Source organism: Crocodylus siamensis, chromosome 2 (genome assembly GCF_052110815.1).
Source record: "Crocodylus siamensis isolate JL-2025a chromosome 2, ASM5211081v1, whole genome shotgun sequence".
Lineage (NCBI taxonomy): Eukaryota > Metazoa > Chordata > Crocodylia > Crocodylidae > Crocodylus > Crocodylus siamensis.
In genome coordinates this window covers 28262495-28406673 of record NC_143396.1, presented here as the reverse complement: position 1 = coordinate 28406673, position 144179 = coordinate 28262495, and the positions used below count along the sequence as shown (strand labels likewise).

Genomic DNA, 144179 nt, shown 5'->3' with positions numbered 1-144179 from the left:
TCCAGGCACAGAGTACCCTTCCTCAAGTACAGGAAAAAAGCAAATGCAGCCTAGGCTAAATAACATCTGAAAAAGGACTTCTGTTTAAACCCATTATTTAAATGAAAGTAGTCACTTAAAGAAAGCAGCGAAGTCTTCAAAACTGTGGAGCAAAAAAGCTGTCAAAGTAGCTACAAAACAAGTAAAGGGCAGTTGAAATAACCTAATTATGTAAAAGAATGAGAACATTCAAAAGGGAGTACCAAGAGGTTAACAAAGAAAGCAGGTGAGATTTGCCTTTATGCCTTTAGCAGCCTGATTTTCTGAAAGAAATGGGCACCTATCCACTCAAAATCAGGCCTTTCTGATTATCTCAAGTTGAGTTCAAATTATGAAGCACCCAAAATCATTAGCTCCTTTTGAAAACAACAACATAATTGAATTATAATTATTAAAGAGAAACTGAGATTTGAATTTTGAAATAATATGTTGCCACAAATGCATTTGCACATTGCATATTTCCTGAAGTATTTACCACATTTACCTGATCCCAAATAATTTTTTCCCCCATTTAAAATGTAGAGAAAAGGCTCTTCCTCTTGGAACTGAGTACAAGGCAGCAAGCAGCTCCTGCTCCAACCCCAGGGCAGGGCCAGAGGCAGGGCCACAGGTGCTTCCTGCCCCTCGGTGCCCCTGCACCCCCTGCTTCTCCCTCCATAGCCTTGGGCCCCCATTCTCCCTCCTCCATTTCCTACCATGCTCCTTTCCCCCAACCTTGCAGCTTCAGGCCCCTGCCTCACTTCCCCAGCCCCCTCCCCTTCCCTCCCCTCTCCTCCCAGTTTATCCTTGCTCCATGCCAGCAAGCTCCATCCCCACTGCAGCCTGTTCCTATAGCAGCAGTGCTGGGTCCAGGGTGCTGTCACAAAGACAGGCTGGGGCCATGCTCTGTAGCAGAGGCTGCAGCTGGAGCAGAGCCTGCCACACTGATGCAATGGGTAAGGGCCAGGGGTAGGAGAGGGGGGTAGGCAGGGTGCAGAGGCTGGAGGGGAAGACAGAGAAAGAGGGCAGGGGCTGAAAGGTGTGGGAAGGAAGGCACAAAAGGGAGTAAGTGGGGGAGGACAGGCAACAGGGAGGAAGCTGCCTGCTCCTCCATTACCTCCATATCCCCTGCCTTCCTACTGCCTGCCCCCTACCACTTTTCCCTGATAACCAGGGATCCTGGTTTTCCCTGATAAAAAATTGCAAATTCTCTGACAAAAAAAAAAAAAAAAAATCACATATTCTCTAATAACCCCCTCCTCCCCCCCAATCCATGAGTAAAATTAAAGGCGCCCCCCACAGCCCCCTGGCCCTACTGGTACCCCTCACTCGCCACCCCCCGCAACTCCTTGGCTTTGCTAATACCCCTCACTCGCCCCTCAAGCCCCTCCAGCCCTGCTAGTGCCCCTTGTCCCCTACCCACAGCTCTCTGCTCCATCCAGCCCTGCTGGAGGGGGGCCCCAGGTGCCAGGACTACGGGGCCAGGGACCGGGATCTGCAGCCCCCTGCCCCTGGCAGGAGACGGTAGCTGCTGGAATGGAGCAGAGCCATTCCCCCTGCCCCTGCTGCAGGCTCAGCTGGGCAGTGGGGACGGCTCCCCACCAGGGTACACACTCCCAGGGAGCAGGGGGGACCCCTGCCCTCCAGATCTGTGCACAGGGTTGGGGATGAATGCTGCCCACTGGCATGTGTGACCTAGCACTGCAGGGCACAGTGTGACCACTCAGGAAAGCTGCTTGCTGCTGCAAGATCCATGCTGCCCTGCTGACACATCCCCTTCATGCTTGTGGACAGTGGGAGCTGCAGCATGGGTCTGCATGCAGGAGACTCATTGCCAAGGCAACGCAGAGTTCACAGTGGCAAGCAGCTTTCCTGTGTAGCCCCTGCAGTGAGCAGCCTACACCTGTACCCACACCCCACACCCAGACGAGGGCAACGTGCCCCCCACTCCTCTAGGAGTGCATGCAGGAGCAGAGAGCTGGCCATACCCTCCCCCCAGACAAGCCACCTGCAGCCCCATCCCATTCCTCACTGGGACCCTGCCACTGTGCATTGCAACCGCAGGCCCTAAGCCCCATGTACCACCCAGCTGCTCAGCAGCCTCAGCCCCAGCCCTGCCCAACTCCTTCTCTTCCTATGGGGGTTTTAATCTCCCCCCACCACACAACTTACCTGCCAGAGCTGCTCTCCAGGTTGCCTAGTGACAATGTGTATATGGTGCCCCCTACCTAACCAGCCTCCTCCCACTTCCCCCAGCCCCCTGCAGGATGGGACTCTGCCAGCCTGCAGAGCACTCATTCCAAAACTGCAAAATCCACGGTTTCTTTGCTAAAATGAGAAACCCGCGTTTTACTCCGGTAAGGGGGAAATTTGTGTTTTACTCCGTTTTATCATGGGAAATGGAAAACCTGGATCCCTTCTGATAACACATACATTTTCTATGTATAGAATATAATTACTGGGGAGGGTTGTCTTAAATTCAGAATTCTCCTGGATTCAGGTAAATACAGCATTTTTCCTCTTTACTCTCTCCATTATAGAAGATGTGAAAAACCATGCTTACTCTTACTTATTAGTTTATCCGGTCTTATTATTGCTTATAATAAATCATCAGCCATAGCCAACCAGTTGGGCTGTCACAAACAGATAATTGTGACTTCAGGTAAAGAACAAAACAAATCTCCCAAGAAGTGTATAAATATTAACGTATCCATATGAAATAAAAAGCAGGAGTGGTGAATGCTACAAAATCAAGAACTTTGCTTCCATACAAATATCAATGACCTATAATTAAAACTGAGAAAAGAAATAAAAAAATAATAAAGTATATGAACACGTTTATCTCCAAGTCTGTAGGACTTTTCTTTAAGGCTAATTTAAAATGAAAATGTCAAGAAACTGTAAAGGCAAGGCAGGCTGCTAGATGTTACTTCTTGTTTATTTATGATTCTCTCTTTGCCCACTAGGAAAAAAGCAACCTTAACGTATCACATATGTGGAATTTATCTGACAAAGTGAGTTTAGTTTCTTGGTAGAAATTTAAAGGGGCCATGTATCCAGAGAACAGTAATAAGCAGTACCCCTCTCTATCCATGCAGTGTTCCTATAGTCATCATTATAATCCCAACATTAAACTCAGGGTACGGACATCACTGGGAACTGATTCACATTTATGCATGAAGTGCTGCAGCTCTAAAATAAAGGGTGGAGTGGAGGGAGTCAGCCTCTTAGCCTGGCATGCATATCAGTGGATGAGGAGGCAAGAGTTGCACCCATGTTTTGGGTGGCCTGTGGCTGGGGGTATTTTCACCTTTCTCCTTTCCCATCTCCTAAAAATTAATTTAATAAACGTCAATAATCTGCAAATGACTATTCTCTGCAGTGTGCATGCCTGATATGGTGCGACCAGGGGGAATAGGGGAAGGGTGCTTGAACTAATGCTTGTGGGTTCCATAGGGCTGCAGGATCATGATAAGGGGCACATTCGAGCAGGGCTGATTTTTCAAAAGATACTTTTAATGAACAAGCAGTGGTTATTCATAGAGGTGCCAACAAAAGTGGGGAAAAGGGGGCCGTAGAGTTCTGGCCACCTAACACAACATTCAGTTGCAGCATTTGGGGTGGGGAAGCAGTATGGGGTAAGGATACAGTGTGGGATGCCTGAAGGACCAAACAGACTCATGTCACAGAACTCTTGGTGTCCATGTGTAACGCTGAAACCATTCACAGTGAACCAGTTAAAAAAGAACCTGATTTTCCAGGTACAATTTTGAACCATTCCAGGTGGCTTTAAACCAGTCCCATGGGCTGGTATGTCTGTCTCACATTTAAACAACATTTAACTAGGTGAAGTGTTCTGTGTCTCCAAGCCCTGAGAACTCTTGTTTTATAGTGAAGGGAAGTCCAGGCTAAAAAAATAAATGTAACATGAGGAGAGAATTGAAGGAGAATGCTTTGTAAAAAGAAAAGTAGTGTTGTTGCAGACATTAGAAGTATGAAGTTGTCATATGACAGTTCTCTCTCGTGCATGTTATGTTTATATAATCCCCTCTTCACTGGGTATGTCTACACCAGGCTTTTACTGTGGAGCTAACTAATTAGCTCTGTAGTAAAACATCACCATCTGCATGTGTGACCCCATTGTGTCACAGTAGACTAATAAACACCACCACAGGGCAGTCCAGCTAAACACAAGTACTACCCTGCAGTGGTGGTGTTTTGTGCCCTGCAGCACATGTGTAGACAGTGACAGGGCTGGCTGAGACATGAGGGTGCTTCAGCGTGGGGGCTGCCAGCTAGCCCCACACTAAAGCACCCTAGTGCTTGGAGCCCCATTGGAGCAGCCCTGGGTTGGCAAGCTGACTCCTTGGGTTCCCTGCCAACCCAGGCCCCTCTGACTGGGCTCCATATGCTATGCACGAATAAACTCTAGAACAATAAGCTCTGGAGTTTATTAACTGCATGTGTAGACACACCCACCCAGCTGGCAGAATAATGAGAAAAGGGAAGATTAAGGGGAGTGTCAATGTGGAGTGATTAGAGATGAGAAGTGAGAAGCGTATTTCAAAGCTGTAAAGGTCGGAAAGATGTGAACTTCCTGTGGAAAGAAACAGTATATTCAGAAGAGTCTTTGTTGATGGGAGGAGACATGCTCAGAGCAGCAGAAGAGGACGATTATTCTGCCAGCTTCTCTCAGGGAAAATGGTGGTGTGACCCAGATTTTTGACAGCAAGAATAGAAAAGATAGACTAAGAGCTATCAAGGGAAAAGCAACAATTTGACAAGAGGCCAAAGGTGAAGACAGAATAAAAATAGGGTTATCTTTGACTTTCTCCAAGATTGTGAAGTTGAGAGAAAGCAAAGAATAGTCAAGTTACCTATAGTCATGGAGTGAAGATTGAAGAAAGGGTTAGAAGTTGAGTAAGGAAATATCAGAGAGCTACTAACAGAAAGTTAGCTCCAGTAAACTTAAAGGGGACTGCTGCTTAATAACAATTTCAATTAGATTTTAGATCAATAAACCATAATATTACCAAAAGTGCAGCAAGTATTTGGGGCCAAATTCTCAAAAAGACACTTCCATGTGTGAACAACCAGCTTCACAGGCACATACCCGTACCTATGCTTTTGTTAGATATTTTTTGTTTAAATTGCAAATTAAATAGCTAAAATTTTGATCCTTAACAAAAACTCATATGGATAAATAGGGAGCTGTGCATGCAAACCCTATCATCTAGGCATGTGGATGACAATGCTAGAAGAACATGTGTACATTTGAAAAGTTGCAGGAGCTCAAATGGAGACCTTTTAAGGCCACCTTTGAAAACACTGGCTCTTACACTGTCTGATCCCTGCAGTAGTGATCACTGCAGCATTGATCATTCCATGATGATATTTACTGAAAAATAAAGCATTTCTTGCTGCTTTAAAAATAGATGACATTTTGAATTATTTATTAAGTCCCTTTCGAGTGTAATTAAAGCATCATGTGGGACCCAGTTCCATAGCTCTTGCTAAACTTCTACTGACGTTGGTGGGAGTACTTCTCCAAAAGGCTTCTAAGATGGGGCCCTTGACCTTGTTATAGCAACGTGCAATGGAAATACATGGCATGGCATGATATTTTTAAAGACTAATTTCCTTCATGTCCAGATCTGACTCTGAAATCTCTTCACAGGCTGTTTTGAAGATTTTGTATTTTCTGGTGCCAAGAATCATGAATAGCCCGTAAGTACTACATTTCAGTCTGTTCTTTTGTCCTTATTTCATGACTAAGGATGCCCTCCACTGAAATTAACAAGGCAGAATCTCAAAATCAGTACCTCATTCTCCTCCATTGTTTTCAACACAATAAACCATGCTTTTGAGATCTTGTCCTTTAGGTCCTGTGATGTTGCCCACTCCTAGTTCTCTTCCCACATACCTAATCATTCCCTCATTGTATTCTTCATAGGATCCTTCTTACCCTCCACTTTTTGTAGGGGGTCCATAGTACTCTGTCTTTGTTGCCTTTCTCTTCTTCCTCTGCAATTTATAACTGGGTAGTCTCATCCACAAATTCAACTGCCGCATAGCCGCTAACATCTCACAAATTTACCTTCTCTAATCCAGACTTCTATCCAAACTAAAATCTTGTCTTTTTTGTTATTCTTTCTCTCTCTCTTTCTCATATCTATTTATGAATGAGCTTAAATCCAAAATGACTGAAACAGAGCTATTACACTTTCTACCCACAACCTCGTACTCACCTCCTTTCTGGATCATAGTAGATAGCACTTCTAATCCTACCTGCTACTTATGACCATAATCTGGTCATCAACTTCAGCACAGACTTCTCTCCAAGTCTTTACTTCCATATATAAATCTTTCAGCTTTCTTCTGTATAACCTCCCTAAGATACAGCCTTTTTCATCCAGCCCCATAACGGCTTGATTACTGTGCCATCCTTTCCTCTGGCTTTGACCAATATAATTTTTCCTTATTCATACCCATTCACAATGATATTAAAAAGATCCTCTTTCTTTAATCATGTAACCCTTCTCTTTGCATCAAGGTGCTGGCTCCCCTCTTCTCTAGTGTATAAAAGAAATGCTGCTGGTGTTTGCTTTTAATGCCCTTCATAACCTACTTCCTTATACCTGCCTCAGACCAGTTAATAATATCAGCATCCATTGGCACTAGTTAAACTTTGGAAAAGCACCACTGTGCTTCCTTTTATGCTACCTTTTATGGCCTACTTCCAGATCCATTCCTAGTATTCTTCTCTTCCACAGCGCATACAAATTACTTTGACTGTGGTTAGGTAATTGGGGGTATATTGTGATCATATTGTCTCATTGTTCCCTTACACCCCCTCAGTGTGTCTACAGTGAAATATTTTCTTTTGTTTTAAACATAGGCAACTGGTAGGGGGTGCACATGCCCCCCTGACGGGGCCGGTGCCCCCCCCCAACAACTGATGCTGATGCTGTTGGTAGGGCTGGTGCCCCCTGACAGGGCTGCCACCATCAGCGGCTTCTGCGGGTACTCCCCAGATTCAGGAGGCACCAGTCACTCATGGTTTTAAACATAGCTAATAAGCCCTTTGGGCTTATGTTCTGTTTTGTACTGCACCTAGCATGATCATGTCCTGGTCTGGGCCACAGCTCTGAGGCGTTACCTTGATACAAAGAAAGTATTCATTTATAATTGGGACCAATTGGGTAAAACACTGCAGAAGAGAGTGGATAGGGGAAAAGAAGTCAGAGATCACAGCTCTAAGATCACGTGGTTAGTCAGAGGAAGCATTTGTTTACTATGATGAAATTGTTCTTTTTTAATTCATAAATTAAAACAAGAATTGTCTTTGACTTATTTTTGTGAATATTAGGAAGAAAGGCTGGAGCCTTATGGATCCGCCCAGAGAAAGCACTCCATGCTTAGGCGAACATGTAGAAAGAGAAAACATTTGCAGGATGAATTTTCCCTCTTAACATTTATGTTGTCTTGATTCCATATAGAAGTCTGATCTGTATAGTGATAATAAGGTGCTTGGTATAGTATCATTATCCTAGTCTCACTTTCTTGGAAGATGTGGGTGTTTCTTGCCAGGAAAATTTGCAAGATAATTACTGGTTTTATATCACTATTCACTGTGAAATGTTTTGTTTTTTTCCCATCCTCCACAAAAAGCCTTTTGAAACATGTGTAAGTTAACATGATTCTGAGTTGCTCATATATTCCCTGGTCACACAAATACTTCTTTACTTCACTAGGATTTTATTTTTATTTTTATTCTTTGTGAGCAAGAAAAGCAGTTTCTGTAGGGCCCAATCTTGCGTCTCTGGAATCAACATGGGTTTTATTTACTGCATGGGCTGAGAGTGGCCTTTAAAAAGTGCAATATAAATTTAGGTTTATACTTTCTGAAACACTATGTAGTCCTATCATAACAATCCTATCATAATGGAGCACAATACTTTTCACATTGTAAATTCATGGCTTGAACCAGATGATAATGATGGCAAAACTTCCAATGACTTAGACAAAGGTTTTGTTTGTATAGTTCTTTCTATTAGCCAGCTAACTTGCTGTTCTCACTGCAGCATCCTGTCACTTTACCTTGTTGACCTAGATATAGGCAATCAGTTTCCATGCCTCCTGATCCTGGGTTCCCCTTGCACTGGCTAGAAGAAAGCTCCCACAGCTGGCAGCCCCCCTTGAATAGGGAGCTCCCATCCACAGGGGCCATGAACAACCAGGACCAAGAGACCCTGCAACTGATGGGCCTCTCAGTCCTGGCTATACATGAGGCACAGCTGGCACCAAGAGGCCTCTGTAGGTTGGGGGGTTTCACATACCCCCGAGCCTTGGGGATCATGGCAGCCACAATCCCCAGTGCTTGAGGGCTTCAAGCTGGGCAAGGTGCACCCCTGCAGCTGGCAGCACTGTCAGCTGATGGGCCTCCCAGCTGCTAGGGAGACCCGGCTACATGTGTAAATTAAAGGTCGATCGCAACCAAGTATAAAGTTAGTACATGTTTTCAAGGTCTAACTTCACAACTGGTTGGAGCTTTTTACCATGTAATAGTTGCTTTGTACGTGTAGCTGCTCTTAAGGTAATTGTGCAATTAACCAGTTAATTGTGCAATACCTGTAATAGGTAGAGGGGGCCTAAATGTTACATACAATCCATTGAGATTTGTCATGATATAAATATTTATCACTGTTGATTTGCTTAGAAAAATAGTCTTTTGTCAGAAATATTGATACTTTTTTGTTTGTATTATAGTAACACATTACAAAATAAAGCACCTTTGTGCTGGGCACAATGAATTACATGTAGTGTAATCTACACATGCAATTAGCATGTAGCAATAAAATCTGGTGCGGTTCACACCAGAGTTTATTGCTCCTGGGTGCAGCATTTAAACATGTGCCTGGGACCTCAGCATGTTGAGCTAGGGTGAAGCAGCCCCAGCTGGCAGGATGTCTGGGGGGCCAGCCTGCCAGGCCAGGGCTGCTCTGCCCCAGCTTAACATGCTGCAGAGGGGTTACCTGGGGCACAAGGGTGCCACAGTGTGGGGCTAGCCAGTAGGCAGCCCCCTTCACAGCACCCGCGTGCCCCAGCCAGCTCTAGTCACCATCTACATGTGTGTTTCAGTGCATGTAACTACTCCACTTGTCCTGGATAGTACTATCCTACAGTGGAGCTAATTTACTGCACCCTAATGTGGGCACACATGTAGACAATGATGCTTTACTGAGGAGCTAATTAGTCACCTCCACAGTAAAACACATGTGTAGATGCACCCAGTGTGAGACAGCTTAGTTCTGTCCCAAAGAACTTACAATATCAATATAACTTTCAATATATTCACACATACAGAAGCCACATAAAGCGATGGAAACCTGCAATCTCCTGGTGCGGGACATGATGCTACTCAGAATATATTTTCATTTTCCATTTGTTTTGAGTTTTGTGTTTGCCTCTTAGCATAATCCTGTTGCTCATAGAAATGTCTAAGACCAAATGTTGCAAAGGCAAAACACTAAGTTTTCCCCTCCTAAGAAATTTAGCTTCTGTCACTCCTGATTTTAGCTTTCTTCCCTTGAAACAACAGGGAGATGAGCAATGAACAGATCTCCATGTTTCTTCTGCTATTTTTTCTATACAGATGGGAATCTCCTGCAGGATTTTCTGCCTTTGTCAAGCTGTATTGGGAAAATTTTGGCCCAGATGAGTCAATTGAGAATTTGCCGCAGTATTTGATAGGGCCAGACTTTACCCCATCACTCTGTAGTTCCCAGAGGAGATGACCTGTCGTCTGTTCTACTGCAGGGACAGAGAGAAAGCACCATCCAGCTTCCTAACCAGTGACTATGGTTAGTGGTTACACTGAGTGCACCTCATCTTTCCCGCACTCATGTCAGCATTAGACTGCTGTATTCCCTAAGCCTCAACTATATGATGGCTTCTCTTCCAAACAATGTCACAAACTTACTGACCATTCCCTGCCCGTAATGACTGTTTGGCTGTTTCCTGCCAAGGTTGTGCCTGTTGAGAAAATCAACCCTTGTTTACTGGTTCAAGATGCCACATGCTGTATCAGGATTGGAGAAGAAAAGTATACAGTGCTTTATAAAATTAACTTGTGCTCAGTCAGTTTGTTAAAATAAAACAGACTGTGCCAAATGCTCGTGAGAATCCATTTTTTCCCTACACCAAGTTGCTTGGGGTTATGAATACAACTCCCATCAGGTAATGGGACTCATTAATCCCCACATAGTGAACAGAGAAGTCCTTTAAAGACTGAACATAATTGACTTTCCACTCTGGCAGTTTAAAGGGTCTCTAACTGGAAGTGAAAATATGATATACACCCACTTTGAGACTCCTTTACACTGCCAGGGTAGGCGCAGCATGTGTTTATATGGCTACAGTAAATTGTACAACTTGGTTCCCAGAGACTGATAGTAGTAATCCAACCTCTCTGCATTTGAACATTTGAGACTGTGTTCAAGGGGGAGATCACTACATAATCATCTTTCTCTCCAGGAGATGCCAACAATGTATTCCTTATCTTTAATGGCTTCAGGGTTGTCCTGGGATTAGGAAGGGAAATGAGGAAAGCCAAGTAATTCACTGCAGGGATTCTCTCTTTATTGTATGTTTATGTAACGCAGTGGTAAATGTGTTCCAGAGGCAAACTGGACTCCAAGCCAGTACAGCCCCAGCTAGAAAGCTCCTATTAAGTACTGTGGTACCCACTGCCGCTTTTAGCTCTGGAGCTCTCTTGTTCAGTCCCCAGTGTGTCAGTCAAGATTATGGCCATTTCATTTGTACATAGGGTCTCTAAGTTATTCTTTATGACAAATAATACCAATTATGATCTAGGGAAAGACACAGCTGTGTGTGGAAAAACTCAGCCTTTATTTTACTGAATTCTGCTAGTTGCAGCTACAGTTCACAAAGCCCCTGACTCCTGAATAAAACCTCAGTGCACATTCATTTCGCATTCAATGCAAATATTTTGCACTGCTCCTCCAACTGCTTCAGTTCAGTTTTAATGAATTAATATTGCTACAATATGCTTAGGGTTTGCATTGCCCAGTTTTTATTTAAAAAATTAAACATGCAACCTTTCATTTTAGTTTCAGTTTGGTTTGGTTTGGTTTTGCATTTCAAAACTAAAACAGTCAAGTACACAAAGAAAAGATCACATCAAATGCCTCAACAAAAATGCACATATGCTGCAGCTTGTGTACAGGTAGAAATGTACCTGCAGAAGTACAGACTTCAGTGTGGCTAACTCCCCACATACATACCAAGTTTGTTGGGCGGGTTTTCAAAACCACACTGTACTCCACGCTGCAGAAGCTATGCTGTTAGCAGAATCTTAAAAGGTTAGTGCTAGCTAAGTTGTATCCATAGGAACTGCAGGTAACTCTACACTTAGATTTTGTGTGCATGTGTGTTTGGATGGGCACATGGTAAAAGCATAAAGGGCCAGATGCATAAAATTATCCTTAGGTACCCAGACCAAGGAGTGGAATTCATAAATTTGGGCTGGGAGCCTAAATTCTCTACATAGCAAAATGGAAATGCTTAGGAGTACAATTCACAATAGCCAGAACACTTAGAGGAGATCACCAAGACAGCCCATAGAAAATGCCAAAGAGCAGTTCTCTGAACTATCACCTCTTCCCAGACTTAATCCCTAAATTAGGCATCCTTGGGCACATCTACACATGCATTAATGCACCTTTTCTAATGCACTTAAAAATTTAGTACCTTCAATGTGAGAGCATTTTTTACATGTGTTCCTGATGCAGCACTGGGGACTTAACTAGCAAGCCGCACAAATTAAAAGTGCCTGCGGGTCACATGTATCAGTGGCACAGTGTATCCCCATTCTGAGAAAATGGTGGTGGGGTGCTTTGAACTAAAGCACATCAAAAGTATTTTATTTCAAAGCACACCACTGCCATTTTCTCAGACCAGAGATGCACTACACCAGTGATACCCGTGAAGTGCGAGACTGCCAGAGCACATCAATTTACATGCTCTGGTAGACTCTATTAACTGAGTCTGCTCCAATGAACTGGATTTCAAAGCAGGCTTCCCACATGTGTATAAGTGCCCTGTGGTACTAAATTAATGCGCATTAGGCTGCACTAATGCATAGTAGTGCATTTGCCTACTTTTTCAGTGACACTTAATGCACAGTAGACTATTTTACTGTGCATTAGTGTAAAGTCACACTTCTTTTACATGACGCTTTAATGTACAGTAAAATAGTCTGCTGCCAATTAAAGAATCCAAGACTTGTGAATTAATTGTTTCCCAGACTTGAGTCTGGGATTTAGTCTAAAACCACTTCCTGGAGTTCAGTATCTAAGCTATCCTGTTAGGTGCAAGGCCACTCTTAAAGACACAGACCAAGGACATAGCAACGGTGACACAGTGGTTAGCATGCTCACCAAAGAAGTAAAAGATATGCTTTTAACTATTTCTTGAGATAGATATCTCCTTCCTTCTGAGAAGGTGCCCTGACCAGACTGACCAGACTAAGCTACAGTAGGTCTGCTCTCCCCCAACCCTCATTTAGAAAGGAAATAGGAATAAGCAGGAGGGAGCACAGTTCTAACCCAGTGAAGAGGGCAATCCTTTGGAAGGGAAGAGAATAACATTCCCAGGCTCCTTCAGAGTTTGTATTTAATAGTTGTTGGATACAGCAGTGTTTCTCAAACTTTTCATACCCAGGACACACTTTTTTCTGGATTAAAATTGGCAGCACACTTCACTGTTGCACTGAAAAGGTATAAGTATACATGCTTGTCAAAACATATAACATATTTCATTCCCCTGCCAGAGGAAATCATACCAGTGCTGAGATGTACTGCTAAAAAAAAAAAAAATCGCACAATATGCATGTTTGTTTAAACAAAGGATTAGTCTCTATACCAGTGGCACTCAATTGTTCTCTCCTCAAGGCACCCCCTCCATAACTCTTCTGAACTTTGGGGCACCCCAGTTAAAAATTTATATCTAAATTCAGAAAAGATATGAAGGGAGGTCTTGGGGCTAAAAAAGTTAAGAATCACTGATCTGGCTGGTACCACTTAAGGGTAGTGGGGGCAAGACCTCACCCTACTGTGCCCTGCTCTTTCCACTGTCTGCCTTCTCCCAACCCCTGGTTTGTACTTCAGGGGGCATGGGCAGCCCCTGCTGCTGAAGCTGAAGCTGATCCTGCAGAGTTTCACATGCCAGCAACCACCCTCACAGCCCCTTCTACTGGCCATGGGAGCATGGGAGGGGTTGAACCCGACTGCAAAGTGTGGTTCAGTCTGGGTTTCCACCTTCCTGCCTGGTCACAATACAGTGCACTGCTGAGAGTATGGGGGAGGAGGAGAAGGCAGGAAAGGGGCTGCTGGGGTGTAGGGAAGGGCAGGGCAGCAGCTGTGGCAGCACTCCCCAAAGCAGGTGCTGCTAAAATAGGTGGGATAGGCACAAAGTATAACATAGGGGAGGAAAGCATTTACCTCATCACACAGGGGGATCTTGCGGCACACTTCCATCACTGGCAGCACACCCTTTGGGAATCACTGAGATAAAATTATAAGCAATGTTGGGAGCGAGGGCTGGCACTCAGCCATCCTAGGGCTACAGAGTTGTGTTTCCTCTAACTTACTATCTCTCTAGCCCTAGAAATCTTACACAATGGCACAGCTACTTGTGTGCTCTAACTGTTATGATATCATGTAAATTAATGATGCTCAACACCAACACGTGTGGCTTTGAATGGAAGTGGCCATGACTGCTCTGGTTTGTGCTGAACTCAGTGCTGTCCCATGTGTGTTAAGGGTACCATGAGTCTGCCTAACAGACCAAACCCATTACGGGTTTTAGGCATATGGATATCTAATTTCCATATCCCAAATGATTTCTGCACAAGAAAGACGCTGAGATCCTGGAAGGAGAGAGAAGAGACTGCAAACACTTTAAGCGCAGGCCTGGATAAATCAAAAGGATACAAAATATCATTTTGATAAGCTATCACAAAAACAGAGTTTCTGCTATGGGAAATTAAATATGTTCATGTGCCTGAACCTAGGGGACAGAAGGGAAAATATGATAACAGGAAGTTATAAGAGGCTGTTGAGGCCAGGGCCTGAGTTGTAAGATGTATCATCAGCAGCTTCTCCTTGCAACTGATTAAAGTTTCAGTTCAGGTTAACGAACAATGACTAAATTATGTACACACATACCTGAGTTGTACCTCTTAAACCTGCTCACAGGAATAAAGTTATCTGGTATATATAGGGTCTTAATCTATTAAAATAACACAAAAATGGACCAATTACATAATGCAAATGTCTTTTTCCTCCCTTAAAATAAACTAAGCCCTTTAATGCATCTAAAGCAAAAAATAGGTGCTTAATACCTTTAAGGGCATGGACCTAATAGTGCATAAAAGTCCATATGCACTCAACTGACCTTACCTTTTAAATAATGCCAGGCCCAGTCCTCCAGCAGAAAGAATGGAGGAGGGAGGACCAGATGTTCTTGAGATTTTTAACATAAAGCTGAACATGAACATTTAAAAAAAAGTATAGGCTGCTTTTGCATATCATAAAGGAGCATCAAAGAGAATACACAACCTTTGTGGTTCACCTCTCATGGCGTCATTGTGTGGGAGTAGTGTGAAGATGGAGGCAATGCAGAATTTCTACAACAAACCATTTATCTTTCTTTTTGTTTCTGTTCCATTCTGTAATGAAGTTGACCATGGAACATGGATATATGGATCAGAATTTGTAGCTGACATTATCCTTTTCATGTCCTCAGAAACCCAAAGGGATATGATATTCCTTTTTTTAAAAAAATATTAAAATGAATGAGAAGGCCCTCAAAGTTGTTCAATAATGAATCCTCCAGCATCAGATAAATCCAGTACTTTCAGTTTCAGCTACATGCACAGCTGTAGCTTCTCCTTGTGAAATATTCACAGGTGGGGCTGTTCTCAACATAGAAAGGCCTGTTTTTTAAAAAAAAACACAGGGTGCTTTCTCACTCCTTTGTTAAGCAAAACTCGTGCAGAGTAAGGGTAAGCACACAGACTCCAGTGTGTCAGAAATACTTTAAAAAATGGATTAGATAAGATTTTGCTGAAAAAGGAACTAAGCTTATTGTCACCCCAAATATAAATATAGTTATAAAACCTTTGTTTTCAAAGCTACTGGTTTACCTTTGCTATGAGACTATATCCAAGGGTACGTCAAAGACTGGTAACGGAGTAGTATCACCCATCTTTGAAGTATACCCAGAGGTGGCTCTGCAGTGAGACTCAGTGCTTTAAAGTGACTTCCAGCTAAGCTTCTAGTAAATTTAGAACCTGTGTTTTAAAACCACAGACTGCTTTGTGTGTGGAGAGAAGTATCAGTCCCAACTGTGAGTACTTCAAAGGCAGATAAGCCACAGCTGGAACTGGAGCTGGAATTGAAAGTGCCAGCTTCAGTTCACACTTGAAGTTTTAGGATCCAAAGACTCCCATTTTAAGTCAATTGCATAAATGCACATATCTTAATCAATTAGAAACTACTTACCACATGTAGTTGCCATTTAAACAACAAGTGTTCAGCAGGGAATTATAGTCTAATTACTTTTTAAAGATTTAATCACTTAAAAAATTAATCACTTAAAATATTTACATTTAGATAAGACCTTTCATTCCAAAGGATAACAAGCATACATGTTAAACTGGCAATCTTTGCAGCAGAGGCCTTTTCTTAATAGACCTAAAATGCTTAGTATCATGGGACCCTAGCATTAGTCAGGATTGCTTTTTATTTAGACTATACACTTCACACACTTCACCCACTCCTGTCTGTCCATGTAGATACCAGCTGAAGTGTTAGCTGTAATGTCACCATATTTCCCTAACATTGGACAATAAATACCAGTGGCATCTCAGTACTACAGTATGATAACTGTAAGGGGAAGTTGGGTAGCTGTAAACCACTGACTGCAATGTGCAAAGGGCTGAAAAACAGCTCAGCATAAGACGCTGCTCCTAGAGGCATCGATCGCACTAGAGGTAGCTTCTGTGCATCCAGCAGAAGTGCTCATATACTACAGTATTCGGCAGTGGTATAAAGAATACACTGAAGCACTAAGCAAACACAACCCAAGGGGCCTTGCTACACATTTTACGTGGTGTGGTGTGCAATCCAAATTTGGTAGACAAGGTTCTTCGGGTAAATCTGATATATTTTATTAGACCAAGTCAAATATTTGGAAAAATTCTACCCCAGCCAGTGTTGAAGATGTGAATCTACAGCTTCCCATTTGCTCTCTTTCTTCCCATTGTCAAAAGTGTCTAGTGCCATCACCCTGGAATCCCCTTGTCTTCATGCATTAGAGGAACGAGGAGAGAAACTGTGTCTAAAACATAGGACTGGAAAGGACCACATGGGTCATCAAGTTTTGTCTGCTCTTATCATGGGCAACTATACAAATGATGTTTAACCAAATTGTACATAGGAATATTCACTCCAGCAGCTTCCCCATACTGCAGCCACAATGCACTCCTACTGTCCGATAGCAAAATTTAAGGTCTGTAGTACAAAAACAGAGCCTCAAGAAAACTATATGCTACAGAAGGAGAGCAGGAGAAGGAGCTCTTACAATGCCTTATCTTCTGGGGTTCATATTTTCAGATATCTTTGAGATCACACATGAAAAATAATATGCTCCAGTGGTGCAATGGGTTAGCACATGGTACTTATAATACAGTACTAGTAAAGCAATACCAAGGTTGTGAGTTCAAGCCTCACCTGGAGCATTTCACTTTTGGGGGCTGGTCCCTTCCAGCCCCTTACAATCTATGAAGATTTATCCTAAGAACAAAGAACTATTTATTTCATTTTATTATATTTTTCTTGCAACTTAGACTCTTTGGCTACAGCTGTTTTTCTCCCAAATACCTAGTTCCATTATTAGAAGTGAAACCTTTTATTTACAATGACTATACTTGCTTAGTATTTTCACTCCGAAAAAGACCCTTTTCAAAAAAATTATATTTCTGAAAAACATCATATTTGAAATTTTTTTGATTTTTGATTTTACAAAGTATTTTCAGTTTGGGGTTATTTTTCTTTTTCTTCCTACTGGTTCCTTTTTTTAATGCAACAAGAGGGAAAAAAGCACAAGAGGCTGAAAGAAGGAAAAAGGGAGTGAGCAGTGGGAATGAAAGGATGGGAATCACAAGCAGCGCTAGAAAATATTGTTTGGGGGGCAGGGTGGGGTGAAGCATGCCCACCTGACCCTACCCCTCCCTCCCATAGGACCGTTCTAGGGCCAGCGCATGCTGGTGCTGTGCACACAGCAGCAGAAGAGTGCACAGCGGGGATGCTAGATGCAATGCTGTAGTGGCAGAGCACTGGAGCTGTTGCCGCTGGCCCAGTTGGGAGAGGGGGTGGCTAAGGCCCATTAGCCCCGGCCTTCAGCTGCCCATGATGGGAATAACAAACAAACAAACACTGTAAAATGTTGTTACTAATATTTTTATTTTTGTAAAAATGAAACAAATGTCAATGCCTGCAGAATAAAAATTCCTATTTTTAAAATTTTCTTTAGCTCTAAGGTTTGCATCCTTGTTCCCCCATCTACCCTACACCTTTAGTTCTCTATTAATGCTTATTATTACCTTTTATCCTTTCCTCATTATTCCTCATCAAGGAACCACTGAGACAATGTCAAACACCCTATATTTTGAATCATATATATTTAGCTTTTTCATTACCTATTTTCTTCCCCTCTTCTCCAAGGGAATAGCAATATTCCATCATACATGTATAGTTTACTATGCTCTGCTGGCTTTCACTCTTCAGACCTGATGGAGAATGTCTTACAAGTAAAAGCTCGTTTAACTAACTATATCACAACTATGCAGTTGGTTCAATAAAAGGCATCATCTTAAGACATGCTTGCCTCTCTGTAACAAGATTGAGCTCTGGGATGACTGTAACAGTGCTTCCTCCACCTGGGGCGTCTCCCTGATGCTGTTTCTCCCTTAAAGTAAGCGGAGCCTTTGTCGTCCTCTTACACTTTCACGTAGCTTCTAGCACTACATTTTGTTTTCTGGTCAGTCTTGAATTGGCACTTCCTGCAACAGGCATTGAAAAATATCCCTGCTTGCACAAAACATTTTGCCTTCAGATATGAAGTTTTTTCAGTCTTTTTGACAAAGGCAAAATTTTCTCTTTGGAGGTGCCTGTCCTCTTTCTTACTATGTCATATAACATAATAAAGAACGATGGGGTAAATATAACTAACTTGAGTGGTTCTGCTGTTATTAACCATAAGAGTGTAACTCAAGTGGCTTAGGAATAGGAGTGAAAATAGGAGAATAGGAGGAATAGGCCCTAAGAGTGAAATATAGCCATCTATTCACTTTATAGCTATCTGTTCTTATTTCAAGTGTGTCAAATTTTTAGTTAATTTTGAAAGTTTTTAATATAATGCATGAGTCATTGGAAAATACTCTTCTAGAAGGCAGATGATTGGTGAAAGAAGGCAGAATTGATGATGCTCTGATACCAACGGGTCACGGTTAAGTGTTTACTTAGCTGTGACATGGCAGAGACATGCCTGCAATACAGATTACCCAGTGCAATGTCCATTTTGTTCTAACTCTCTGGAGGGTGCAGCTGATAAACAGCCTGTCTGACTTTAGCAGCCACTCAGGAGAAATAGAAACAATACATGTCAATGCAATCACTGTCAACTGTGGTCTGTAGCATGGAGCCTCAGCTGGTGTCAATCGTTATGACCATATTAAAGTATTAGAGACCGGGGGGGGGAGGGGAATGTAACAAATTTTACCAATGGCTGTACATGCTGCAGATCTATACACAATTCTATCAACATATCCTTTCTTTATTCAATAACTTTCTTTGCCCCTAATCATTTTAAGATTTCAAAATATGTGTGTGTACAGGGTCCTCCATCCATATCAAAGCATTGAAATACACTACATGATTTTCAAGGAAGCTAAACACTGAGCAGTACCCACTGACCTCAGGAAGAACAGGATGTGGCCTCTAGCTATGTAAGAGAGCCACAACGAGTATCTTCTTTTAACTTAAACTTGTACCTGTATTTTTTATGTTATTTGTTTCTCAACTGTAGTCATCTTCATGCTGGTTTCATTGTATGAACAATATATCATTGCAGAATGTGAGAAAATATAAATTGGTTCCAAAAACCACACAAGTGAATCAAGGCACAAAACCTAGCAGTTTTATACATTATGGTATCTAGGAGCATTTTTTCATAGTGTGCTATACAGGTTACCTTATAATCAAAAAGTTCCAACTATAGCTTTCTACATCTGTGATGAGATCCCTTGGCTAGATACTGTAGTACAGAATTTTTTTATTTAAGGTATTCATTGCTTTATTGTTTTTAAGTAGGTATTGGATCAGGAGGAAAGAGGGTTTTTTGGAAGGCAGGCTTCAGCCAAGCTTGGGTAGAAGCTGCCAGGGATTGGCTGTTTATGACACTGTTAGATTTTGCTAGTATTTTGTCTGACACTGAAAAGGTTAGGCTTTAACATCAAGGCTTTGTAGCATTTCACTGATCTGGGAAGAGAGCTGGCCTACCTGACATACTGGTTCATGTGAAAGTTGGACTTGTCTTAGTCCAGTTCTGCAGATGGTCACATCATAATTGGTATCACTGTTGGCAGTTCCAGTGGAGTACCTGGTGACAGTACTACTGAGAGTAGTAGCCACCCTGAGAGATGGCTCCTATGGAACCAGTCTGGAGGAAGCTGGCAGGTGTGCAGCTGCCTATGCTGTCTCCTTACTGTGGATAAACCTTGAATTTATACCACCAGTGAAGTATATTGCATGAATCTACTTTCACATTCTTTTTAAACTCACAAGTGCCTTGAAATTAACTATAAAGTTTTGATTATGCCATGCAAAACTTTCTATTAAAAACAAAAGTTGCTTCTTTTAGTTTCACATTTCAGATCCTAACAGTTCAGAAGGAGGTCAAAGCAGTTACGTCATTAGTCTGTGATCTGGGAGATCCACATTCAGTTTTCTGTCCCTGAATAAATCCCACTCTGTCTCATTTCTTAATCTCTAAAATGAAGAAATGAGTATTTTCTTCTCCCTTACCATGACTCTTTGAGGATAAATAGTTTGAAAAACTGAGGAGTTCAGATGCTCTAGCTATGGAGTATATAGAAATGTCTTTAAAAAACATTATCCTAAAATCATTGTTTAGTACAGGATATCTCATATTAAGAAAATGCAAAATACAGGGTGATGTATATCATTATGGCTACATTAAAGTCAGTTAACCTATGACCACTGACACCAACTTCTGTTTTATTTGTGTCTTTTTTATTTATATTTTATATAAATAAGCTCATTAATATATAATAGTTATTTTAAAATACATTGGTTCTTGTTTTCAACACTTGCACATTTCAGTTGCCTGTAGTTTTCTTTATGCTGTGCTGTGCAGAAAGAGCACACTGCCTTCCAAAAACATAACAAAATCCTCACACTCTTTATATTACAAAGAAGAGATCAGCAATGAAGTGCAAGCCCAGTGCTGAAGCCATATATCAAAAATATGATTGCCTAAATCTACATTCGGTGACATCATCATCAGAGAAAGGTGCAAGGCTCTCTGCAGTCCTGTGACTCTTAACATGATATTTCTAGGCTTCCATTGCTGTCAGAAGAAACTGTTTCTTGGGTTTTCACTGACATCTTGACAGCAAAAATTTTTTAAAAATAGTTTTACTGATGCATAAGCACATAAATGTGAACCCAACACCATGAGAATGGCTGTTTTTGTTAAAAGAAAACACTTAATTTGAAATAATAATAATACACATGTTGAAACAGTAGTATAAATCAGGACATAGCTCATAGAACACAACAGCTTCTCAGCAGTGATGAGCAAAAAAGGCAAGTAGGACAAATACCCCTCCATCTTATTTTGCTTTTCCTCTCTCTTCTTTTACCCCTATTCAACTGGAGGAAATTATAAAGTGAAAAGGTCTTAACATTTCAGAACTGTATATATTACAGGGTCAGATAAAACTAATGACTATTTAATATAAAATGTATAAACAACATTAAGAGTAGGGGTAGATCACAGGGCTCTCTCCTTCCCAGGGCAGGGCCTTCCTCACTTAGCCACAGAGTTATACTCTTACTTGCTTGCTCTCCTTCTGGACACTGGATTGTATTACTTCTGGTTGCCCAATGGCAGGTAGAAAGTGTTCGTGGCCCTGCCTAGCCCACAACATGGTGGCAAGTAGGATATGTGAGTTCAAATATTTTCTAACTGAGGAATACTTGGAAAAGTGCCCCAACCACTACCCTATTGAGCTGAAAGGTGGGAGAGCTCTCTTCCTCATTCAAACAACTGTTAATCATGGATTTTCTGGGACTAGGGATTTGAGGACTTGCGTAGAATTTAGGTACTTCCCACATGGATTAAAATTGCAACAGGGAGCACAGAGAGGTAGTTAAATTTCTGAAGTCAGGCAGAAAGCACAGCAGGGTGGCACCTTAGTCTTTAAAAGGTGCCACTGCATCCTGCCTAATCAGTCAGTGGTGACAGTCCCTCAGTTCAAGGGTGACAGTCCTCTAGCAGATAGGGAAATCATCAGCTAGTTCAGAAATGACTGAAGAAGCCAATTCAGAATCTTGATTAACAAAGCTCTTGGGTCAGAGGTGATATCTTTTATTAGGCCAACTGAACAGTAGCAAAAAAACGGAGGCTTTCGGATACACACATCCTTCTTCAGGCTTCAAAGGTTGTCCTTTTTTGAAAGGGTTCTTCATGTTTGACGTGGCATACAGTTCAAAAAGGAAGGAGTGGATCCTGGTGATGTCAGGTCACTGCTCTTTCCTTTAGTCTCTCTTGTCTATTCACCTCCATAATGAGGCAAGTTTGCTTGAAATAGATGCCTTGTCAAACTTCATGGCACCATTGCCTAACAGAGAATAAGTAAAGCTAGATGCACAGGTGGATCATAAGCCTAAAAGGTCAAAATGTAAGGAATGTACATGTCCTAGAGGTTTGGTGTTTGTTGTGCAGGCTAGAAGGGAATTACATTTATTGATTTAGATGCCAAAAAGTTGTGTAATGACTCTTAGACAGATTGGTATTCAGCCCTGTGCCTCCTACTCCTATTTAGGAGTTAGTAGCATTATGGATTTTCATTTGCTGGGTAAAATTCTATTGCCTTACCATTGTACTGTTGTATTAAATATTTAGGGATTTAAAATGATTTTTGGGGTATTTATGCACTATCTTTTCATTATAGAATGTTATTCTGCAGTAATGACCCATAATAACGGATTCTTAGGATGATATTTTAAAAAATCCTTGCTTCTCTATGATACCCAAAGAGGGGTAGCCACCCTGGCACCTGATCCTTCTTATGGGCCACCCCACTTGTCAGTCCTAACCCGGTCCCACCTCACTTCCAGTCTCTTGTGGGCCATGACTTTGATGTTGTTCTGTTGCTTGTTGGGGGAAGAGGTAACTGAGGCCAAGTATAGCCTCATGGTTCATGGTCCATTTGGTCAGGTTAGTCCAGGGGTGGGAAATTATTTTGGCTGGAGGGCTACTTATTGAGTTTTGTTGAGCTGTTGAAGGTTGTCAGAGTAGTCCCACCCCTTGACATGTGCCCTGCCCCCAGGAAACCATCTTGGGACCAGAAGTCCTACCTTTAACCCCTGACCTTTGCCACCAGAAGTCCCTTCCCTTGCCCCCAGAAATACACGTTTTGGGCGGGGGAGCGGTTACCATCTTGGAACTGGAAAAAAAAGTTATATACTAAAAATCAAACATCTACTAGAACATATTTTAATTCTATTTCAAAAAACATTTTTCCTGATCTGTGTGTGTTTTCAGAGTGTATATAGAGGAGACTGCATAATAAATCGAATTCATGTGGGGAAGATGTGGTGGGGTATGGGGTTTGTGGGGAGGGTGGATGTGTGGGGTTTGTGGGGAAGGTATGTTTGTAGGGATGTGTGGGTGGGTATGGGGCTTGTGGAGGCTGTGGGTGTATGGGGGGAGGGTGTCTGGAGGGGTGTGGATGGGGAGATTGTGGGGTGTACATATGGTGGGGTGTGCCTGTGGAACCCCCATACAAACATTCTCCCCTTACATATGGACCCCCCATTGCACACAGCTCCTGACACCAGTGGCAGCAGGCCCTCAGGGTGCTCATGGCCTGCACAGCCCCACAGCAGTGCATGGTCCCAGTGAACCCCAGGGCTGTACATAGTCGGACCACCAACTCCATCACACAGGGCTCACATGCAATTCTTCACCCAAGCCCCATGCCAATGAGGGAAGCCCTCAGGCTATTTTTACCCACCCCTCAGTTAGCTCCACTTTAGGGCCTTTGCTGTCTCTGGTACTTCCCCTTTAAGGGGGGTACTCAGGTAGGCTTCCAAGCACTTGTTGGGGTTCTAAGTGTTACAGCCTTGGCCTTTTTTCCTCTCTGACTCTACCTTGCACCTTGGCCTATTATTCAAGATCTCAATCTACATGGATGCGCTTTGCTTTGATGGCAACTTCCTTTTCCTGGGGGATCCACTTTTACCCCACCCATCTGGCTTGGGCTGACTTCTCATACCTACTGCAAAGAAATATGCTCAGGTACCCCCTGCTCGTGGCTTCCTCTACCCCTACAGCCACAACCCAGTTTTCCAAAATAGAACAACAGAAAAAAACCCACAATCCAACTGCTTTATAACAGATGGCAGCACTAAAGGGGTTGGGGCCACAGGTGGTGTTTTCCTTTATCCCTCCGGTCTTGGGCTATGGGCTGAGGGAGAGGAGGATGAAGGTAGTCAACCAAAGACTGTGGTGCTGGTGTCATCATGAAGGCTTTGGCTTCCATGATCACAGTCAGCTCTTTGGTGAGAGAGGCAGTGGACTGCTGGGAAGAGGTGGTCTACACCTCACTCTGCTGGGGAGGAGGCTCTTCTCAGACAGACTTACTGACCTGATCGACTGGGCTTTAAACTGAGCCCACCGGGAGATGGGGGGACTACCACCACTGTAAGCCCACTGGGCAGATTTTGGAAATCCAGCTGGCTAAGGCACTCAAGGGAACCCACCCTTACACCAGCCCCAGCGTGATCTGTAGGGAAGGCAAGGGCCCCCAGTGAGGTACTTATGTGCCTGTACACCAATCCCAGGAGCTTGGGGAATAAAACAGGTGGAACTGATCCACCTGCTAAACCAAAAGGATTATGATCTCAGAGGGATAATGAAGACCTGGTGGGACTCCACCTATGACTGGGCCACAGCTATAGACGGCTATACCTTGTACAGGAGAGATTGTATGGACAAAAGGAGTTGGGGGGTAGCTCTCTATGTCAAGGAAAGCTACACATCCCTGCAAGCTGATATTGCCACCCAGGGTGGACAGTTGGAGACTCCCTGGGTCAAAATCCATGACAAACATGGCACAGGGGACACAATGGTGGGAGTCTACTACAGACCTCCTAGCCAGCATCAAGAGCTTGACCAGGAATTCACCAGGGAACTGTTTGAGGCTTCACGCTCCTGGTGCATGGTTGTCATGGGAGATTTCAACTACCCAGACATCTCGTGGGAAAGGCACTCAGCCACATCTGAACAGTCGCAAAGCTTCCTCGTGTGTGGATGAGCTCTGTCTGACTCAAGAAGTGTGTGGACTGAGGAGAGGCAAAGCACTGCTCGACCTGGTACTGGCAATGGAGGATGACTTAATCAGTGACCTAACAATCAAAGGGAAGATGGGAGACAGGGACCATGAGCTGATCACCTTCACCATCCCCCATAAAGCTGGCAAGTCAGTCCACAAAGCAGAAGTCCTCAACTTCAGGAAAGCTGACTTTCACAAGCTCAACAGACTTGTTGGTGAGGCCCTAAGGGACCATGACCCAAAGAGGAGGGGAGTTCAGGAAGAGTGGCTGCTCCTCAAGGGAGCAATCCTGGAAGATCAAGCAATGATCCCATCTCGAAGGAAAGGCAGCAAAAGGGCACAGCATCCCCCTTGGCTCTGCAGGGAACTAGTGGACCTCCTGCATCTAAAAAGACAGACCTATAAAGGATGGAAGACTGAATCCATCCCAAAGGAGGAATACTCTGCACTTGTCCAGACCTGTAGGGAGCAAACCAGGAAAACCAAGACTGCGACTGAACTCCAACTGTCTACACATATCAAGGATAATAAAAAGTCCTTTTTTAGATATGTGGGGAGCCAGAGGAAAAGCAAGGGCAACATTGGACCTCTGCTAAACCACATGGGTAAACTGACAACTCACACCCAGGAAAAAGCCAACCTGCTTAATGGGTATTTTGCATTGGTTTTTCAGTAACCCCAAGGGACAGCCCTGCTCAATATGGTATGGGACAGCTAGGGCAAGGGAGAATTGTTACCCTTCATCAGTGTTGACCATGTGAAGGAACACCTTAAGAGGCTGGACACCTTCAAGTCTGCTGGCCCAGACAGCTTACACCCCAGGGTACTTAAGGAGCTGGCAAGCATCATAATTCTGCCACTGGCATGGATCTTCCAGAACTTGTAGCACTCAGGCAAAGTGCACAAAGATTGGAAGAAGGCCAGTGTGGTACCTCTCTTCAAGAAAGGGAGGAAAGTAGATCCGGGGAACTACAGACCCATAGCCTGACCTCTATCCCAGGGAAGATCTTGGAAAAAATTATCAAAGAGACAATTCTTGACAAACTGGCTGAAGGTAACATCCTGAGTGACAGCCAGCATGGGTTTGTTGCATGTAGGTCTTGCCTGACCAATATCATCTCCTTCTACGACCAGGTGACATATCACCTGGACAAGGGAGAAGAGACTGACATCATATATCTTGATTTTAAAAAAAGCTTTCGATCTGGCATCCCATGATCATCTCATAGAAAAACTGGCCAACTGCAGCCTCAGCTGGATCACAGTCCTCTGGCTGGGGAATTGGCTTCAAGGTCAGACCCAGTACTGGTAGTCGATGGAAGTCAATCATCGTGGTGCACCATGACCAGTGGGGTCCCCCAAGGTTCCATTCTTGGGCCTATTCATTTTGACATCTTCATTAATGATATGGACTTTGGTGTCAGAAGTGGACTGGCCAAGTTCGCTGATGACACCAATATGATGTTGCAGCTGAGCCTATAAGCATTTGATGCTTCTCTAGAAAATCCCAGGATATCATCCTCTTGCTGTACTTAGCCTTGGTGAAGCTGCAGCTAGAGTACTACATCCAATTCTGGGCTCCACAATTTCAAAAGGATGTGGAGAAGCTTGAGAGAGTCCAGAGAGAGCCACTTGCATGATCAGAGGGCAGGAGAACAGGCCTTATGATGAGAGGCTAAGAGCTATGGGACTCTTCAACCTGGAAAAGCACAAGTTATGGGGGGACCTGGTGGCTGCCTATAAGTATATAAGGGGTGTACATCAGGATCTGGGGGAATGCCTGTTCACCAGAGCACACCATGACATGACAAGGTCAAATGATCACAAACTCCTCCAAGACTGTTTCAGGCTGGACATAAGGAAGAACTTCTTTACTGTCCAAGCCCCCAAGCTCTGGAACAGACTGCCTCCAGAGGTGGTGCAAGCACCTACTCTGGACTCCTTTAACAGTCAATTGGACATTTATCTTACTGGGATCCTGTGACCCCAGCTGACTTCCTGCCCCTGGGGTAGGGAGCTGGACTCAGTGATTTCCGAGGTCCCTTCCAGCCCTAATGTCTATAAAATCTATGAAATCTATGAGATAGTCTCCCCACATTGGGCTAAAATTTTGCCCACAGGCCCTACCTTTCATCAGAGCCCTCCCAGCTGTGGCTCCCTTGGGCAGCTTGTAAGAGCCTGTGTCTGGCTCCAGCAGCTCCATTCTCTTAGCTTTCTCTGCCTGCTGGAAGCAAGATCCCCCTGCCCCCACCTGCTTAGAGACTGGGCTTATATTCCTCAGCCCAAACTCCTTCTAGTCACACAATTGGACCTTTTGCCACTCTCACCTATGGCCAGGTGTAGCTAATTGCTTTATTAGCTGTCTGGCCTTTTAGTCCCTGGTTCAAACCACCTGGACCCCTATACTAGTTTTCCTGTCTGACCCCTCATTTCCTACCCATTTCCTTTGTAGTAAGAGGGGTTCCCTGTCACACTTTCACATAAATCCTGGGCTATCATAGCTACAACAGCACTTTAACACTACCATAACAATGGAGGTGCTACTGGAAATTACAATGTTTGGAATCATTATTATAGAATATTATAGAAGAAATACAAGTTTATTTAATCTTGATACTCTGAAGACATACCTATGTAGACATATTAGATTATTAGCTACCTAATCCAGATCTTTCTCTCTTTTTTAACTCAGTGGGAGCCTTTCCATTGACTTTATTGGACTTCAAATTTGGAGTGACCATGGCAATTAAATGATATATTCATAATGGCATCATTGTTCTTAAAATAAAGGGAATTGGGTGAATAAAGGGAATAAACTGGGTGAAATAGTGGTTTCAAGAAGGTTGAGCAGATTCTGACTGAGCTTTGTGCTTTGTTCAGTTAAAGTACCAGGCCGTCTCGCCCAGTAACCTGCCCCTTGTGTACTTATTCAGTACAAAAGTATGTGCTAGATATGCCTTTCCAAGCATTGTTTGGCTGGGAGTTGGGAATATGCCAGTACACATACAGAAACAATCTATGAAATCTATGATATATAGAAATAAATCAAGAATCATGAACTACAGGAAAATTACTAACTAATATGGAGTCTATCAACATCCCTAAATGTTGTGTATTTTATTCCTCCTAACTAATACTAGACCACAACACCCCAGGGTGACAGTGTGATTTGGAGGACAATTTAACATCATGAGTTCTTCATAGATATCAACCAGAAATGCAGGCACTTAGGTAAATAACTTTGCTCCACTCTGAAAATCTACAGAATTACCAGGACTTGTTCATTTATCTGTGGTTTGGGTCTCAGGCACCATATCCTGTTTCTGTTTTCTTCAACAAGAATATATGGGGACCTTGTTTGAAATTAGATTTCAGTATTCAGTGAGAAAGGTGACTTAAGAAGTCTTTTTCTAAAGGGAATTTTTACATTGCATGTGAAGTGCATTTGGTGGACACAGCTGTCAGCTGGTAAAATTATGGGTTGTTCTCATTTAGGCTTCAGGCCATTCTCAGCACTGTTTTTTATTGAATATGGAGGACAATTAAAATTTCTCTATGCTAATATTCAGGACCTTCCTTGGGATTGGTCCCAGTGACATAAGCTATACCCTGCCCTCCACTACCAAGACTTAACTAACATCAAAGATGCACTCTGCTGAAATAATCAAACCAGGAGCCAGTAAGATGAGATTCTTAAACACAAGGAATGAAATTGTTCCCAGGGGCCAGATCTATCCTACAGAACTCACTACACACAATGGAGGAGTGACTGAGGACCTCAACCCTTTCAGAAGTGAGCACAAAGCCAAACCTATCTTTGACTTAACATTTCCTCAAGAAGCTCTTCATGCAGATGCCCCATACAGTGTTTGCTAACTTTGTGTATTTGTACTTCTCCAGGCAGGAGGGAAAATATGAGAGAGTCGGTAGTGTTAGTACCATTTTAACACTTGGGAGGCACTAAGCTCCTTCTGTGATGCCATATTTTCCCCTCGTCACTTAATTCTGGGTTGTGGCTTGGACTATGTGTTCAAGAATGAGAGAACAAGTAATTTCATTCCAGCAGATTAACCGACCTTGTGTCAAGTCAGGAAGAGGTAAGTGAGCATTTGCTCTGTCCCCAGAGCAGATGGGCAGGGGGGTATGGGAATGGGTAAATGCTTACCTCTACATCCACCCCCACTCCACTTGCTGACCAGCTGTGTCATGATTTACTGTTGGCAAAAGATACTACAACAGTGGTCACCAACCAATGGATCTCAATCCACCGGTAGATCTCAGAGCCTCTTGGAGTTGATGCAAGGTGGGGGGCTGAGTGTCTGCGTGCCTGTGTGCATGCACATGTGCGCCGCAGCCTAGCAGGTCAATCCTTTGTGAAGGGAAGAAGCGGGGGCTAGACTGAGGCCCCTGAAGTGAGGGACAGTGCCGCAGCAGAGGTAAGTTGAGTGGGGCCCTGGCTGGGTGGGACTTGCTGGGGGGGCACCCCAAATAATATTTTCTCCCTCTGCCTCAATCTTCCCTCCCCACAGACTTACCTGTTCGGCATGGGGGTGGGGCATGTAGTAGATCTTGGGTTGCTTTTAAATGCCAAAGGTGATCTCCTACTTTAAAAGGAGAGCTCAGTGCACTAGAACAAGGGAGAAATGGGGCTGTACAAGTAAGTCACTGTTTCCTAGAGCTGCTTCTGAGGCAAAAGAATTCCTGTTCCACTCTTTGCCCAGGGCTGTGCCTCTGCATTGTGTAAAGGGGAGAAGCAGCAGAGGGAAGTATACCACCATCCTGAATTTCCAGCCAAATGGAATATGTCCATATCTATAATGTCCGATGGAGTGCACCACCCAGGCCACCACCAGGACTCTGTACACCCTTGGAAGCAAGAAGGGACTAATCCCCATGTTTCTTTGAGGACAAAGACTGGAATATTACGTAGCTATTAGGTAGGCCATAGGGAGGGGTGCTGGGAGGCCTTACTCTCCTCCCACACACTGATTAATTCAGTATGATGGCATCCAAACCTAAAATTTGAAGCCTTAGTAACAGTGCTAAAAAAGTTGTATCCAAACCTATAACCCCTGCCGCCTTGTACTTCCTCGTGGGAATAATTATTTGTAGGTTTGTGTCTAAGATGGCATTTACAAAAATAAGCAAAATATCTTAAAACATAGCAAAAATATCAGTTAAAGGAGCATGTTAAGAAGCTACTTCACACAAGTCAGGAAACCATCACATTTGCAAGACAAAGGGAGAATGGGAATAAATTAAAATATGTTCTTTAAATATTAGGACATGAGGGAAAAACATGATGTAAGCAGAACTATCCTTCAATGCTTTTCAAATTTTTCATGGACTAACAATGTGTATGTGGTACTAGAGCTGTCACAACTAAGTAAAACACAGTGAAGTTCCTATTTTCTTCTCTTGCTTTCCGCCCCAAATTAAGTATGTAGCAGTCAGTTATGTAAAAGCAAGGAGAAGGTTGAAGGCTAAGAAAACAGTGAAAAGAGTAGTGGCACTAAAGCTCTGACCTCAGGTGGAGAAGAGGGTATTAGTATTTAAGGTGGCTGTACTGTGTTCAGTAAACACAGACCTACGTAAATAAGAACTAAATAATAAACTCTAATTGTGAAGCAACAGAAAAGCCTCTGCAGACCACTGTCCCTCTGACTGGGTGAGGGTTGATCTCCCAATTCTTAGCTCTTCTAGATCAGGGAAGGTCTTATAGTTTCTATCACTACATGGTCTGCAGGGTAACACTGTCACTGAAGCAGGTTCAGCTCTGGCATTCTAAGCAGGCAATTGCCATTGACATGAATGGCCACTGAACATCCTTGGACACAACTGCATCTGGCCCACCAAATGAAGCTGAGTTTAATACCTTAGTGCTTCTTCCTTCCACATGTACCTAATTACACAGATTAGTAAGATGTTAAGGAGCTGTTATGTAAAAAACCTGAAAACTCTGCATGCATGATAGCTATGCACCCCTTCTGTAGAATACACAGTGAATAATGAGAGATTAACTGCAAAGAATCTCTAACACACATAGTAGAACATATTCTACCCCACTGTTGTACTAACTACTACTAATATACTCTGCTTGTGACAGTGCTGCAGTTGTAGGTAAAAAAAACACTTGGCATAAAGACAGAGAATTATGTAAGCAATAGCTACAGGTACCACAACCCCCTACTTGCTTTTTATTCTAGTTTCAAGTGTGTTGGGTTATCCTGCAGGCACCTAAAGTTCACACTGCTGTTCTCAAAATGTGTTCAGTCAGCAATCTACTTTGACATCTTGCTGCTTGTATTAACTGTACATCTGATTACATGCATGTAGGTTACTGGTTGTCACAGAATGAGTAGGTCTCTTCTGATAAAATGAGTTTCAAGGGGAAACTGTGCCAAAGATTTCAAAGTACAGCATCATCTCACTTCTGGAGAAAAAAAGTATAATCTGGGTTTAGCAACAGTACATTTTTAAAAGGCAGACGATTTCTGAAAGCGTATTTGGAATTAAGCAGGAAGATTATGCAAAATATTCCCATCTCTTACAAGAGGACAAATGCCTGGTGTTTGAATCACGCCTTATCATAGTTCTGGGCTTTTCTTCAGGCACTGCAGGTGTTTTTCTTCTAATCTCTTTCATCCAGTGCAAGGCTTGGATTCATTGCAGCAGCCCCAAATCAAAAGACGAGGCCATAACATATATGTGTATGCCATATATCTTGTCAGTTCTGAGTATCTGTATTGCCATAGAACTGGAAGAGCAGGGTTTATTTCACATGGACTGGGGGAGTTATTTGCCTTACACAGCCAGTTTGAATTTCTTATAATCTTTTGTATGTTAAGTATAAAAACAGTGCTTGTAGCTTTGCAGATCATTAACGCTATTCCATACCAAGGAATTGTTCCTATTTAGCACTTCTGAAATCTTCACTTAACTGACAAGGCATTTAATTAATTTTTGTTAATTTATGTTGTTGGGGATCATTGAATTAATGTTAGGGCAACTGGTGGGTTTGTTTGTACATGCATGTTTTCAATATGACATAAAAAAGCCCAAAGCACTTCCATTTTGAAGCATGCAATCCAAAAAAAAGAAATCAATCACCATTTTGATTAATTCTTTTGCAAATAATCAGTTACATCAATATGCTAAATTATAGGCCTGTGTGAAACGGCTAGTATTCCCTTCGGATTTGGCCAATTCAGGGGACAGTGATTCAATTCGGTGATTTGAATCACTGTCCCAAATCGATTCAGTCGAATCGATTCAGAGATTCAGCTGCTGCTGAATCAGCTGAATCTCTGAATCACACAGGCCCCATCCCCCGTCCACTCTCCAAGCCTGCCCCAGCACCCAGCTCTTTGAAAAAGATAGTGCCCATTCACCGGCTGCTGCCGGTAGGGGGCAGGGGGCGATCCCTGCTGCGCCCTAGTGGCCCACGCTGCATGGGGGGCTCTGTCATGGTCCCAGCCCTCCCCGCCATGGCTGCTCTGCCCGCCCCAGCTCCTGGCCCTTTAAAAAAAACAAAACAACCTCCCCCGCAACTCACCAGCTCCTGCCCACTGGGAGGGTGATCCCCACTGCTGCATGGGGGGCTCTTCATGAGGCCCCAGAAGCCCCAAGGCCACTGCAGCAGCCAGTAAATCGAGGCTGTTTTTTTTACTTAAAGGGCCAGGAGTTAGGACGGGGGGCTGGGAGAGCAGGCAGGGGTTGGGGGGGTTGTGACAGAGTCCCCCACATGGCATGGGGCAGTGGGGATCATCCCCCCACTGGGCAGCAGCTAGTGAGTGGGGCTTTTTTTCAAATGGCCAGGAGCTGGGGTGGGCAGGGCAGCCATGGGTGGGGCTGGGGGAGTGGGTGTGGGTTGGTGAGCACTCATGCATGCTGGGGGAGCAGGCAGGGGATAGGGCCTTGGAGGGGTCATGGGGGCATGGTCCCCTCACCCCTCCTCCAGCTTCCCCTCCCCCACCCCCTACTTACCAGCTTGGAGTCCGGGTCCAGCTCCCTGCTGCAGCAGACGGGGACTGCCCGAATCACCAAAGCTCTCTGAATCTTTTCCAAATCAATTCAGATAGCTTTGAATCTATTTGGACCTCTTAATTGGTCCCTTGATTTGATTCAGTTTCGGAGATTTGACCGCTGAATTGGGCCAAATGTTCTCTGAATCGAATCTGCACCCAAAGCTTTACATAGCCCTACTAAATAAGCACTAATAAGCACAGCTAATCCCATTTGCTTGAACATATATTTATGTTAAATAACAAAGAGAGGGAAATTGTTAATATTTATCAGTTTCGGTACTAACATTCCCCCAGTCAAAAATAAAGCTAAATTTTACCGACATGGAATCTCTTACAGTATCATAACCTAAATGTTTATATGCAGTATTTTTACTTGAGTATCAATTTTATTCAATATCTTTTAATGCTCACAACACTTATTCAGTGAGCATATATCTTCCATATATGTTTTTTCACTGATATTCCTATTACTGACTTTCCGAACTAAAAATAATATAGGCCCATATTCAAAAAGGGAAAAAATTGTTTTAAAGTTAGAATTTGTGCAACATTAAGTGTGCAGTTCAGCATAGTCCTGCCTAAATGTTGAAACTCATGTGAAGTCCTAAGAGTTTTAACACTTTGGTGAAAATAGAACTCAGAGCAAAAAATATAGCTTCTGCACAGAAGAGCCTCCATTTCAAAGAAGATGTACATATTAATGTTTGAATACCACTTAAAGCTATTAAAGGTTTACAAATAAGGTATCTCTTTGATAAGAGTCTCCTGAGTACTCAGGCTCTCTCTAATAGGGGAAGAGCCATCTATCCTTTGCCCAACAGCCTTGTAGCTACATCACTCCCACAGCGCAAAATGGAAGGCTTGAGTTCTAGTTCCTTTTCATCCCAAGGAAGTTTGAACCTGCATCTCCTACTTCCCAGCAAAGTGCCCAAACCACCAGGGTATATGCTAGGATGAGGGCACCCTCTACCATCTCTGTTGCACAGAAGCCACTGAATAGCCAAAAAAATTAAAGAATCATGGGACTAGAAGAATAGCTAACAAGGGGGAGTCTGACTTTTTAAACCTATTGCGGGGTGGGGGGAGAGGGCACTATTCTGGAAGGAGGAAGATCCTAGGAAGAGTGCTTTTGCAGTAAAAAATCATTGCCTAAAAAAGCATAAACAGCATTGGGACCATGGGCTAGCAGCTCAGGCCTCCTGTTCTGGGATTTATATCTCTCTAGTCCAGCAATAATAAAACTTGGATGCTTAACGCTATCTGTTTAATTTCAGTTCTAGAAGCACATGCCTAAATTTTGACCAAGATGATTGCATTAGGTTTTTGTTTTTGCAGGGGATGAGGGGCATTATCTGGCTACTGAAATAGGACGTCAGCTTAGGTGCTTAGCATTTAAATACTTTCTCCAAACTAGCAATCTTAAAAACCCCTGCTCAGCTGCCACCCAACCCTGGGGGTGCCTAAACTCCAAAAGCCCCTTGCTTTTAAGTTATTCTGCATCTGTTATAAACTGCCATAGCCTTGACATCTGAGAAGCTCAGCTGAGCTAAAAGCCTTGTCTCTCTCTCTCTTTTTTTCTAAAGGGTTGTAGTGGGGCTGCCCCCACCCTCATTAACATAATATTGGTTAGAATGCTCTAATATAATAAAAAGCTTAGTCTGTCTGTCTGTTTGCCTGTGTGTTTGTCTATCTGTTACAGTTCTGGCCAACTGTGTATGCACCGCCAAGAGGGCAGGTGGCAATTGGCTGGGCAGCCCGGGCTGTGTGGGCCCATGTTTGCATTGCTGTTGGGGAAGTTTGGCAGTGGGGAACATGGCCTGGCCATGCAGGCAGCAGGACTTCCCCACTGCCTCCCTGTCTGAGGGTGAAGGGGGGAATCATGGTGACAGCGCACCCCCACCACCCATCCCCAATTTCTCCCAGGACAGCTGACAGGGACGGGGAGGCAGTGGGTAGGGAGGGAGGGGAGCCAGGGAGGCAGGCAGACGTGGGCCAGGCAGACCCAGAGTGGCAGGGGGGGAGTGGGGTCATCCCTGAAGTGAGGGGGAGGGGGGAATAGGTCAGACCTGAAGTGGCAGAAGGGAGTGGGGGAGTGGGACCAGACCCAAAGCAGTGGGCAGAGGAGTGGGGTCAGACCTGAAGCAGCAGGGGGGAGGGAGGGGAACAGGGTCAAACCCAAAGCAGCAGGAGGGAGGCGGGAAGTGGGGTCAGACCCAAAGTGGCGGGGGGGGAAGCAGAAGAGCGGAGCCGGACCTGAAGCAGTAGGAGGGAGGAGAGGGAACAGGGTCGGACCCTAAGTGGTGGGGGGGAGGGGATGTAGCAGGGCCAGGCCCAAAGAGGTGGGCAGGGGAGCAGGGTCAGACCTGAAGCGTTGGGGGGCAGGGAAGGGAACAGGGTTGGACCCAAAGCGGTGGGGGGAAGGGGGATTGTGCATGGACCCAAAGTGGCAGAGGGGAAGGAGGGGAGCAGAGCCGGACCCAAAGTGGCAGGGGGTTGTGTAAGAGCGGAAGCAAGGTCAGACGTGAAGCAGCAGGGTGGGGAAAGCAGGGCCGGACCCAAAGAGGTGGGGTGTGGGGTTGGACCTGAAGCGAGGTGGGGAATGGGGTCAGACCTGAAGCAGTGGGGATCGGACCCAAAGTGGCACAGGGGTGGGAGCGGGGCTGGTCCCAAAGCAGTGGGACGGGAATGGAGTTGGACCCAAAGCACTGGAGGGGAGGGGGGCAGAGCAGGGCTGGACCCAAAGCACCGGGGGCGAGGATGGGAGTGGGTCAGACCCGAAGCAGCAGTGGGGAAGGGAGTGGAGACTCAACTGCCTAAATTATTTCAGTGCTTTTAAAATTTTGCCCATGGTTAACTTTAAGCATGTATTTAAGTCCTATTGACTCTACCTTGTTTAATTGGGGCCATCATGTCTGTGTAGCACTAAGTAATAATGTTTGAGAAGAAATACATTATGAGAAAAGGAAATGCATGACAGCCACAGTGTTCTTCAAAACCACAGTTCAACCAAGTGACCTGGCGTTTCAAATCTCCCTAACCCTTAATCATTCTACTGCATACAATACACACAAAAAAAATTAAGAATAGTTCAGGAAAGGAAAATGCAGGGAGAAAAATACAGCTGTTTTGTGTCTTTCTTGCCCTTCACAAAGTGTTTTTATTCTTGGAGCAGAGAAGCCTGTGAAAGCTTCTCCACAAATTTAGGTGTTTTAATTACTGTTATTACTATGGTGATGCAATTACATGATGGTGAGAATAAACCCCAGCCTTTTTCTACAACAAATGGCATGCTTAAACCTTCGTCTTTTCTATAATCATCAGAACAGCATTTTGGGAGGTTGACTGGAATCAAGATAAAATGTCTGGCTGATGGAGAATTGCTTCTGTTTGAAACACCTTCAAGGTGAAGGCTGAAAAGTCTTTGTTTGTAACCATTTGTTCACTGATGATTGTGTTCCATATTTCACTCCTTTCCTGAAAATCTAATTTACCTGATCGCAATTCTGTACTTTCCTCCCTCTCCTCTTATCTGTTGCACCCATTCATTCTCTCATCTTACTATTAGTTTGTAAGCAGTTTTTGGAGTAGCCACTACTTTTTATTTCCATGCTTGTACAAAACCTGATGCAGTGGGGCCCTGCTCTTTGAGGGGAATCCTCAGGTGTTACTATAAAACAAATACTAAATAAATAATAAACCAGCGAGAAAATGCTTCTGAACTCTTTGAGCCGATATTTCAACCCATGTCTTGCAATCTCTTGCAAGTCAAGATTACTCTCATGAGCAAGTTTTATAATACCACTGAAAACTAGCAATCCTATGAAAAAAATAATTTATAATGCTGCAGTTAGATCTGAAAATATTGAATACTATACTATCAGTTTTTCCTTTGCTGTTTCTCTTCTCAAAGAGAATGAGGAGCTGGGAGAAAGGTCAAGAAACTCATCTGAATTTCTCTACCTCCTTCTAATATTCACAGTCCTCCCTTTATTACTTAGGGTCATATTCTGATACACTTGTTTACAGTAAGTAACATATAGTCTATTAGGCTATTTCTGCAGTAAGTCAATCTTCAGTGGAGTAAGTGTTACAGGATATGGCCCTTAGTTACATGATTCTTGGCAAATTTTAGATTTTGGAATGAAAACTTTTATGTACCCATCTCATCATGAATTAATCATAATCTATTATAATGGAACCCATCAGGTTGAATTCAGCTGGCATTAAAGTAAATGTCAAATATAGTTCTGTAGGTGTTTCATTACACTTTGCCTGCATTTAAACATTAGTCAATGGCCACTTAAAATTAATGTTGTCCTAGATTTCCTCCTCAATATCTCTCCTGGCTATAAATAATGTAAACTTGAATCATGTGTTGAAATGTCCATTACAGTATTGTGTCTCAAGTACAGAATATCAATTTCTATACATGATCTAACTGAAGCACAAATATACAGCAAACACTGGAAAATACTATCAGTTAAATAAAAGCCAAAGAAAAGGTGTAGGGTCCTGAGTGGAATAGACAGACTCACCCATCCTATTGGAAAAGTGGACCAAAAGAAATCTCATGAGGTTCAATAAGGACAAGTATAAAGTCCTGCACTTAGCACAGAACAATCCCATGCACCATTACAGGGGAATGACTGTCTGGGCAGCAGTTCTGTAGAAAAGGACTTGGGTGATACAGTGGACAGTAATATGAATATAAGCCAACAGTATGCCCTTATTGCAAACAAGGCTAATGGCATACTGGAACTGCGTTAGTAGAAATGTTGTCGACAGATCCAGGGAAGTGATCCTTCTATTAGGCACTGGAGAGGCCACATCTGGAGTAATATCCCCAGTTTTGCCCGCCCCACCACTTCCTCCTCCCTCCCCCTCCCAGTACAGAAAGGATGTTGAAAAAATTGGAGAGTCCAGTAGAGGACAACAAAAATGGTTAGAGGGCTGGGGCATGTGACTTCTGAGAAGAGGCTGAGGGAACTGGGCTTATTTAGTCTGGAGTAGAAGAGAGTGAGAGGGGAATTAACAATAGTCTTCAACTACCTGAAGGGGGTTCCAAAGGAGATGGAGCTAAACAGCTCTCAGCGGTGGCAGATGACAGAACAAGAAGCAACAGTCTCAAGTTGCAGCAAGGGAAGTTTAAGTTAGATATTAGGAAAAACCTTCTCACTAGAGGGGTAGTAAAACACTGGAACTGGTTACCCAGAGAGGCTGTGGATTCTCCATCGTTGGAGATTTTTAAGACCTTGGCTAGACAAAGTCTAGGCTGAGATGACATAGTTGAGGCTGGTCCTGCTTTGAGCAGGGATTGGATTAGATGACTTCCTGAGGTCCCTTCCAACCCTAATTTTCTAAAATTCTATAGAACATGGGAATATTACTTTTGTTGTTAGAATCAGAGATCATGGAAAAATACTACATCAGAAAGAATAGTGCAATGGAGTTGGTCCGGGGGGGGCAACTGAGGCAGCACCCCCAGACACTGCCTGTGTGAACGGAAGGAGGTGCATAACTAACCATTGCCACAGTGACAGTTGATCACAGTGCCAAAATCAGTGTGACAGGAGCTCACACTGCCCCAGTATGGAGCTGAATTGTTATGTCTCTGATCAGAAAGCTGCTTTGTTTGGCTGAACAAACCCTTACCCAGAGAGAGTTGGGTAAGGGAAGAAAACTAAGAAAATAGTTCTTGTTAAAATCTTCAGGCATTAATCAGAAAGATGATACTTTTTAAAGCCTTTTTCTTTCACATCTTATGCAAATAGCTTAACTTTAAGCCTACAAATAGTTCCACTGAAGTCTATGGCTACATTCAGACGGGTACGGCCTTGCGGTATATGGTACCGCAGACACATCTGCAGCACTACACACTGAGCATTCAGGCATTCTCCACACTGCTACCTTGCAGCATGGGGTGGGGAGGGTTTGACCCTGGGAGATCCCAGGGTCAAAAAAACCCATGCGGAAAAAAGCGGGGAAACACACACGGCAGCAGGGCACACCGCCCAAAACCAGAGCCTGACTGCTGGCTAGGCTTCCTGCCATGGCTGCTGCCCTTGATAAGGCTGCTGGGGCCAGAACAGTTGCTGGCCCCAGGCTGCCCTACCCTACCTGCAGGCCAGAGCACACGTGGCACAAGGTGTGCCACTGCTACTTGCCCCTGGGAAACCAAAAGTCCCTGCTGGTTCCCCAGGGATTGGAGACTGAACGTGGCCTGTAAAACTAGTCACAAACTTGGAAATTAAGTTGGCTAAGTGTTTGTGCATTGAATCATAAATCAGTATTATTGTACATAGGTTTCATTCATTCTTTGAGAAAACCTTCTCTAAGAAAATCTCAGAGGCAACCAAAAGTGGAGACAGCAGGGCAGAGAAGCAGAGCTAGGTTGCCAAATTACCAAGAACGTATACCTTGTATATGCCTGGGTATTAAGCAAGTGCTTATCTATCTGTGGATATCCACAGATATCTATGGATATTTTGACTTTTTCTGCAAGAGGACAACATACCCTACCCTACCATAACGGAACAGTATCCCTGGAACAGGAATTCAGCATTCTCTGCATGTTCCTTCCCTTTCTCTTTCTTTATAGGAAATAATTTGGGTCTAAACAGTTTAAAGTAATAAATTACATATATCCTCTAATATGTGGAAAAGGGTTGGGAAGGAAAATGTCATCTGAATATGCATGTAGAATTTTTTCAGGTAAAATAAATGGGCCTTATCTTATTCTTATGGAAGTTTTTTTTTCTCCCTTTGCAGTGTTATTTTCTAACAATAAATTATTTTCTACTGCAGCAGAGTAAACAGAAGAACAATAGCAGTAGCACAAGCAACAGTTTTGAAAAACAGAAAGCTTACCTATCTGAATAGGTAAGTAAGCGTATTACTTTTTAAAACATTGATAAATTATACTAATAAGGAGTTTTATTATTGATGTGTCTCTGCTTCAAACAATGGTCAGCTAAAGGCTAGATGAATCCAGTGTGGTTCAGAAACTGCTCGCTAAACAGGAATCCATTAAGCTACATTTTTGGTTTAACAGCTACTACTAAGTAAGCCAAACTAGACCAGAAGAAATAAGACAGCACTGAGTATGGGGGTACTTTGGAGCCTGAAGGTTTAGGGCTAACTTTTTACAAACACTGAGCATTCCCTGGAGTGGTTGTTCAGATACTAGGGTGATGTGGGTAGTGTGTAAATTTATCCTTAATCCTTATCATGTTGTCTGTCTGTATCAGTCAGATGCAGACCACTACCACAATGGAGCTATAGGCAGGTAGATGACTGAGGTCCAGGAGGCAAGGTGGGGGTTGGTGAGAGAACTATCCTTGCACAAGTGGAGACCTTCTCTAAAAAGGTCTGAAAGGCAACTGAAAGTGGAGATAGCAGCAGAGAGAAGTAGAGCTAGGTAGCCGTGTTACCAACGTATACAATATATATGTATATACCACATATATGTATATATGTAGGGAAAAGATCCACTCATATGGGTTTTAATGCCCACATCTCAGTGGCATATCATGGTCACAGTTAGACATTGGCTAAGCAGTAGCTGAGTGATGCTGTTGTAATATTTATCTGTTAGACTTAATTAACTTGTATTTGGAAAATGCTTTGAAAATACATGTGGGTGCAGTGTACTTGTGGTAGCACACAAACAAGAGCTCTAGTAAGTCCCCACAGTCAAATTTTCCATAATTACCCTCCCCAAAAACCCCAAAACTGCTACTCTCTTTCGAATGGCTAGCAGTACAATATTTATTCACTCTGTTATGTTAATTTTGATGAGTTTACAATGGCAGCAATTGTCAATATTCCAGTGATTTGTTTTCTTTTACTTCTTTAGGTCTTGGCCAAATCTACATGCAGTAGGTGAGCTGAAATTAATCCAGAGAAGTAAACTGCTGACTTTCTATTATAACGCTTCTTTGAATAGTCTTCTCAGGTTTTTTTCTTATTTATTATGCTCAATATCAGTGATAGCTTGAGATATGCAAAGAATGCAGGATCTGAATGAAGCTGAGCTGGTAAGAATGTAACAAATAAATTACCTCAGGTATCCACTAATTAAAGGGTGTGATCACATGTTTGCTTGCAACAGTTGCATATCATTGGAATGTTGTAACACATTAAAATCAGTGTGTGCATCTACCTGTGCATTAAGGTGCTTTTCTAATGCACATTAAATTAAGTACCTTCAAGGTGAGGTACTAAAGAAATGTGCATTAGACTGCCTTAATGTGCAGTGTTTAAGTGACACTTAATGCTCAGTAGCCTATTTTACTGTGCATTAGCATAAATGCATGTTTTTTACGTGACACTTCAATGCACAGTAAAATAAGCTGCTGCACTTTAAAGCACACATATAGATGTGCCTAGCATGTATTAAAGTCAGTACATTAGATAATCTTTGCCTGAAAGGGAGTAACTTTGCAACATCACAATGGCACTTAACACATACTAAAATGCTTGGGCATGGGTTTGCTCATGTTGTAGCTGGACTTAGTAAATGTTAAGTTTAATGTGTGACACAGCACAAAAAAGCCAAAAGCTGCCTGTTTTGAGCCCCCAGCAAAAATGATGATTACATATACTCCTGCATTAGAAGGTGCCGTACATCCTATGGAATATTTATCCTTTAGAGGTTTGGAAACAATAACGTTTAAAGTATTAAATTAAATGTTTGTTCTCTTCTAGAAGAGTTGTAAAAGCCTCACCACAGTTGGCATTGATTTGCATTTCCCCTCCATAGCCTCTAAAGAGAAGTCACCCAACTCTTTGATCAACCTGTGAGCTGAACCTACGTAATATTTGAGGGCCCTGTATGTCTTGATTATAGCTTAACGAAGACATGCCAAACTACCACAATATAAGTGTTTTCATAGTATTTTTGGACCAGCTAGTAAAGAAAGACTTGACCAGGCCTCTTTGTTTGCAGCATTGCCAACCTAGCTTTGTGTACCAAAGAGGTTTGGAAAGCCTGTCTGAGCACCAAAATATCTTGGTGTTTATTAAAATGACTGACAAACATTGGTTTATCTGCTGCCACTATTTGAAATAGAGAATAAACAACAAATAGGGCACCTATACCTGTGATGGAGCTCTGCAGATTTGATTAATCTAGTCTGCTGCAAGTCTCTGCATCACATGTATTCAGCGTCCCCGTGTTGCAAATGTGTGACGGAGCATGTGTATAGATGCCCATGGAGACTAAAAGCACTAAGCATTCAGAGGCCACATCCTACTCCCACTGAAGTCCCTGAGGGTAAGTTCAAAGGATATGAACTCACAATTTAATTAAAATGACCATAGAACCAAGGTTGTTTCAGCTCTCATTTAAAATAGAGAGACAACATTTTAGTCAACAGCATTTATAACACAACCTTGAGGCAGCTTTGAAAGACAGTCCAGAGAGTCACAAAGCATGGACAATTTAATTTCAGTCTCAAACAAAGAAAATCTAGCCTTCTTCATTATCTTTCACTAGCAAGAATTCCCATTTTAACACACACTCTTCTACCCCACCAAACATATATATATTGAATTGGTTTAATAGGATTGTCTTTGAGACACTGTTATTACTTTTACAATTTTATAGTAAATGTAAAAGGCTCATGAAATTGTAGAGTATGAATAAGAGATCACCAGATCAAGAGGTTGAGACATAGTGATTCTCAACCATTCAACTCTTTAGTTTCTATACTGTAGAATATTTATGAAAAAAGAGGCACCTCTACATGAGACATTTACTGTGCAGTTGACTAATTAACTGCTGCAGAGCTTTCATATGCAGTAGTGCATGTGTAAATGGTGCCCTGGCTGGCTGGGGCATAGGGTGCTTCACTGCAGGGATTGCCTGCCCTGATCATGCCCCAGCCAGCCACTCTGCAACATGAGGAGACCCACTGGAGCAGCCCTGGGCAGGCAGGTTGATCCTCAGGTCCCCTGCCATCCTGGGCTGCTCCAACTAGGCTCTACCTGCTACACAAGAATAAACTCTGGAGCAATATGCTCCAGAATTTATTCATGCACAATAACTGCATGTGTAGACATGCCCAGTATCTATTAGATTATCAACACTCTGGCACAAAGGGCACAGATAGAAGTGACAATTTTTGCCCTATCTGGCCCCAGAAAGCAGTCTATAGTCATGTCTAAACAAGTGCACAGCTGCAGACTGCTTTAAAAAATGGCTGATCAAGCAAAAATCTGAACCCTTATTGCATGGGATTTCAGGTGAAGATGTTTCAAACCAAGGTATCTTCTGTAACTTGTATTTTCCTACCTACCAACCTCAGAGCTCTTTTCAGAATGGGAAGGAGGCAGAGAGAGTTGGGTCCGGGGTTTTTTCAGTCCCAGATGGACAGTGAGGCAAGTGTATTGGAGCCCCCCCCCCCAGGGGACCCCAATTCATCCAACCCACCACGTAGCCCCAGCTGGGGAACCCCTAGAATGAGCTCCCTCTGCTCCCTTTCCTCCCTCCCATTCAGAAAACAGCACAGGCTGGCAGGAAGGAGGGGCTATGGCTAGGGGAAACCAGCTGCAGGCTCACAGCCAGAAGCTAGATTACCCTCCCCCCTGGAACCAACATTAAACTTCCATTTGGTCCGGGGCATCAGTGTAACTCAGAACATTTCCTGCAAAGCAATCTGAGTTACAGCAGGGAGCTGCCCTAAGTCTGCCTCCCGTGTTTATACAATAGCTAGCACAATGGCCCCGTCTCAACTGGGCGTGAACACAATACAAAAGTAACCCAGTCCTGGTTTCACAGGAAGCCAATCCTGTGAAATATTGAGTGCACTCAACTGTCTTCCATTTTCCAGATAGTATTTAGCATTTGAAGGATCAGGGCCCAGTTAAAACTACATTGGTCACATTACTGTTGATAAAGTAGTTGTCAGTATTATAGAATCAGTATTGAACTAAAAGTCTGTGCTTACATAACAGGAAGATAAAGGGACAGTTCCCAGTTCCACTACCGACAAGTCCATGCTACTCATCTGGCAATTTAAGTGGCTATCTGGGGATCTGTCTTGTGCAAAGGGAATCCCAAGGTGGCACAGCACCACTGCATCAGCTCTGTCACGTTCCACACGCATTTTTGGAGTGGGTGTTCTCATAAGATAGTAGGTGTTTATTTGGGGTGGTTAAATATGAGAGTATTTAACTTATTACTAAAGGACTTGGGACTCATTTTTACAACTAGAGTAATAGACAACAAGAATATAGCTTGAAAACACCAATTTTTTTTTCACTGCATTTGTAAGGTCTGGTGGTCCTTTCACAACAGCTTGCTGCTGTAATTCTATCAACTTCAGTGGAGTTACTCCTGACTTATTCCAATGTGTGTGGGAAAAGAATCAAGCCAGTAGTTGGCATGAGTATTTCTTCACCCCACCAGAGATGGTTGTATGAACAGAAATAACAGTACCACATATGCAGCATAAATGAACATTTAATGCCATCTGCTGGGCCATATGCAGTTATGCAATGTTTTCTGAATACACAGTCCCAGCATAAACCACCAGGAAAAATTAAAAGGCTGTTCCTGTCAGCTTTTGTTAGAACGACTGAACGTGCCACCAAACGTAATGCGCCTGAGATGGAAGCACCTCTGTTGAAGAAACTACATGCAAAAATAAAACTTTTGAGTCACTAACAAAGAGCAATCATAGGGTTGCTGGATACTGAATAAAATTCTGGCCCTACATAACAGTAAGCAAGTAGTTAAGTGCAGTAGTCTGGGACTCAGCAGTCTGAGATGTAATTTCCTGCTTTGTCCCAGACTTCCTATGTGACAACTGGAAAATAGCCTAATCTTGTATCCACAAAAGCATCATGGTACCTGAGGTATAATTCAGGCAGAACAGAGGTGCTGAAGCCCAAGAAAACCATTAACAAAAATCCAGTTAGGCTCCTGAGACACTGTAGGCACCTGTTTTGCCATCAGATTTCCCTAGACCACTAATATTTTGCTATTGCACCTGGCTAGAAATGCTGCCATCTCCGGTAAAGTGAGGATCTCCTCATGTCCTTTATGACTAATATCCATTTGCAGTTATAGACTAGGTGTTCTTGATATAAAATCCATGAGGATCTCACACCATTTAAAATGCTCTGAATATACCTAACATACATGGGCAGCCAAAAATTTATCATAAAGCACAGCAGCCATAGACACTTCCATTTAAAAACAAGGCCAGAAGGCAAGGTGCTGCTGCTGTCCACCATTTATAACAACATATTGGCTAGAGTACTCACTCAAGAAATGAGAGACATAAGCTCCAGACTCCCCTCAGCCAGTAAGGGAGCAAGCACATATTTCCCATCTTCCAGGTTATAAGCTAGCCTAGGTAGAACACTCTCCACCCCTCCTATAAAAGCTGGACTATTGTTTAGTCTAGAATACAAGACCGATGGAGCGGGAGACTGACAAAGAAGAAAAGAGCATGACGGTGTAACTCACTGGGCACGTCTACATGAGATGCTTACTGTGCATTAGCCTAATAACTCTGTGCAACAGCATGTCATGGCGGAAACTATGCTAATAGCCTACTGTGCAGTGTTTAGTAACACAGAAAGTGTAACTAAATAACCACGTGCCGGCACTACTGCACAGAAACTTTAGGTGCTGTGCATTTAGTTAGTACTTTATTAAGGAAGCAACCTGCCCACCTGTTTCAATCCCTACCACCCTCCCTCTCCCCCGCTCCATGTCTTTCCCCCATTACTCCTTTCCCTTTCTTCTCCTTCCCTCCCCCAACATATCTGTTGCCCAGCTGTCAGTCCAGGGCTGTAGAGTCCTGGATGATAGCTAGTCTGCCTGGAAGCTGTGCTTCCTGGGATAGGGCAGGACCACAAATTGGTGGTTTTATCTCAGTTGAACAGCAAGAAGTTAATTTAACGTGAACTGGGTAGCACAGCTCAAAGATAATCTTCACCCAAAGTGGCATACTTATAAGACACCTTGGGTGCATCCAAACAAGTACACAGGTGCCTGTTGCAGTGTCTCAAACCAGTTTGAGATGCTGTGAGATGCACGCTAAGAATGAAAAAATTTTCACTGCACTCCACATTTGCAGTGTGGGCTCTAAATTTGATAACTGGATTTCCAGGAATCAAAAAAAACAAAACAAAAACCCCATGGAAAAAAAGTGGGGCAAGGCATGGCCAAGGACCATGGCCTAAGGTAACCCAAAGGTGGGTCCTCCAGAGACACTCTGGTATCCAACTTGGCATGGCACAGCATAGCCCACTATTGTGCCTTTGGACAGGACTGAAACACACGGCTCTGGGACCCATGGCTCCTGTCCAAACAGGACAGGTTGGGCTAGGCCCATTCTCCATCAGGGTCAGGCAGCGATGTGCGGCCGCAGAGCTGTGCCCACAAGTGGACCGTGGCACAGTCCCATGGCTGCATATCACCATCTGAGCCTCATGAAGAATGAGCCCAGCCCAACCCACTACCCTCCCCCATCCTGCCCCACTGCAGGCACATGTGTTTGCAGCAGCTCAGATAGGAGCAGCACAAATTTGTGTCATAGATTTTTGCCTCAGCACACATGCCTGAACATACACTTTGGTGTGAGACAAGTTGTGCCACTTGGGGCAAACTGACTCTGCCCAGCTCCTCCCAGATCTGCAGCCAAGGGGAACTAGAGCCTGGGGCCAGCATCTGCCCCCCACCCCCACCCACAGATGGCACTGGCAGCAGAAACCAGCTGGGCCATGGCCTGGCTGTAGGCAGAGCCCCATGGCAGCATGGCACTGCCTGATGCAGGTTCTGTACATACTGAACAGACCTGACCCTGTCCGGCCTGCCCTGCTAATACACGACTTTCCTGGTCCAGTCAAAAGCCATGCACTACCAGGCCAAGCTGGACAGGTCTGTTCAGCAGATACAGAGCCTGTATCTGGTTCCTGGTCACACCGCAGCCTTGCCCTGCTTCTGTTTACCCCAGCACGCTAAGAGTGCATGCCCCACATGCGGAGGCAGCAGAAGCACCATAGAGCTGCTCTGGCCGGAAACCAAAGCGCCTCTCTGGAGGACCCACTTCCAGGTTGCCTCAGGGCATGGTCCTGGACTGTGCCTTGCCCTGCTTTTTTTTTGAAGGTTTGTGGGGTTTTTTGAACCTGGATTTCCAGGTATCAAATTTAGAGCCCGTGCTGCAAATATGTAGTTCATGGAACTTTTTTTTGTCCCCAGCATGCCTCTTGTAGTGTCTCAAACTGCTTTGAGATGCCGTAAGAGGCACGTGTGCTTATCTGGATGTGCCGCTAGAAGGCACTCACTACTTGTTAATGAGCTATGATCTGTAATCTTAAAACATTCTTAACATGGTCTAATTGTAACATTTAATCTCACCCTAAAAGTGTGCTGGAGGTTTCAACTAGATTCCTGCCCCATTCATATCCTGCATAGGATCAACCATAATTTTGCACTTTATTTTCTTATTTTTAGAATATACAGAAATCCATTCCTTTTAATAGGGTAGCAATGCTTCACTATTATAAAAAAGTGCTCACACCAACTTTTTGTGTGTTTTATTTAGAAAGCCAGAGAAGAAATATCCCTCGCAACACACACAATTTTGTAAGTATGATTTTTTCTTCCTGATATTTTTTTACTTTCCTTCATTTTGACATGATGGTTAAAATCACCATCTGCTATAATGCTGTGAAGCAAAACCAAGTTCTTATTGCCCACATACAGCCACCAGAGAATGAGATTTTGCAAATGCTTCCAAGAGTTGTAACTCTAATGGGAGAAGCAGTAAGCCAGTGGTGGCTATTTTTGGAAGGGGGTGGGGGGAGCTATCTGTATGGTTAATGTTCTGTATAGCTGTGTTGTAACTATAGCATCATTACATGTAGAGTCTTCATACAACATCAAAAAACTACAAAAGTATAGGATGCATCTATTCCCCAATGTAACTTTTTCACACAAGCAAGCAAAATGGTTATTTTAAAGAATCATAGAAAATTAGGGTTAGAAGGGACCTCAGGAGTTCATCTAGTCCAATTCCCTACTCAAAGCAGGACCATTCCCAACTATATCATCCCACCCAAGGCTTTGTCTACCTGGACCTTAAAAACCTCTAAGGATGGAGATTCCACAACCTCTATGAGTAACCTGTTCCAGTGCTTTACTGTCCTCCTAATGATAACGTTCTTCCTCATATCTAGCCTAAACTTCCCTGCAACTTGAGATCATTGCTCCTTATTTTGTCATTTTCTACCACTAAGAACAGCCCACCTCCTCCATCCTCTCTAAAACCACTTTTCAGGTAGTTGAAGACTGTTATTAAATTTCCCCTCACTCTTCTCTTCTCCAGACTAAATAAGCCCACTTCCCTCAGCCTTTCCTCAGAAATCATGTGCCCCAGCCCCTAACCATATTTGTTACCCTCTGCTGAACTCTCTCCAACGTGCCCACATCCTTTCTGTAGTGGGGGAGGAGGGGCTCAAAACTGGACACAGCACTCCCGAGGTGGCCTCACCAGTGCTGAAGAGGGAAATAATCTGATAATAATTGATCTGCTGGTAATCCTCCATTCAAGTTGATAGTCGGAGACCTCTGAATCAAGATTAGAAAAGTAAACTATACATGGCCTGATTCTGCATTATATGCACACTTCAAAACTATGCTACGACCAATAGGAGCTGGAAGGAACAAGAATTCCAAGAGTATACCTGTCAACCTGGAAGTTTAATATCAAGTAGTGCTACCATGAGTGCTTAGCAAACAACAGAAAACACTCCAGTGAATTCTCATTCACTCAAATTTGAAAATTTATTCTGAGTTACAATGAGCAACCTGACCTAAGAAAATCATAATAATTTTAAAAAAATAGAAGCAGGAGGTAGAGGGAGGAAGGGAGGAAATAGGTGACAGAGAAAATGAACATGGTTAAAGCCTTTTTCTTCTAGTCTTCACAGAAAGGTTAATTGTGACCAGATACTTAATACAATTGATATTAAAAGGAAGTGGTAAGAAAAAAAAAGGCCAGAATAGGTTGAAATAATTGAGTTTGTTTAAGTCTGGAAATGAGAAGACTAAGGAGGGACATGATAATAGTTTTCAAATGTACTGCTATTAAAAGGAAAGAGAGAACTTACTTAGGCTCTGGGAGTGGCAAGAGATGCGTGGGTGAAAGCTTGCTGTGCCCCCGCTCTCCCAAAACCCCCCAGACACCCCCCAGCAGCCATGGAGCCACTTGCCAGCCCCCAGCACAGCCTCCGTAAGCGGGGCCCGTGGTGGGAGGGAGTTAACCCTTAGCGAGTAGGAGGAGGCGGCTGAGTGGGAGCCAGGCTGGGTCTCATCCCTCCCAGGCCCGTACTTGGCCCAGCCCCCCCAGGGAGAGAGAGAGGTAGTGGGAGGGTACTTACCAGTCCCTCTCCAGTAGGACAGGGTCCCCTAAATCCCGGGCATGATCCCCCCTGGCCCGAGAGCAGCTTCTACCGACGCCAGGCCCATTGCACATGTGGGAAATTTAAAAGGGCCCACCAACAGCAAAAAAGCCTCAGTTAGGCTACGGGAGCAGTGAGAGATGTGCAAGTGAAAGTTAGCTGTGCCCCCTCTCCCCCAAAACTCCCCAGAGACCCCCCGGCAGCCATGGAGCTCCCTGCCAACCCCCAGCACAGCCAGAGGTAAGCAGGGCCCATGGTGGGAGGGGGTTAACCCCTAGAGAGTGGGAGGAGGTGGCTGAGTGGAACCCAGGCCAGGTCTCACCCCACCCAGGCCCCTACTTCACCCAGCCCTCCAGGGAGCCGTGCAACTGGAGCCACATGAACAGGCTGCACAAACAGGTGTGCTTGTCTGCCGACATGTGAGTTAGCATGGAATTTACATAGGAGGGCACGTGGGAGGGCCCAAGGCCCTGCCTGTAAGTCCCCCGGGGTAGACAGTCCTGGCCGTAGCCAGCCTACCAGTGGCATGACACGGATGGGCACTTGCCACACCCTGAGGGTCCCCTCAGGGTCTGTGGCCCCACCCCTGGTACCTCAGAGATGGCCACCCAGATGGAACCCATTGTTCCATGCTCCACGCAGACAGAGCCCCTGCCTCTTGGCTACAGGGGCTACCTGTCCCTTTTTCAGGCTCTGGGGCTTGGAAGCATGGCTACCTCCCCTTGTGGGGTCTGTTCCCTTTTGGGGTCTCTGGCACACCAGCTGGAGGAGCTCCTTGTTCATGTGGGCACCAATGACACGGCTCAGAGCACTCCCAGCCAGGTCATGAGGCACTACAGGGATTTGGGAGCAAAGCTAAAGGGTCTGAGGGCACAGGTGCTGTTCTCTTCGATCTTTCCGGTGTTGGGGTATGGGCTGAGGAGGGAAAGGAGGATCCACGTAGTGAACAAAAGACTGTGGCACTGGTGTCATCGGGAAGGCTTTGGCTTCCATGACCACAGCCTGCTCTTTGGCAAGAGAGACAGCGAGCTGCTGGGAAGAGATGGCCTTTACCTCTCTCCCCTGCGGAGGAGGCTTTTCTCAGACAGACTGGCTATCCAGCTCCACTGGGCTTTAAACTAAGCCTGCTGGGGGATGGGGGGACTACCGCCTCTGCTGGCCCACTGAGCAACCACTGCAAAGCCAGCAGGCCAGGGCACTTAAGGGAGCCCACCCCTGCCCCAGACCTGGTACAATCTGTGGGCAAGGAAAGAGCCCCCAAGGGGACACTTGCCTGCCTGTACACAGATGCCAGGAGCTTGAGGTATAAGCAGGAGGAACTAGTCCTCCTGCTTAACACAAATAATTACGAATAAATGCCTCTACACGAATGCTCGAAGTATGGGGAAGAAGCAGGAGGAACTCGCCCTCCTCCTAGCTGTCACCAGCCCTGACATAGTAGGGATCACAGAAACGTGGTGGGACTCATCGCATGACTGGGCGGTGAGTGTCAAGGGCTATAGGCTATACAGGAAGGACAGGATAGGAAGGAAAGGTGGAGGAGTAGCACTCTACATCAAGGAGGAATATACTTCCTCGTTAATTAGCAAGGGGGTAGAGGGGGGGCACTCTGAGGTGCTCTGGGTTAGAGTAAAAGGCAGTCCAGGGGAGAGAGACTTAACGGTGGGAGTCTACTATAGACCTCCCAACCAGGGAGAAGAGCTCGACCAGGAATTCTTAGGTCAGCTTACAGAGGCAGTGAGGGCTAAGGATGTGGTCATCATGGGGGACCTGAACTTCCCAGACATCTGCTGGGAGGAGCAGTCAGCCAAGTCTGATCGCTCACGTCGGTTCTTAGCCAGAGTGCAGGACCTCCATCTAACCCAGGAGGTGCACAGTCCCACCAGGGGAGACGCCTTGTTGGACCTGGTGCTGGCCACGGGTGATGACCTGGTGAGGGGGCTGCGGGTGATGGGCCACCTGGGAGACAGCGATCATCGCTTGCTGGAATTCACCATCCAGCGTAAGGTGGCAAAGGGCTGCAGCAAGGCAACAGCCCTAGACTTTAGGAGGGCTGACTTCAACAAGCTAAGGAGGATCGTTGGGGAAGCGCTGAGGACCCAGAGGGGAAGGGAATCGGATGTCGAAGGTGAGTGGTTGCTCCTTAAGGAGACGATCCTCCATGCCCAAAGGGAGGTAATCCCAACAAGGGTCAAAGGGAGCAGGAGGGCACATAAACCCCCATGGCTCACTAAGAGCATCCGGGAATGTCTCCTTGCTAAAAGGGAGGCATATACCCAATGGAGAGATGGGGTCATCGCCAAGAAGGACTATGTTATAGTCGCCCGAGGATGTAGGGGGGCAGTCAGGAGGGCCAAGGCAGAGTTGGAGATAGGACTAGCTTCCCGGATTAAGGACAATAAGAAGTCCTTCTTCAAATACATAGGGGGTAAAAAGAGGGTTCCGGGTAATGTGGGGCCCCTGCAGGACACGATGGGCAACTTAGTCATCACGCCAGATGACAAAGCTAACATATTTAACGATTTCTTTGCCTCTGTCTTCCTAAGTAGGGACCAGTTCAGCCACCTCCCTGCTGGGCCCCCCTCGGGCCCCGAGAGAGACACGCCTGGGCCAAGGGTTAGCGAGGAGTTAGTTAGGGTACTTCTGGAGAGGCTGGACGTGTTCAAGTCCGCTGGTCCGGACGATCTTCACCCTAGGGTTCTACAGGAACTGGCTGAGGTCATTGCGGGACCCCTGGCGCGGCTCTATGAGCACTCGTGGTGCTCTGGCGAGGTGCCGGAGGACTGGAAGAGGGCCAATGTGGTCCCTATCTTCAAAAAGGGAAAAAAAGAGGACCCGGGAAATTACAGGCCAGTTAGTCTGACCTCAATCCCGGGTAAGCTCTTTGAAAAAATTATCCTGGCACACATCCAGGAAGGCCTTGCGGGGGAATGCATGCTCAGGGGCAACCAACATGGGTTCATCAGTGGCAGGTCTTGTCAGACCAACCTGGTGGCCTTTTACGATCAGGTCACCAAATCATTAGACGCAGGGGTTGCTGTGGATGTAGTCTTTTTGGACTTCTGGAAGGCTTTCGACACTGTCTCTCACCCTGTCCTCATCAAAAAGCTGGGAGACTGTGGTGTCGATGCCCACACGGTCAAATGGGTCGCCAACTGGTTGGAGGGCCGCACCCAGAGGGTGGTAGTGGATGGGTTCTTCTCAACCTGGAAGGATGTGGGCAGTGGGGTTCCGCAGGGCTCGGTCCTCGGGCCTGCACTGTTCAACATCTTCATCAGTGACTTGGATGAGGGGGTAGAAAGCACCCTGTTCAAGTTTGCTGATGACACTAAGATGTGGGGGGATGTGGGTGCACTAGAAGGGTGCAATAGGCTACAAACTGACCTTGACAGGTTGCAACGGTGGGCGGATGAGAATAGGATGGGGTATAACACTGATAAGTGCAAGGTGTTGCACATGGGGAGGAAGAACCGGCACCACACTTACAGGTTGGGGAACTCCCCTCTTGCCAGCACGGAGACGGAAAAGGATCTTGGAGTCGTCATTGACTCCACGATGAACATGGGCCGGCAGTGTGGGGAGGCAGTCAAGAAGGCCAATCGTACCCTGTCATGCATCCACAGATGCATCTCGAGCAGGTCCAGGGAGGTGATCCTCCCCCTCTATGCGGCACTGGTCAGGCCGCAGCTGGAGTACTGCGTCCAGTTCTGGGCGCCACACTTCAAGAGGGACGTGGACAATATGGAAAGAGTTCAGAGGAGGGCCACTCGTATGATCAGGGGTCAGCAGGGCAGGCCTTATGAGGAGAGGCTACGGGACCTGAACCTGTTTAGCCTCCACAAGAGAAGGTTAAGGGGGGACCTTGTGGCCTGCTACAAACTGGTCAGGGGGGATCAGCAGGTATTGGGGGAGTCCCTGTTCCCCCGTGCGCTGCCAGGAGTGACCAGGAATAACGGTCACAAACTGGCGGAGGGTAAGTTTAGATTAGATATTAGGAGGCGCTACTTCACAGTCAGGGCGGCTAGGGCCTGGAACCAGCTTCCAGGGGAAGTGGTGCAGGCTCCTAGCCTGGGGATTTTTAAAAGGAAGTTAGATGAGCACCTTGCCGGGGTCATCTGACCCCGGTGCTCTTTCCTGCTAAGGCAGGGGGTCGGACTAGATGATCTACCTAGGTCCCTTCCGACTCTAGCTACTATGAAACTATGAAACTATGATGTCATAGGGATAACGGAGACCTGGTGGGACTCCACCCATGACTGGACCATAGGTATAGACAGCTATACCCTGTACAGGAGAGATCGAGTAGATAAAAGGGGTGGGAGTGTAGCTCTCTATGTTAAGGAAAGCTACACGTCCCTGCAAGCTGATATTGGTGACCAGGGTGGATGACTGGAGACCTTCTGAGTTAAAATCCATGGGGATCACAGAACAGGGGACACAATGGTGGGAGTCTACTACAGACCCCCCACCCAAAGTCCTGAGCTTGACCAGGAGTTCACCCAGGAACTGGCTGAGGCCACATGCTTCAGGACCATGGTTGTCATGGGTGACTTCAGCTACCCAGACATCTCGTGGGAGGATCACTCAGCAAAATCCGAGCCGTCGCAAAACTTCCTATCATGCGTGGATGACCTCTACATGATTCAAGAAGTCTACAGGCCAATGAGAGGTAAAGCGCTGCTCAACCTGGTACTGGCTACTAGGGATGACCTAATTGGTGACATAGTGATCGATGGGAAGCTGGGAGACAGCAACCACGAGCTGATCACCTTCATCATCTGCTGTAAAGCTGGCAAGTCAGTTAACAACACTGAAGTCCTTGACTTCAGGAAAGCTGACTTTGACAAGCTCAGGAGGCTTGTCAGTGAAGCCCTAAGGGACCACAACCTCAGGGGGAGGGGAGTTCAGGAAGAGTGGTTGCTCCTCAAGGGAGTGATCCTCAATGCACAAGCTAATTCTATTCCATCTCAGAGGAAAGGCAGCAAGAGGGCATAGCAGCCCCCCTGGCTCTCCAGGGATCTAGCAGACCTCCTGAGGCTAAAAAGAAAGGCCTACAAAGGATGGACGATGGGATTCACTTCCAAGGAGGAATTTTCTGCCTTGATCTGGTCCTGCAGGGAGCAAACCAGGAAAGCCAAGGCTGCAACTGAAGTCCAACTAGCTTTGAGTATCAAAGACAATAAAAAGTCCTTTTTCAGATATGTGGGGAGCCAGAGGAAAAGCAAGGGCAACATTGGACCCCTGCTGAACCAGATGGGACAACTGACAACTGACGCCCAGGAAAAAGCCAACCTATTAAATGGATACTTTGCGTTGGTATTTCATCAGTCCCATGGGACGCCCATGCCCACTACGGGACAGGGAGGTCTGGGTGAGGGAGATCCCCTGCCCTCCATCAATGCTGACCTCATGAAGGAACACCTTGAAAGGCTGGATAACTTCAAGTCAGCTGGCCCTGACACCCCAGGGTACTAAAGGAGCTAGCGAGCATCATAGCCCAGCCCCTGGCACGGATCTTTGAGAACTCCTGGTGTTCTGGTGTAGTGCCCGAAGACTGGAAGAAGGCCAATGTGGTGCCTATCTTCAAGAAAGGGAGGAAAGTGGATCCAGCAAACTACAGACCCATCAGCCTGACCTCTATCCTGGGGAAGGTCTTAGAAAAGTTTATTAAAGAGGCCATCCTTAATGGACTGACCGACACCAACATCCTGAAGGATAGCCAGCATGGGTTTGTTGTGGGTAAGTCTTGCCTAACCAATCTCATTTCCTTCTACAACCAAGTGACCTATCACCTGAACAAGGGAGAAGAGATAGATGTCATATATCTTGACTTCAAAAAAGCCTTTGATCTGGTATCTCAAGATACCTCTTGGAGAAACTGGCCAACTGTGGCCTTGGCTCCACCACGATCTGCTGGCTGGGAGATTGGCTCCATGGTCAGACCCAGAGGGTGGTAATTGACGGAAGCTAGCACTACAGAAAAAAGAGACTTGGGGGTCATCATTGACCACAAGATGAACATGAGCCTGCAATGTGATGCTGCGGCTAGTAAAGCAACCAAAATGCTGGCTTGCATCCATAGATGCTTCTCAAGCAAATCCCAAGATGTCATTCTCCCCTTGTACTCGGCTTTGGTGAGGCCACAGCTGGAGTATTGTGTCCAGTTTTGGGCTTCACAATTCAAAAAGGATGTGGAGAAACTTGAGCGAGTGCAGAGAAGAGCCACGTGCCTGATCAGAGGTCAGAAAAACAGACTTTATAAAGACGGGCTGAGAGCCATGGGGCTCTTTAGCCTGGAAAAGTGCAGGCTCAGGGGTGATCTTATGGCCACCAATAAGTTTATCAGGGGTGACCACCAGGATCTGGGGGAACGTTTGTTCACCACGGCACTCCAAGGGATGACGAGGTCGAATGGTTATAAACCACTGCAAGATCATTTCAGGCTGGACATAAGGAAGAATTTCTTTACTATCTGAGCCCCCAAGGTCTGGAACAGCCTGCCATCAGAGGTGGTCCAAGCTTCTACAATGAACACCTTCAAGTGCAAATTATATGCTTATCTTGCTGGGATCCTATGACCCCAGCTGACTTCCTTCCCTTTGGGCGGGGGGCTGGACTCAGTGATCTTCTGAGGTCCCTTGCAACCCTAATGTCTATGAAATCTATGAAAGTATTCTGTATGCCCAGAAAGGTAGGACAAATTGGTTAAATTTTTATCAAGAGAGATTCAGGTTTGATACTCAGAAAAAGGAAACTTCCTAACTACAAGGATAGTTAATTACTGGAACAGGCTACCTATGGATGCTGTGGGATCTCCACAGAGATTTTAAGAACAGGTTACATAAACATCCATCAGGAACTAGGTAAACTCAGCCCTATATTAGAGCAGTGGGACAGAACAGATCTTGAGGCCCCTTCTAGCCTTACATTTTCTATGACTGTCAGTCACCATCATACTTAGTTGCAATTCTGCTATTATAACCATATAGGACTCAGATATGGACTCAGTTCACAAAAACTGAATTCTGAATACTAAATTTTTCCTTTAAATTATGCCTTACGTTGAGCTGGTTACCTACGTCAGTATAAATTAGAATATTTATATTTACACATTTATTCTTTTCTTTAGCTTGACTACTTAACTGAGCAGCATAAATATCACATGGAAAATAATGCAAACCAATGCTGTAATGCAATCATTCCAGTGTGAAGTTACACATTTTGGATTACATTTTCCGAAGTCCCTAAGAGCTAGATCCAAAAAAGGGCCTCATTGGCACCTAATGGCACTTCAGGAACCCAAGTCCAAAATGTAAATACTCCAAATTCTTGTCCCTCTGCTGCCTAACCCTTGAAGTTCCTGAAGTCCTTATATACCCAAGTTTCAACTAGTAAAATTCTCTAAGTACCTAGGTCAGAATTCTGTTTTGTTCAGTGGACAACTGAAGTGCAGCTTGTGACCAGCTCCAACTTACCTACCTACCTAAAGTGCAGAAGTGAGTCTCCCTGACTGCGTCCAGCTGAGCGCAGCCATATAGTATGTGGCACCACAGGTGTGTTTTTGGCACCACATACCACACATTCAGGTGTTCTCCAGGAGGCAAGGAGCAGCACAGAGGAGTCAAAAAAACCCCATAGAGAAAAAAGGTGGAGCAGCGCGCATACCTGCAGCAAGCGCCACTCAAAAGCAGAGCTGGAGCTGTGCTGTGGCTGCCAGCCAGGCTCCACATGGCAGAGTCGCCATCACTGGAGCCCCAGGAAGCTCCCAGGATTGCAGGTAAGGCTGCTGGGTCCAGTCCAATGCTGGCCCCAGCCTCCTCTACAACCCCTGGGTAACTTGCTGCGTGCCAGAGCATGTGTGACATGGGCATTCTACTACAGACTGCCCATTCTACTACAGACTGGGGTCAACTAGGGAGGTACACCACTGCTACTTGCTCCCAGGTAACCAAATGTCTGTGAACATGGCCCCTGTGGGCTTTTAAGTGCTCCTGTTATTGGAATAGGATTGCCCACCAGAGCGTTCGGATTCCCTCCCTATTCCAACTATTTTTATTCTTACATGTATATGGTCAAAGGGAATAATGGAATTGCTCCTTGATAGGCACCTGGCTGCTTGGTCCTATCTAATAAACAAGATTTGTTTAGGTGTGTATGTTTTATGGGTGCTGTAGTTATTCTAAAACTATAACATTTTTATTGATATTAGCAAATAAAAGTCCATTTTATGGAAACCATTGTAACCATTTAAGTCAATGGGGTTACATAAGCTTTTTCAAGGCCTGACAGCCTTTCATTTACAGATTCTCTTGCATCACCTGAATTTCTCTCTCTTTCTCAGGATCAAGATTTTGCAATCACAGGTCCGGAGGAAGAAAAATATGATTATGATACTGTAAATGACTCTACTTTGGAGGCTATGAAAAGTCTGAAGATTTTTCCTGCCAAACCTATACAGGAATCTGAATATATAGGTAACTTATTTCTGTGCTAAAAATGAACCAAGTCCCTGAGCTAGATGAAAAAAAAATAGGGACAAGATAAAAAATGTTTCATTTTGAAACAAAAGAAAAAAAACTGGCTGGAATGAAGGCCTTGTATTGACTATCCTTGTAAGAAAACAGTAACATAAAACTACGTGTTTCAGAGACACAGGCGGAGCAAAGATTTCCATGATGCTAAACTTCATGATATTTTCCTGGCTGTGTATCAGGGTACAATCAGTGGCCTCATTCACACTTGAAATCCTTAAAGAAATCCTTATCAAATATATGGTCACCCCTCAAAAGCCATGTCTTGATGTACAGATATCACATACTGAAGCTTTCAATACTCATAATGGACTGAAGTTAGAAATCTTTAAAAAAACAATGAACTAAGAGCTGTGCTTATAAAACTCCTGTATTTCAATAAAGGTAATGCTTTCTTCTATAGAAGGCTCACTGGAACAAGTATCACTTTACTGTAGTACCTGCATATTGACACCAGTTTTGTCAAATTTAGCCACAAGAAAAGTTGTTCTAACTGCCTGGATAGACTGTCTGTACTGAGTACAGCTCTGGTTAGAATACTTTGTGGAGATAAAAAACCCCTCCAAAAACAGAGAGAACATAAAATGCACCTGAGAAGCATAAAAAACCCACAGTAGGAAATGAAATGTTTGCTCCAAGTGGGGATCTGGTTTAGTTTCCACTGAAAACAATCAAAGATTTTTGCACTGAGTTTAGTGAGACTCAGATTGGAACCTCATCAAATTACTGGGGACCTTACTTCCTGAATACCTCTGTGTGTGCAAACATCATAGTAGAGATGAAACTCAGCCACGCACTATGTTTTGTTCTAAAAATTGTTTGCAGGCTTTTTTTGAAAGCTTGAAGTAGCAGCACTCAGATGCTTCCTTAGATCTTTTTTTCCTGCTTAGTTATGGGAACTTTTCTGTTAGGAGCTGAAGGGTAGGCATCCTCAGAACAAGCTAAAGTATAGTGTCTGCCAGGGGGAGACCATTTGAACTGATGGCTCCTAACAAAACACATTTAAAAAACGGAGAGCAATTTATTTTATGTCCTGTAGCTGTAATGTATAAGAAAAGCAACAGTTAGAAGGGGTCTGAAAATGCATTTCAGAAATAGAAACTTTGGTGCTAACATCCTAGTCTGCAACCTTTTTGAGAGCCAATGAAAAAAAAAGTCACAATGCATAAAGCAAATGACTAAGAAAAATGTGTTAATGTACCTGTGAGTAAATTTTAGACATGCCCTCCAAAAGATCACAAACAACAAAATAGGTTTAATGGACAATAATGGGCATTGTTGAGAGTAATAGTTCAGGCAAGAAGTGGAATCTACCTCAAATGACTGCCTGGACTGAGTTCTTAACCATCTTCCAGTTATTTTCAATACATTACTCCAGTGCAGAGGCTTTAAAGAAAACAGGTTCAAATTGCCTCCTCATGACAAATAATATGCAGAAGCAGGAGCTGGAGACTTCTACTAGAATACCCTGCTGAAATGCTTCCCAAACAACAGCAGCAGGAATTTTCCTCCTCTTCCAGAAAGACCAGTTAACATGTCTCCCAGGGCCTGCAGGTGGCCTTGAATGTTTTGGAGGCATTTGGGGGCCATACTGATCTAAGGATGTGTCACCATCACTCAGTGGTAGCATGGAACCTCTCTAACTGCTTTTATGCAACCATGGAGTCCCATTTTTAGGAGGTTTTCTCATTATCAGGTAACGGTTACCATTTCTAGGTGACCTCCACAGGGCCAGTAGGATTTCTCAAGGGGGTGAGGAAAAGTAACTTGCACTGCAGGGAAGACTGCATTGCTCTGCTCCCAGCCTCCACCCAACTCCCCCACTGGTCCCAGAAAACCACACCATTGGAGACTCCAGGGACTTTTAAGTCACTAAAGCCGGTGAAAAAGGGCTGAGCTGAAGTCGGAGCCAGTGGTGGCAAGGATATGTAGGGAGGGATTCACCCTCCCCTCACCTGCTTGTGGGAGGACTGGGTGGGTGGGGTGGGAACTACTCTCCCAACATGCTGTTGCTGCTGAGTCCAGCTCCTGCAAGCAGAATCGCTGTCCCCAGCTGAATCCAGCCCCTGCAAGCAGCATCACTGGGGTGGGCAGGAGAGGTTCTGCCCCAGGGTAGTAGGGAAAGCAGTAGCAGCAGCAAATGGGGGAGGGGTAGAGGAAGGAGAGGGGAGGAGGCATGCCTCTGAGCACAAAGGGGAAGGGAGGAGGGATTATCACCTGGTTTAGGGATTTAGAAAGTCCCTGGGGGCTCCTAAAGTGAGCTCTAATCCAAAAGGTGAGAGGAGAGGTGTAGCTGTGGTACTGCACTCCCTCTGCATCTGCCAGCTGGGAACTACATGCTTTCCTCCAACCCTGATCAGACCTAACTTTGGCTACCCAGTCCCTATTTAGTACTTGACCTCTTTCACTTGTTTAGTTCACTGTCCTATGAAAACTTCTTAAGTCCTGGGAAGTGGAATATAGTGCTGCAGAAATAGTTACTACTCACATTCAATATGTGAAGGGCAAGAGTTTCACTAGGTGGGCTCTCCTAATACAGATATAGTAGAAGCATTATCCATGCCTATTTTTGTTAGCAACATGATCAGGGAAGTTTAAGAGACTTATACATCACTTACTGGGCATATCTACAAGTACTATTAATGAGAATGAATAAGCTCCAGTGCACTTCATGCCAGAGTTAATCACTCACAGGCATCGCATTTACACATGTGCCCAGGACCGAAGCACGTTGAGCCAGGTCAGAGCAGACCCATCTGGCAGCGAATTCAGATAGTCAGTCTGCCAGCCTGGTGCTTCTCCAACCCAGCTCAGTGTGCTGCCGAGGGCAGGCTGGGCCCCAAGGGTACTTTAGTTTTGGGCTAGCCAACAGGTAGTCCCTGCTCTGAAGCACCCTCATGTCCCAGCCAGCCCTGTCAGCATCTACACATGCATTGTGGTGCACTAAATAACACTGCCACAGGATAGTACTTGTGTTTACAAGTACTAATATATAATGGCATTCATCAGTTTACTGAGGCCTAATACGGCCACACACGTAGACCCAGAAACTTCACTATGGAGCTAATTAGGCAACTCTGCAGTAAACCTTTTGTGTAGATGTGCCATTAAATTGGCAGTTAATTCCAGCATTATTGAATCCACTAATGTCAGCATGGGGAAAGACATTTTAAAGAATTCAATGAACCACGGGATATACCTGAGATATTTTTCAGCTCATTATGTGTAGATCTTGGTGCAGCCAACTGCAATGAAGAGGTTAACCAGAAAACATAATGTGTTGATGTCATCAGTGTGGGTGGAATACCAAGAGTCATATTCTGGAATGATACCGTAAAAGTCTTGTAGAGATGGATTTGTCTGACTTGAATACTAACATTTTAAAATTTCAACTTTGAAAGGCACAGTAACATTTAATTACTCTCTTCTTTTTTTCTTCTCTGTGTCACAGGTAAACAGTATTTAGAAGTTTGGAGTGGTGCTGACTTTTCCCCAGATATCACCCTCCAGCATAAGTCCTCCAGTTCTCCTCAGGACTTGAGGGTACGTAAAGATTATACATATTATTCTCAAATGGTATTTCCTTTTCTTTCATATTATTGCATAAAGCTATGCACATCCATGTGCACCCCACTGGGCAAAACCCAACAGTTTTAAATAAGAGTCTGAATGTTGTTTGAGTCTGTGCTTTTTTTTTGTTTTGCCTTATGTAATACCATCCTGTTTGCTCTTGTAGCTAAATTAAGATATATCAGCTGTACTAAGATCTAATTTAATAAAGGAGATGTTTTTTGGAAATAATCCATTCCATAGTTCTTATTAACGTTTAGACCAATTGCTTTGAATTGTAAATGGTTGTATGGCATGACATGACAGAATGGATCTTGGAAGAAAATACAAGAGGCAAATTTTACTAGCAAGTAACCTTGCTATATCAGGAGCCTAATTTTTGGTGGCTATAGTTCTCTTAATAACTGAACAACATTACATCAATTGCTTTTATTACTATTATTTACAGAAACACCATCCTGTTTCAGAGAGGAGTGAAGTCCCAAATGTCAAAGGTACAAGCAAAAATACATCTTGCTTTGCACTAAAATAATTAAATAATAACACATTCTTTACTTCAGACAGGAAAGAACAGAAACTCTACAGAAGTGGCTGCCAATCTTCTTAGATTCAGGACACCCCTCTATAACATTTCTGAATTTGATCGCACTCCAGCTGAGAACCACTGTTCCTCAGCTTACTTTTCAACAGGGGTACTGCTCCTGCTGCTGCTGCCACCACCAGGGAGAACTGCCTCATGTGCCTCGTGCAGAACCAGACTGGGAAGGTCTGTGGCAGGAACTTCTGTGCTTCTGCCTTTTCTAGTGTTATCTCATAAACCAAAAGTAAGCAGGAGTGCTGGTTCCTGCCACAGCTGTTCCCAGTTTCCTCCCCTTCATGCTCCTCCTGGAAACAGAGGCATATGTGGCAACTGTATCTAATAACCTGTATGCAGGCACAGGGCAGTGTCGCTCTGTTGCAGCTTCAGACCTTGCATCATAGCGTCCTTGAGAGGGCTCCTTGGCACCACAGTTAAGAACCACTATTTTACACTTTTGAAAACATAATTTTTTCCCAAAATTAATCATATTACAATCTAGACTCCAATTTCATTTCAGTTACATTCAGGTAGTTACTTTGAAAGGTGTACTGATTGTGCCTTTCAGCTCATCAGTTTTCTTCCCTCTACAGTTTCGCTCAGGTCACAGGAGAAAAAATGTAACTTATGTAGAAAGATGGCAGGTCTACTATACTCACAACTTCAGAATGCATGTCTCATCATGCATTATAATTAGCTTATTACTTTAACTTAGCTATCATGCTACATTGATTTTCATTTGTCTCAAAAATAGAATCCATATTCCTGTGAGCTAATCTGGATTTCCATGAGCAATTTAAAGGCTGATACATCCTAGCCATTGTTTTCCTCTTCCTCCTGCTCCACGATTGCCTTTTGGGTCCCAAATCTATAGCTGCATCCATCCTGTGCACCATCATGCAACACTAGGGACGCTGTGTTCACAGTTTGGCCCACCCGTGTGGATACAGTTGCAGGACTGAAGCCTTGCTTAGATTCTATTGCAGGTTAGTCAGCACAACCCTATAGTTGGTAGCAGTGGTGAAGCCATCATAGAGTTCAGAAGTAAATGGAATCAGAAGGAATTTATACACATACTTTTTTTCCAGTAACGTGCCAGAAATCTGTCGCTTTGGAGCACACTTGATTAATTGAGTCTACTCTGTACACAAGCTGAGGCGAACTGCATTGCACTGCATGCAACTGTGTAAGTGTCAAAATGTGCATCAGCGCACACAAAATAGCAGTGTGCTTTTGAACTAAAATATCTCTGAGGTGTTTTAGTTTAACAGCACACCACTGCCATTTTCTCAGCGTTGATGCACTTGTCACTGCTTATACAACTGCATGTGTTGCAGTACTAAGTGCTTTTCAAAGTGTTCGGTGCTGTGATGCATGAATGTGTAAAAACACTCAGAATGCCCGTCTACCACTACCTAGTCAAGTGGCACCATTCCAATACATACTATAATGATTATCTTTCAATCTTAGAGTAGTTGCTAGGAAGAACTCAGATTTGTCTGTAATTAACTCAGACTGGTATTTGAGAATACCAGACTGTTCCCCAAATTTAGAATAGAAAATATCTACTAAGTATAAAAACACTTAGAAAATGTTGTTTTCAATGGTTTGTACTTTAGTAACAGTACTTCTATCTATAGCTTTATTTTGAAATCCCTCATCTTTGAGTTTTTGCAAATTCATCTTTCAGTAACATCTCTCCTATGGTGAAACCTTAACTTATGATCAGATATCTTTATCATTCAGTATAAATTTAAAGAAATTGTCAGATATGAGGTCCTCTAATTTATAATTTATTTTTAAATTTAAAAAAAAATAGATCAGAGTTGTCAAAGGGGGCTTATCATTCAGCTCATGATTTTGCCTATAGGTCTCAGACCAGCCCCACATGCCACATGCAACACATGAGGCCAGGGCCAGTGCATACTACATGTTGGATGTGGGGCCAGAGCTACTGCATATGCTGTACATGGTACACAAAGCCAGACTGGGGTGCACACTGGCTCCAAGGTACAGGGCTGATCTGTGCGCCCAATCTATTGTGTGGGCCCAATCCACTGGGCTGGATGAGTTTGATAGCCCTGCAATAGAATGTCCTTGTTTTTAAACTAAACTATTTCCATAAGTTTCTGGTTTCTTTAGTTAGCCTTTGAAAAACAATACAATTATTGGTTCCATAGAGAGAGGTGTTCTCTTAAAGAGCTCCTCAAATCTTAAAACACTAAATGTTGTTACATATATGAGATTTGCCATTCCAGGATTAAAAATGAAATGTATCTTGATCAGTACAAAAGTTGATTTTTAGACTGCAATATTATATTTAGTAGGGGTGCGTGAAATGGGCCATATTCAATTCAGATTCTAATTCAGATTTGGCCCGAATTGGGGACAGTGATTCAATTTGTTGATTTGGATCACTGTCCTGATTCAATTCGACCACCGACACAGCTTTAAGTGTTTTTTCTACATACCTCAAGGTACCACACATGACTCATGAACACTGCAGTGCTGGGGTGGATGGAGCATCACACAGGAGCATGGTGGGTCCCCCGTGTGCTTGGCAGTGGACCCAAAAGTGGACAGGAAGTATTTCCAGTCTATTTCTGGGTCTGCCACCAACTGCACGGGGGACCCCCCCACACACACCTCCCCGGCTTGGTGATCAGCCATGGGGAGACCCCAGGTGCCCCACCAGACCCAGGAGGCACCAGTTGCCCAGCCAGGAGATGCAGGGTTCTCTTACATGCTCTCTGGCAATCCTGGAAGTGGGCCAAAAGTGCTTCTGGTCCAGTTCTGGGTCCACCACTGAGTGTGCTGGGGAACCCCCCACACACTCCTGTGGGATGCTCCATCCACCTCAGCATCTCAGTGTTCACAAGCTGCCTGGTACCTTGAGGTATGTAGAAAAAACATTTAAGGCTATGTCTATGTCCGAATCATCGAATCACTCCAAAACTCTCCAAATTGATTTGGAAGGTTCCATTTCAATTCAGAGATTACAGGGTCTCCTGATTCAATTCGGATTTGGAGATTCAGCCACCAAATCAGGCCAAAGCTCTGCCGAATTAAATCAGTGACCAAAGCTTCTCACAGCCCTAATATTTAGCTATGTATAGAGAAACAATGCAAATAATTCATCCATGCCAATCAGAAAGTTTATTTGTTTATTTTAAATCTCCCCTTTTAGGTCATCCTGTAAGAAGAAGCAGGAAGCCAAAAATAATTTCCGTGGAAGATATGAGTAAGCAAATAGTTTACATGAACAAAGTTTTCATAATCAGAAGGAAAAAAATTAATTTATTTCTAAGAGAAAGTATTAACACAGACTGTGTCAAATAAAATGAATGAATGACCAAGAACCAACAGATATTTGGACAATCTTGAGAGGGTCCAGAGGACAGCCACTTATATGGTTAGGGGCCTGCAGGAAAAGTCCTATGAGGAGAGATTGAGGGACCTGGATCTGTTCAGCCTCCATATGCCACCTCATGCCATTGATCCATGTGCAACCACTGCTCTGGAGCTGGCCACCACTTCACCCCCCACTGTCCCCACCCCAGATGCAGAGGGGGAAGCTTGCACACAGCAGCTGCTGCCGATATCCACCACCCCACCCCATGTTTGGCCACTGCCCTGGGACCAGCTGCCGTTCCCCCCCACCCCCTCCTGGACATGGAGGGGGAACCTTGCACGTGGCGGCTGCCACCGCCATCCACCACCCCACTCCACGTTTGGCCGCTGTTCCAGGACCAGTCACTGCTACCCCCCACGATTGGCCACCACTCCGGTTTCAAAAATCTGGAATTTTCTAATTTCTGGCAGGTGCTCAGTCCCAAGCATGCTAGATTTATGAGATTATACTGTATTATTATTCTCATGTCAATACTGTCCTGAGTGCAAAATTTTCATATTTTGTGGCAAAAAGTTATTTCCTCTTCCTCCTGCTGCTCCTTCTATTTATTTTTGAAGACCCTAGAAGCCTACCATGAGCTTCTAAACAGCTAACAGTCCTTTCAGTCTGGGAAGAAAAATACATGAAGAAATGGGGAAAAAACCTAACTGTGGGCATTAAGGGGAGGTTCCCAGCTTCCTTAGAATCATAGAATCATACAAAATTAGGGTTAGAAGGGACCTCAGGAGGTCATCTAGTCCAACCCCCTGCTTAAAGTAGAACCATCCCAAACTAGATTATTCCAGCCAGGGCTTTGTCAAGCTGGGTCTTAAAAACCTCCAAGGATGCAGATTGTACCACCTGTCTAGGTAGCCTGTTCCAGTGCTTCACCACCCTCCCAGTGAGAAAGTTTTTCCTAATATTCAACTTAAACCTCCCTTGCTGCAATTTGAGACAATTACTCCTTGTTCTGTCATCTGTCACCACTAAAAACAGTCAAACAGTCACTCTTTGGAACCACCCTTCAGGTAGTTAAAGCCTGCTATCAAATCCCCCATCGGTTATCTCTTCTGCAAACTAAATAATCCCAGTTTCTTCTCCTAATAAGTAATGTGTCCCAGCCCCTGCACCAGTGTTGTTTCTCTCCACTGGACTCTCCAACTTGTCCACATCCTTTCTATAATGGTGGAGCCAAAACTGCACACAGTGCTTCAGATGTGGTCTCACCAATGCACAATAGAACGGAATAATTACTTCCCTCAATCTGCTGACAATGTTCCTACTAATCCAGCCTAGTATGCTGTTACCCTCCTTGACAACAAAGGCACACTACTGACTCATATCCATCTTATTGTCCATTAGGCCCTTTTCTGCAGACCTGCTTCTTAGCCAGTCGGTCCCCAGCTTGTACTGGTGCATGGGATTGTTCCGTCCTAAGTGAAGGACTTTGCACTTGTCCTTGTTGAACCTCATGAGATTCGTTTTGGCCTGATCCTCCAATTCATCTATGTCACTCTGAATTCTAGTCCTACCCTCCAGTACCCCTGCAGCGTGTCATCTGTGAACTTGCTGATGGTGCAATCCATCCCATCTTCTAGATCATTAATGAAGATATTGAATAAAACCAGCCCCAGGACCAACCCCTGGGACACTTGATACTGGCTACCAGCTAGACATCGAGTAATTGATTACGAGCCATTGAGCCCAACAATCCAGCCAGCTTTCTGTCCACCTTAGAGTCCATTCGTCCAACCCATACTTCCTCAGCTTGCTTGTGAGAATGCTGTGGGAGACGGTATCAAAAGCCTTGCTAAAGTCAAGGTATATTATGTCCACTGCTTTCTCCGCAGCCACAGCCAGTTATCTCATCATAGAAGGCAGTCAGGTTGGTCAGGCATGACTTGCTCTTGGTGAATCCATGCTGACTGTTTCTAACCCCTCTTCTCCTCCCAATCACCTTCTTCTCCTTCAAGTGCTTGGAAATGGATTCTTTGAGGACCTCCTCCATTATTTTTCCAAGGACCAAGATGAGACTGACTTGTCTGTAGTTCCCTGGATCCTCCTTCTTCTGTTTCTTAAAGATGGGCACTATATTTGCCCTTTTCCAATCATCATGGACCTCCCCCCAATCACCATAGTTTTCAAAGACAGTGGCCAGTGGCTCTGCAATCACATCAGCCAACTCCCTGAACACCCTTGAATGCATTGCATCTGGACCCATGGACTTGTACATGTGCAGCTTTTCTGAATACTCCCTAACTCATTCTTTCACCACTGAGGGATGCTCACCTTCTCCCCAAACTGTGGTGCCATATAGAGTAGTCTGGAAACTGACCTTGCCTGGACCAAAGTAAAATAAGCATTGAGTGAGTACTTCAGCTTTTTCCTCATCATGTCGCTAGTTTGCATCCCCCATTCAGTAAGGGACCCACAGTTTCCCTGACTTTTCTCTTGTTGCTGACATACTTGTAGAAACCCTTCTTGTTACTCTTCACATTCTTTGTTAGCTGCAACTCCAATTGTATGTTGGCCTTCCTGATTTCATCCCTGCTTACCTAAGCAATATTCTTGTACTCCTCCCAAGTTGTTTGTCCACATTTCCACTTCTTGTAAACTTCCTTTTTGTCTTTAAGCTCACCAGAGAGCTCTCTGCTAAGCCAAGCTGGTCACTTGCAACATTTGTTATGCTTCCTGCACATCAGGATGGTTTGTTCCTGCACTCTCAGTAAGGTTTCCCTCTTCAGTTCCTATTGTTATGTTGATGCCTGATCTGGTAAACCAAATTCAATAGGTCTGGGGAGATGTGTGTGATCAAGGGTTTGATGGAGAAATATCTTTTCTTGTAATTATAAATCTAAATTATCAAAAGCAATTAATTACATGCTCAAAAGGTACCATCTGCTTTGCTCAATTAAGGACTGCAAAAATATTATGGCATGGCATTCAACTGGTTCTAGCAAACTTGCTAAAACCCCATTGCTACTGAACAAGCCTGCATCATAATGTTCCATTGATACACTCATACCTTTACATCAGATTGCTCAATCGTTACATTTAGAACAATCTTCATTTGTTTTTTAAGAGCCACTCTAATTAAAGCACTTGCAGCATCTCATGTATTCAGCATCCCATGCTTCAAGATGACAGTGGAGGAACTTTAACTAAAGCTCATTTGACAAACTTTAGTTAAAGCACCCCCATTTCTATTCTGAAGTGCGGGGATGCTGAATACAAGAGATACAGAGGCTGCTGGAGCAATGTAATTACAGTGTATCAAAGTAGTAAACCCACACATATACAGGCACTCTTATCTGCTAAGCTACTCCAATGTTGAATCACCCCCCACTTATTTGAAATTGTGTTTTAAGTTAGAATTTCTCAGTCTTTGTTTTCCAGATCTTGTTACGTCATGGTCAGCAAAATCAAAACCCTATCAAGTATCTCTTTCTATGTATGACACAAGATGGCATAAACAAAGATTTTTTTGGTCAACTCAATGATTGAATCTTCTATTTAAGTAGAATATGTTTTATCCCTTCAGTCTCTCATCATCAGCCTGCTTTGTCAGTCCCACTAGGATTGCCACATTTCCCTTGAAGCATGGTCACTGGTACTGGATTCTTAGCAATGCTATGTACAGAATCAAGAGATTTTCTCTCATTTTACCTAGTACCCTCCCCCTCGCCTTCCATCCCCAGCCCCAACCCCTCCATACACACATGCACACACGCACACCCACACACACCCTTTTATAGATACTTGGGTATATCTCACCAAATCAGTTCTCTGCCACTAAGTGCACCCTGGACATAAGTAAGACTTAGTCTCCCATGTTTTATAGGTTGCACAAAGTTTAGTGTGTACATATGTGTATGCATATACATTTTTTCAAAGATGATATGCCCATTCTTTTGCTGCAGCATCAGCCATAAGACACTTCTGAAAAATCAACTGGGCACCTATTTGCAATAATCTGCTTTGACTGTGGATTACAATAAACTACAGGTTTCCCTTGCTTTATGCTGTAGACGTGTTCCTGGAAAATGGCACATAACTCAAATTCGCATAAAGGGAAACCGCTTTACAATATAACAAATAGGGATACATTCCAAGACCTTGACTGGTCTGACCCCCATACCGATTTCTACCATTTTTACAAGACAATTTTGGTACTCACCAACAGCAGGTAGTACACACAAGTACAGAGCACTAATGTCATGGGAATGGCAGCTACAGAAACATGAGTCACAGACAATAAGCGAGGAGCACAGTTCCACACAGAAGACTATATTTTGGTGTACCTCACACCCACAATGCACCACACAAAGCAGCTGAGTGCAGGTTTCCACCACACTGATCACATGAGAGTGAATTTACCTCGCATATACTGAATTTTTTATGTAAAAAGGGTCCTTTTTGTCTTTAAGCTTACCGAAGAGCAAATTTGCATATACAGAACCTGCATAAAGCAATGGAAACCTGTACAAAAAAGGAACAGCTGGTATGAAATATGATCATCCATGATTGGAGGAGGATGGCTAGTGTGAAAGAGAGATATGGTTTTAATTTGCAATCTGGTTTATTTCACAATAGCTTTACCATGTAGGGAAACCTCTAAGTCATTAGGAGATCAGACATATGCTCTAAAGTTCCTTAGGCAGTTTTGAAACTATTCCCCTCTTCTGTGCAAAACTAGATGTATATATTTATCTGATGATCCCAAGAAATAAGTGTGATAAGAATTAATGAAGATAAAATAAAATGAAGTTCGGGAGGATAAACTAAAATCTGGGATTAGGGAATATGTTGATGCTAGTAAATGACTGAACCACAAGATGGCATAAACAGTACAATTTTTTTGTCAGTGTTTCTATATAAAGCCATTGCATATTTAACCTACAGTTGTTTCACTTTGAAGGAGTTTGTTAAGATTTGCTTCTTTCAGGACAAGTAACCAGAAATGTAACTAGGGCAGGGTGACATGGGCAACAATCCCAGGTGCCGGTGGGGGTGGGGGTGGAGTTGGAGGTGAAAAACCTGGCTTTTGCTACAGCTGGGCAATTGCAATCACTGGATGTAGTCCAGTTAACAAGTGGAAGTTGTCACTGCCCCATGTGCTGCAGCCACCCCAGGCACCTTACTACATTAAAATGCATCTATTACTTCAGCAAGGCTTTTTTGTGATATTTTTATTGGACAAATTCTGCAGAAAGGAAAGACATAGGACAAGTTTCGGCGTCAAGTGATCATTTGTTCATCTTGCCAAGGGAAATCTTTGAAGTCTATGATAAAGTTCTAATATTTTGTATAAGAAAGAAAAAATAAAGTGATGCCTGAAAACTTGTCTAATAGTTCACAGAGCTGGTCCAATAAAAGCTATCACAAAAAAATCTTGGGTCTTGGACATTGCCTGGATCACCATGGCAACAACAGTCCAAATACTACAACTGTCACATCGTATTTTATATTAGCTGTGATGTGGGTTCATAGAATTTCACAGAGATACTTATTTTTAAAACCAAAACATCTAGAGCAAAACATGTTTATTTAAATTCAAATAAAGCATTTAAGACACAAAAAATTGACAGTCATAATACAATAGAAGCAATATAGTAATGAAATGATATAATTAAGCCATAGGATTTGATTTTCTAGCCTTCTCTGTAAGAGTTAGCAAGCTTTCAGTAAGATAAATCAGCAAAACAAAAGGGAACAGATCCTATTCCATATATTACATGCTTAATGGCAATTCTACTACATCTGGCTCAAGTCCCTGAAAAAACACTGATAGAAAGGATTGGGATGGGGAGGAGGAACAGGATTTTCAATGTTTGTGCCTTAGTCTTAAAGCTTACATGAAGACACATTACAAAAATCCCACCAAGGTGGCAGCACCAGTGCAGACCTCAGGTGGACAGTGGGTGGGTGTAAGGAAGGGTGGGAGGGTGTGGAGACCCCTCCCACATGCTCCCCATGGTGCGCAGCCATGGCAGCAGCAGCAGCAGGTGAGGGCAGTCCATGTGCTTGCTGCTGCTGCCTGGCTCTGGCCAACACTGCACATTGCGGGGAGGCGCACAGCCCCCCACTGAGCTGCCTCTTATCACTGGCACTCCCTACACTCAGATGGCAGGGGAGGAAAGACCCATGTGCTGGAGCTGGCTGGGGCAGGGAAGGCAGCCGGCTCCATCATGTGGGGCTTTCCTCCCCTGCAGTGTGAGCGCAGGGAGCACCAGTGATAGAGATGGCCTGGTGGGGGGCTGTGCATAGGTATATACTACTAATCCCCTGGCACTTGGGGAATGTAGGGTGGGAAACGTGCCCTGACAATGGTGCAGCTTAAAGCTTCAGAGTTGCTTGCAAGACCGTCTTGCTTAATAGTGTTGAAATGCAAGATAGACTAAAGGGTTGTTTCTGAAATATATTGTTAACATATATCTATTTTAGGAGAAAAAGAAAGAACAAGAAAATCCCAGGTAAGAACAATTTCTTTCATTATTGACCAACTTCTTTAGTGGCACTTGATCATAAAAAAGCATTACATTAGGGAACTAATTTTAAAAACTAGGGTGCATTTTTGCAGGCATGATTTGAACCTCCAAAGATGCTGCATTTTTTTCTGTGCAAGTAACTGCATCTGCAAATCATGCTCTTAGCTATCTAAATCAGTGGTTCTCAAGCTTTTTAGACTCAAGAGTCCCCTCATTAAGCACAAGAGGCCGTTTAGGAAATACCAGCTCTTCATTTTCACTTGTTTTATAACTATGAAAAAATAATACAGAAGTTTTTCTGCTGCAAGGATCTCAGAAAGACCACAGTAGGTGAGAATGCTTTTAACACCATGGATTCCTATTTGATTATTATGGGTTTATCTTGTGAATCATGTTTGCACAACTAACAGTGCTAATATTGTGTGGCATCCTTGAAAGGATCTCAAGGCAGTCCAGTGTGCTGTGGCACTCTGGTTAAGATTCACTGCTCTAGATGTTTGAATTTATATTTGATGTGATAGCATTAGTCTTGCAATTAAATGTAATTTTACTTATCTGCACCTACAAAAATGAAAGCTTATTTGAAAATCTTTAAAAAATTCAGGCCTTTTGGAGTACTCATGCAAGTTCTTGTGCTATACTTTAAGTGAAAGGTTAAGGAGTTCAAATAAGAAGTTTTGTACTTAGTCTAAATATGGTTTGCTCTTTTTAGTTTCTTCTTGTAAAAATAAAGTAATTACATGTGTTATTGCTTCTTCTCTCTTTTAGAGCCCTACACCACCTCCACGGTAAGTTTTCAGATATGAAATAGTCATACATTTCCTAAATAGTGTGTTCAGTTTGGTTGGCTTAGTACATGAGTCTATCCATATTACTGAGAGTAACGCAATTTGAAGTGCAATTATAAGTAGGCCAGTTTTCCAACCAGTTCTATTTGGATACTCCTAGGTTCTAAAAGTTATGGTGTTAGTGGGCACATGTACCTGTTCATTAATGTGCTTTTGGTAATGCGCATGAAATTCAAAACCTCCATTGTGAGGTACTAGAAAAAGGTTTATTAGTTTACATTAATGCGCATTAGTGAAAGCAGGAGTTTTTTGTGATGCTTTAACGTGCATTGAAAAAAGCTAATGCACGTAAAGTGCATTTGTAGACATGTTCAGTTAGAACAAATTAAGCCCTAAAGGCTTTGCACTTAGAGCTTGGTTGTGCATTGCTCAAGTCATTTGGATGCTTGTCCATGATTTGAATAAGATAAGACCTATAGCCCAGAAACGCACAATCATATTCAGATCCCACTGAAGTCAGAGAAGAGGTCCCTTTTGACTTCCACAGTTGCCCCTGTGATTCCCACGCCCTCCACCCCTGTATTTGGTATCTAAAAACACTTTCCCTTATTAGTCCTGTTATTCTCCTCAAAAGCTACCAAGTATTGTAAATAAGATATACTTTAGAAAGCTAATTTATGATTTCCATCTAAGTTCCTGGTGCATATCACAATTATCATTAACATTGTAATTACTGTATATACTCAGATTAAAGATGAGGTTTTTTTCACCGGTCAGCATGGAGGTGCACCGCACATCTTATCATTAAACTGCTGGAAGCATGCGGGAGCCAGCTGTAAATCTAATTTAATGCAGCCAACACTGAGCATGGCTATGAAGCACATTGCCCATATTCAGCACACATACTGATGGGAACCTACCACCAAGATACACTAGTGATACGTTAGTGAAGCTCAATTGAGTGAAATAAATGGTAATGCTTATTGCACACAGTCCCCGTCAGCAGGGACCCTTTTCCAAGTCACCACACTGAATAACTTCAACTTCCTCTTCACTACAGCTGAGCTGTGCCTTTCTTTCCCATTTCCAGTTAATCCTGTTTCTTCACCAACCTTAAAGGTCCACAAAACATCACCAAATAGAGCCCCAAACAGTTCACCCAGAATCCCTCTGTTGCTCCCTCTCTCAGCGTGTCACACATGATTAGCATGGCTCCGCCATCCATGAGGTGGAGCCAGATCAGGTTGCCCTGTGCCTCATTAGCATATTAATTTTTGGAGTATCCCAGGACTCATGACAAGAACATCCAGTTCCAGTCATGAGTGGAAAGCTATATACCACATGGACCCCTCGTGGAGCGGGTATCTGGAGTGCACTTGTACTGAGTAGTGTTGAGCTGTACGGTCCATGGCTTGAAAAGATGTTGATTCTGCTGGGCCCATCCCAATGAACAATTTGGTAAATTGTGAGCCTTTTGACTTGCCTGGCAGAGGAAACACCATGTATTGAGTCCATGAAGGCAGTTTTCCTTAAGTGTTTCTGGGGATAAATATTCTTCTGGTATGGTTTAGTACCTGCCGAGGTGTTAGGGCTTAAAGTCCACTTTATGGAAATGAAAGGCTCCTCCTTTGCTTGCTTCTGAAGATGTATGGCTGAGGGCAAGTGAAACTTGGGGGCATCTGAACCCCAAGCCTTCAGGCTTAGGCCTGCATGTAGGATGCCTGCCAAAACACTTTGGGAATATCTGAAGCCTACGGTGGGAGTGGAGGATGTTTGTTGGTTGTAGGGCCACTTCTGGATCTGGACTAGCTGATGGATTTGGACTTGATTTGGCTGTTTTGGCTTGGAACATGAAAAATTTTGTTTAAAAAAAAGTGCCTACGCAAGACATTTACTGCATAGTAGCTTACTTAGTTGTGCAAGTCTCAGCATCTACATGTTAGGCTTCAGTAAATTAAATAACTCTACCATAGGTTGGTACTTACAAACACAACTACTAACCTACATCAGCACTATTTAATGTGCAGTAATGCATATGTAGACACTGACCTGGCTGGCTGGGGCATAAGAGTGTGGGAGCTGCCTGCCAGCTAGCCCCATACTCAAGCACTCTCATACCCCAGCCAGCCCTTCAGCAACATGTTAATCCAGGTTGGAGCAGTCCTGGGCTGACAGGTTGACCTCTCAGGTCCCCCCGCAAGCCAGGACTGCTCCAACCCAGCTCAATGTGCTATGGTCCTGGGTGTTTGTGTAAACGTGGCACCTGGAACCAATAAACTCTGGTTCGATATGCCACCTCTGGCATATTGCACCTTAAGTCCATGTGTAGATGCACCCAGTTTGTACTATATGAAAGCAAGGGCAAAAGTGATGCTTAAAAGTGTATATATGGAGTACCTCTGCTAAAATGTCCAACAGTTTCAAAACAAGATATGATGCATCATTTCTGCATAAACCAAGTCTACGCGTGCTATATGCAAACTGCTACTGGGCTGTTTATTTTGAGATTCATGTTTTCAAATCTGTTCTTCACTTCCACGTGTTCAGGAAGAGCAGGGTCTGACAGTAAGGAGGTGGAAAAGGTCTGTAGGGAGAAGATGATGTGGGGGGAAGAGGGCAACCTGACCCCCCAGATTTATTTCCCTTCTGTAGCAGTGGGAGGGAGAAAAATTGAAGCCAAACCTCCAATCCTTAGATTCTATACCTAGAAAACTAACAAATGTATAAAATGTCCTAATTATTGGGGGGATCATCTTATATTACAGGTTGTCTTATATTTGAGTATATATGGTAACTTTACAAAACAGACATTGCTACCATGTTCATAACAAAAAAGGAATATAAACAAATATAAGTAAGATTGCATACCTAGACATAAAAAATTATAAACATGCACTAATCCTGGAGTGGGCAGTTATTAAAGTTAATGAGTTTTGGTGAGCTGTCGAGGGCCACAAGAGTAGCCCTGTACCTTGACAGGTGCCCTGCCCCCTGGTCACCATCTTGAGACCAGAAGTCTGGCCCTCTAGCCACCGCTGTGCCCCACCAACCCCTTGCCACCAGAAGTACTCCAATTGGGAAGGGGGTTTTTCATTTATTTTTTAAAATATGTTTGCCTTGATTTGTGTGTGTTTGTGTTGTGTATATAGAGGTGATTGCATAATAGCTCAAAATGAAGTCTTACTCTTGTATGTTGTGGGGGGTGTGGAGAGGTGTGAGGGTGTGTGTGTGTGGATCTGTGTGTACGTAGTGTGAGGGGGGATGTGTGGGTGGGTACGGGGTTTGTGGCATATGTGTAGGGGTGGGGGGTATGGTGGGGTGTGTCCATATAGCAGAGTGGGGGTACCCCTGAAGCATGTAGGGGTATGTGCAGTGGGGTGCATGTGGGGATGGGGAAGAGTGTGGGTGGGTGCAGTGTTTGTGGGGTGTGTGATTATATGTGGGGTAGGGTGTGGTTGTGCAGTTTGAGTAGAAGTGTTTGTGGGTATGGTGGGGTGTGCATAGGAGCTCACTGCATGCACCCCACCGAGATGGTCAGCACCTGCCCCGTAACACAACAGCCCAGAGCCCATGCACCCTGTGGCACCTCCCCACCACCTCCAACAGCATGCAGTCCCATTGCGCCCCATGCCTGCTCCAGACTCACCCCCACCAGAACAGAGCAGTGAGAACCCAGGCATGGCCCTGAGCAGGCCCCTCCCCATGCCTGCTGTGGACTCACCTGCTTGTGCTAAATAGCAGCAGTGCCTGCAGGGCAGAAGCTTTTGCTCAGCATAGGGGAAAGGTGGCCCTTCCCCCTCACCACTGCCTGGCGCTGCCTGCTACAACCACCCAGAGCACACACTGGACTGCCCTGCATCTCTGCTGCTGTCACTGCCACCTCTGGGCTGCCTTGTGGGGCGGTGGTAGCAGTGCAAAGGAGCCACAGGATAGTCCAGTGTGGACTTCAAGCAGCTGTAGCAGAGTGCCAGGCAGCAGCAAGGGGGAGTAGCCACTTTTCCCCACACTGAGTGACAGTTTCTGCCCCACCAGTGCTGCTGCTGCTGTTTAGCATGAGCAGAAGAGTCTGCAGCATGTGCAGGGCAAGCCAGGTTGGGGCTGTGCCTGGGTTCCCACTGATCAGTGGTGGGGAGGCACCTTAGGGTGCGCAGGCTCTGGACTGTTGCCAGGCAGAGGTGGGCGCTGACAGGCTCAGGGGCTCCCATGTACTACCCACAAACCCTCCCACGCACACCCCACAACCACACCTTCTCCCACACACAATCACACACCTCACAAACACCAGCTGGTGTTTGGAGCAGTGGTGTGGGTCCCCACCAGTACCGCAGCACTGGGGACGATGGCAGCAGGAGATGCAAGAAGCTGCCACAGCCTGGTTTGCCTAGAAAGGCAGTCCAGCCACCGATCTACCCCAGCCCCGCTGCTTGCTCAAGGGGTGGTAGAACACGCCACAGCCAGGCAGGGCCTGGACCAGGCGGGACTGAGGGACCCACTGCAAGCCAGATAAAGCTGCTCCACAGGCTACATTTTGCCCACCCCTGTACTAACCTTATCACTTCAATATTGAACTTTCTTTTAATATAAGTTTTACGCGATAGCACTTTGCAATCCTAGTGATGAATTATATTGCCTCATTGTATGCAGTAAACACATAAGAATAAAAGACAGCCCTTGTCTCAAGGAACTGAGAAGGGTATGGTTACGTTGGAAAGTGCATTCAAGCCCAGGCCCATGTACAAGAACCTGCCTGCCTGGAAACATCCATGGTGTATGGTTGCACATTACCCATATTTATGTAGCTATACCCATACTGGCACTGCAGTATGGTATGATTATCTGGCTCCTTGGGTTCATTGTAATGTAATATCCCTAGTGTACATAGAGGCCCAGGCTTCAGTAGACTAAGCATGATACAAGTAGAGAGGAAGAAGTGGTCCTAATAAAATCCCAGTGTTTTAGATGTGCATCCTGCAATTACAAGATTTTTCTGTGTATCCTTTACATCCTAATAGCTCTTCAAATTCTTTTTTGGCTTTAGGCCTCTTAAGACATTGCCAAAGCAATATCAGCCACTTCCTCCAGAACCAAAGACAAGCAGTCAATGGTCTCAAACAAGGAAAACATTCAGTCAAGCTCACACCTTTCCCGTTTCAAAGAACACCAGGTAAGGGTTAATAAGCATATTTGTTTCATGTTCTGTTAATCTTGCCAAGTAAAATCTTTGAATTCTGTGAGAAAGTTCTGGCACTTTGCAATAGAACAAAATATGAAATCTTGCTCTTTGATTTCATTTTTTTTTAAATCTGCTTTAACAGCTGCAAAGGATAATAGACTTGTTTGTGTTTCGATTAATATGATAGCAACTTTAAAAAGATAACAAAATGAATGTAGAAGCACAGGTAAATGGAAAATAGAGTGCAATATTCAGGGAAATGGTAGTGAAAGCTTTGCCCCACTTCAGTAAAATGTTGAAGTTTTCTGACTATCTCTAGTTAAAAAAGTAATTGTACTAAATAGCAGAGTTAGTAGTACAGGTACTCCTCACTTAACGTCATCCCGGTTAATGTTGTATTGTTATTACATCGCTGATCTATTAAAGAACATATTTGTTTAAACTCACGCCATGTTCAGTTATAACATTACTTGGCCACTACCTGCTAGTAGGTAACTACTGTGATGTAACTGGATTTGCTTAATATTGTTTTGCTTAAAGTTGCATTTTCCAAGAACGTAACTTGACCTTAAGCAAGGAGTAGCTGCATATAAATAGAAAGACACTGTTCATGTCTCAAGAAAGTCTCTATGTTAATTCAACCTTTAGGGCCTTTACTTTCTTCCAATAATATTTAGACTGAAGTGGACATGAAGTGCCACCTCACCAGCCAAGTAGTTCTTCTCAATTAAACTAAACTTTGCATTTAAAATCAGTAGTATTTAATTCCAAGATTTAACTGTAAGCAAATGATTAAGTGCTTTGCTGGACACTGCTTAAAAGATATTTAAAGGCTGTTTTGAACATGGCCTAAATTCTTCACTGGATCAGTGAAGAACTTGTCAGCTATTATAACATTTTAGTATTTATTTAGGAGATTCATATTCAAACTGGTGAACTGACCTAGAGATGAAAGGCTCCAAGTCCCATGACTAATCCCTCAGTCATGCAATCCCTGCAATATCCCTTAAAGTTCCAATATAAATACATTGAGCTTTATCTGTTCTTCAAGGAAAAAATGGAAAGCAGTATCTCTCCAAAATTGTATTTACTCTGAGATAAACTTCAATATCTTCTGCAATTACAAAGTTTCACAAACATTTGGCAACCCTGTATGAGAGGAGTAACACTGATTAGAACATGATTACATAAATTCAAGAACTTCATAAGTTTCTCACACTGCTTTACTAGTGTGCTTCTCTGTTAATAACCCAAGCTACTGTCTTTAATTAGGAAACTTCAACAGGGTTAGAGTTAGCAATACATTTATGGCCACCACTCAGGCAGCAGGTAAAAGTTTCAAGCTGATGAAAGGAATCTAAATCCCAGTTTTCTAAACAGATTTAGAGTATGTATGCTTGAATCCTGAAGCCAACCACATGCTTAATTCCACACTTACAAGTAGCCTTGTCAGTTTAACCACATTCAAAACTCTCTACAGGATCTGGGCTTAAGCCTCATAAAATAAGATTTAGCCTCTTAGGTGCTCGTGGCAGAGGACCATCTCAGGGTCATAACTTCTTATGAAATGGTCTTGCAAGCAGACCATCCTCAGCACCAAAATATTTTCAACATACTCTTCCACATAATAGGGGGAGGGGGCTGAAGGGGGGGCTTGTTTTTTTGATGTGGTGGTGTCTCAGTTTATGAATGAAGTATTACAAGAAAACACAAGGTCACCCCACCCAGCCTTTCTAGCTGGTTTGTACCATTGTTGCCTGGTTTGTAGTTCCCTCCCTGCTGAAGCTTTTCTGTAATAGAGTTGTTCTTCTTCACCAGCCACCTTCTTTCTACTTCCTTTTATATTTACACTTCCCCAGTAGGAACTGGTATAACTTCCTCAGCAACTTGTACCTTTTGTATGTCTACTTGTTCTCAGTTGAACAAGTTCCAAAATTTCCTACCTGGAATCTCCCTTTATAGATTTCTACTTAGTCTTCAGTCCAAAAGGTCTGATTTAGCCATGCAGACTATGCTGGGTACTGCACAGTTAATTAGTACTTATTTAAGCAAATAATAAATGACTGCAGTAACAACTGAAGTCTGCTGCATGTGTAGACACACTTAGTGTCTACACATGAGCCTCTATTAGGACAGACAAAACTAATAAACTCTGCAGAAAGTACTACCCTGCTGCAGATTTTTTTTGTGCACAGCAGCGCATGTGTAGATGCTGCCCCAGATGGCTAGGGCACAAGGGTGTTTCAGTGCGGGGGTTGCCTGCCAGCTAGTCCCACACTGAAGCTCCCTCATGCTTGAGCCAGCACCTCTGCAGCACATTGACCTGGAGGAAAGAGTCCTGGGCTGGCAGGCTGAACACCAGGACCTGCTGCTAGCAGGGGCTGCTCCACCCCAGCTCCACATGCTTCTCTTGAATAAGCTGCAGAGCTTATTGCTCTGGAGTTAATTGCTCCTGAGCGCACATTCAAATGGTGTACCAAGGAACAATTAACTCCAGAGCACTACAGTTTACTCAGGCACCATAATTGTATGTGTAGGGGTGACTTGAGCCATCATCCCATCAAGACATTTTTCTATTATGATAGTACCACAGGGTATTTAGTGCCTAAGAGATTTTGAAAACCCCATAAGGTACTTATTTGCATCTTTAGTTCCATAATAACTTTAATAGGATTTAAACTGACAAATTACTAGATTCCTTTGAAAACTATGCCCTTAATACACCAAATGAAATTCTTGTGTAATCAAAACCAGATTTAAACTGTCCTATGGGAAAAGCAGAGGGAAAAGCAGTTTTTGCACCTCATTTAGCAATTACATTAATCATTTTTGGGCAATTATTTCGGGTGGAGGGCCACTTAAGTTTTTGCAAACTGTCAGGGACCACAGTTAGCCCCACCCCTTGACAGCTGTCCTGCCCCTTGGTCACCACATTGGGACTGGAAGTCCTGCCCCCTACCTGCCCCCCCATACTCCTTTGTGGGGGGAGGAGTTGCCATCTTAGAATCAGAAAAACCCCAAATCATACACTAGAAGTCAAACACCTACTATATCTTAATGTTATGAAAAACATTTGTCATGGCTTGTGATCATGCACTGTATATAGAAGGGATTTCATAATTACTCAAAAATAAAGTGACAGAGTTTAATATTGTGTGTGTGTGTGTGTATAGTGGGGTGTGGGAGTGTGGGGGGGTTGTGAGAGGGTATAGCTGTACGGGCGGCATAGAATATGTTGGAGTGTAAGTATATGTTGATGGGAGTTGTGGGGGCAGGATGTGGGTGTGTGCACTATAGGGACGCCCCACACACTCCCCACATGGCATGCAGCCCCTGCTGCCAGCAGCAGCAGCAGGTGTGGAGCTCAGGGCACTCGTATCCAATGCAGGCGTCCAGTGGGTTAGGCTCCAGCCAGCACTTTGCATGGGGAGGTGGGAAGCAGGGAGCACAGATTACTCAGCTGCCTCTATTGCTGGGGCTCCATGTCACACACTGTGTACCTGCAGCTCCCACACTCATGAAGAAAACCCCACACTAGAGCCTGCTGCCTTCCCTTCCCCCTGCTGCACAGGTCCCACACTCCACCAGGAGTGGAAGGAGCCCTGCCCCCTGCTTCCCCATGGAGTTCAGCACAGGCTTTCTCCACTGCGAGTGCAGGAGCTGCAGGCGTGCCATGCCAAGTCACTGAGATAGAGGTGGCTAAGAAGGTTGCACTAGGGCTGTGCTCCTCACCCCCAGCATGGCACCGGCCACCTCTATTGCAAGGGCTCAGCATGGTGTGCCTGCAGTCCCTGCACTTGCAGCAGGGAAGCCCTGCCCTGAACTCCACAAGAAAGCAAGGGGCAGGGCTCCCTCCAGTCCCATCAGAGTGTAGGGAGCTGCACAGCATGGGGCAGGGAAGGCAGCAAGTTCCAGTGCAGGGCTTCCCCCGCTATGAGTGTGGCAGCTGCAGGCACATGGGCATGGCACAGAGCCCCAGTGATAGAGGTAGCTGGGAAGGCTGTGCTATCACCCTGCCCCCCTGGATGCAGCACTGGCCAGAGCCATGCCCTACCAGGCACCTGCACTGGGCACGAGTGCCCTGACCTCCCTGTCTGCTGCTGATGCCAGGCAGTGGGGACTGCATGCCATGAGGAGGGTTTGTAGGGGGTCCCTAGCCTCACACCCTATCCAGCCAAGCTCCGTGCTCTTTCCGCCTCCTTGGGCACAGTCTCTACACTGTGCTCTGTGCTTCCGCCCAGCTGCAACTCCATCCCCTCAACTTCCCTGCCTGCTTTCCTAAGCAAGTTGCACTTCCAGGAAGTCAAGCTGGTTCCCATGGGGTGGCTGCAGCAGGAGCCCCACCTAGAAGCTGGTGCTAGCTGAGCAGGGCCCTTCTGCCCAAGAGGGTGGGAGCGAGGTGCAATAGGGTATGTTGAGGAGTTGTACACATGGGCCCCTTGCTCCCAGCCTCATGGGGGGAAGGGCTGGGCAGGGCACAATTCACTGGAGGTGGAGCACTGCAGGCCAAATGAAAGTGCCTGATGGACCGGATCCAGCCATCGGGCTGTATTTTTGCCACACTTCATCTAAGTGCTAGTAATTTGCACAAGCTAAAGATCTGACAGAATAAACAAAGAGGCTGACTGTTAAGCTTGTGGAAAAATCTATCGCAGCCGATTGAAAAGCAGAATTTCTGGTCTACAAAAAATGTGTTGGTTTGAATTAGGTCGAATTTCTTAATTTCTGGTGAACCTGAAATTTATAATATGTAATTTCAAAAACACCCCAAATTGTTTCCAAAATATATTATGATCCCTGGATTCTGCCACTCTGAAACTAACACAAATATCAATTTCAGTGGGAAAATGGCTAATACAGAATCATCTATGGCTCATTTTGAGTCACAGATCCTCATAGACGCCCAGCTCCACAGCAGTGTGGGAACATTGTCATAGCTGGCTGTTCTAGAGCTGCCCGTGTTGAAATTCTGAAGGCATGAGCCCTGAAACAATCTGCAAATCTGCCCAGAACTAGTGATCCCGAAGCACCTTACTGCTAGCCCTGGGGCCACAAGCCCTGGAAAGCACTAGGTTGCTACTTATAGGGTGGTCTATTAGGACTCCAGGCAGGGGTCCTAAAGTTTAAGAAACAAAAGTTCTTTCAGATAAAACACCTTGGCTTTACCAAACCATCATTTTCAAATTAAACTTTGTTTTCCTGGAAATTTCCTTAGAAGGTGTAAAATCTGTATTTTTAATTATTTAAATAGGAGGCAAGAGGTTGTTTAAATGCTTTGCTGAATCAAATACTATTGTCTCTATGTGCTTGTATCTTGGGTTCTTTTTTATCTACCTTCTTCTACATTTTTCATTCTACTCACCTTGAGCATGTCAGGGGTACTATTATTTTCATTCTTGGGAAGATAAATTTATAGTTTAAATAAAAGTTTGGGCTGTGATTGTTTTGACATGATAAAAAAAAGCACTAAGAAGCAACTTCGTAATTATATAGATCTGCCCCCTCCACATTCTACAATAAAATCCTATGGTGTAGACCTCTTTCATTTATGGAATGAATATATGCCACTACTTTTTATGGAAGATCATAATATTTTTCTCCAAGTAATTCATGTGAAAAATAACTCATTTCTGAATGTATATAGCACTAATAAGATTTCTCTCATGCCCAGGGCTATAAATTATGCAGTGATAATGTAATGAAAGAACTTAACTACTCAGGATAATTTTTATGCTATAGTAATGACAAGTTCTGCATCTACTTCCTCTTTTCTTTTCTAGACAGCGATCTGTTAAAGAATTAAATGAAGTAAGTAGCAATCTTTGTATTTATAAGCTACACAGAAAATAAATGCAGATTGTTTGGCGTTTATACTCAGATTCTTAGGTGCCATATCATTATTACTTCACCTACTGCTTTGTACCAAATGTGGTATTCTCAAAGCAACTGCTCTATTGATGACTGATAAGATTGCAATGTTACCTGTATACATGTGATCTGTGAACATAGTGTAAAGTTAATTTCTCCAGCACTTAGATAAAAACATAAATTAAACATTCAAAGAACCATAGAAGTATATGACTTAGCAATTATACATATAAAAATAGTAATTTTATTTTATAAAAATATATTGTATCCTTGTTCCACCTAGATACTGAAAAATGAGAACAAAAGACCACACAAGCTTAAAATAATAGTAAATTATATGAGTAAAAATGTCAGAAATTAATAGCAAATGATAGTTCCTAAAAGTTATTTTAACTATCTAAAATGTAATAGGAAATGTCATGCCCACAGTACTAAAGACTTTAAAAGGATTGACTGAAAACCATATAGAGGGGCTATAATTTAACTCTCAACAATATTTATATTATCTTCTCACAATAATTTCAATGTAACACTAATACATTTCTCTGCTGCAGGGGTATCAAATTTACCTGCTGCCCCAGGCCAGATCTGGACCATGAGATTCCTTGCTGGCCAGATTCAGCTCAAGGTACAGGATGGCCCCAGTTCTGCCAGCAACAGCAGCACATCCAGCTCCTACCCAGGGCATATAGCAGTGGCAGTGGCTTCAGTTCCTGCCATGTTCTGCTGGAGCTTGAGCTGGAGCCGGTGCTGCCAATATGCATTTGTGCCTGGGCAGCAGCTCCAGCAGTAGCATGCAGCACATAGCAGCAACAGCTCTAGCTACAGGGTCCCTGGCAACAGGTGACAAGGGCTGTGCCAGTCTTTGCTTATCCCCCTGCCACTGATTGTTATGTGCACCAGGGCCCAAAAGCCCCAGATTCTGCAGCAGACAACTCACCCTGGCCATACCCTACAATTTCTAATGGCTTCTTGCTAGCCCGGCAGGCCAGATACATCTGCTCTGTGGGCTGGATCCAGCCCCTGGGCTGTATCTTTGCATCCCTGCTCTACTGCATGGGATCACAGAAAAAGGACCTCCTGAGTCAGTGAGTCCAGTTCTTTGCTATTGGAAGCGATTTCATCAAACTCCATTCTAAAAGTAGTTAGCTTTTTGCCCCACAGCTCCTATTGGAGGCTGCTCAGACACTCACAACTCCTATACTTAAAAAGCTTCTTCTGATTTCCAAGTTTATTCATGGTCCATATACACTCATTTATTCTTGTGCCAGTGTTGGCCATTAGCTTCAGTATTCTTTTCCTTTCCTGATGTATCCATGTTCCTTCCCTGTGATATATTTATAGAGAATAATGATATTCCCACTTCGCTTTCATCTTGTTGTTTTATCTTCCTATGGCAAGAAAAATTCTTTATTCTTCTAAGCATCCTAATAGCCCACTCTGAATACATTCCAGATTTAGTTTATCTTTCTTAAACTGGGGTCACCAGAACTCTACAGAGCATTGCAGATCGTGGCGAAATGCCGGGCTAGCGGCTCCGGCACCGCTTAGGGGAGCCGCAGGCTTTGCGGAGTTGTGCGAGCGCGTGGCTTGTGGGGCGGAATTGAGGTAGCTCTTAGCCGCCCTCGAGGTTCGCCGAGTTGGCACAAGTAGACAACTTAGAGTAAGTAGTTAGTGTCTCTTAATCTATAGGGTGTCCGTTGGTTCACGAGGTTCCAGAGCCAGCCCTTGCGTTCCAACAGTGGAACAAGTCCAAAGCTAGGTGCGGCTGCCGACTCCTTAAGTCCCAGAACTGGTCAACGGCTCATAATTGGAAAACACAAAGCAATACTGTAACACAGTGAATCATTGTCAGTTGTCGGATTTCTGAGGCCTTTATCTTCGCTGGGATACGCCCAGGCGGGGAGGCTGAGAACCGGTCTGCGGGGTGATCAGGCCCACAGAGTTTTCCAGTTGTCATCTCTGCTGCTTCCTGCTTTTTTGCCTCTTTTATAAATGTTTGTTGGACTGCCTCTATGACACTAACTATAGTATACAGATAGGATAATTTTCTTTTACATAATTATTGCTAGGCAGATTTTCTACATAAGTTTCATTTCTGTAGAAATGACACTTTTAGATAAGAAATGAAATTTACAGAATGCGCATGTGTAGCTTAATGCCAGTGGAGAGAAGTACAAAGCGTTCATTTTGATTAACAGTCTACTTCAAGGTTACATAAATGTGAGAGTGCCGCGCGGCAGTTATACAAAAAAGAGAAAATAATATAAAGTCTTTGCTAAAAACTATAAGACAGTTACACAGATGAGAACTCATAGCACTGATATTGGAACACTGGAATACCTTGGTGATATATCCTTCTATGGTCACATTTTCCATTTTTATGGATGCAGCACTTTGCTGGTCCTAGTCATCCCATCATTAATATATCCAGATTGTTCTTCTCCTCTGTGGTTTCCAACTGATGGGGTTACAGTACAGCTGTGTATTTGGTGCTATTTATTACATTGCTCTAACTCTTTTTTCCCCAAAGATAGTCTAATCCTCTTCCGTACTGACAATGCCTAATTTCATATCATCATTACATTTCACTGGTGCACGCCCATATTAAGATTATTTCAGATGAGCACTGAAATGAATTTCAAATGTTCAATGACTGGCAAACACATCAGCAATATGTTTTATTTAAAAGACAAGAAATGTGACACATTTTGGTAAATATTGCCACTGAAGAGTTCAGGGCCTTTGAGTATTTACTGATACTGGGAAATACTAACAATCTGTCTTGCTGCAGAATCACTGCTGTTTTGAATTTTCCCACTCTTTTGTTTGTTAAATAATAGTCCTTATTAAACTTATGAGATAAATCTGAAGGCTACATTGTGCAGTTTTCAACTGAAACCAGTGAATCCAATAGTCAATAGGACTTGTAAACAAAAGTCCTCAACAACATGTCAAATTTACCATTGTTCAGAGGGCAAGCACATAGTGTATGCATCTCTATTATATAAGTTTACATAGGATGCAAGTAATGCAAAGTTCTCATGTAATCCCTCTGCTTAGAGGTGCATTTTAACTCACTGTGTGTATGGGGGCAGTGAAAGAAGTGACATTTGTCATATGATTGACCCCCCTGAATGCACTCTACAGTCATACCATGACAGATGTGCACAGCTGTAGAGCGCATTAAAAATGGCCAAACGTGTGACAAATTAACCCTTGTGCAACGAGGGATCAGATGAAGGCACTCCAAAGTACAGTACCTTCATCTAAGTTTTGTCAGTCCTTGCACATGATCAGGGCTGGGCTGATGCAGCCAAGCCCTGCACCCAGTGCTGTCTGCAGAATCGGGAAGATTGGGATGATGGCAGGGGAGCACACTGTGGGCTGGGGTTTGCCCAGTCTGAGCTGGACGTGGAGTGGGTGAATTGAAGCCTCCCTGTCTTGCAGCTCCCCCAGCTCAGGCTGTGCAAACCCCAGCCCACAGCATGCTCCCCCTTCCTTATCCCCCCCTCCCCCCCGCCCTTCCGGAAGAGCTGGGAGAGAGGGGCAGGTCTAGGAGAGAGAGGCTTCAGGCAGGCAGTTCCTCTTCTGGAATGACCCAAAGTGGAGCTTGATCCCACCCCCAGAACAAAAGACCATACGTCTCTTGGGGTTGGGGTTGGGGTTGGGGTTGAGGTTGAGGTGTGGGGCGGGGAAAAGGTTGCTTTCTGTGAAGTGCCATAAGTTAGAGTAGGGAGCTGCAGATCTGGCAGCACCCTGGGTTACAACCTAGCTCTAACTGAAACAATGACTTCAAATAATTCATCATGGCATCATGATCATCACAGTAACAATATCCTCTCAACATTTCAAATAATTCCAAGGTTTACTTAATTCTAGAAAAGAACTGGAATCACTGTATGTTCGGTCACATATATATAAATCCAAAGTAACACCACTCTGGATTCTGTTCTCACTTGTGGCTGTAATTATCAATAAAAATAATTGAACAAAACAAAATCCAGAAATAATAAGCCTGCTCCTAGATTATATACTCATTTAAATACTACCAAAATGAAAAATACAAATTATTTTGTATCAACTTGATGGGAAAAAGGAGTGTTCAGCATAGTACAAACATTCAAGCATTATTCTCTTGAAGTTATCAAAAGTGTTTCCATTGACTTCAGTGGCGGTTGAGTTACGGATTACCTATAGTATTAATTTTCATTAGTTAATCAATTTTATTAACAGACTTCTTATTATAAAAAAATGGGTTGTGATATTTATTACAGTAGTTTATTAATATGAAGATGTTAGTATTTTTTTTACTCAGTAAGTGCAACACTTTTGTCTCTTTGCTGAGACAATTACAGAAACCAGTAAAGAACAATATCTTGAGAACAGCAAATGGGAACATATACTAGTAGTTTGCCCACCCAAATTGGACGCTGCCAGCCACACACATATTCTTTAAAAGATTACTTATCTGAAAGTTTAAAAAACAGATTTCCAGGAGAAGCACTGAGTGTCACAGAGGAAAAGAAGAGGTTTTCCACTCAGATCATTTTGTATCATATAACTGTTTTTACAATAGTGCTGTTATAAACATTTATACTTGCAAACAAGAAGATAAAAGTGAAATAATTTTGAATGAATGATCAGAGTGCAGGATGTATGCACTGATGTTTTACTTCTAATATTAATGTAAGATACTGAACATATCCTATGTGTTTAATGGACCAAACACTGAAATCTAAAAATCATTGAACCAGATCCCTCCTGACACAATTGAATTGACTTCAGTGGAATCAGAGAAGGGATTAATTTGACGTGTTATTGCTCTAACTTCCACTTTTTTAAATAACATACTAATTTGTGGTCAATACTGTTCATTAAACCATTTTAATTAAAATAAATGATAATTGTGCTAACTTAAAGATGTGTGCTGCCTGTCAGTATGGATCATAAGAAATTACTGGTTTTATCTTTCCCTGTAGTAACAAACTAATAGGTTAAGCAAATGAAAAAATAATGTATTATTTTTTTGAGATTCCAGTATTCACCATCTTTTTATCATTCTGCACAGGTACCTGAAAGAGGAAGAGGTCAGTCCTTTGCATTATATTGCAGATTCATTGTTTTATCCTTCCTGCTTCACTATATTCTGGACCATAATTTCATGCGACGTGACATGGCATAGCATTTCTGATGTTAACCCTGGTTTATGACAGCTGAGAGACTGGCTCTATATTCTGATGACTTCTTTTAGAATGAAAGCAATAGCTAAAATTCAAAACTGAAGGATGCATGAAAGTAAATTCTTAAACTGCAGCCTGCATAACTGCAGTGAAGAGAGGTATAGGCAAGCTGCATGCTAATGAAAGCTTATTTGGAGGAGTCTTAGCTGAAGCTAAAGCCATCTATTAGGGCCTTGTTAGACTTTACACTTAGCATGTGCTAACTGCATTTACAAAGCTAGTATCCAGAAAACTCAAGCAATGCTAAGTGCCATCTTGGCATGGGAAAGTTAGGTCTTTTTTGGAAAGGAATATCTCCACATCATTACCTAATGTGTTGCGCCAACATCAGTCTGCTTCACGGAGGTAATATGATCAGGAGACTCTGATTCAGAGGGTGGGGAGGAGGAAGGAAAGGGGTAAGTAACAAAGCTGTTTGTCAGGCTCACCCTGGAGCTTTAAGCCAGCAGGTGAGATCCCAACAAACAGCAATTTGGTGAGCTCCCAGCCCTCCCAACTACACCAGAACCTTGCCAGTTCAAGGCTCTGGTGCTGTGTGGGGACTGGGGACACCACCAGCACCCAGCTTTCACACCACAGGGGAGCCAGTTCAAGGCTCCAGTATGGTGCAGGGGCTAGGATTGGCTCCCATGTCTTGTCAGTATCAGTCCCAGCCCCCACACAGAACCAGAGCTTTGAACTGGCTCCCATGCAGTGCAAGGACTGAGACTGGCTCCTGTGCTAGCTGGCATTGCTTGCAGCTTCCATACCGCATCAGAGCCTTGAACTGGGTCCTATGTTGTGCAGGGGCTGGGTGCTAGTGTCACTCCCAGCCACCACACCATACTGGAGCTTTGAAACCAGCTCCGATGTGATGTGGGGGCTGAGCTAGCTCCTGTATCATGCAAGTGTTACACGCAGTCTCCACACTACACCTGTGGCTTGAACCAGCTCTGGCGCAATCCCAGGGCTGAGACTGAAAATCAGCTCTAGTATAAAGTATTCCCATTGAAACCAACAGTTTGTCCCGTTTATGTCAGAGTTGATTTCGGCTCATTTGCAAGTTGTTTTATTGAAACACTTCACCTTGAAGATTTTCTTCCTTTCATTGCATTTATTAGATACATTCTTATTTATAGTCAGAGTTGGAAGGAAGAAGGAATAATATGTTCTTATTTATAACGTTTCAGATTTCAGGATGGAATTTGAATCATCTTCCCAAGCACAAGAGTATAACACAAAATATCCTCCAAAATACAGGTAGGAATATGGGAATTGCATGGGGTTGTACTGGATGCTTCAGAGAAGTCATGCTCTCTAGATTTGGAAAGCTCTTCAGAACTATGCAATAGAGGCTGCATTATTTTACTTTCTAATGCCAATGAACAATTATTTTTACCTTGAATCTTTAGAGCTGAAATTTTCATTCAAAGCTATTGTAACTGTTCATTATACCTATTAATAGCTTTATTGCTGTAATACTATGGCAGTAAATTTCATGCATTATGTTAATAACTATTTTTTGGGGGTGTCCTGCCCGTGCTCTTAATAAGGAATACCCTATTGGCTTTCTTTAGATCAGCATTTCTCAACCCAGGGTTTGTGTCCCAAAAGTGGGTCACAAGAACATTGTAAAGGGTTGCAGGGAGGACCCAGGGAATCACATGGTTTCCCGGTGCAAACTGCAGTGCTGGCAGCCTGCCTAGAACTGACTCGCAGCCAGGGGCATGGCAAGCCCACAGCACAATGTTGTGAGAGGACCCCAGGAGTCAGTGAGGAAGGGAGAGGGCCAAATGCAGCAGCCAGAGAAGTGGGGAAAGAGAGAGAGAGAGAGAGCGCGTGCAACTGTGTGGGTTGGGGCTAGGAGGTTGTGGGTCACAGCAAGCTGATAATTATGCTAATAGATCCCAGTGTGAAAAAGATTGAGAACCACTGTTTTACAGTCACTGCTTTGTACACAGGTTCCTTGGTTGCTATTTTCTAAGCTCCAGAAGTCTTTTTACTCTCCCAAACTAAACTGATCCTCCTTTCAATATTTATTTTTTAAAAGATAGTACAGGAAGATTTAAAGTTTATGAATAATTTAGGTTTTCTAGGAAACATGGCATGCAAGCATTTTCTACCAGTAGAATTTTAATGACTGGCAAAATAGAGCCTGCTTATTGGCTAACCTCAGTCTACTTGATGTGCTCTAAGGTCTGCAAGTAGATTCTTGTTTTGTGGTATTAGAGATACTGGAATTCAGAATTATATAGTCAAGGCCCTTGCAAATTAAGGAAGGTCAACAGATAATTAGGTCCTAGAGCAATGTTCATTTAAATCCAGGGAAAGATTCTTACTGATACTAGAAATAGATTTTAATGACACTAGAAAAGCCTAGGCTTTAATTAAGGAGTGTTCTAAGCAGTGAATGTATCTATGCAGCAGATTCTGTAAACAGCAAGATTTTTGGTATTCATTTTACATTTTCTCAATTTTATTCCTAAATTTAATGAACAGGCCGTACCAGGCTCATCTACAGTGGAACACAACAGAGTTACACTTAAATGTTTTCTGTTTATCTGTGTGCTATATCACAATCAGTGATAAAATATGTATTTACATTTGCTTAAATTACTTTCATTCACTATTTTCCACTAGACCTCTAAGTGCGCAGAGTTCTAAACGTTTTCAAGACTCAGGTAAGGACCTACAAATTTTATACAAAACTTGGAAGCAGAAATGGATGTCTTAATGTCACAAATAAACACATACGCAAGTACTTTTGTGATAAACTAGAAAATAGATGCATATTTCTGTGCATTTCTCTGTATTGGGTTCCTTACTATAGAGTTAGTTCAAAGGGGCTGCTAAGAGAACTTAGTGAAGTAAAATGATGACATAGATGAGAGTCCTCGATGATATCATGGAGAAACTGTTTAGTTTGCTGCATTCCTACTTGGCTCCATCTCATCTAAGGCTTACTCTTTCTAAGGCCAAGTCCTTTATCCGAGGAAGATTTCCAACCATTTCCAAACAGGTTGGCCCCCTCCCCCGGCCACACTGCAAATGAGCAGTGCAGTGAATGCGGGCATGTGCAGCAAATGTGTGCATGTTGCAGTGAATGCATGCATGTGCAGCGCATACAGTTTGCAGTTGCCACAGTCCGGTTTGTGGGCGCGCTCATCTGGACATACCCTATGAGTTTGTAAGTAGTTGCATTTGACAGAATTACTTTCATACACGAATACTTACTAAAGGAAAAAGCAATCTTTCCTACCCAGAGCAGGGGGACTGGACCTGATGATCTCACAAGGTCCCTTCCACCCCTAATTTCTGTGAATCTGTGTACTACAAATATAAACTATCTCCTTAAAATATTACCTCCATATTAACAGGTTGTTGCATGAGCAGCCTTTAAAATACAGCTCTTATAAGCAGAAAGGAAGCAACTTTTTAATTTTATATATATTTTAACAGAGCTATTTATTGCATTGATATTGCATCAGCCAAACTAGCTTGTGTTATCAGATCTTTTAAGCTGAAGTGGTATGACTTCACTCTCAAAGGGAGACTGAAATCCTGCAGGAACTAGTTCTGCTGGTATACCTAGATGCTAGATCTTTGAACTTCTACCTTAATAGCAACTTGTGCAAATGCACATATGGTTTGTCAACATAATTCATAATAAAACATCTAGACTACACTGAAAATTAAGACGCTTCATCACAAAGGTGGTGTAAAACTAAACAGCAGAACAAAATATATTTATATATATAATATATCTTGATTATACTAATTTTTCAAAATCTCTGAGAGGTAGGCTCCTTTTACACAAGACATACATGTTAGATTTCATGGGCATTTAGCCACCAGAAAGGCTAATGGGCTCTTTTGCAAAATCCCCAAGAGATGCCTAAAGTATTTACTCACACTGACATCAGTGGGAGCTGGGATGCTTGACTTCACCTTGTAATCTGACAGAGTCCAAAGGCAGCAGATACAGGTAGAAGGAAGCAGCAACCAAAGGTATTTCTCAAAGCTGCACTGTTTGGTTCCTGCCTCCCTTCAAGCCTTATCTACCAGCTCTTGCTTCAGCCTGCTTCTTCAGCTCTTGTCCAGATTTGTGCTTCAGCCCAGCCTCCAGTTCTCACCCTAGTCCTTGTTTTGGGCTGGTTCCTAGTCTCTACATTGTTTCTGGCCCTCTGTCCCAGCCCATGCTCTCCCTCCCTTACATGCCCCATCTCTGGAATTCTAGTACTGTCTCAACTATCATATTTTTTTAATCATGGCCTACAGTTTGGTAATTTTGCTTCACACCTGGGGTGTGGCCCTGATACTGACCTTGGAGCCTCCTCAGATTTAGACAGTTGTGTTAACTATTGTTCCAGACTACATAATCTTAGTCACTGTGCTTAAAGGCAAGGATTTTTGTGGGGTGATATCATTTATTGGACCAGCTGCATAGCAGAAATAAAGTTAGACAAGTTTTCAAAAGCAAGGCATTCAGTTTGGGTGCTTCCTAAGCTCTCATCTGATTTCATAGACATTAGGGCTGGAAGGGACCTTGTAAGGTCATCAGGTCCAGCCCCCTGCCCAAAGGGCAGGAAGTCAGCTGGGGTCACAGGAACCCAGCAAGATAAGCATCCAAATGTTTCCTAAAAGTGTCCAGAGTAGGTGCTTGCACCACCTCTGGGGGGAGTCTGTTCCAGGCCTTCAGAGCTCAGACAATAAAGAAGTTTTTCCTTATGCCCAGCCTAAAACAGTCTTCATAGATTTCATAGACATTAGGGCTGGAAGGGACCTCGAAAGGTCATCAAGTCCAGCCCCCCGCCCAAAGGGCAGGAAGTCAGCTGGGGTCACAGGATCCCAGCAAGAGAAGCTTCCAATTTGGTCTTGAAGGTATTGCAGGAGTTTGACTGTTGGACCTTGCCATCCCTTGAGGTGCTCTGGTAAACAGGTGTTCCCCCAGATCCTGATGCACACCCCTTATGTACTTATAGGCTGCCACCAAGTCACCCTGAGCCTGAGCTTCTCCAAGCTGAATAGTCCCGTGGCTCACAGCCTCTCTTCACAAAGCCTGTTCACTTGCCCTCTGATCATGCACGTAGCTCTCCTCTGGACTCTTTCAAGCTTCTCCACATCCTTCCACAATTGTGGGGCCCAGAATTGTATGCAGTACTCCAGGTGCGGCCTCATGAAAACTGAGTACAGTGGGTTGAGATGCACTGGTAGATGCAAGCCAGAGTTTTGTTCACTTTGCTGGCTGTGATATTGCATTGATGGCTCATGTTCATCTTGTAGTCAATCATGACCAAGTCTCTTTCAGTCATGGTGCTAGCAAGCGTAGCGTTGCCGCGACTATAAGTGTGATGTGGAGGGTTTTCCTGAGGTGCAGCACCTTGCATTTGTCTGTATTAAATACTATCAGGTTTTCATCCGCCCACCTTGCAAGCCTATCGAGGTCGGTCTGGATCACCAACCTATCCTCAAGTGTGGATACCCTTCCCCAAAGTTTGGTGTCATCAGTGAACTTGGCCAGAGTCCAGATCTTGTGTCAGAAGAATATGGTTTATTTAAAAAGATATGTTTTACTGGAAGAAGCAGCACAGTAGTTCAACCTGCCTCTGCAGCATCTATATAGATTGGGTGCTTCAGCAGGGGTTTTTGATGCTTTTATCTAATAGCTGATTCAATCAGCTATTAGATAAAGGTGCCCAGAAAGCACCACTAAAAAGCACCCAATCTATTCAGACGTTGGGCAAGACAGGTCCAACTAATGTGATGCCTCTTCTAGGCATGCGCTGGGCTTGGTGCAAATGAAGTTTAAAGTAAAGCACCATTGCGGGAAGAAGGCTTACAACTGTAAGCAGCCTTAAGCATTTAAGTTACTTCTCAGAATGCCATGTTCAAACACCTAAATCATTGAAATGCTTCAGTAAATTTTAGGTAGCCAAGAGTAATGATGTAATCAATGATGGTCTACATCAGGTTCACCTGGGAAAAATTCGTAAGCTAGCTGGATGCTAAAAACCAAGGACTAAATATTGATATTGGATTTATGGCCCATTATAATTTGTTCAGCTCCTGAATTATTTCCACACAAGAAAAGTGACATTGAGGCCGCTCTCCCCATTTAATAAGCCCATGCTATTTTTGTCCTGAGAATTTCTCCCCTCCCCTATGCTGTGATTTACTTGCTGTGCCTAGCTTCCTGTAATCAGAGAGCTGAAGAAGAATGTCTTGCATGTGACAGCTTGTCTAATTTTATCCTAAATACATAGTTGTTTCAATAAAAGATATCACCCCACAAAATCCTTGCCTCTCACATCTGTAGTCAAATATCTTTATCAAAATATGTTATCTATGAAAAACGGCTTTTTGATCAAAATAAATTTTTCCAAGAAAACTGAAATAAAACAAATATCAAACTCAGTTAAAATAAAATCAGTGGTTTTACATCAGTATGAGACCAGATCATAATTGAGGCCCATTATTTTTAAAGGGTACCATCACCAAGGAGCATTTTCATACAACAAATGTTACACGTTTAGGCATATAGTAGCCTATTCTAAAGCCTATTAGTGTGCAGTAGCCTATTCTACTGTGCATTGTCACCTAAAATGTATGCGCTTGTGCTACTGCACAGTAGCACAACTTAATGCACATTTATTTAGTACTTCATATTGAAGTTATACATTTAAAGCACATTAGGAAAAACACATTTATGCACATGTAGACGAGCTCACTGAGTAGAGTATATGCTAGCAAAAATGAGGCCATAGGTTGAACACATTTTCCCCCTCTGAATTTACTTTTATAGGGTCCATATTGAACGTAATCTGTTCACCTGAGAGGTCACCGTCTCCAGCAAAGGGCAACCCTTCTGAATATAAATCAGAACAGTCATTTGTAAACCTGCAAACTCAGTCTCTTACTGATCCTGTGGAAAAGGTAAAGTATACTTTTTATATTGTTTAACTAAGTGGTTTATCACTATATATTCTGTATGGCATGGGGGGCACCAGAGCACTGATGGGGGGACGGGAGGGAAGGGGGGGAAGAAGAGGGTCCCCCAGTGGCTGATCACTGAGCCAGTGGTGAAACTGGAAGTACACTTCCACTGGCACTTCGAGTTTTGTTGCTGGCGCTTCCAGGGGGTGCGCAGTTGATCTCAGGGGGTGCACGTGCACCCGCATATACCCTCTATGCATTGCCAATGCTCTATGAGTAAATATAGCATCTCCATAACATGTGTATGGAGCCTAAACACCAGGTATATAGGTGACCTAGGAACTGAAGGTTCTCAAAATCTCTGAGAATCAGTAGAAGAAGGGATTTATAATAGCCATATCACAAATATGGATTTAGATGCCTGACTTCAGACAGATTTTTTTTTTTTTATGTTTCTCTTAAAGTAAATGGACTAGTTATCACAAACAGTATAATGAATACACCTCTTCAAATACAAATTGATTATAATCCATCTAGTTACACTGATTTTTGTTTCTTCAAGCTGTTTTTCATTTCTATATATTAATCATATCTCCAAATTAAGGATTTAAATAGATATGACTGGTACTATGGAGACTATGATCGACAAGAAGCAGAGAACGCTTTGCTAAAGGAAAGCATTGTAAGTATCACTCATCTTTAAATCAATTGATTAACTTCTTGGATAAAAATATAAGGTTTGTTAACTATCCTGACTGACAAAAGTATTATTCTAATATGAAACTATAGACTTGGTGGCATACTTAAATCACTTCTGATTTGTTTTTCATTCTGCAAATATTAATTATATGTATTAAAAATATCAAATGAATGTATACAGCCAGATTTGTTGCTGATTTACAACCTAAATAATATTAATGGGTGACATTGTACCCCAGGGCCGCAAAATACTTCAAAGAGGGTGGGTCTACTTGTGCTATTAAAGCGAAGCAATAAACTCTGGCATTTATTGCACTGGAGTGTATTGCTCCTAGGCATTGTGTTGACATGCGTGCCTAGAACCGCTGCATGTTGAGCTGGGTCGGAGCAGCCCCAGCTGGCAGGAGGTCCAGAATGAAGGGATCCCCGACACTGAAGCACCTTCATGCCACAGCCTCATCAGCATCTACACATGCAGTGTTACAAAGTAAAAAAATGCACAGTATTTGCTGCCAAGTTTATTAGTTTCCTGTGGTCTAATAAATCTGCATGTGTAGAGGCAAGACATCTACTGCAGAGTTAGTCAGTCTACTCCACAGTGAACTTCTTGTGCAGATGGGCCCAGGGTATAGAAAAATAATTTTAAAAAAGGCTTGCAATTTTGCTTTGCTGCCCACAATACTCCAGATCGGCAGCTCCCAAACTCTGACAGCTTGTGTGCCACCAATTTAAAACAATGCAATCTTAAATATCACCAGCATTTTTTTCAGTTCAACCTTTAAGTACCACCAGCAAGTTTGTCATATAAAGTAATTATAATAAATCTGTTAATGCATACCACTGACAGGTTGTCTGCGTACTACTGGTGGTACCCGTACTACAGATTGGGAACCACTGCTCTAGACGAGACCTAACCAGTGCTGAGTAGAGGCTCAGTATTTCCCCTATCAGGATTCCAGTGCTAACCTCATGCTTCTATTGATGCACCCCAAAACTGCATTCACCTTTTATGCAGCTACATCATATTGCGCTGTGGTGCTGGCATCCAGCCACTTGTCACCCACATTTTTATGGGTTTTTGATTACTCTTCCCAAGGTACAGCACCTTGCATTTTCCAGCACTGAACTTCATCCTGTTAGCACCACCTCTGTGTTCGAATTTGTCAAGATTCTTCTCAGTTACATTCCTCTCCTGTTTGCAAACCTTCCCAGCTTAGTGTCATCTGCAAATTTGCTCAAGCAGCTGTCAATTCAAGCATCCAAATCATTAATAAACATGTTGAACAGCACCAAATGAACAGCACCAGTTGTTAAACAGACCACTTGAAATCTCCTGGATTCAGAAATGAATCTGTTTATAATTATCCAATGCTTATGACTATTGATCCAGTTGTCTGTTCTGTAGTGTAGTGTGTACTGTAGTGTTTTCTAGCCCATATTTATCCAATTTGTTTATAAGAAGGTCCTGAGGGACTTTGTCAAATCTGCTTAAATCCAGATATGCCATATCTACTGCATTGCCTTCATCTGTATTGCCTTCCCCTGCCAGTTCCTTTAGCACCCTGGGATGAAGTTCATCAGGCCCTGCTGACTTGAATTCATTCAGTGACATCAAAAGCGCTCAGCTTTTTTTTTTTTAATCTCATTTCTCAGCTTTTCTTCTTCAGTATCCAATTAACCCTTATTAGGTGTCTGTTGGCAGCTTAATTTTTTTTTGTGAGCCTAAGACAGAGTAGCTGTTGAGTAGATTTACCTTCTCTGCATCTTCTATTAAGAGTTCACTCTGGCTGTTTAAACAGTGCATCCACTGTGCATCCAAGTCTTCTTGTTCTTTCTTTTCTGGTGAACTCTTGCCTCTTCTTGTCTTTAACTTCTCTTGCAGATGCAGCTCATTTTTTACTTTTGCCTTCCTGACTTTGTTCCTGCAAGTTCTTGCTATTTCCTGGTATGCTTCATTGGTGATTTACCCATCTTTCCATTGCCTGCATGCTTTCCTTTTGCATTTGTGGCATCCTAGAAGCTCCTTGTGCAGCTACTTTGGTCTCTTACTCTTTTTGTGTGCCCATAGAGTCAAAACAGTCTCATTGTCATTTCTAATACTGTGCCCTTGAGAAGCTTCCAGCCTTCCTAGGCACCTTTATCTTCAGTCTGTCTTCCCATGGTACCATGCCTCAAGTCAAATGAAACCCAATGTTTTGAAATCTAGTCTTATTCTGCTGACCTCATGCTTTTCCCATCTTAGGATCTGAAATTTTCCTCGTGTCATGATTGCTTCCTCCTAAGTTGCCCATTACCTTAATATTCTCCACCAATTGGTCAAGATAAGAGCCAAGCTAGATCATCCTCCAGTTTTATTCTCCACCTTCTGGAGTAAAAAGTTTTCCTTCATACAAGGGACTTGACATTTTATGTTTGGCTGTACTGTTTTTCCAAAATGTCCAGAAAATTGAAGTCTCCCGTTAGTACTATATCATAACCTTTGGATACTTGACATTTGAAGAGTGTCTCATCCACTTCTCCCTGATTTGGTGGTCTAAATTGATGATTTATCTTCCACCTTTTATCTTCACCCAAATATATTCTGATCTGCTATCTTCTTCCTTCTGAAACACACATGTATGTACTTTGATATACAAGCTGACACCACCACTTTTTCTTACCTCCAGATGTCCTCACCTCTGCTTTTTCCTTGGCTGTTCCACTGCAGAATGCTTGGAATTGGTTGCTGACTTCCATCTGCTCCTCTTGAATTCTGGGCATTCTCCTTCTTCTGGTGGTCACATATTGCCACTTACCTTCCTTTCCTTTTAGCCTCTAGTGCCAGCCCCTCACTAACCCTATCTAAGTCTTCATTATTCTTGATAGGACTGAGCATGGATACCTGTGCTTCCGACCCTTCAATTTTTCCCTTCAAGATAAACTCCAGCCTACAGTTAGTGAAGATTAAATGGTCTTCATCCTCTGAGAGGAACACAAATATGACACATCCCATGCAAGTCACAACTACTACCCCAACCTCCATTTATGCCTCCTTCACTCCCTGGAGGATTTTAAGGAGAGAAGAAAACAAAAGAAAAAAGATACACATACACACTTGTGCACACGCACAAAGACACACAGCCTCCTGCTCTCTGGCTTCCTCCCATGACAAACGCCCAAGCAAATTTGCTCTCTGTCTGCTGTTCCTTTGTTTAAATCTAATTTGTATAGCTGCAAGGCTAGAGTACTTCTCAGGACCATCAACCACAAACATTCAGAAGGTTGTGTTCCCCCATCGCATTCCCAAATTAAGCAATACAATTTAAAATCATTAGGGTTTTTTATTATTAGAAGTGCATCAATACATTGATCCATAGTGTATCGGCATCAATGAAAGGAAAATTGACATTATTGGCAATCAGCTCTTTTTGGCTAATGTGGCCGACAATGTCACTGATAAATGCCACGTGCATAGGTACAGCCACTGCGTGCATGTGGCCAGCCCAGCAACTTGGAGAACAGCTTCCAGCTGGTAAGTCTGGGGGGTAAAGCAGATCGAGGCCCCCCCCCAGTGAGGGAGGATGTGGGGTTGGGGCTGCGGCAGGTGCTGCCCAGTTGGGGTGAGACAGGGCATGGGACAGAGCTGTGAGTGGCTCATCTGTGTGGGGGGGGGGGGGCGTGGGCAGCTCCCACCACTGCATGCACTCCTGGGGGAGGCATGGGGGACATGTGCCCCCAGATCTGTCTGTGGGGTGAGGGTGGTCTGTTGCTGTAGGCTGGGGCCAGGGGCAGCACCAGGGTCTTTCCAGAGGGGGAGTTAGGCTGAGATGCTTCACCATAGCCACCTCCCCATAGTTCCCCCTCCATACACTACCACCACCCACCCTGAACACAGCCCTAGCCCAGCCCCACACTGGCACCATTCCCAGCCCCAGCCTGCAGAAGACAGCCCGTCCTTGCCTCACACACAGACCCAGGGGGCACATACCTGTCCCAGAGATGCATGCAGTGGCAGGAGCCAACCCCTCTTCTGTGCACCCCTCATATTCCTTCCCCCCCCCCCCCCCCCCCAGACTTACCAGCCAGATGTTGCTCTTCAAGCTGCTGGGTTTGCATATGGGCAATGGAATTGGTATCAGCCAATATGTCTCATTAATAATCAGCCATCAATATCAGTCCCAAAATCTTTATCGGTGCACCCTTATTAATTATACGTATAGGCTTCCTTGCTTCCTCTTCTCTTCTTTTTTTGAGTTTTTGCCTCAAACACAAGGATGAGAATCTTCTTGCAGGAAAATCTAAAATATCTAAAACCTCACAACAGAATCACTAGTTAGGGGTGCTGAACATACCATTCATTGTACATGTAAATGGTTCTTCCCAAAATACATGCAGTGGCACTCAAAAAAAAAATTTAAAAAGCAACAAAAAAAGCAATTCAGCCACAAAATCTCCTAGTGTCTCAGAGGGTGTGCACATTCATAGAAGCAATAAGAAAACAATTATTGATGTATTACAAAGAGTTAATTTCCAGCAGGAAGTCTAAAGTAGTCATTAACCTGTTGGACATTATGTAGTAACACATTTCCTGTTGTTTGTCAGATTCTCTGGCAGACATAGATAAGAACCAGATGCAGGGACTGAGATTGAGAATACAGCAAGGCTAAATTAAACCATCAGGTTGTTCTGTTTTGTTAAATGAAAACACCAGCCCCAAAGTGCCTTCATTATTGCTTAAATGCTACAAATCAGTTTCCTGTAAAATAGGTCAATAAAGGAATCTGCACTTTTTTCAAATACAATGCCTCAGCTTTGGTGACTAGGAAGCTGTTTCCCAGAAAGCTCAAGTATTCCTTAAAGAAATGCCACATAGAATCAGGCGGTTTGTCTGGCCTGAAGATCCTCTGCAGCTGCGTATCTGACAGCATTCATCTGAACTAATGTTCACAGCATCTTAGAATGCAGAGGAGGAACATCTATAATTTTTAAGTACAAGAGTGTGGTATTAATGAAAGCAAATAAGAAAAGCATGGTATTTGTTATAGCCTTACTGCGGCATAGCATTCTCAAAACATGACTACTCAATGCAGTACCTTGGATCACAACCAAAACCACCCTTTGCACCGGGGAGAGAGGATTTGAGTAAGGAGAGGCTGCATGTGTAGATGTATTTATCAGGATGTTTCACACTTCAGTAGACTAAGGATGTTATTCAGAGTTGTTTTATTGCCCTGTTATGAGCCATAAAGGCAAGAAACCCTTTTCTGTTATTGGAAAAAATCAATGGCAGTCAGGCACCTAACTCTCTTAGACAGCTGTGAAAATAAAACCAAAATTCCTAGTAAGAAATTGCAACTCTTGTTTGTTTGTCCTTGACTATAATAGCTAAAATAAATGTGTGCAACTTCAGAGTTAAACTGAGATTTGAGGGGGAATTATTTTCAAAACCATACTAAAACACGCCTGAAATCATAATGATGTGGTGGGGAGTTGTCTTCTCCCCCACCACCAATATTTTTTCTTTGCATACTTAAATTTAAAGGCAACTTTGATGCTAAGTGCAGCAGGCACAGGATCAGACCTTCAAAAACTAATGTGATTAGTCTTTGAGAAAAACAAAGTCCAGGATACAATTTATCCAATTGTTATGTAGCTTGCCTGATACCATATATTGCTGAATTATCTTATTAAAGCTGCTATAATCTGCTTAGTTTATCATCATGCAAGGGGGGTCTTAAAAAAAAAGATGTGATATGTAGGTCATTATAACTCAGTTTGGTCCTCCCACTTGGTGGGCACATCTACATGCGCATTAATGCACTTTTCATAATACACATTAGATTTAGTGCCCCCAATATGAGGTACTAAATAAATGTTCATAAGGCTGCGCTAATGCACAGTAGTGCAAGTGAACACTTTTTTACACGATCTGTAGTAGCCTATTTGTGCATTAAAGTATTAGCAGTCTTTTATGTGCTACTTTAATGCAGTCAAATAGGCTACTGTGCATTAAAGCACACGTAAAAATAGTATATGCACAAGATAAACCACAAATGATCTATATACAAGATCACAATGTTCAGTAGAAAAAAAGATATATGAAATGGCAGTTGAAAAAATGACGCACATTGTTTTCTCTTCCAGGCCACTTTAGGGTGCGTACAGACATTTGGGGAGGTTAGGGTGAGGTTAGAACAAATTAAAAATGGCCCCACTAATCTTAGGTAAATTGGGACAAGGGATTGTGGGGCTTTCAAGGATCAGGAGGGCAAGAGAGATCTGCAGGGTAGATTAGGGGACTCAGGTGTTAGCAGGGCCTGCAGGGGATCCAGGGGTGTTTGGCAGGGTCCAGGGGACTAGCAGGATTCATGTGGAGGCTTGGAGGGACTGGGTGTGGTGAGATCAGAAAGGCTCCCTATAATCCCCCTGGTACCATGAAACTATTCCTTATCCCACAAACCACTCCCTGGGGCTTGTTTCACCAGCATTCACTAGTCCTGGGAGCCTGGCTGAAGTAAGTCAGGGGTAGGGAAGGGGCCGAGAGATCAGGGAGGACAGTGGCTTCACAATAGGGTTGGCAGGATGGGGGGGCTCTCCCCCGCCAGACCAGGGGCTTTTAGTTCCCAATCCTCCCAGATGAACTCCCACAGTGAACCAACCTTCCCTATCTTGACTGTCCCTCCCCCACCCCACTTTCTTAGCACCAGGAATGATTTGCAAGATGAGGGGGTGGTGGTGGGCTCAGTGGCAGGGTGAGCTGGGTGGTTCGTTGTAGGGGTGCAGGTTGTCTATCTGGGGCTGGGCAAAAGCCTGGAGGTTAAAAGTAGCCCAGTGCTGGTGTGGGAGAAGCAGGAAGTTTAGTAGAAGTGCAGTTCCAAGGCTGAACTTTCCCAGCTCTGGGAACTGTACAGAAGTTCAGTTAGATATATCTAAGTTAAAATACCTCTGAGGTACAGTTAACCTACATTGGGTCGTCCATTTTTAAACTGATTTAACCTTCCTGATCTTTTGTACAGTTTGCACTTAGATCAACCTAACTAGAGATCTAAGTGTAAGCTCTGTATGTGGACAAACTAAGTTAGATAGAGTGGCCATTTTTAATATGATCTAACCTCCCTGAACATCTGTCCCTAGTCATATTATGAGACTATATAACATGAAAGCAGAGTAGCAAAAAGTAGGTACAATTGTATGCAATATGGATATTTGAATGCAAAAGGAAGTTAAATTCATAACTCCCTTACTGTGACTGACTACTATTTATGACCTAAAATGTAAAAAACACTTTCCAGTCTAAGAGATCTCGACACTGAAGACCATACAGACTGAGGTTGTATTACCTTGCCAGTACAGGAGTTTATGCATCCCTGAGTTCACTGGAACTTCTAAATGTCAAATTCTGCAAAGACTTTAACATAACTTAACACAGTCTTGCTTCATTCAGGTAGATTGGGACAGTTTATCCCTGAATAGAGGGCAACAGGGCTAAGTTGCTTCATTTTACTGGACATCTATAAGAATGTATACATGTAACTAGTTATAATTTATGTCATACAGGATGGGACATTTTTGGTGAGAAACTGTACAAAGAAATCAAGTGATGAACCATATGTTTTGGTTGTATATTATGGAAACAAGGTATACAACGTTAAAATACGTTTTCTGGAGGAAACCCAGCAGTACGCACTGGGAACAGGGCTCAGAGGAAATGATGTAAGTGAAATACTAATATACGACTTTATTGCTTGTTTGCTGCATTTTACTATAATAGAGGATTACTTATAAACTACTTATCAATAAGGTGATTAACTTGTTAAATGTTTCATTAAAGTTTCATTTAGAATCTTTTTAATTCTAATATAGTAAAAGCCATGGCATTTCCAAGTGTGTCTGTCTGTCTGTAATGCTCCGGGCCAACTGCAAATGTGCCCCTCGAAGCCCTATTGACAGAGACACAAGTGAGGTAAGGGGAGGCAAGCCAAGGTGGAGATGCTGGGAACCAAGGTGTCCGCTGCCAGGGGGGGAGGGGGGGGAGGTGAGATGAGGAGAGGGGCATGGTGTGTGGCTGCAGGGTGCCGTGCAGGGCCCATGGGCAGCACTCACTGGCTGCAGCACATGGGCATGGAGCAGGGCATTGCCCCCCCCCCCCACACCTGCTCCCCATGGGGCACCCTGGGCCACACACCAGGGCCCCCCCATGTGGGGATCACCTGCTGGCTGCAGCATGGCATGGAGGGTGCATGAAGAGCCACTGCAGGGGGTATGCGGGCAGCGCCCACCAGCTGCAGCATATGGCCGCAGGGCACACCCCCTTCACTTGCTTTCTGAGTGGCATCCTGCAGCCAAGCCCCCACCCCTCTGAGGGGAGGGGTGGTTGCTGCAGCCATGTGAGGGGGGGTGCACAGTCGCAGGATGCCACATGCAGAGCCAGTGTGGTGAAGCAGGAAAAGGAGGGAAGTTGCAGCAGCCTTTTGGTGCCACCACCAGAAGGGCCAGGGGGGGCCTGAGGTGGCACTGCAGGGCCCAGGGGGGCACATGGCCCTTGGTCTATGCATGGGGTAGGGGCAGCTGTGGCCTCTGCTCCCTGCCTCGCTGCCCATACTTTGACAGTGATGCCACGCCAGGCAGTGAGGCATGTGTGTGTGGCCTCTGTGTTTAGGTGTGGGTGTGGCATATGGTTGGCTGGCTGGATGTATGTGGCATATGGCCTGGTAGGTGTGTGTGTAGCATATGGCTGAGTGGGTGTGGGTGTGTCAGGTGTGGGGGGGGTGCATGGGGCATGACACAGAGCAGGTAAGTGGGGGAGTTGCACGTGGCCAGATGTGGAGCAGCAGCAGCACGGGGCGGTGGGTAGGGGCGCTTCAGCCCTGCCACCCACCCGTCATTCTTGATGGGCACTTTGCTGGTATATGATATATACCAATGCAATCAAGCCAGTTTCCCTTACCATTTGTGCATTTTCACATAGGAAAGGAGGGGAAACATTTTGTAGAAGTGGGAAAAAGTTACTGTAAAACCAAAAAATAACTGCCATGGATACTCAATACAGGACTAATTCTTAATTTAGCATATCTTTTGAACTTCAATAGATTTTAAATAGCAGTTTCCCTTTACTTAGAGTAAAATAGCTACTAAATACTTATACCTGGAAAATGTTTACAGACAAAAAGAGTAACAAAGAAAAAAGAACTGGTCAAGTCTGTAAAGATGCAATACAAAAACAGCCATATTAAAATGGGGTGCATCATTTAAAATGCAACATTAATTAAGGTACATTTCTGCCTACAGGCTATCTAGAGAAGTTGTAGACACCATCCTTGGAAACTTTCAAAAGCAGATTAAACTGACACTTAGCTGGGATGGTTTATTCAGAAACAATCCAATCCTGCCTTAAACAGAGAGTGGACTAGATGACCTTATAAGGTTCCTTCCAGCCCTACCTTCCTACAATTTGATGTTTTACCTCCTTCTCTCCAACAATAGGTTTTAGGAACATATGTATACATGGAAGTTATAGTGATGCATACATTAAAATGCAACCGAAACAGGTAGTTTGAAGAAAGTCATACTTGAAAGAAGTAATTTTAACTGGTTCTTCAAATATATACTTTTATAGGTGAAATTAAGAATATCTGTTTTACAAGCACAGATCTGGAGCAACTGTTAATCACTCAGGCTAGCTGATGGATTCATGAATCTGAGAGCTCCTGGTGTTAAACAGATGTCCATTCCAGACGGTGCCATAAACTCCAGGAGCTGTCAGATGTGAAGTCCAAATTCCAGTGACAGATTCTTTTCAGAGATGAGGAAAAAGACTCTTGCTTAGGTACAAAAGTACAAAGCTTAGAGAGGTAGGATGAAACTACTTGAGTACAGTCACATGCTAGACCACAGCTGGCATTCAGCACTGAAAAGGATGATTCAAACCCATCACAATCAAAATGCTTATGATCAAGACGTTACTGGAGTGCACACATTTTGGTTGAGACCATTATAAAGAGTTGGCTCCATTTCAGACCTGAGCTTCCTAGAGGTTTTCCTCATACTGTGGTACAATCCAGTAGCATAGCGCTGATACCACCTTCCCTTTTCTTTTCCCCACCAAGATTTATCCAAGCTTTTTTGATAATTAGGCTTCCTAAAAACTATCATACCCCCAAGCAAAAATTATTTGGCCTTCATTTTGATTCAGAAAAGGGAAAATGGCCTGATTTGCACTTGTCACTGCAGCTAGACTTTGGCTCAGAGACTTTCAAAGTCTCTTCTAAATAAAACACCTACCCATATTGGTCCTTGTGAAAACTGAGGTAAAAAAATAGATTCTCACATCTGTAGGTGCCCATCTCCCAGGCAACACTTGGAGCACGAATGGAAGTTAGTGAATGACATCTTGCAATTTTAAATTGATTCAGTAAAAAGAAACTCTTTTGTATTAAGACAAAGGGCTTCCAAATAGAAACGCTCAAAGAATCCACAAAAAAGGAATGACCTAGCTAATCAAAAAACACAAGCAACTTAAAAGGGGGAAAAAAAAAAGAAAGCAGCAGAAATAGCTGAAGTCTGCCTCCTGTTTACAGAAATAGGAGTGTAGAGAGCTCCAACTCTGTTCCCAAAGTGCATGGAAGGGCCTGAAAAATAGCCATCTCTACAACACTCTAATCTAGACAAAGGATACTTGCACACCCCAGCGTACAGAACTGCATTTACAGTACTCCAATTAGAATATGCCATATCCAAAAGTAAATAACATTTCAAAGGCCTCTCTAGTTTCTCTCATCAGAGTATCTAAGGCAGAGTTTTAAACAAAGCTTAACTGCAACCAAGCTTAAACTGCCTTAATCTCTCCCCTCCTCTCCCCCTTTTTTCAATATTAACTGCATACTACTTTTTTTTTTTTAACAAACAATAAAAATCTTAGGAACAAGCAACAATAAAAAATGACTGCCGTTTGCTCTCAAATAGTCAAATTTCTCTACAGCACTGAAGAGTCCCAAAGGCAGCACTTCCATTATATCAGCACTGGACTTAGGGAAAAAGAAAAAAAGGTGACTGCACTGAACTGGGGTTGCAATCCTTGTGCAATGAAGGTTGCTCTTCCATTTCAGATGGAGTAAGGATTCCCACTCTGCTCTTTTTGAAAAGTAGGGCCATGCTACCTGTTTAAGTGATAATTAAGCATCTAAACATGATCCCAATTCCACCCTGCTCAAATCCCTGAAAACTGACTAATGTAAAAAGGTAGATGTGTCCTTCCTCTCCTCCTCCCTATTTTTTGTCTTAATCTTGCTTTAATCTAAAGTGCAGGTAGATTACAATGTAGATGTATGAATGGTTTTTCAGGGACTCGCAGCACAGAACAGAATTGCGCTTAAGAGACCTGCAGTCTAATAGATGGAATTGGATACGATCCATTGAGTCCAAATTTATGCTTCTCTTCTCAGGATCCTGTCTCAAAAGGGGCTACAATAATTTGTAAGACTGCCTCATTAATTAGAGTAAAGCCACCTTCTACAATTTCACTTTGTCTGCTCAAATCCTTTTTCAAGATGCCATGTATCATTTCTTTGGTAGGAAGGCTCTTTGTTATACTGTGGTTTGAGGTATTCAGTAGAGATCAAATACATCTGGAACGGGAAAAAAATAAGCAGCTGCAGACCTATTAGAGACCTGCATTTAACCATTCTTCCCCTAAGTTCTTGTTGTGTTCAATAAAATAAAATATAAAATAAATTAGTCTCTTCGCATAAGAATTTTTTTTAAGATAGATTCTGTTCCATATGATGAGAATAATTTTTATATAATATAATCCTGCACGTTTCTGAGCCTTACTTGATCCCTGATCTTTCATATACATATTACTAACTTTTTAATATTGTATTACTATAAATAAAAATGATTTAACAGAATTGATATTTCACACTTCATGGGAAATTTTCAAAGGAATTATAAGAATTACATTTCTATACAAGAGCAGAATTAGGTCTCCTGTATATTTCATCATGGCATATAAAGAACTATAGTTAACTTAGATTTATCCTAGAAAACTGCTACTTCTACATTAGCATCGTGGTCATCAGTAACTGTCTGAAGCTCCATGCAGATACTTTGATAAAGCCATAATACTTGAATAAAAGCAAAAGAAAAGTAATTCAGTTTAAAATGTTAATACTGTTGCTAGCAAAAAAGGCACATCTGTACCAATTAAACCCAGCTGCGCCCACTTACACAATTTTTAAAAAATACCACACCATATCCAATCACACATAAGAGCTAGACCCGAAATTGGGACCTAGACCAAAAATGGAAGATCCTAAATTCTTTTATGTCATGACTACAGAAGGAAGTTTTGCCAAACAACTGATATACAAAATCTAGCCGCTTAGAGCACTTAGGACATAGGAGAGCCAGGCTTCCACCTCCAACTCAAACCCACAATTACAACTAACTTAGAGAGAATCTGAACCTCAAGCTACAGCTGTTCTGAACTATCCAGCCTCCTCTTGAAGCACTTCCACTTTGCAAAAAAGGAAAGATAGTATCCTAGGGCAAAACAAGCAGTAAGAGAAATTATGACTATGGCATAAGGCAGGAGTATCAAACACATCCAGCCACTGGATAGGGGTCATTAGGCAGGTCTGAGGGCTGGATGGGTCCAGATCCCTATGCAGGTGTGCAGCACCCTCAGCGTGGGGTCCAGCCCATGCATCACATGTAGTGTAGGCCAGCTCTGCTCCAGGGCTTATGCTGTATGTGGTATACAGGCTGCACCCAGCACTGCACACAGCACAGGGACTTGGTCTGGGGAAATGGGCTGCATGCAGCAACCTGCTGAACCAACCCTGCATGCTGGCTCCAGGATGGGTCTGAATTGGGCTGCACCAGAGCCAGCACACAGGGCCAGTCCAGCAGGGTGCTGCGTGGAGACCACACTCTGGCCGCCTGCACTGCATGCTGTGCCAGGTCTGGATTGTGAGCTGAGTGCAAAGCAAGCCCTGCAGATGCACGCAGGCAACATACGCAGAGCAAGTCCTGGATCAAACCCCCATGCTGAGTACAACAAACATGGTGCTGGGTCCAGCCACACATCACATGCAGTACACAGGGCTCTAGTTGGCGTGTGTTCCATGTAGCATGTGGGATTAGTCCAGAGACTCCAGATCATATGGCTGCACAGGCCAAATATGGCCTGCAAGCCACATGCTTTACCCTTGCTCTAGGAGTTCTAGCTTCCAGTCCGTACTCCAAAGACTATGCATTTTATCCAATATGGCTCTCTCATATAAAGCAAACAACTAAGTTAACTCCACAATTCACTCTTGAGACAAGTGGAAAGAAATAAGGGGGAAGCTATGATCCCAGCACTCCCCACCCCTTGCTAATTTTTTAAAGTTCCTTATTTCTTATAAAATATTAAGTTACTTATACTTTTTGAAAAAACAAAGCAACAACTTTTTAGCCAATGTTAGAAGAGAAAAGGACTTTCAATATCTCTGCATTTATTGTGATATTTTTCCATGTTTTTCAGAAATTTGACTCTGTACAGGAAATCATTGACTTCTACAAATGCATCCCTATCACACTTATTGATGGAAAGGATCAATCAGGAACCCAGAAAGAACAATGTTACCTTACACAATTGTTCAAGTTGGAGAGATGCTTCTCACCTTAACATTTTCAATTTCTTTCCATAAATTTAAAAATAACAACACTTCATTATTTATAATCTGTATAAAAGTTTGGAGATTACGCCTTGGGTTCAACTTAAATACAGGAGATCTAAACCTCAGGAAGACAGCTGTCTTCTGTTATATGAGACTTCTCAAATATGAAACCATAGATCTGCTTGAATTTTGCTGATTGCTATGAACAATGTTGTGTACAAAAGTTTGAGGCGTTACTGCATGTAGCAATAAATGCTATTGTACAGTAACTGCATGAAAAGTTATTAAAAGAGGCTAATGTTTCAACAACAATATATTCTTTCTTTCTTGTTAACAACTTAGCAGCACGCTGTTTGATCTTTTATAGTTCCTCTTGGCATTAAAAAACTCACATTAGTTACCAGAAAAGTCATATGAGAGATCACATTAGGAACACAAACTAATAGAGCATGCAATGGAACAAAGCAACATTTCATCTATCTAAACACTTACTGTTTAACCATTCACCATTGGTACAGTATACATTAGAGGTGTGAAACAGGCCATATTCAATTCAGATTCAGCCTGAATCCGAAAAAGCATGTTAATGCATGTTTAGACATGCTCCCCCACCTCCCCCAACAGCCTCTAGTCTTTTTGTTCTCTGAACTCATTGCAGGAAAAAAACTGGAAAGTCCTGAATTAAGCGTCTGAGATAAGAAACATCCCTGAAGGAAAACAAAATATCCAAAAACAAAGCAACAATTAAAAGGGAACCATCTGGACAGAGTTTGGATGAACTCGGCAAAAGAAAAAAAAGGCAGGACAGAATCTGCTTTCAGATAAGCATCATACAATTAAATTTACTAAAAGTTTTCATGTTAAAATAAAAGCATTTATATTTTTAAATTAAATGCAAAGATAATACAGTTACATGTAGTTTAACAACTCTAACTCTTCTAGGTCACTGGTATACAAAGCCTTTGCATTTGTTTAGTAAATTATACAGAGACATAACATTACTACAGTACTCAAACCATCTAGAATGAACTTACGATGCTGAGCACCAACACAGGTTTTTACAACATAGGGTTCATCAAATAAGTTCAAATTTTACCTGTGACACCTTTTAAACCAGGATGTCCAACCTGTGTGCCACAAGTGGCACAGGTAAACTGTGGCACATGGCAGATTGGTTGGGGACAGGCAGCACAATGGCAGATGGGACAGGGAACACAGGGCAGGAAGCAGAAACCTGAGCAGCAGATTGGTTAAGGGAAAAAGATCAGAGTGGCATTCAGGAAGGGGGCAGGGCTAATTTGTGGCATGCCTGCCAGAAAAGTTGATATCCACTGTCTTACAGTGAAAATTCATAACTGTTACCTTAGCACCTTCTCCAGAAACTAAAGTAGGTTCAATCAACAGCCTGGATGGAATAAGTCTAATGCATGGATCAAATTCAGCCATAAGCAGTTTTCTTCATGTGTTAACATTTTCAATATGTACTACAATGTGATATGCAAGGATTTAGAAATGAAAAACTACTTTCATCATTTAAAATGCAAATTATATTCTTAAATTTGGCCTCAAAGTACATAAAGTGAAAAGAAAAACCTTTAGGGTAACCAGCTAAAAAAATATAGTTCAATTTTTAATACAAAACGAAAATTGACATTTAGTTATTACCAACTAAACAGCCAGACAAAAAATTTGTTCAGTGGACAGCTTAGCCTACAGTACAAAATCTGCAATGTGTATACAACATAAAATAACATCTGATTTCTGAAAGCACCAGGTATCTAAAGGATATTAATACTGTATTGCAAAACGGTTTAATGAAAAAATGTGATACATGTTCTTGTAAATTAAATTTAAGTAACAAGATGTGCTTTTAGCTTCAAGATATTCACATTTCAATAAAGTACATACCTTATCAAAACAATGTGTACTGTTCTAGAGTATAAAAACAGAACAAAAATATTTCCAGCCTAGTTAAATTCTTTACAAAATGTGATAACAGCGAAAAACAGTTAATAACTACAGGCATTTTCAGGTAGTCCAAGTTCAAACGTATCATATATATCCAGCATAAAAATCAGTACTGATTTTTTTTACCTGTAAAAATGTAAGAACCAATTTTGATTGCAAATATGTGCTTACTTCAACATCACCTCTTCCAAATTAAATTTTAAAAGGCCAGTTTCTGTTTTGTTATAAAATAACAAAGAAAATTCTGTACTCAAAGATCCAACTATTAAACTTCAGTACTCATCCTTCCTCATTCCCTATTCTAACCTCAAACTATGTCCCTGATTCAGCAAGGTATTTGGGATAACTTGTGTGTTTATTAACTTAAATAACACACTGAAGTCAAAGGGACTATGTACATGCTTGATTATGTATATGCTCAAGTAACTTCTGACATGAAGCTTCATAAGTAGGTTCCAATGACATGCAAATCCAAAAAAAAAAAAAATAGGAATTAAATAATAAAAAAGTCTACTGAAAATCCAGACAGAAGCTACCAATGCAGAGATGGTTGATACGATTTTTATTTCAAAAGATCAGTTTGTTTCCTACACATGCACTAGCTAGTTGGCTGATATTCTGTCAGAACATGGAATCTTGCAAATGTTTCTAAGGGACTATGAATAACAATGAATGGTGTGCCCTTTAGTGCTTGGAAGATCAGGTCCTCGCTCATTACATCCGAATACAACCCATTAGTTTCCGAGTGGCCATGTTTACACAACCACCCTGCCAAGCCCTGATTCATTCCTGCTACTCACACATCACTTCTATGCCCAAGAATTAGGCAACAGGGAGGGTTTAAAGGGATCCTCAGCAGGTCACTCAGAACCTAGAAACCACCCATGTTGTTATGACACAGGTTTGCGTGTGTAGGAAGCACGAGTACCTTGTGGGGGCTCATTTCTCATTGGCAGTCCAGGACTTGGCAGGGAGGGGTATCAAACACAGTCCTAAACCAGCATGGAATCTAAACTGCCCTGTTTGTACAGAATAAAAAGGTGATATAAATAGTTCCCAATGACCTTCTGCTGTACTACAAAAATTAGCTTTATCACTGTCGTTCTACTTAGTTAATGTAGTTCTGATCTCACAAAATTCCTAATTTTAAGATCACCGATTTTTTTTTTTTCTACATGGCATCTTGTATTGTCACCAAACTGACATACTTTTTGTACAGAGGGTCAAAGTGCTTTTCACGAGGCCGAAATTCTGAACCAGTAAACTCTAATAAAATTGGACTGATTAAATCAATTTGATATAGGTCACATAATTTGAGATTTTAATCCACAGTGACCCAACACAAATCTAGCATTATAGTGCAGTGAATGGTCACTGGAAAGACGCTTGCGTAGTAAATCATTTTAAAGGTAATGCTCTCAAAAAACTAGACAAGGGCCTCTTGAAGCAAAAGAATGTTCTGTAGTGCTGAATACTTGCCACTGACTTCACATGCTGTTTATAATCTCTATTCTCATTCCCCATCTGGCCAAAACTAAAAAGCTTTGGCTAAAATAAATTATTTAACTCTGTACTTTTTTCCTAACAAATTAATGGCACTCATGTTAAACTAAGAGAAATAATAGCCAGTTTGTCACTTGTGGCTTTTTAGCGGAAGAGAAAGAACATCCCAACCTTTAGTAGCTTCTATTAAGTGCCTTTGTCCATGACTTATCCATTCTTCCTGGTCGACATATATTCTTCCACAAAACCAACACTTAAACATACACTTCAGCGTTTCAGCTGGTGAAGTTTCCACTACTTGGTAGTTGTTTTTATGGGTCTTCTTTAGCTTCATTTTTAACATGTTAGGCTTTTTCACTTGGCTTAATGTTTCAACATCCTGAAGTGTAAGCCGCCTATGATGTCGTTTCACTCCAAGACAACTACTTGTTCTTTCTGACAAAACTACTTTCAGGACATGGCCTTTATACTTGTTGATGGTCTTCATTACATTAATTACCTCTAGTGAATCAACATCAGGATGGTTTAACACAACTACAGGCTGGTTACGACGAGGGCATTTTATCAATTGATCCACTCTAAGAGGTACAAGCCTAAGACGTCTTGCTGTCAAAAGAGGCGTCATCTCAGAACCGTAACTGGTTTCTGACTGGATTCTTGTTTTCTTCTTAGAAATATAATCCCTGGAACCTGCTTGCTTTACCTTATTTTTTGGTAAAAGTTGACTCTTTGAATTAGGTTTGCTCTGCTTGATTAGGTTATTCTTTTGATGCAACAACATACAATTTTGTTTGCTATTAGTTTTTGTCTGCACCTCTCTTTTTGATCTGAGTGTTATATTTCTGGACTGTTCTTTAAGTTCATTCTCTTTTGCCAGAGTAGGTGGATTTCTGCTTAGTTTCTCTGAAATACTGAAAGGAACCGGCCTTGGTAAGAACATTTCTTTGCAGTATATAGGAGGAGGTGATGTTTTATCCTTATTTTCTACTTCTTTAGGGCTCTCGCTGCTGGTGGTATTCAGCACTCTAAGAACTGTCCCTTTTGGAATAAACACTGGGGTAGCAACATGTGAGTTTTTAGTAACCCTACTTTTAGGGTTTTTAATAGTTGTCAGTGCTTGTGGCTGTTCTATATGACACTCTTCATTATTAATCACACCCTTTGATAATGTTTGAAGTGAAGATGAAGATTGTTCCAATTCCGTAGTGGGGACATTTTTTTCACAGTTTGCTGAAGTTTCCGGAGTCAAAGGCATCTTCTCATTGGAAGCATGGCATCTAACAGGCCTAGGTGAAGCAGCCAATGTAGATTTCATATGAGATTCAGCAGCAGACATCAACTGAGCAATCTTTCTACATAACAAAGCTGTTGACTTTTTATTCCGTGAATTCTTGTCCCATCTGATGCCCTCTGGGATGTTTTCAGCACCAGAGCTAAGTGAAAATACAGATGAAATAACAGGACCTTCTAAACAGCTATCTTCATTTTCAACTTTCTGTAATTCTAAAGATTCCAGAAGGAGATTGTTCATTTGACCTTTAGAATCGACTCCTTTTACACTACTTAAGCCAACATTTAAATTCTCCAATGATACAGTTTTACTAATGGGTGACTTTTTCCCTGCTTCAGAAGATGTAAGAGGCTCTTTAACAAAATTGTTGTCATTGAACAGACATATTTCTGGAGAGCTGGAGAACTGAGTCCTACATTTTTTGTCATTGCTATTTAAAGCCAACATGTTCTTTTCTCCAAGGACAGGGCATGAAGAATTTTTCTTCTCCTGAGAAGCCTGTAACAAAACATTCTGGGTTGTTTTATCTTCAGAAGCAGCAGCATGTAGGCCTATAGATGTATTCAGGCTCTCATAACAGTGCAAATCATGACTTAACGGACATTTTTCATCATTTAACTTATCTGAAGATCTAGGGCAGCTGCTTTCACTATTATTAGCTACCGGAGATTCTATAGAAAGTTTTGGGATACCTGTTTTAAACTCAGCACCTTTCCCCAAATCTTTCACCATATCACAAGTTAACTTTAATTTACCTTCCCTATGCATATTTGACTTGCAATCTAAAGCGTGAGAATTAGACAGATTAAGACATTCAGAATTCCTGTTGCATTTATCTGAAGCAAGCAGATTACCAACATGATCTAATTTGTCTTCATTTGCTTCTGTAGTCAATAATTTGTTTTCAGCCACCGACATACTTTTATTTCCTTCTGATATTTGTTCCAGATCTTGGTTCCCAAGTTCCTCTTCATCACAATTCATAGATTTATTAGTTGTTTCTTCCAGAGGGATAAGTTTAAGAACCAACTGCTGTGTGCCATTCACTATTTTCATCTCTAGTAACTGAGCTAAACAATTTGAAGGAACAACAAGTTCTGAAGGTGCAATTACTGTTAATGGCATTCCAGGTTGTACAGGCTTCTTCTTTGGAGAATAAACTTCAACTTCCACATTCTGATTCTCATATATATTCTCTTCAGCTGGCCCCAATAAGCTTTTATCTTGGGCTGATGGTATATCTATGTTACATTTTCTATTATCAGATAAACTAACTGTTTTGGCCAATTCTGTGCGAATCTTACCACAAGCTGCACTTGATGACAAATTTGAAAACTCATTTGGAAGTACTTTTTTATCACATTTCTGCTTTATAGGTAAAGTGCCTTGCTTTGGAAAGCAAGACCTCTTTTGCTCACGCTTTGCAGCCATATTTGTTAGACGACTCCTAGTGATCTTTTCATGTACTCTTCTGGTATGTTTTACTATATAATCATGTCGAATGGCACCATATTCACAGTATTCACACTGATATGGAAAAATTCCAGTGTGCTTTACCAGGTGCCGCTGGAATTCTCCTTTAGTGTAGGATACATAATTACAGTGGGAACAAAGAAACTTAATCTCCTCATGTTGAGCTACGTGCTTTTTATACTGCAAAGGATCCTTTGTTGAAAATCGACATTTATCACAGTAATATTTACCTGGCTGAAAGTTTTTTACTTTAAAAGTTTTTTGGATTTTACTTGAAGTTGGTTTACCTTGCTTTTTTAAGTCTGTGGCACTGACATTATCAGATACCAAATTGGAAGCTGGTGGACTGCACTTGTTACAGATAAAATTTCTGTCTTCGGTCCTCTTAAGCTTGTCACACTTTTGCAATCCATGCACTGAAAATTTTTGCACACTTCTACATTTTATACAACCTACCAAAGTCAGTTTATTATCTTCTGCTTCAGTCCCTTGGTAACACTTTTGGCCTTCATTCCTTTTTGGAGGATTTGTTTTATCCTCAGTAGCTTTCTTTGGGGATGTAGTCAAGGAATTACTTTTGTCATTAACAGGGCTGGCATATAATTTTGGCAAAATTTCCCTCATTTTCTTCAGCTGCATTTCAAAAGAAGTGGCCTATTGCCACATAAGTCAAACATAGCAACAGGAGATAAAATTAGTTTCTTGGTGGTAGTATTTCATATGTTTATTAGCTATTATTTAGGCAAGTTCTCTGAAGAGCATTCATTTTATCTTTATGAGGAAATGCTGCTGTAAGTTCTGCATTCAAAAGATTCTGTATTTTCACTTCTTTGCTCAATTCTGTCAGCTCGGAGCACTAAAAATAGAAACAAAAGGTCAGTTCAGTTACTGAAACACACTTCCAAATGTTTTGGTAATCCATAATAATGATCTGCAGAAAGAAAAAAATCTGACTTGAAATACCGCTTGTAAATCTATATTTTAGCACTGCTAGTGGAATCACATATTGACAACGGGTATTATCTGTATGTTGTAAAACTTGAACAATATTCTAAGCTAGCTTCTCCATGCTATGTGTGACTTTACATTCTTTTAAACTAGGAGTATTTAATCAAACAAGAAATCTGCCAGTCAACTGGGAGCAAAAGTGATGCATTCTCATGTTGACAGTTTTTATTTTTTGAGATGTCCTTAACTACCACATTTTTTAGTTAGACAGATCCTCAAGTACACTATTACACTTAAATGAAATTTTCAGATAATGAATGCTAATGTTTCTCATTAAAATAAATTTGGATAATAGTTCATAAAAAAAACTAGGACAAAGCTTCCTAATAATAGCAATGATGCAAACAAATCAATTTCTGTACAAAAAAGAAGCTTAACTACCAAGCTTATTTCTTGTGATACAGTAGTGATCAGAGATTAGCATTAAGATGTCTGTGCATTAACTAAGACCGTAGACTTATATGCCCTCTGCCCAGAAAAAAAAAAAAAATGAGAATGCAATTTGAAAACACAAGATGCAACAAAAGAACACAACAAACAGTAGGCTGTAAGTTGGAAGGGATAAAAATAGAAGGCACCAACCATTGGTCATTGAAGACTATTTCAGAATATTTTCAGATTTTTTTTTCCATAGTTTTATATTAAATAACAGATATTGCCTAGTTAAATGTGTAAAACGTTCTTCAAGAGCATTCATAAAAACTAAATAAAGATAATTAATAGTGTCCGTCTATGGATTCCACAAACATTTAAAACCCACTCATCTTCCCTGAATATGCATTTTTAAGTATGTAGATCCCATTGCATAGAGGCACCTGTCTAGGTAAACTGCACATGCATATACAAGGAAAGAAGCATTTTTAGGTGACATTACATTACAATGCATCCTCTGCGAGACAGGTCCTACTCACATATCTACTAAATTACCTTCTCCCTGCTTACATACAGGTAATATTTGGTTTGCCATTCCATAAGCACAGTATAGCAACTACTTTAAAATATCCTCATCTGCTAATGTCCATCTCTGAATTTTTTACATCATGATAAAAGGCTTTACAAGTTTCACTTTGGTGGGACTGAGACTTTTCCTACAAATGCCCTAGGGATGGCTCCTTTAAGCATACATCTCTGTCTGAGATAGTACAGTGCTTCTGTGGAATGCTGCTGAGAAAAGACAGTGATTCTCAAAGCACTGAAAGGGATTTAAAGATATGAGCTAGTGCACAGATCTCATCAAATTCAGATGGCACCAAAGCAAATCTGAATAATGTATTGTAATACACTCCCTTGGTTCATTCCAGTTAGCCGCTGGGTTGTTATATACTGAATAAAACTGCAGAGTGCATCGTATGGATCAAAATAAGCTGTAATTATACATTCTCAAAGGGGCACAGATGACATTCCCATTTGTAAAAAATGGCAGTCTCTTATTCAATCACCAAGGATTTCTAGCTGCCACTGAGTCATCTGAATAACTAAGATTTTTTTATGATTGGAAAAAAAATGATTTACTTGTTAACTGGAGGGCATATGCCTTCAATAAAGAATGAAGTGAAAATTCCTAAAAGGTCTATTTAGATTCTTTTCTCTAGCTTCTAAAATTTCCTTTGTCTTACCCAAGCTGCAACCGAGTCAACTACTTTTCATCTATTTCTTCTAAGCTCAGAAACAGGAGATCTTCTGCTGCATTTCAGGATAAAGAAGAATGCAAAAAGTCTATATGATTTTTTATCAACACTGAAGTGATGAATCCAGGCCACAGATTACTTTAGCAATGACTTGCATTGTTTAGAATGTAACTGCAAGTTCATCAAGGCAGCAAGGATAAAATTAACATTAAATATTATTGCCATTTTTTTTAATTGTGAAAACACTATGTAACAGAACATCATACACGCTGACTGCAGAAATGACATGTACTACACTTAGGCTTCCAGTGACTTGATCACAAAATATTAGAATTACAAGAAAGAGTGTTTTATGCTATTTAAAACAATAGGAAGACAAATAACAAAAATATGGAAGAACAAGAACAAAAAGGTACATTAATTAGAGCAGTATTTAGTAAACCAACACGAGAAGCTCTTGAAATATGTTTTCAGGAAAATGTCAGCCATTTTAAAAGGACTGATTGAGTAGACATTTCAAATAAGCTGTCCAGTTTAAAATGTAATATGTTTGATTCAGCAGAAACCTTCTTAGAGCATTTCAGACCTTCTCCTTTGAGTTTCCCAACCAAGGAGATAATTACATTTAGGAGAAGAAATCTCATATATAGATATATGTAAAATCTCAAGCTTGCAGTAAACTTATGTTACAATCCAGATAATGAAACAGATTGAAAGAGTGAATAATCAGATGGTGTTGTAGCAGAAAGCCCCCTTTGTACATTTCCATTCTGGACATGGATAACAGAAGCCCCTTCTTGCTTGCACCTTTCCACCCTGCCCCCCCCATTTTCTGCCAACACTTAGAAGGAAAAGAAATGCAGAGACCTAGCAGACTCACTGCATGGGTGTGGCAAGACTTAGAGCAAGCCAGACAGCTGAAGTGGCTTTCTGTAGGAAAAACCTAGACACCACATCTACATATTAATTAAGCCTCAGGGTCACTAAAAAAAAACTAAAATATCCACTGCAAAGACTGTAAATATATCCTGGTGCTAACCTAACTCATTTACTGTAGCCCAGTAGCCTTTGATCCTCACTATGTCACACTGCATTTTTATATATTTCTCACAATGCATTTTCATGTTTCATCTGCCTCGTCTTTACCATGGCATTTTGGTATTTTATATTTTATACTTTTAAACTCTTAAGGAATGTACTCCTCATAGAATTAAGTTACACCCTGGACCATTGTTAAAACCGCATTGAAACTGTAACTGTAAAGTGATAAAATCTGTTGAGTGAAAGCCAGTGAACGATGATCATCAGTAGACAATAGTGTAGACAAAGGAACTCCATTTTAAGCTAAGCAAGCTAAAGAACTGATTCCTGGAACTGAGCACTCAACCTATGGACTATTCCTATAACCCATAACACAAGAGCCACTAAGTCAATAAGTTATGGGTGGACTCCCGAAGCTTCAGGTACCAGCAGACAGAGACCCTTGTGACTAACAGCTGTCAAGACCCATGTGGGACATGACCTCCAGACTGGGTATCCAAGATGATGCTGGGGGATCACACAAGTCTGTCAGAAAGGGATAAAGGGCAGTGAAGCATGACCCTTGGTGGCACCCTCTCATCTAGCACCTGACCTACCGAGACAGGATGACTAGCAGGCGACCCCTTTCTGGAGGAGACATCACCTTGAAGGAAGCTGACCATCGATAGCAGACTCCAGGGCCTCATATAGGTAGATATACTGACACCAGTGCTCACAATCACTACAGCAGCCACTACATAGATATTATATGCGTTTGAATGTTCGTGTGCGCATGCGCTAAGGTGACCAGTACCACCCATAACTCAAAGTTTGCATTTATGATGTTATTGGTAACTTCACATCCCATCAAATGAACTAGAATTTAGTATGATCCCGTGAGTTGGTCCTTTGTAGCTAACGGTGTCTTGATGATGCATCTTTTAATTTTTTGCCAACTCCAACTAGTGGTCTCCCTCCGCCACTCCTCCCTCCCAAGTTTGGACATTCTGGTTGGAAAGGTTTTGATGTGGGGGGTTCTATTTTGAACAACTTTTAGCTATAAGCACATATTTTTTCTAAAAGCTAATCCTCAGTAAAGAATGTGCAGCTCAAAGGCAGCACTGTGAACCTCATTAGTGGAGTGATTCTCAACCCAAGTACCATTAGGTCTTGGAGTGCCACAAGATTCTTTTAAGAGTGCTGTGGGATGCTAGGCAATATCATTACTCTTAGATGTGCAAACACCTGCCTGATTCACAAGATAAACCTAGAGATCTCCAATAGGAAGTCATAGGGTCAAACATTCTTATTTGTTATGGTCTTTCTGACTGCTTTGCAACAGAAGAGTTGTTCTATCTTACTTCTGTAGTCAAGTGAAAGCTAAGAGCTAGCATTTTCCAAGGGATATCTCAAGTCTAAGGAGGAGTGCCTTGAGTCTTTAAAAAGTTAAGAACTACTGATTTAGTGGAATCAAATGGTAAACAAGTGTTAGGATAATTAAAGAACCAAATGGAACAAAATCCTGAAAATGTTAAAATGACCTAGAATGCTGTTTTCACTTCTACTGCCTATGTTTAAAAGATGTAGGGAGAAAAAAAAAACCAAGAAGAAATAATTTGATGATAAGCAACAAAAATTATTAGAATAAAGACAAGATACCTGAATTAAGAGGGACTGAAAAAAGAGACTTACTTTTTGACAAAGTGAAAAAGGAATACACACAAGAATATAAAATAATGAATAATACAGAGAAAGTAAAATGGGCATTCCTCATTCTTATGTCATAAGTTAAATATTCAGTGCAATTGTAAAGCAACACTTTAAAATTATGACGTAAATACTCCTTCCTACCCACTATATGACATCACTTTCAGGGATAAAAGTCACATACATCACTGAGGTCAAGAAATGCAAGATACACAAGATGTCAGCTTTGCAATGTCATGTATACATTAGAAGGCTTAGGTTAACCCCATGCCATTAGAGGTTAGAAAGAAATTGTTTCTACATCCAGGTTATTCCAGAATCACCCAGCACGGGTTTTCCTGCATCAGATGCTGAAGCATCTGGTACTGGCAACTGATCTAAATGAGATGCTGGCAATTCTTATGTTCTTAAAACTTCTACTTAATTCAGTGGTGCCAATATTAGGCCCATTATAAAAAGGCAATGTTCCCTTTTTAGTGTATGGAATCTCTTTATTTTAAATGCATGTTATTAATAATGCCTTGCAGTGTGATTTTGCCATACTCAGTTTTACAACACCACCAAAGCAAATAAGGTACAATTATAACAAAATGTATGACAGGTCATATTCCCTAGACTTGCAGATTGCATGTGGTGATTTAGTTAGTATCACAAATCCAAGATAAGAGAAAAGTACAAGAGAAAAAGGATTTGGATGACATCAGATGTCACTGTATAACAGGGATATACACTGCACTTCATCTTTAAAAGAAAGATATTTGTTTCATTTTTATTTTAAGTGAATTTATCTAAAATTTACATCTATATAATAATCTGGTTAAGAATCACTTGTGTCACTGAAGTGTCTCCATTAACCAGAGTTTACATTAATGCTGGCCCAATTCACTGGCCATTACCATTCACTAATGTCAGACTAAATGTGTGGACTGTGATGCATTTCAAGAAGGGGCTTCTCCTGAGTACTGTAGAACAGTCAATAATATACCACAGAGCACGCCACTAAATTAAATTAAAAGGACAATACACAATTAATTTCTTTCAAAGAGGAGACTTAATTTCCAAATGATTATTAATCGTGTTGTCCCAACAGCTACTGTATTTAAAGTTCAATAAAATGTTTTTCCTCTCACAACAATCACAAATACACACACACGCGCGCACGCGTGTGCGATTAAAGATAGCAAAGGGCCATGTATCAAGTTTTCAAAGCTTGCCTTTATTATAAAACACACACAATTATTTCACATTTTGCCTTCATGTAGAAAGTCCCCACCTTAATTACACCCAGAAAAAAAAAACCTTACTGCAACTTACTATAATATAAAATTATGCAAAATATCTTGTTAAAGACAAGTTATAATTATTGCTGTAAAATAATTTAAACATATTTTGTTCAGCAAGAACATTAAGGTAAAAACAAGCTTTCAGTATACTATGAAGTAGCCAAAAGCCCTGATTCTGCATTAAAAGAAAACGGAGAAAGAGATCATATGGTTTAGTGAAAGACTGTGTCCTCAGTTTATTTATATCTTAAATGTACAAAATTCTGTGACCTCTCTCAAGTAGAAAGTTACACAGTAGTCCTGTTATGAATTTAGAGAAAGGCCTCAAAGTGCTTACTATTAATGGGCTTTACAATGGGCTTTTAAAGAGTACTTGAATATGCAGATATCTGAGAGACACCTACATTTGCTTATAACTGGATATATACTATAACCAGCATTTAACATTAGAATTCATAATATTCTAAGGCACTTTTATAACCTTTAAACTATATATTTATTAATAGTCAAGACATAGTTAACCAAAATTCAATACTGTACTAAGTTTAAGAGCTGTACATTTAAAGGCAAATAAGCATATAGCAATGAAGTATGGCACAGAGGAACATGAATATAGAGGAGGAAGGACATCCTACTTATAAATGCATATTCATGTATCCTAGGCCCTAATCCTGAAAGCATACTTGTACCTGTGCCTAGTTCGCAATTATGTATAACACTACAGATTTCAACACATGCTAAAGTTTGCCTATTTTACATGCGTCTTTTGGTCCTTTTACCCTGAACAAACCAGATGTCTAGAATAGAATAGATCTGCAATATTTATGAACGTTGGATGAGGCAGTCTTCTCTGAGTGCGTGGAAACTGGATACTGAAAATATATCTCAAGACATTTACTCTAAACCTCTGATAAGGTAGCATCATTTCACCCAGAACATTAATTATAAATCACTACATGCAAGTAAAACTTCTCAGCTCCCCAACTGCCTTAGGAGACTTCATTTTGAAATACTGAAATTCCAGACAGAGAAAGATTTAATTTAGATAAATCGACTGCAGTTCGGCCCCAACAGCGATGATATTTATCTGTGTATTAATAAAGCAGGTTGAATCTTCCCATGTAACTGAACTAATGGCCAAAGTTTCTCTTTTTCTGAAGAACTGACAGGGATGTAAGTTTAGGAGGACAGAGTGGTTTCCCAGTGGAAGCACAAGGTCCCCTGAAATCTAGTGGGAGAAACAAACTGCAGAGGCATGACCAACTATGCACAATGGCTGGGCAGCAATAAATTGGACCCAGAAATAAACTTCTTTGCAGTCAGGGAGTCCAGACTGTGGAGTAAGTTCCCTACAGAGGTGGTGCAATGGTGCAATTGCTTACCCTGGAAATCTTCAGGATGAGACTGGACAGTCGCCTTGCTGGGGTCACCGGACCCCTAGTTATCTTTCCTGCTTGGTGCAGGGGGCTGGACCCGATGATCTTCCAAAGTCCCTTCCAGCCTTACAATCTATGAATGAAAATCCCTGGAGATTTCAACTGGGTGTGCCAATGCTCCTGCTAGGACCGCAGCCGGAGGTTGCTCCTGGAGGGTCTTGCCCCTCCAATCAGAATGAGACAGATCACCACACTTGGGGTCAGGACGGGACCTTACGCGGTGCTCAGACAGGTCAGACCGTGGGGGATTCTGCCTTCCTCAGTGGTGGGGGCCAGCCCTCTCCTGGGCATCCCTCCAGCATATATCAACATTTTGGGTTAAAAGGAGATGTTGGCTGCCCCAGTCTCCCTGCTTTACCTGTGGCAGGTTAGGGTGCTCGGTCTCGTGTTGCATCAGGGTTGACGGTAGTATTAGGAAGAGGTTAGGTTGTGCGTTATACGGGAGGGTTTAGCTAGACGCAGCCCTGCCTCAGGGGATGACCTCCGGGGGCGCCTTCTGGCCCTGCTTCTCTACCATTCCGTGACCCCTGAGCAGGGGGCTGGACGAGGTCTCTTGCAGCCCATCCGCTGCCCAAAGCCATAGCAGAGGTCATTGTGACGGCTGCAGGGTCCACCGAACTCCCTACCCCCCACGGCGCCCCCGCTCGGGAGGGCGCGGCTCCGGCTCCCTCTCCCCTGGCAACCGGGGCCCCGGGGGCGGGGGCGCTGCGGCCCGTGCAGAGCCGCCGCCGGCCGCAGGAGGCAGCACCGCACGACCGGGCCAGCCCCGCGCCCCCGCTGCGGCTTCCGCCCGGCCCGGGACCCCACCCGCCCGCAACGCCCTGGGACCCGGCCCGGCCCCGCGCCCGCCCGGACTCACCCGCTATGCGGCAGCGCCGCGACCCCGCCGCTCCCCACCGCCGCCGACTCCGGTAGCCTGCGGCGGAAGTGACATCAGCTCCCCGGCGCGTTCCGCGCCGCGCCATTGGCCAGGGCTGCCGCCGCCGCAGCTCCCTATTGGTCAGCGCCGCCGCCGCCGCCGCACAGTAGAGCTCTACAGGGCAGCTGCCCGGGGGGGCGCTGCTGAGGTGGCGCCGCGGGGCGGGAGAGGCCCCCCCCCTTCCCCGCGCCGAATCGCGCTGCCGCCCCGCTCGGTGATCCCGGCCCCGGCCCGCGCTTGTGTCGCCCTGGGGCCGGGGAAAGCCTCATCGTGGGAGCTGGCCCGGACCTTCTGCTCCAAGACCTGGTGCCACGTGGCAGGAAAATGCGGGGTTTCCGAACTGCCCAGTGCCAGCTCCTGGTGCGGGGGAAAGAAAAAGGCACCTTGGAGAACGACCCAAGTGGGGCTGGAAACAGGCAACCGGCTTGATTGCGATTTAAACGTTTTGTCTCTCGCAGCGAACCCGAGACCTTACAGCTGTGGGCCCATGCTGAGGGCCTGTGAAGTGCCTGGAGCAAAGTGTAACAGTGGGAGAGGGATAAGTCCCCTTCCCCACGCTAAGCAAGTATGAAGTGTCTGAGGCTAAAATCAGGAGCTGGACAAGAGTTCCTGTGAAGTATCCAAGCTGAAAAGCAGGTGACCAGCTTGATTTGAATGCAAGTGTTTAATCTCGAGTCTAAGCAAGTCCAACACCTCTACAGAGGGACAAGCTGCAGGTACGTTAAGTACCTGTGAAGCCACTGAGGCTAAAAACAGGTGACCAGTTGATTCAAGTTTGAGCATTTTATCTCAAACCTTACAGCTAGACAAGCTCGTCCCACATGAAGTACCTGTGAATTATCTGAACTGACATGTGCCCCTAAGATTTCTGTGCTGACTGTGGGATGCAGGGCTGCAACCTGGCCAGAGCCCGCAGCAACACGATTTCTGCATTGTTGGTGGGTAGCAGGGCTGCAGCTCAGCCGGAGCCAGCGCTCAGCAGTAGCAGGGACAGTGGTGGCAGCACGGTTATGTCCCCGCTCCCCCCGTCAACATTTGCATGTAGGTTGTGATTAAACCCATCATCTTTGTAGCTTTAGGGTGCACGGTTCTTCTCAAGTTTTACCTTAATATGGAGTTTTTCACTGCACATGAATTTGTGTTTAGTCCAGTTAATTCAATGCAGCAAATACCTTTTCTGCTAGGATAGATTATGTTATAATAAGAACTGGTAGTGGATTATACTTTCTGAGTGACAGGTGTTCTTCTGTTCTAATGGATGCTATTGCACAGTAAGGGCTTAGTTTACCTTCAGCAGGGTCACAATGTGTATGTCAGTGGTTATTAACCTCCCTCTACATTCACCATACCTCTTCACAACTGTTCTGAATTTAACAGCACCCCTTTTCAAAAACTAATGCATAAAAATAATAGAATTGGAGCATTGTTGTAGCCATGATGGTCCAGGGAATAGAGATAGGCACAGATGTTTTGTAGCATCTTTTATTGACCAACTATATAGTTGGGAGAGCTGTTGGACAGGCTTTTGCCCATTGAGTGCCCTTCCCCAGTTCTAAGAAAATGGTACTGTAGCTACAAGCTGATCTAAATAGCAGAGAAAAGACTATATGTAGATGAAAATAGTCTGCTTAAAGAAATAGATAAAGGCTGTGACTTAGCAGGTGTTATCAAGAACCATTGTAAGATGAATGAGTAGTAGGAGAGGCCATCAAGTTAGTGCAGATGGAAACCATTCAAGAAAGATGAGGTTTAATTATTACCTGTGAAGTGCAGGGATATTAGTAGCAATATTTATTGGGTTGTTATGAGCTACAGTTCCCTTCATCCTGGAAAGGGTCTCGTGGCACCCCAGGTAGCTTACAAACCCCAGTTGAGAATCACTGGTATACACTCTTTTAAGCTCCATTAGTTTTCACTCAGATGCCTCCTGCTGGTCCTAGGGTTTTGTTTGCCTCTGTTTTGCTTCTTTAGGCTCCAGAATCAGAGAGAAAGGGAGAAGGGAATGTAGATAATGTTGCAGAGACTGCAGGGACTGAAAAATCTACTTAACCATGGGCTTGCGCTCTCTGGATCTCTGACAACCTTGGATTAGTTTAATAATATTGCCATTTTAAACTATCATAATTAGGAAATGCCCCTATGGATCTTATAGAATTTACATTTTCAGATCTATTGCTACAATTTCTTTGTAAACATAATTTTATAGATTAGATTTGGTTGACCGCTTTCTGCACAACCAGAAGAATTAGAGAATTTTAAAATAAAAGCTGAGATTTTAGAGTATGAAATAACAATAGTTCAAGCACTTCAAAACCCATAAGAATGATGGCAATTTTTGTACTTTCAATTTTTCTAGTAAAACCTAAAATGATACAGATTAAAATAAACCTATTTAATGGTAATGAAATAGACACATTTATCTGAGATCAAAACACTGAAAAAACACTCATCTTCTCCAAGGGGTCTTTTCTTCTTTAGAACAGACATGGCTAACTTACTGTGGAATTAATGAGACAATTTTCTGTATCAAAGGTGGTAAGCATTTAGTATTTAAATAAAAACAAATAAGCTGAAACAAAATCAATAATATTAGAATCTGAATAGCCACTGTCAGGACATTTGGAATTGGAGGTTGTTTTGTGTTGCTCTTTCCACCTGCATCCAAACTAATTCTCCACTGTCACCTAAGACTGGTGCCAACCTATTCTTGCATTTCTCTTTCTTCCATGCGACTTAAGCCATCAAGGAAATGAGCTATCAAACTACTTTAACTCCTCTTTCTCACTTTTTCCTTTGGTTACCAGTTCTCAATCTGTCTGAACCATCAGCATAGAATTTTATAGATTTCATAGACATCAGAGCTGGAAGGGATGTCGGAAGATCATCGAGTCCAGCCCCCTGCCCCCATAGGCGGGAAGTCAGCTGCGAACTTTTTCATTATTGATTTCATCATTGCCCATTCTCATTCCAAGACATTCCATAAGTTTTCTGTTTTTCTTCTGCTGCCATTCCTTTTGTATCTTTTCTCTATTGACTCCACCACCATCATCATTTCTAAATTTAGGTATTTTGAATGCTGGGGAGGTGGGGAGAGTGAGGTCACTCTGCAGGGAGATGCTTCATTATAACTGCTTTTGAACAGCCAAATGAACAACCTAACTTTACTTCATGATGAGTCATTGTTTTAGCACATGGAGCTCAATTCCAAATTACGAATTCAGCTTTGTGACATATTTATCATGTTTCTTGGCAGCACTGCCAGACACACTGCATTTAAGAAGTATTCCAGCAGCTCGCTGTTTGACATCTATCTAGCAAATATATCTGGAAAGCCATACCATTCTGAGGGTCAAACTCTGAAAATCTGAGCATCAAAAAGACAAACTGGATTCCTCTCTAAGCTGTTAATAGGCTACTTTTATTTATGGGCAAAACAGTTGTCAATGCCAAGGTACTGAAAATTAGGAATATACAACAGCTTCTACAAATGCATTCCGTACTACATTTTATATCAGTGCAGTGCCATTTTTGGACTTGAGAAACGAGCATTGAGTGGTAGTATTGTGCTGCAGCCCTGGCATAACAAGCAGTAGTTGCAAAACTTCAGGGTGACCCTTCCCTTCCCTGGAGATCTGAGTAGAAGTCATTCCAGATCTAAAGTGGCAGCAAACCACCATGAGCATTCCTTTATCCTTTCCAAAGTATGTGGACATTGGCATGGGACAGTGCCACTAACCAAACTGCTATCAATCAGGAGCTCACCAATTTGGTATAGGCAGATTGATGGTTGAGACTATGTTGTTATAAATATGTGCTGCTATTAAAAGGTACCATCGTCCCACGTTTTAAGATTTGCCAGTCCACCTGAGATTATTGATGTCTTTGCATACATGGTGTTCCCCAGTCGCATTTGTAACTGGTACAACTGATACTCCTGATATGAAATCTTTGTAATAGTCCCTAGAATCCATAGAGTTCTCTCTCTGTCATCCTCAAAGACCTGGTTAATCACTGTGAAAGGTTTACCGACAGTATTAGCAAGGGGTGGCCTGAAAAAAATCACGATGCTAGAGTTTTCAGAAATTTGCATCTCTTCTTTACTGAAAAAGGTAGATTTGTTATCATGGTTATAGCTATAGATGCTTATAGCATGCACATTCACTTTCTTATTCTGAGACCTGCTTTCCTCATCCTATCATAGCTTATGAAGCCTTTCATTGGACACTTGGATTGTAGTAAAGAACTGCATTAACTAATCTCCTAAGCAATTATAAGATAACAATACAGTATATCCTTGGAAGAGCAGTAGATGATAGTAATGGAAAGGCTAGAAGTATAGCCAGTAAGTACCTAAAATTATAACTATATTGTCATCTACATTACTTTCTGAACCACAAGTAGTGAAGCAACTTTTATGTGGCACTGAGCACATCAGTATATTCTCACAGTAGAGCTCATTAGCACATATATAGCACTACAGTATGGTAGCTACACTACTACTGGTTTGGAAGCTCATATAGGTGCCATAATTGAGTGGTATAGTACATGAGAAAACTTGGATTCTGTTTGGTGGGGATTGCAGAGGGGCTGGTTTATTATGGTGTGCACCATTATTTTAACATGCTTTGTCCATGTTATTAATTTGAAAAATAGTCAGGAATATGGTTTCACTGTAGACAATATGGAGATGCTAGCACAATGTGACTGCTGGGCTTCAAAGGGTATGTCCTTTACTATAAAGTGGATGTTTTTTTCTTACTACATGTGCTTTTCAATATGCAAGGCTTTTGTAGGAAGACTTGGGGATGTGCTTTCATTATATCAGAATATTCTGGCTTTTGGGTGAAAATAAGAGTGATAAGAGAGGAGCAGCTGACAAAAGAGATCATTTTGTTTTCCTAAAATTGCAAGTGCTAAAACATTGTGCAGCAGTAGGGGGGCTGCCAAAGCAGGAAAAGAAAAAAAGAACCCCACACCAGTTCAGAATCTTTTAGACTTCTTTCCAAATTCAAATAAAGCTTATAGTTGCTTGTTGCCTCAGTCTTTCCTCTTCACAACCAAATAGGAATCCTGAGGGCTGGAATTGTATGCAGAAACCTTGTATTTGGGTTTCATCTCTCAGAAATTGCTGTTTTGTCTGCCACGATGGAAGGAAGTGCAGCTGGTAGTTCTTTTGGCAAAATGTTTCTTCCAGTGGGAGTTCACCACAGTCTAGACATCTTCAGGCTAAAGTGGGGATAGCAACCTTTAATGCAGTATGCTTTCCAAAGCAATGTGCATCTGCTCATGATTTCTGCTGAATCCCTCTGCATTTCCCTTCTCTTGTCAATAGTATTCTGGTTGCAGAAAACCCCTTCACTGGAAGCTGCCTGGGTACAGAAACACTGTCTTTACTGGTTCTCTGTCCTTTTCAGTTTCATCATTGAGAAACCCTCTTAATTTCTGAACCATCTTCCCTCATTACTCAGATGTTTTCACAAAGTCATGGAACTTCTCCTCTTTGGTTCTTGTTTTCTTCACTGACAGTTTGTCTAATGTTTCTCAGTTAGAATCTGAACACCTCAGTGGTGTTCTTGCTTACAAAGTAAGAAAAAAAAGTTACAAGCAGTATTGTTCATTGTGACACTGTCTCCCACTCCATTTTCATTAAAAAGCTAGGTGACTGTAGCATTGATGCTTACACAGTCAGATGGATAGCAAATTGTCTGAGGGGCTGCACTCAGAGTGATGGTAGATGGGTCATACTTGATCTGGAGGGATGTGAGTAGTGTAGTTCCCCAGGGCTCGGTCCTTGGGCCCACACTGTTCGGTTTCTTTATTAGCAACGTGGACGAGGGGGTGAACAGCACCCTGCTTAACTTGTGGACAACACCAAGATTTGGAGTGAAGTGGGCACACTAGAAGGGAGGGACAGGATACAGCTGGACCTGGACAGGTTACAGGGGTGGGCAAATGAGAATAGGATGAGCTCTAATAGTGACAAGTGTAGGGCGCTGCACTTGGGCAGTAAGAACCAGCAGCATACCTACAGGCTGGGGAACTCTCTTCTTCTTGAAAACACAGTGGCAGAAAGAGATCTTGGAGTCATTATTGATTCCAAGATGAACATAGGCCACCAGTGCGAGGACACGGTCAGTAGGGCTAACCGCACCTAGCCGTGCATCCACAGATGTAACACAAGCAGGGCCAAGGAGGTGACCCTCCTCCTCTATGCAACACTGGTCAGGCCACAATTGGAGTACTGTGTCCAGTTCTGGGCGCCGCACCTCAGGAGGGATGTGGACAGCATTGAGAGGGCCCAAAGAAGGCCCATTCGCAAGATCTGGGGACAGCAGGGCAGACCATATGAGGAGAGGCTACAGGACCTTAACCTGTTCAGCCTTCACAAGAGAAGGCTGAGCGGTGACCTGGTGGCCATCGATAAACTTACTAGGGGGGCCAGCAGGGAATGGGAGAGAACTTGTTCCCCCAAGCGCCTCCCAGAGTAACAAGGAATAACAGCCATAAGTTGTTAGAGAGTAGGTTCAGACTAGACATTAGAAGGTACTACTTCACAGTCAGGGCAGCTAGGACCTAGGGACCTAGGGCAGCTAGGGAAGTAGTGCTGGCTTCTACCTTGGGGGTCTTTAAGAGGAAGCTTGACGATTACCTAGCTGGGTCATTTGAGCCCAGTTCTCTCCTGCCCAGGGCAGGAGATCGGACTAGAAGATCTGCAAGGTCCCTTCTGACCCTACATCTATGAATTGTTCAGTTTCCATTCCAACAAAGATTTTTCACCCAACAATTTTGAGATGTCATCTGAAGGGCGCTCTAGAGAGAATTTGGAAATGGTCAATCTTTTTCTACCTTTTCTCCCATGAGCTTTGGAATCATAATACAAGACTCCTTTCTGGCTCACTCAGCTTGCTACCAGTGCACGGCTGGCTGACAGCATATGACACAACTCAGATCTTCTGTTGCACTGCATTTCACATTTATACAGTGTTGCCACCTCTCATGATTTTTGACATTGTTCTGAAAGTCTGTGCTTCGGGAATGTGAAAAACTTGGCTCTTTCAACATGGAGCAGGGACATATCCTTCAAATGTTAGCATTGCCTACAGATGTGCAAATGCTGTTGATTACTCTTCTAGCCCCAAGCTTACCCCAACCTGCAAACTGCGTTGCTAACTCTCATGATTTTGGTGTTGTTCTTAAAGTCTACACTTTGGCAATGTTTTATTTTATATAAAAATGTATTTATAGATAAAGAGAGATGGAGAGAGATAAAAAACAAAACATTCCCAAAGTGTAGATTTTAAGAACATTTGAAGGATGTCTCTGCTCTACGGTACAGTAGAGAACACGCTATTGCAGGCCTGGCTGCTAAGCTATTGTGTTAGCAGTTACCAATTAATCATGATTCAGTCAGGGACCAGCTCAATATACAGTACTAGCTACTACATAACGATTTAATGAGCATGGATTAACACCTACAAAACCATGACTGAGGCGAGAAGATAAATCAATACAGATGATCAACTGCCCCAAGACAGACAGACAGACAGTTGCACAAGCATCCATGTCATGAGTTTTGTCTGGCAGCAGGTAAGGGTGCAAGGCCACAGCACCTCCTACACCCATCTCCTTGACAGCTGGCAGGCTTCTTGGCCGCAGCAGGGGCTAGCAGGCCTGCAGCTTTAACTGTGCTGCGCCTTAACACACACAGGGTCACCTTTTGCCTTTGCTTTTGCTTGTCCGCAGCTTGAAGTGCAGTTCCCCCCAAACCCTTACACTTATCTCCTTGAAACGTGGCAGGCTTTGTGGCCTCAGTAGGGGCTAGCATTCCTGTAGTTTTGACCCTGCTGTGGCTTAACACATACACGACACAAGTTTGGCTCTCAAGATTTTGGGGTGCAGTTTCTCCAAACCCCCAGCACCTATTTTCTTGAAACTTGGCATGCTTTATTCCCTCAGAACGGGCTACTATTTCTGCAAGATTTATCCAAATCTGGCCAGAAATAACAAAGTTATAAGCCGTTTTAGCCTATGGGCGAACGTCAAAACAGCATTGAAATGGTGAAATGGTTCGACTTGCCTCATTTCATTTCAGGACTGCTTAGACAATATCTGTTTCATTTCAATTTTGGTATTTCAACTTCAAAACAGCGTTGAAACAAAACTGGTGGCGAAATTTCGCAGAATCCTAAAACACACCCATTTCTGAAGCATCTAAGAAATTATCAACATGTACATTGCTCTTATTCACCAAAATGGCTCTTCTTTATGTTCTTTGTGGCTGAGATATGGCAGCCTTTTCAAGAAAAAAGGAAAAGTCCTGCTGTGTAACATGAGAGCCCTGTTAGAGCATTTCCTATACTTATCATTCCTTTTAATGCCCCTCCCCTCATGGGCATGCTCAGATTTGCTATTTGGGGCCATTTTTGCAATCATTTACAAACAACGGAAGTTAAAAAAAAGTCACAGGAAAGTAGGGTGAGAAGGGACCTCACGAGGTCACTTAGTCCAGATCCCTGGTCAGGGCAGGATCATCCCAACTAAATCATCCAACGAAAGTCTTTGTCCAACTTGGTCTTGAAAATATGCAGGAATTAAGATTCCACAGCTTTTCTAGGTAACCTGTTCCAGTGCTTGGCTACTCTCATAGTCAAAAAGCTCTTTCTAACAATTTTCTTCCTAATAATATTGATACTTTCTTACTAGTGGTGCACAGTGTATGAGTTTCCTACCAGTAGTTTGTTTACTGCTGCAACTAGTTTCTATACTAGTTTTGTACTGAGAAAAAGGTCCTTGCTAACATTTGTACTAAAAAAAAAATTGTTTTCATTGCTGAACTGAATTAATTTATTGGTTGATTCGTAACAATTGAAATATACATGATACTCCAAAATACAGCTACACAACACTTTTCCCAATGACCATATTCTAGGGTAAAGTATTCTTTTTTCCTGGTATGGTTAGCACTTGAATACAGGAAATAGTAGGCAGAGCATGGCCTGTGAGGGACAGAAGCAGAAAGTGGTGTGGTCACCAGTTAGGCAGGGAGGTTGAGGGGTTGGAAATGGCTCAGCTGGGCAGACAAGAGGGATCCAGGAAAGGAGATGGAGACTAGCTGTAGCTGGCAGGTTTCTTGTTGCAAAGCTGGCTATTGCATTATTATTATCATCAACTGCTATGCAGTGCTATTTGGGCATGCAGACAGGTTAACTTGGAAGGAGGTAGAGTTTTTCTCAGAAAGTTTACTAGCTCACATCTACCCACAATTTCAAACATTCAGTTCCAAAAATAAAGACATATACAAGATGCAAGTCACAGAATACAATACCAATGATGTCTAATAAAAGCAAAAATAATGATTCTTACTAGTTTCCTTTGCCATGCTGCTGGCATGATGAATGCTTTCAGGGACAAAAGTATGGTTAACAACAGGCATAGGCATATAGGAGCCTGGGTGTCTGTTTCTAGATGGATTTTGGTCAGATCAAAGAGGTCCTAGCTGTCAGGCCCATATTTAAGTATGGAGTCATTGGCTGCACAATCCTGAGCATCTAGGACTCAGCCACTGTGTTTGAGATGAAGTGTGGAACAAAGCTCAATGCCCTGTGCCAGAATACTGTCTTGCTCATAATATATACAGGTCACTCGCGCCCTTCTAGAAACCTATTTTTTGCCTTTCACCGTCTTGTAAGTCATTTTCATGTATTTGGGATTATTTTGCAACACTGTAGGGCATTGTATGGTAATCCTTCTTGGCTCCATTTGGACACATGGTGAATTGGCTGGGCATAAGGCTAGAACAAAATTAGGAAGCTCATCCCTGGAACATGAAGACACAAATGGATGGAACCTATTTGCTTGCTTACATTTAAACAGCTGGTCACCATAATCTCAACAGTTCAGAATATAAGTGAAAAGAACAGCCAATCCACTGGAGACTAAGTAATGTAGGAAAGCAGCTGGAAGACTATCAAATAGTTTGTAGTAGAGATAACTGTGGGCAGATCCAGGATTTTGTAAGGGGAGTGTGGATACAGCAAATAGTGCTGCAAGGACCCCCACTCCCAACCAATCCCTCCTCTCCCCTGTTAGGGTAAGTAGACACTGCTATGGGAGCTGTAGCTGAGGATTCATTTTTAAGGCCCTGAATCAGGTAAGAATTTCCCTCCCCTCCTCCTTCATGCACAGCATGTCACCTCCTCTTCCATTTCCCCTCTTCTGAGCCTACCATTACTATGGTCCTCGACTGCCCCAGGAGTGGGAGGAAGCTCAAGAGCCACTCCTGATCCACTTCAACTGGGGCTGTGCCGCATGGGGAGCTGGGCTCAGCCAGGGACAGCTGCAGGAAGTGTATGTGGGTTCCCCCTCCCTGAGCCTGCTTCTGGATTGGCAGGAACACCCAGAGGGACTGGGCAGGAAAGAGGAACCCTCCCAATGCCACTGCTGCTCAGCTCCTTATCCATACCAGCTGAAGTTGGGCAGGAGCAGGTCTAGAATTCCCCATGTCCCCAAGTCAGATACAGTAGGCATAATGGCAGGTGGGAGAGGTGGGGAATAGAAAAGGAAGGGACATGCCCTTCCTTGAGCATGCAGGGGAAGGAGGGGGGCGGGAATTCTTAATAGGACCTAGAAAAAAGTCCTTGGCATGGTCTGAAAGGTGGGTGCTACTGTGCCCCCTCTAAATCTGCCCCTGGACATGACCACATGAATATTAACATGATATAACCCACCGTGAGATGCATTTACTGCTGCTTTTCAACAGGAGCATAAACATCACTTCACACTAAGGAATTAAGTCATGTAGATTTTGAATAAAATTAAGAAGTAAATCCCTTGTATAGACACTCATTTAAACTTTGCCCCCCCCTCCCTTTATCCATTGCCCTATTGTTTTGCCAAATCTAAAGTTTACCTTCTCCTTATTTCCGTGGTTTCCATTCCTGCATGTTCACACTTTAAAAGTGTCCTTTCTTGCCCTCTCATTCACCTCCCCTCTTTCCATCTCTCTCTCTCCCCCCCCCCCACAATTTCCTGAGCTTCTCTAGAAAGAAGCCCTGTGGCATTGCCAACATCCTCCAATATTTTGGTCCATCTTCAACTCACACTGTTCTTAGCCAATCAGTCTTATTCCTTTTCTCCTGTGTCTGCAATGTTCGACATCTGCATTTGGTTCACTGCTTAAAACACTCTTGTTCCTCCCAGCATCCAGAAATTCACAAAATCCAAAGCTTTTGTTCTCCTCTGATTTTGTTTCCTGTTAAACCTTTATCCTACTTTGAGAATGCCAAATATTTGTATTATAGAATTACAACCTGTTTCTGTGTTCGCAACTAAATCATAACCATAAGTCTTATTAAACTTATAAGTCTTATTAAACAATAAGTCTTATTGGAGCTGCAGTATTAGAAGTTATTAAATCATCCATAAATTTGTCTATATTTGTAATTTATAGTTTTTATAAGGCTGAGCAACTCGGCACCCAAATCATACCTAAGCATACTCAGGATTAAGACATTTGCCTGAAGGTTTTGATCCAAAAAAATATCCTCAGAGCACCCTTAACACCCTGACAAGATTGTGCTCTACATAAAATGCAGAAGTAGCCACTTTAAGTGGTGATGGTGTCATTGTTTCCATCCTTCAAAGGAGCCTAGTGGACAAAGCACTGACCTCCCCCCACCCTTCCTACAGATCTCAGAAAGTTGGAAATCTAGGTTAAATGCCCTTCTCAGCCTTGAGAAGTTTGATACTATATCTCTCAGCTCCCAAGAAGTGCCTCAGCTGCCAGGCTATAGCCAAGGCTGAAATGAAAAAGACTCTCTACCTCCTTGATGTCTAAGCTAGCCAACAAGAAATGCAGAAGACAGGGAGGCATTTTATACCTTTTTTGTGTCTGGCACTTAAGCATCTAACCCTGGGCAGCAGGAAGGGCTCTGTTTCCCACATGGAGTCATGATTCACAATTCTTCATAAAGCTTAGGTTCCTAAGTCACTCCTTTCAGAAACTCAAGGTTTGGGAGGGGGGGGGTTGTTTTTTGTTTTTTTTAAACAGACTGTGTTGGTGGTGGCAGTAGTAAATTTCATCCAGGAACCACCACAATGTGGGAAATCAAAGTTCAATTCTCTCCCCTTTCTGCGGGTGTTCAAACCCATACCTCCCACCTCCATGGGAAGGGCTCCAGCCATCAAGTCTGTATCGTATTTTGACATAGAAGCACCCATGCCCTCCTGATGAAGCTGGTCCATGATGCAGAAAATATGATTCGTTGGGCCAGAAAGCAAAAGCAAGAATGAGCATAACTCTCTAGTCTATTGATTAGGGACACAGCTGGGCAGAACTAAACACAAATGGGATAAATACATAAACAGCACTTACAGCAGGCACCTAAACCCAGGTCTCTCCCCTCCCACATTAGTGCTCTAACCACTATCATCATTGGCAGTCCCTCAGTATTAGGATGACAGTCTTCCAGTAAACCGAGAAATCAGAGTCCAAACATGATGAAGAGGTCAATCTGAGGTCCACATGTTTGACTGCAGACATAGCAAACAGTTCCAGGGGAAAGGAGTGGATTCTGGTGTTGTCAAGTCACAGGTCTTTCCCTTTGTCTCCCTTGTCTATCTGCTTTCACAATTGGCCAAGTTCGCTCAAAATGATTGATGCCATCATGGCATCGCTGGAGAAAATTCAATGCTCAAGTCTTCTGTGTATTGACGTTAATATCGCATTTTTTCAGATTTGCCTTCAACATGTTCTTGTATCTCTTCCTTTGACCACCTCTAGAACAGTGACCATTGGTGAGCTAGGAGTGGATGACCTGTTTTGGGAGTTAGTACTCAGGTATCCTGGTGGATAGCTGGTGCTACATAAACTTGGGTTCAATACTGGTGATGTTTGCTTTAAGCTAGAATGCTGGCATTCATTCTTCTGTCCTTCTAATTGCTATGAGTGATTTTCTGAAGACATTAGTGATGTCAATGTTCCAGATCTTTAAGGCAGTGTTTCTGATATGTCATCCAAGCTTCGCATCCATACAAAACTTGGTAGACAAGAAGTTTGGTATGATCATCAGAGATATGATTTTGGAAATGTCCACAGGCAACTCTGGTAGATTTTATCCATTGTTAAATATTGTCATTTATGTTTAATTTTTGGGAAAGGTGGCTATCCAGGTAAGGGAAATGGCCAACATTCTTCAGAGACTGTCCTTTAATTGTAATCTGTGGATGAGCAAAGGTTTGGTTTAGGGTGGGTTGATAAAGTATCTTCATTTACATGAAGTTGATAGGAAGTGCAAGCATTTCATATACTTCACAGAAGTAGTGACCAGGAGCTTTTCAGCTGAGTGGGCAAACATGACACAGTCATAAGCATATTGGAAAAAAAACACAACACAGCAATGGAAGTGTTTGATTTGGAAGTTAACCTATTAATGTTAAAGCGATTCCTGTCCATGTGATACTGCAGTGAGATGCAGAATAGCTGTGATCTAGATGGAAAAGGTTGTTGGTACAATCACATATCCTTACTCAACTCCAATTCTAATAGTGAAGGGATCCATTTGCAAACCTTTGCTTCGGTTGCCATCATGTCATTTTGAAGAAGTATGATGATGGTAATAGATTTTGGCAGGCATCCAAATTTCAGCAGTATCTTCATAGGGCCTCTTCATTGATCGACTCAAAGGCCCTAGTCAGGTCAATGAAGGCCATGTAAATAATCTCAGTATTGTTCATGGCACTTCTTCTGCAGCTGTCTACCAATCACATCTACACTTAGCTACTAACCTATTGTATGAAAGGAAAACACCATTTCTCCTCTCCCAGCTTTTTTTTTTTAAATCTAAAGAGTCTGACTGCTGTGTTTTGTGGGGACCTTATTCTAGCTGGTTGGCACTAAACATGCCTACTCATAGGGCCCATAGGGAAGATGGTACATGCTTAAGGATTCTCATTGGATTTAGCCAAGCCAGCCATGAAAAAATTAAGAGAGTTCTGAAGCATAAGACAGAAGAAGAATTTTAGATACCTAGGGAATTTTGCTAGTGAAACTTGGGGATCTAGAGACTTTAGGCAGATATAGGATTGGGTGGTAGTTTTGAGAATGACAGCCTCGGACTGAGACACTTAAAGACCCATTTTAGATTCATAGGCCACTTCACGAGTCTGGAGTGAGTCATAGGCCAGGTACAGACATTACACACAAACTGGTCTAAGTGACTGGGGGAGGAATTGATTTATACTCAGAAGTTTGGCACACACAGACCGGGCTACAAATGGCAGAAGCTGATTTTGATGTGCTATTTAGGTTAGACTAGTGAATCAAACTTCTGTACCAGGTCCCCTACTGATTCAAGTCAGATTGCTGTCCTCTGGCGTCCCAGAGTCCCGCCCCCCCACCCCCCTCACAGGGAGGCATGGGCACAATCCCATGAGATACTTAAAAACCCTGGGACCCTGGCTCCTGCACACCCAGCAAGGGAACTCCACAGCCCCATGTTCAGGCACAGCTCCACAGACCCCGCTCCTGAGCTCTCCCAGAGCCTAGCCAGCAAATCCCCTCTCCTCAGCCCCATCTCTGGCTATCATTAAATTGCAGGTAAGTAGCAGGGGATGGAGAAAGGGAGGCATCTTTATTCCCTGCACAAGTCCTGGGACCTGGGCACCTGTGTCTATGGGCCATGCCACTGCACCCTGTCACAAGGCACCCCACAATGTACACACACCCGTCATTGAACCCAGGAGAACCACCATGCTCAGGCACATCCCCACAGAGCCTGACCCTGGCTCCTGCACACAACATCTCAGTGGCCAGAGCCAGGCACCCTGCCATTCAGACCCCAAGCAGGAGCCTCTGGTGGGTTGGAGTAGCTGGGGGCAGAACATCAGAACTGAGCCTGCACAGAGGCAGCCCTGTGACCTCCTGGCAGGTACCCAGGCCATGGACATCTGGGGTGCTGCAAGGCTTTGTTAGTCCACAGTTACAGGGTCACAGAGAACTAGGGAAGAGGGAGGATGGGAGTGGCACTGAGCATTCATAATGAAGAGTGTTCTCTGGGGCTTTTCTGAAATCCTAGGGGTGGGTGTAGGGGAGGGTCCATAGTGATGTGGAAGGAGGTTGGGGATGTGTTTGCATGTGCCCTGCAGCCAGTCAGGGGTAGCCCTTGGCACTCAGCAGTCTTTGGCAGCCCAGGGAGTCCATGGGGCCGGCTGGGAGGCATGTAAAAGCAGCCCCAACCTGCAGGCCTTGGCTAGTGCAAGCAACTTCAAGTCTCTTCCACCCTCACTAAGGGTAGATGCGTGTTCTGTTTATTACCAATCCAACCTAGGTTGCTTCCAGAATATCGCAAAAAACAAAAGAAACCCCAAACCCGAGGTGAAATCGATATTTTTGAACACCTGTACCTGGCTTTGCAGGTTCCCCCTCCTCCCCTCAGTTTCTGAAATATGCGCCAGGGTATAATTACTTTTTTTCCCCCTGTACATTTAGACTGGTAATACTGGGGGGCAGGAATGTATAAAAAGACAGAAAGAATTGTGTTTCTAGTTTTAAATTCATTGGCTGATAATGAACGTAGTTCATCTTTTGATGACATCTAAATGAGCTTATTTGAATTTTTGAAGTCACTTTGTGGTTTCAACACGCACACTTAGTGATATTTTTAGTTTACAGTAATTTTTTAAAAAATAATAATGATCATAATAGGGAAGTCTCTATTTCCCTTATGCGATTTCAAAATTAGAACATACTGCTTGTCAGTTGCAAGTTGTATTTTCCTTGAAAGAAATACCAATCTTCTACTTTCAGCCTGTAATTAGCCATCTGATTTTAAGGGAACCAGCACTGATAATAGGAGTGCAAGAAAGATTAAAGAAAGTAGAGTTTAAGTAAACCTAAGCTACAATAGTATAAATATATATGCATTTAACTTTCCACAGAGTAGTCTCACTGAAATCAATGTAAAAAATTAAGAATTTGCATGAGACTTTACAAAAGTCAGGGCCCTACCAGTTGGATTTCTAATGCTATGCAGGATTGTTCTCTATTATTCCATTCCAGTTTTAATGACTGGCATTAAGGATTCTTCTTTATCACATGACACTGTTCCATAATCCAAAGAATACTTATCATTAGAATCCTCCTGTCCGTATTGCAGCATTCATTCGCTTCTGTGCTTCGCTTAACTGTTCCAACTACTGCTTAATTTCATGGATCAGCTCAAGTACTTAACTCTTCCTTGTATTTGCTTTTTTCAGCTATTTATAAGTTCAGTGGCTTCTTCAAAAACTGTCATTTTAAGTAGGAAATAATTCTCCAACTGTCTCACTATTTGTTTGTTTCTCCTGTATTAACTTTTCCTTATTTTCCCAGTTTCTTAGCTAATTTACTATAAAAATCAGAGAGGGAGAAATTACTTTATAAAGCAAATTCTTGAGAAGCAGTTTTCACTGCAACAGTGCAGTCTGTTCTACTTCCCTGTAACTGAATGCTGGTCCTCAGGTGAATTCATTCATTGATTCAAATGAGAGTAGCTGGTAGTCAGCATCTCTGGAAGTCAAACCAGGCAAAACTGAACAACCCTAATCCAGTTTTCTTAGCTGTCTAAATATGGATTAAAGTTGTGAAGTTTTGCATATTCCATTCTCATTGAAGTCCACAGGAGCCTCGTCTAAATAAGGGATGAAGCTCCTGATCTTTAAAGTAGTATTCACTCTAACCACTCATACTTGCATCAAATTGTATCCATTATATTAATTTATTTATGGCTATTAGACACTTAAGGCTGGAATTTTAAAGATACAGATTAATGCCTCAGGATTTTCACATATGCCTACCTACCCAATTCCCAATGGTCACTTTTGAAAAACACCATCTGTATTTTAAAAGGTACTTTTAAAATCCCATATTTTGATTTGTTAAAAACCGAAAATACCTCATTATACTGTTTACCAGCCACTCCCAACTAAATTTCCCCAAAGTATTTATTTTTGATCAGCCTTAAATAGTATATTTTGTACAAGGTTTTGAATAAGTATGGATGACAAAGCTGTCAGTCGCCAGTCTGACGCATGCAATTGATCATTGCTAACCTATTAAAATCATTACTAGCCTGTTGCTAGTACCTTGTATTCCCATGCAATTTAGAACAAATAGTAGTTGAAAGATATCCTAAATAAGAAGTCTTGAGGGCTAAATTCAGCCTTCTATTTACAAAGTCATCAAGGATCTGATCTAAATTCATAAGATCCGACATAAGTCGTTGAATATATTTTGAACATTTACATCCTCCTAATCACTCCTCTTTATTCAAAGTTACACCTAAAGCCCACTGAAGTTGATAAAAGTCTTTGCACTCATTTTCAATGGGCTTTGGTTTGGGCCCCAGATATACAAGGAAGCAATCATTTACAGCTAACCTGATAGTTATCTTAATCAGCAAGCTGGGATTTCATGAAAGCTGCTTGCAAGACAAATGCAGCTGCAGCTCATGGAATTCTTGTTTAATCTTATCACTACACTGAATGCATCATTGACACAACTACAGGCAAGTAAAGATGGCTTTTTAAAGAGACAAGCCTGAAAAAAATCTAAAAACTACATTTGGTTAAATTGTTTGATTACCATAACTTCTTTTTAATGGGAAAAAAAAAGAGAGGTAAGTGTCTCCTACAAAATGGAATATTTGGAATGGTCATGGAGTGATCCATTCCTTATGGAACTTCAATGCTGATTCTTCACCAAAAGTAGCTTTCAACTATTTTTAGATTTTGTCATACTTAATTACAGAGACCACTGAATCACAACATCTAAGGCAACATGCTTAGAAAACGGTTGGGGATTTTCATTATATCACTGATGATGTTCATTTTAGAGAGTCCAGTAATCAGTAATTTTAGGTTTTCCTACATGCAGGAAGAGTCAACTATACCACAGGACCAGCAAAATAACCAGCTAGCATAAGACTAAAAAAAGTCTGCGCAGGAGTCAGATGTCATGTTACAGAGCATCTGTTCTACAGAAAACAAACACACACCCTAAAAGGCTGAAAGTAAAAGTCAGTATAATAAATATATAGAACAGGCTCCTTGTTGCATTATTTACAACTTCCAGCTGACGTGGCCCTCGTCTGCTAAGCACTCATAGAAACAGAAGTTTCACTAAAACCAATGTAAAAATCAAAAACATGATGATTCAAGGGTAGATCCTCAACTAGTATTAATTGTTACAGTTCCAATATCTTCAAGAAAGTGAAGACAATTTGCATCAGCTGAGGATTTTTTCCTCAGGCCTGAAATATAACCTACAATTTCACCTGCTGTGAAACTGCATGATTCTAGTGTCAAATTGCCTAGAAGAGTTATCCTTTACGTAATCTGATGATGTATTTCACTTGATTTTCTATCTATGCTGGCCGCATTCCTCTTAGTATCTACTGTCTTGACTCAGCAAAAAGCCCCACACCCATTCCAGCTGTCATGTTTGTCAACAAAAACAGGAAGTGTTAACCATGTTTTTACCTTCAGTTTCTAAGCATACTTTTCTGACTGAAGTGTAACAGCCTAGTGTCTTAGGGGTCACCGTGATCTCCCCCAAGGCCCCCCTTTACTAAGGTCCTAAAGGGCACCCTCAATTCTTGCCCGTCATGTCTTTGATGGATAATATGCAATAGGGAGGCTGCCTTTCCGTTCTCTTGGACATGGTTTCTGGCTGTACATTGGCCCCAGGGCTCCTGCACCCCTTGTGGGCGTGAGTCTGTATTAGGCGTTTCAGGGCACCCTCACCTTATGGGCAATGCATGGCTCCAACCACCCCTTTACCACGCCCCAACCCTCACAGATGTAACTGACGTTCTTCGGTCTTGCACTGCGCC

The 144179-nt window shown here is 42.9% G+C and overlaps 2 protein-coding genes and 1 non-coding gene across 4 annotated transcripts; 2 read left to right on the top strand and 1 right to left on the bottom strand.

Moving 5' to 3' along the window:
• The first annotated feature begins 16750 nt into the window (after window positions 1-16750).
• TRNAI-UAU (transfer RNA isoleucine (anticodon UAU)) lies at window positions 16751-16843 on the top strand. Its single transcript is given in 2 exon segments — window positions 16751-16788; window positions 16808-16843. It is a non-coding gene; the product is annotated as a tRNA-Ile (tRNA).
• Window positions 16844-47431: 30588 nt separating this feature from the next.
• On the top strand, window positions 47432-112182 carry CLNK (cytokine dependent hematopoietic cell linker). Its single transcript, XM_090034494.1, has 14 exons — window positions 47432-47557; window positions 57536-57668; window positions 65060-65113; window positions 71708-71736; window positions 72520-72539; window positions 77578-77703; window positions 83493-83520; window positions 88652-88670; window positions 89993-90062; window positions 90400-90415; window positions 95712-95735; window positions 96340-96417; window positions 103971-104126; window positions 109939-112182. Exons 1-14 carry the CDS (start codon window positions 47432-47434, stop codon window positions 110080-110082), a joined length of 1023 nt encoding a protein of 340 aa, XP_089890620.1. The 3' UTR covers window positions 110083-112182.
• ZNF518B (zinc finger protein 518B) lies at window positions 111599-126274 on the bottom strand. Of its 2 annotated transcripts, none has more exons than XM_090035596.1 (2): window positions 125251-126274; window positions 111599-117165 (listed from the first exon to the last, which is right to left on the bottom strand). In XM_090035596.1, the coding sequence occupies exon 2, from the start codon at window positions 116946-116948 to the stop codon at window positions 113676-113678; it is 3273 nt and encodes a 1090-aa protein (XP_089891722.1). In that variant the 5' UTR covers window positions 116949-117165; window positions 125251-126274; the 3' UTR covers window positions 111599-113675. The 2 variants fall into 2 exon arrangements, with proteins under 2 accessions (XP_089891722.1, XP_089891723.1); XM_090035597.1 differs by lacking the exon at window positions 125251-126274 and adding an exon at window positions 124338-125232.
• Between the last annotated feature and the right edge of the window lie 17905 nt (window positions 126275-144179).

Coding starts and splice junctions, on each gene's coding strand:
- CLNK (XM_090034494.1), top strand. CDS start 47,432: ATGGTTAAAATCACCATCTGCTATAATGCTGTGAAGCAAAACCAAGTT. Junction 47,558..57,535: donor TAACTCTAATGGGAGAAGCA/GTAAGCCAGTGG, acceptor TCTCTTTCTCAG/GATCAAGATTTTGCAATCAC. Junction 104,127..109,938: donor CAGGGCTCAGAGGAAATGAT/GTAAGTGAAATA, acceptor CATGTTTTTCAG/AAATTTGACTCTGTACAGGA.
- ZNF518B (XM_090035596.1), bottom strand. CDS start 116,948: ATGCAGCTGAAGAAAATGAGGGAAATTTTGCCAAAATTATATGCCAGC.